General features: G+C 32.3%; 5 protein-coding genes and 1 long non-coding RNA gene across 7 annotated transcripts; 1 reads left to right on the top strand and 5 right to left on the bottom strand.

Moving 5' to 3' along the window:
• Positions 1-5,042: 5,042 nt before the first annotated feature.
• Positions 5,043-21,238, bottom strand: LOC127732021 (acid sphingomyelinase-like phosphodiesterase 3b). The gene is made up of 6 exons (XM_052241085.1): positions 21,092-21,238; positions 17,525-17,735; positions 16,498-16,745; positions 15,487-15,650; positions 13,500-13,680; positions 5,043-10,119 (listed from the first exon to the last, which is right to left on the bottom strand). Exons 1-6 carry the CDS (start codon positions 21,153-21,155, stop codon positions 9,476-9,478), a joined length of 1,512 nt encoding a protein of 503 aa, XP_052097045.1. The 5' UTR covers positions 21,156-21,238; the 3' UTR covers positions 5,043-9,475.
• Positions 21,239-32,915: 11,677 nt separating this feature from the next.
• LOC127731168 (uncharacterized) lies at positions 32,916-78,948 on the bottom strand. The gene is made up of 21 exons (XM_052240142.1): positions 78,745-78,948; positions 72,941-73,488; positions 72,151-72,313; positions 67,709-67,857; positions 66,863-67,002; positions 65,731-66,015; positions 64,583-64,645; positions 61,692-61,868; positions 60,537-60,653; positions 48,785-48,928; positions 47,043-47,249; positions 46,242-46,406; positions 45,364-45,511; positions 44,126-44,286; positions 42,768-42,881; positions 41,952-42,131; positions 40,636-40,861; positions 40,110-40,283; positions 38,329-38,510; positions 37,985-38,162; positions 32,916-36,631 (listed from the first exon to the last, which is right to left on the bottom strand). Exons 2-21 carry the CDS (start codon positions 73,404-73,406, stop codon positions 36,279-36,281), a joined length of 3,792 nt encoding a protein of 1,263 aa, XP_052096102.1. The 5' UTR covers positions 73,407-73,488; positions 78,745-78,948; the 3' UTR covers positions 32,916-36,278.
• A 22,030-nt stretch (positions 78,949-100,978) lies between these two features.
• On the bottom strand, positions 100,979-108,469 carry LOC127732860 (serine/threonine-protein kinase MRCK beta-like). The gene is made up of 3 exons (XM_052242068.1): positions 108,289-108,469; positions 103,951-104,022; positions 100,979-102,759 (listed from the first exon to the last, which is right to left on the bottom strand). Exons 2-3 carry the CDS (start codon positions 104,005-104,007, stop codon positions 101,629-101,631), a joined length of 1,188 nt encoding a protein of 395 aa, XP_052098028.1. The 5' UTR covers positions 104,008-104,022; positions 108,289-108,469; the 3' UTR covers positions 100,979-101,628.
• A 2,165-nt stretch (positions 108,470-110,634) lies between these two features.
• LOC127733333 (uncharacterized) lies at positions 110,635-113,263 on the top strand. Its single transcript, XM_052242738.1, has 3 exons — positions 110,635-111,191; positions 111,524-111,570; positions 112,058-113,263. Exons 2-3 carry the CDS (start codon positions 111,547-111,549, stop codon positions 113,024-113,026), a joined length of 993 nt encoding a protein of 330 aa, XP_052098698.1. The 5' UTR covers positions 110,635-111,191; positions 111,524-111,546; the 3' UTR covers positions 113,027-113,263.
• A 1,148-nt stretch (positions 113,264-114,411) lies between these two features.
• Positions 114,412-120,401, bottom strand: LOC127733550 (uncharacterized). 2 transcript variants are annotated; one of them, XM_052242922.1, is made up of 5 exons: positions 120,290-120,401; positions 118,356-118,526; positions 117,743-117,907; positions 116,075-116,231; positions 114,412-114,868 (listed from the first exon to the last, which is right to left on the bottom strand). In XM_052242922.1, the coding sequence occupies exons 1-5, from the start codon at positions 120,339-120,341 to the stop codon at positions 114,745-114,747; spliced, it is 669 nt and encodes a 222-aa protein (XP_052098882.1). In that variant the 5' UTR covers positions 120,342-120,401; the 3' UTR covers positions 114,412-114,744. The 2 variants fall into 2 exon arrangements, with proteins under 2 accessions (XP_052098882.1, XP_052098939.1); XM_052242979.1 differs by lacking the exon at positions 120,290-120,401 and adding an exon at positions 119,695-119,901.
• Positions 120,402-122,985: 2,584 nt separating this feature from the next.
• On the bottom strand, positions 122,986-125,241 carry LOC127734236 (uncharacterized). Its single transcript, XR_007997501.1, has 4 exons — positions 125,209-125,241; positions 124,165-124,368; positions 123,489-123,581; positions 122,986-123,107 (listed from the first exon to the last, which is right to left on the bottom strand). It is a non-coding gene; the product is annotated as an uncharacterized LOC127734236 (long non-coding RNA).
• Between the last annotated feature and the right edge of the window lie 18,938 nt (positions 125,242-144,179).

Genomic DNA, 144,179 nt, shown 5'->3' with positions numbered 1-144,179 from the left:
CGCATCAACTAAACTCTTCTCCAAAGTATTAAATGCTCGTTAGTGTTGTTATTGCCAAATACAAAGTTCTTTCAGTCTTGCAATCTGATGGAGAGGTAATGCTATGTCGGTATGTGATCCCGTGTGTAATTCGTGAAACATGGAAGGACTCTACGTGTTTCGTACTCTTTGGATTTCAGAATTTACTTTAACCCTTTCGGTACTAAACATCTTTTCACGGAATTTAACTTCTAGCTGAAAAAGACTACGCTCTTCTGGCTTCAGTTTCAAGTTGTACTTCCAAAATCTGTCTGATACATGCTTTAAGTTTTCCAAATCGTTGTTAAAACTCCCCCACCTAGTACTAAAACGTCATCAAGATAGGCCAGGCACTCCGTCCATGTTAGTAATTGCAAAACAAGATGTATCACACTACTTAATGTAGCAGGAATTTTACGCAGACCAAAAGCGAATTCTATTTTTTTCAGCCTGGTCGTACTTTTTAATGAAAGCTGTCTTGTGTCTCCCTTTCGTCATTTTATAGCTGCCATTATCATACGGTCATGTCCAATGATGACTAATATACATTTCCACCACGTGAATCTGAGCAAGATTCAATGTTTGGAATGGGAAAAGCGTCTTTTATAGTCAATTTGTTTAGTGAACGATAATCAACACAGTACCTCAAACTGAAATTCGGGTCATTTTTTTTATTCTGGTTTATATCTTTTGAAATAATATGTCCAACATTCACCAAACGTAGCCCGAGAATACCAATGGAAAAAATGAAGACCCTTACAGATTTATTTGTCATTAGATCAAAGTCAATACCTATTTTCCATCATTAAAGATAAATCGCCAGCAGACTCTAGTCTAAATCTCTAAAACAAAATTTACCTGACTAAAAAGTTTTCTTATACTAAAAATTCGTAAGGGTTCCGCGGAACCCAGTGTCTCGCCTACTTTTGCTGTTGTCTGTTTTCAGTGTGATAGGGGAATGCAAATAATAGATTTACAGTTAATGAAATAAAACGTTTGAAATGTATGAAAAAAGTTATGCTTGTAAAAAATGAATACATCTATAGATTGTCTGGAAGACAATATCGCAGGCTCAACAAAAATGGGGAAAAAAATATTAAAAATTTTCCTCTATAGATACTATCTTTTGATTGTAAGAAGCTTCTTTCCAAGTTTGGTAAAAATCCAGGATGGTTTATGAATCTAAAAAATGTTTTAAAAACTTTAACTGCAGAATGTATGTAATGTTAACTGGAAGAAAAACTAAGTCCATTTATAAGTAATACATGGAAAAACAGGAAATAAATTTTTACAAAATCTCCTTCTAGATACTAGCTTTTGATCATAAACAAGCTCCATATGATGAAGACATAATCTTTCAATCAGTTTAATTGAGGTCTGGAGCTGGCATGTCAGTAACTGCTAGTAGTCCTTTATTCATTTATGTATCATTGTCATTTTGCTTAGTTTCTTTTGTTACCTATTCTGACATCGGACTCAGACTTCTTTTAAACTGAGTTTTACTGTGCGTATTGCTATGTGTTTCTTTATTCTACATTGGCTAGAGGTATAAGGAGGGGGGGGTTGAGATCCCACAAAACATGTTTAACTCCGCCGCATTTTTGCGCCTGTCCCAAGTCAGGAGCCTCTGGTCTTTGTTAGTCTTGTATGTTTTTTATTTTAGTTCATTTATATGTTTTGGAGTTTAGTGTGACGTCCATTTTCACTGAACTAGTACACAATTTTATTTAGGGGCCAGCTGAGGACCACCTCCGGGTGCGGGATTTTCTCGCTGCGTTGAAGACCCATTCGTGATCTTCGACTGTTGTCTGCTCTTTGGTCGGGTTGTTGTCTCTTTGACAAATTCCCCATTTTCAATTTTATTCTGTCCAAGTTTGGTACAAATCCAGGATAGTTTAAGAAAGTTATTAATGTAAAAAAACTAAGTCCATTTATAAGTAAAATACGGATAAACAGGATTTTTTTTACAAACTTTACTTCTGGATATTATCTTATGATCATAAACAAGCTTCTGTCCAAGTTTGGTAGAAATCCAGGATAGTTGAAGAAAGTTATTAAAATTTAAAAAACTTTAACCACAGAGTGCATATTTGTGGACGCCGCTGACGATGATGACGACGACGCCGCCGACGGAATGTAGGATCGCTATGTCTCGCTTTTGCGACAAAAGTCGCAGGCTGGACAAAAATTAAGGTCACAACTCATTCAAATGGATGTTTTTAATTTTAAAACCAGGATGGCCACTACCAATTAACATAGTTTCAATTGAAAACTAAGGAATATACAGGATTATTTAAATACAACCCACACAAAGTTAAGCGTAAATGACAGAAGTTGCCTTGCTAGCTAGAAATGCATTCTGTGAACTCATAACTTAGTTATGCTTTCATTATAGCAACTCTTTACTTATTGAGTGTAAGAACCTCCTCCTACAGTTTCAACACACATCCTGGAAATGCCACAGAACGATTGCACATGTATTGAAGTTTTGCATCCTATATTATGAAATTGTTAGGAATTTATCAGCAAAACTACGTGTGTAATCAACTCGAACCTCCTACAGTTTTCATTCAAGATCCCTGTTATTTCACAGAAGATTATACACATATGGAAGTTGTGCAGTAGCACCAACTATTATGGATTTTTTTTAAAGATGTTTGACCTATCCTGAGAACTTGTAAAAGTGAGACGAAAGATACCAGAGGGACAGTCAAACTCATAGATCGAAAACAAACTGACAACGCCATGGCCAAAAATAAAAAGACAAACAGACAAATAATAGTACAGATGACACAACATAGAAAACTAAAGACTAGGCAATACGAACCCCACCAAAAACTGGGGGTGATCTCAGGTGCTGTAAGATTTTTCAGCAAAACATACACTCTTAATATTTCAAAATTTGTGTAATCAACTGTTTATAAATTTCAACCCGGATCTTGCAACGTGACAGTAAATTTATCACATATTGAAGTTGTGCACCCGCTTTTATGAATGGAATTGTTTAAAGGTTTGTTTCTCATTCTTCCAGACATGGGAACATTGACATTTTTTCATCCTTGAAACTTCACAAAAAAAATGGCATGTCCTTTGAAGTTGTTTATCTCCCTTTATGTGCTTGTTTGAAAGTTTTGTGTCCCATTTTATTATATTTTGTGTTTATATATATATTTGAATGGTTATCATAGACCATTCTCAATTGTGCTAGAAACATTTAGTGCAACCCTGGCCATTTTAGTCTTTGAAAGTTTTCCTGGGTGTTTTAACATAAATCCGTCAACGGCAGGATGCTTACACAGGCACGTTTTCATTATATTTGAAATTCAGGATGAATTCTTGCCTCACAAAATATGGTCTGTATTAATTTGAAGTCTTTCTTTCATTGTGTGTCCCCATTGATGGAGGGAGATATTTTGTTCAGAAACCCTTTTCATCTTTTTTCTTCTCATACAAAAGAGGAGCGAAAGATACCAGAGGGACAGTCAAACTCATAGATCGAAAATAAACTGACAACGCCATGGCCAAAAAACAAAAAGACAAACAGACAAGTACTAGTACACAAGGCACAACATAGAAAACTAAAGACTAAGCAACACGCACCCCACCAAAAACTGGGGGTGATCTCAGGTGCTCCGGAATGGTAAGCAGATCTTGCTCCACATGTGGCACCCGTCGTGTTGCTCATGTTATTACAAATCCGGTAAATAGTCTAATTCGGTAGGTCATATTCGTGGTGAAAAAGGAAGTGGATTGTTATTACGACATAAGGAACATATCCGATATCATCTGTGAAACGGTTACTCCATAACGGTCAACCAACCTTGCCCACGCCAAAACTTTAAAAATATGGATATTGACCTTAGATTTTGCATGAAAGTATTTTACCATTAGATGTTGTCGCATATTAGCAGGACATTTATGTGATTTCGACAATTATAAAAATGGACCAGACTCAAATGGGCATGCTGCATTGAAGAAATGATCTGAGCAATTGATTATAGGAAATGTGAAACATGTGATTAATCTTTTAACAACTCCATAATAGAATGACTGCAAAAGGCTTTAAATTTCGCTGTGGAGTCTCAAGGATATGGGTTGAAAACTGAAGGAAAAGTTTATTACACAAACACAAAATTTGCAGAGTCTTGAAAATTTGCTGAAAAAAATTACTACGTTTCCAAGTCTGGAAAAAGGTACAAATTTCCTCAAACACTTCTAAAAAAGCAGTCGCACAACTTCAATATGTGTGCAATCTTTCTGTGAAGTTTCATAGATCTGGGTTGAAAACTGTAAAAGAAGTTGTTTGTACAAAATGGATATCTACTTCTCCCTGCTGGCCTGTCCCACCCTCCCCCTGACATTACCATACTTTAAACGTGTATTTTGCAAGCCATCTAAAATAAGACATTTTAGATACGTGTATTGCCTTAGCTTGAATACACCTGTGTCTCCATTACACTAACATCACTATTCAACTTTAGACATCACACCAATCTAGTGTTGATTCCACAGTAAAACTATAAATATTAAGACCCCCAGATTAATTGGCGGAAGGCCTTAGTGATCACCTTGTCTCCGGTTGTGTATGTATGTCCATCTGTCCATGACAATGACCCTTGTGGAAGCAACTCCTCTCAATATGTTTTGTACAACACTGCACTATACACACAATTTAATTTAACATTTACAGATGATGGGGACATTTCACTATTGTGTAGCAATTTGGTATCAATTTATATGCTCTTCATTTCAGAGGGATTCCAAACCCTGAAGTCATATTGTTAACAGTTTTTAATAGCTTTTCTATACTGGTAGTTCCATTTGAATGTAGCTACCACAAGTGGAACATATCCATAGTTATCTGTGATACAGATATTCCAAAACGGTCAACTGTGATGATAGCATTCCTAAAACTAAGAGAAATTTACACTGGAAGTAACCATCTGATCTATAGTCTGTTAACATTTGATTTTTGGCAACACCTGAACTTTATGCTAACTGAATCAATTGTTGCTAAAAAGTGCTTTGATAAATCTAATGATTTAATTTTATTAAATAAATATGATAATCTCATCACAAATAATCATTACAATACATAATATAGACATTACAGTATTTAACAAAAAACGGTGGGCCATTTTTACATTTACAAGGTAAAATGCACCTCAAACAGTCTATTTCTTATATTATCACCAGAATACAAAAATTTTCAAAAAACTTTGGTAAATTAATAAAACTTAAAAAATTGATTAATATTTCATATTCAAGTTCCTCCTGGAGGATGATTCTGTAATGTATTAGTTTTAAGTATACTCTCCTTGTTTGTGAAGTAGTAGCTAACATTTCTAAACCAGTATCATATTAATGACAATTGTTATATAAAGTGTTAAAATTAGTCAACAGCTATGTTTGAGAAGAAAAAAATTTAACCAGATGTATATATATGCATTATTCAAATTATAATAAACAGCTGCACCATGAGCGCATGATATGCCCGTAGCATTTTCAAAGAATAAAGTTCAATCACTTCTCAACGTCATATCAGAAATTTATGAAAATCAAAAGGGAGCTTTTGTCAATAGATTTAAATAATTCACCAAAGTTTCATGAGAACTGCTGAAAGCATTTTTGAGGTATTGTCCGAAAACTGGAAAATCCCCCCTTTTTTTATGAATAAAACACCATAACTCGGAAACGTAAAATCTGAAATTTATAAAATTCGAAAGGGAGCTTACATCAATAGATATAAACAATTCACCAAAGTTTCATGAGAACTGCTAAATGCATTTTGGAGTTATTGTCCGAAAACTGTAAACTGGCCCTTTTTTTTAATGAATAAAACCCCATAACTCAGAAATGTAATTTCTAAAGTTTATGAAAATGGAAAAGGAGCTCATGTCAATAGATATAAACAATTCACCAAAATTTCTTGCAAATTGGTGAAAGCATTTTGGAGTTATTGTCCGAAAACTGGAAAATCCCCCTTTTTTAATGAATAAAACCTCACAACTCAGAAAAGTAAAATCTGAAATTTATAAAAAACGAAAGGGAGCTCACGTAAATAGATATAGACAATTCACCAAAGTTTTATGCAAATTGGTTAAAGCATTTTTGAGTTAATGTCCGACATGTTGACAATGGACGACGGACAACGGTATACCATAATACATCCCGTAAACGGAAGTATAAAAAGGATACAATTACAGGTAATCAATACATTTTTTCATCACAAGAACTTTTCAAATGAAATTAAATATTTTCTTTACTCTTCAAAACCTCTCAGTGATGATTTGGAAAGAAAATGTTTTTACACGATAAAAAATAATCCTTCTTGAGCTTCACACTACTGTCAAATAACAGATGATTAGAGAAATACTGCTGATCTATAAAAACATTTATGCATACATCTAACGAAGCCCCTTGCCACTATTGAAATAGTTTTTGCTTTTACATTAATACCCTTAACAGAGACACTTGTGAGCTGTGTGTTGTGAGCTTGATTAAATATGGATGGTTGTTATGTACATGACATCATAGTTTATTTCTTTAGATCTAAAATTTTAAAGATAATAATAACAGAACATTCAGTATAATAAATTAGATAACAAATAGCGGAGAGGGTGATAGAGCAGATTGTTACCCTTAAAAAAACATTTTCAACTATGGCTTCGACTTGGTTGACAATGTTTTCTCTGGGTAATAATCTGCTCTTTCACCCTCTCAACTATGTGACATTTATATACCATATGCTTTCAATTTGTAAAAAAAAAAAACCAGGTGGAGATCCAGGATTTTGAAAAGGGGGGCCTGGCAAGCAAATGTTTGAAGTGATCCTAAATTTCTTGTAAAAAGTCTATGCATTTATCATATATGAAGCTCCATAAAGAGGCCTGCCCCCCAAAAAAAATATCTGCCTCTGCAACCTATTTGTATAAAAACAACCGATGATGATATAATTAATAGCTCCACCCACCTAATAAATCACCACTATATTATACATTGTTCATATACTTTGTGTAAACAGTTATGTTATAAAAAATACATATTCTTTTAAGATGAAAAAGTAATTGACATTATATTTATTGTAAATATGAATAAATGATAGAAATATGTTACAATAAATTATCATCCTATGATATGCATGCATAATAATTATTGTTTGATAAATATTTTACAAGTTATCTATTTTGAAATCAAGCATTTTTATTTATAATGCAAATTTCAGCTAAATGAGGTATAATTGATTTCATTTGGAATGATACTGTTTTCATCTAACTAGACAATTCATGCCGAAGTTTTTTGTGTTTAAAGTTTTACTTTCAGATTCAAAATGTATTTTAATATCATATATATTTTTTCCAAGACCTGTAAAAATAAAAAATGAATGCTGTTTTTTTTTTTAATTTATACAAAATGAAAACAAGTGACAATAACATTTTAGCATTTAGTACCAAGACATAACACAGTTAAATTCTCTGAACTTGTGTTGAGTACACAGAATCCAGTCCTGAAGAAGATTTGTTCATTTATATAAAATATTAATACTTGTGTTTGTCCTCCTGGCTAGTGACTTCTTTTAACCTCTCTCCCTTGTTTTGTATATATTGTAAATAGTTTTGTTGTTATCTCTGTACTGATGTCATGCATTGGCTTTATCAGAATAAAGATATATATATAAGCAAGAAGTGCTTCATTTGCACAGTGCATAATATAATGTTATAGACTAGAGTATATAAATTTGTGATAAATATAAAAAAATGTTATACTGATTTAAAAAAATCAAATCTGGAATTTCAAGACATTTCTTTGCAGTTAAAATGTGATTTTCAATAATTATATCCAAAGCTTCTTAATTTAAAATAAAATTCTAAAATATGATTAACACTGCAATCTTGAATGGACACATATATTTTACAATAAATAAGTTTCCACATAAGTCATAACATGTAAATATAAATATTATTTTAAGACTGCCTGCCCATTTATGAATGTTGTGACTTTCAACATTCACAGTAAACCAGACACTAAGTTATGGTATTCAATCCAGATTTTGTTAACTTTTATATTTAAAGAATGCATTTTAATATTTTTTGTTATTGAAATCAATTTAAATGTATATAAGGACAATAAGGTCAAGTTACAATAAAGAGGTCTTGTGACAGATTTCTATATGATTTTGCATACACTATCGGCATGTTAAACTTGATTATCCTGCATCATTAAAACAAATATTTACCTGGCAACTACATACCACTTTTCTTTAGAAAAATCTATGTTCTAGGTTTTTAGTAAAGAGTTTTTGAAGTAAGTTTGATGTGGTTTCCAAATATTTTAAATGTATTCTATGCAAATGTATATCTTTTTAAAGGATTTTCACTTAAACATATTTTATCAGGTAAAACAGTAAACTGAACTATATTTTTTTCATTTTCAGTATAAGTTACACATGTCATGTCAAAATTGTATGCAAAATCTTACAAGCATTTGATATTCCCCATTTACTATTCATCGAGCTCAAAGCTACAATACCTCACCATTGAAATAATTGTCACATGTTAAGTGTATTGTTGGTTTTGACACCATTCAGTCATACTTATGTATGACATGTATATCAAGACAATTTCCATATCTTTAAGATTTATTTTTTTTACCATTATCAGTAGAGATTTTTTATACTTTTTTCCTATTGAATGAATTTCTTTAAAAGGCTCAAGTAGATTTTTAGGAATTTAAAATTTTGATGTCTTCCTTCAATTAACATGACATTTCTTTAGCAATTCATAAAATATAGAATAAATATTGTAAATATAATGTACACAAAATAAATGGTTAAAAACAAGCAAACCAAAAAGCTCTAAGACTTAGTATTATTACTGTAAATTCAGATATTATTGCGTGGTTTTCATTAATGCGAATAATGAAACTGGGTGAGTTTTGCAATAAAAAAAAACTTGTATTTTGATATCTGATACATTAATCTGTATGCAGATTTTCCTGAAATCGCAATAATTAATCCCACATTTTTGTCCATCCTTCAAAAATCCCAATAATAAATGCACGCAATAATTTCTGAATTTACAGTATTGCAAAAATTCGATGGGATAGACTTCGTAAAAATATAAACTTCCATTTTATTTTTCTATAGCATTTTCTGAAATCCCAATAATTAATCTCACATTTGTGTTGGTTGTTCAACAATCACAAATAAACACAGCAATCTAATGTACTTGAATGAGCTGTCATAATAAAAACTAAAAAAACTTAATTAAGTTTGTTTTACTAGTTCTTCACATTTTTAATCACATCATCTTTGACATTGCAAAATAAAAAAAATAATAGAGCACCATTTGATCTTTTGGCAGTATTTAAAATATGCCCAATACATATACATGAATTGGGTTAATCATAAATTCACAACTTTATAATCACTCTATAAAAGGTAAAAAGGTGGGTTTTTTCAATTTATTGGACCTTTGCCAACTGGTGATGAAAATCTTGAATATTGATGAGGAATAAAAACAGTATGTTTTTTAATACAGATAATGGCAACAATAACTGCCAATACAAAGACAGTCCCTGCAAGTGTGCAAATAACAATAACCATATAACGGGGCACATGTCTTTTAGGTTGTGGGGTAGTATGGGGATGGGAATGTGGTTGTGGATGAAAAGATGGTTCTGGTTTATTTAAACAATCATTGAAGTCACTTATCCTCAGTTCTGTTATAGAACAAACATGGACTCTCTTGCATGTGTCATTGCAGTCAGGATTCATATTCTGGCTGACTGAATTATACTGGAGGTACTTCTTGAAAAGTTGTGGATTATTCCTAAATGATTGAGCTGCCTGCATGTAATCCACTGGGTTTAAGCTTGTTAATCCATAATCTTTCTTGGCATCATATTCCTTTGTCCAGTTGTCTTTATTGGTTGTAATGACTGCAGACAAGTTAAGGAAATACTGGTGGTAGTCTAGTATTTCTCCAGTTTCTCTTGTATATTCATAAAGCCTTATTGATGGGTTGTTGGCACCCACACCTGGTAGAGTACTTTTCCATGGAGTTACTGCTGGACTAAGAAACAACATTCCTGAAGGAGTTCCTAGAAAATAAATAGGTATTTTTAAATTAGATCTCTGCTTTGGTTTTATTATATTGTCGGTTTGCTGTTTCATTGACATACATGACTTCTTCAGCTTACTATTTGGAAGAATTTTTCATAATTGACATCATTGTGGTGATTTTCAAGGTGTTGCACAGATTTGCTATACTTTTTTTTATAAAGTTATGTGAAACAATACATATATGAACAAGAGGCTCATGAGAGCCTGGTATCGCTCACCTGTAATTTCAGTTTCAGGCATTTGACTTATTTGTAGATCTTACTTTGCTGAACAATTTTGTCATTTACACTTTCTCTCTTTCTATAAAAATATTAAAGATGATACATAACCCAAAACTGTAAAATTTCCTAAAAATTAACTATTCCTGGACAGTAACCCAATAATAAGTTGTCCTATTGGTCTAAAGATTACTTGACAGGTAGATCTAAACCTGTTTCACACTTTCACCTATGTCAGTTTTGCTCTTACTGCTTTAGTTTTTGAGATGAAAGCCAAAAAGTTCATTTGACCCCATGTTCTATTTTTAGAAACTGCCGCCATGTTTTTAAATGGATCAAATCCCCGAATACAATCTATAAACTAGATAACCTAAGGACATTCAATTAAAGTTTTTAAGTATTTTGCCAAGTAGTTTCAGAAAAGAAGATTTTTGAAAAAGTAATTAGACTTTCACAAAAAATGTATCACAAAAAACGTTTTAAGGGCAATAACTCTTTAAAGGGTCAATTGACTATTTTGATCATGTTGACTTATTTGTAGATCTTACTTAGATGAACATTTACTGCCATTTATACTTTCTCTCTATCTATTATAATATTAAAGAAAATAAATTTAAACTTAAACAGTAAAATTTAATAAAAATAAACTATTTCCAACAGTAACCCAACAATGGGTTGTCGAATTTGTCTGAAAATTTCATAACAGATAGATCATGACCCATTTATCACTTTATCTCCATTTCACTTTTGCTCTAGCTGCTGTAGTTTTTGAGATATAAGCCAAAAACTGCTTTTGTCTCTTTGCTCTATTTTTAGCCATGATGGCCATGTTTGTTGATGGATCAAAACTACAGATACAATTTATAAACTGGCCAAGTAGTTTCAGAGAAGAAAATTTTTGAAAAAGTAATAGACTTGCACGAAAAAATGTAAAAAATAAACGTTTCAAGGGCAATAACTCCTTAAGGAGTCAATTGACTATTTTGATCATTTGACTTATTTGTAGATCCTACTTAGCTGAACATTTTTGCCATTTACACTTTCTCTTTATCTATTATAATATTAAAGATAATAACAAAAAAACAGTAAAATTTCATAAAAATAAACTATTTCGGACAGTATCCCTACAATGGGTGGTCCAATTGGTCTGAAAAGTTCATGGTAGATAGATCTTGACTTATTCATCACTTTAAGTCCATGTCACTTTTGCTCGAACTGCTATAGTTTTTGAGATAAAAGCCAAAAACTGCATTTGACGGATATGTTCTATTTTTAGCCATAGCAGCCATGTTTGTTAATGGATCAAAACATTGGATACAATTTATAAACCAGTAAACCCTAAGGAACATTCAGTTAAAGTTTAGAAGTATTGGGCCCAGTAGTTTCAGAGGAGAAGATTTTTAAATGTTAGCAAACATGATGAACAAATTGTGTAAAATTGTCTTTAAAGGGCAATAACTCCTTAAGGGGTCAATTGACAATTTTGGTCATATTAACTTTTTTGTAGATCTTACTTTGCTGAACATTTTTGCAGTTTACAGTTCAATAATATTCAAGATAATAACCAATAAATTGCTTCGCTGAGCGCAGCTGTATACGACCGCAGATGTCCAACCCTGAAAAGTTGGGGCCAAAATGGACACAACATTCATGCTTGAAACAGGTCTGAATTTGGATTGTAATTAAATTTTTGACACATAATAGGTTTCTGACACAGAATAACTGTAGTCAAAGAACTTCAAATTGGTTATATGATTAGAATTTATATTCAATTGTTTGCTTTTGTGCAATACACTATGCGAATTGACCCCCCCCCCCCCCCAAAAAATTTTTTACCCCGTTTATATGGGTTTGTGCAATACACTATGCTGTTGAATGTTAAACCCCAAAAAAAAAATATTTGAAGAAATTTTCTTTTAATTTCTGAAATCTGAAATGAGAAAGATTGTCCCCCTCCAATTTTTTTCACCTCCTCCCTTTCCCTTATTCCAAAAAATAATTCTTTCCCTCAAGTTATGGTCAGTATCTCAGACAATCATCATTTCTTAATACATAATTTACAAGCAGTCTAATCAAACATTGTTATTTAAATTGATTTTGATTTGGATTTGGATTACCTCCCTTACACTGCTTTTAAATTGTCTCAATTGTCCTTTAACCAGAAAAACCCTTGTTTTTCCCCTTTTTTTGCCCCTAATTCCTAAATGGTTTGAGCCATAACCCCCTAAAGTCAATCCTAACCATCCCTTTGTAGTATGGAAACTTGTGGAGAAAATTTCAGAGAGATTCATATACTTTAACACAAGTTATTGTCTGGAAACTACAAAAATGCTTATTTGGGCCCTAATTCCTAAACAGTTGGGACCATAACCCCCAAAATCAATCCCAACCTTCCTTTAGTGGTTATAAACCTTGTGTTAAAATTTTATTGATTTCTATTTACTTATACTAAAGTTATCATCCAGAAACCATCTGTCTTCGGACGATGCTGACGACGACAACGTGATACCAATATACGACAAAAAAATTTTAAATTTATGCGGTCATAAAAAAACTGCAAAATTTCCTTAAAATTACCAATTTAGTGGCAGCAACCCAACAACAACTGGGTTGTTCAGTACGTCTGAAAATTTCAGGGCTGATAGATCTTGACCTATAGAACATTTTTACCCCAGTCAGATTTGCTCTAAATACTTTAGTTTTTGAGATATAAGCCAAAAACTGCATTTAAAGTTTGAAAGTATTTGGCCCAGTAGTTTCAGAGGAGAAGATTCTTGAAATAGTTTACGACGACCATGACAGACGACGAACGACGACAGATGCCAAGTGATGGCATAAGCTCACATGGGGCCCTTCACACCCAGGTGAGCTAAAAAGGGGGAATTGTTTAGTACTAAAAAAAAAGAAGTTTAAACTATGTCAAATGTAAATTTACCTGTCCCAATAAGGTGCAGTGTCAGTGGTTGTTCTTTTTTTGTCTTTTATTTTCTATGAAACCGAGTGACATTTGATGGCTGATCTTTGGTATTCTCTGCTTAATTAGTCGACAACTTTTCTAAACATAGAGTGATTTAAAGCTAAAAGTGAAAAAATGACAAGACAAATCTAAATCTTAAGGCTTTAAGAAGATGTAACTTTACCACTACTGTCTTTAAGGATTCTAAAACTATCTGTATGTTCATGTCCATAAATCTGTGCTGATATAATCCCACTGTACTGGGATACTAAGTGGACATATTTCTCATTGAAATTATTACTGAACCACATTAATCCTGATGACAACTCAAACAAACCTGGTGGAATGTGAGATATTATAATCACCTGAAATAAACCAATAATGACTGAAACAAACTGGTCGAACTTAAATAAAATAGAAAAAATAAATAATTTGGGTATCAACATACTGTCCTATGAAGTTTGCACCCACAAATTGACAAACATTGGTAGGAAGAAAAGGAGATGTATGATGTAACATTTTAATTTTATGGGTTATCTCAAGGATTTATATATAAATCCTTGGTTATTTCTAATGATATTCTAAAGCTGATGAAAATAAAAGACGTATGGAAGTATTTGGACCTACAGTCAAGATAATTTAGAAGCAGATTAAATGGTTTGGTGTGAATGACTTGAAAAATGGATTATTAAACTTAATTTTTGAATTGTTAAAACAAAAAAGCACAATTTTATTTTAATTGTGGATTCATAATACATTTTCAGAATACTTATATTTCATTATCTTATGCAAATGACACAAAAGCACTTCAAAACAACAGTAAATGTAATTGCTATTTTTCAACATCATAAACTATTTTATTATTTTTAAGTCTATTTAATGAGGCAAAAAATTATAAATTCCTCTTTCAAAACCTTCTTTGTAAATATTCGTGACATAAACATATAATAAAATCATGAACCAGTTAAATCAAACAGATAAAATAGTAAAACAGATCTGTTTACTTAACAAATATCACCTAATACCATTAATAGGATGTTTTCATTTTATCATCTAAACAAGATAAGCTAATTTCACATATTTTCTTTTTTTATGACATTTAAAATGATTGCTTGATACTAAATATAATGATACTAAATCAAATAGCTGGGTTGTAATATTAATGAAAGGCTATATAAATTGTAATGACTCTAGTATTTAATATGCTTTACGAAGAATCTATTTGAATGATAATAGAGAAAGGTGATATTCCTACAAATTAGCAAAACTATGAAAACTTCATAGTCTTCTAGTTGATATATGCTACAAACAAGGCCTTTAAAAAAATTGGGTTCCTTCCATCAAGAAGGCTGCTGAAAACTTTTTTACTTCCTAAAAATTCTGAAAACAATTCTTGAAATGTGTACACAAAGTTAGGAGCTCTTCTTCATTGTATATACATGTACAATGTACAAACATTCAAGAGAGCTAATGAATCTCAGCAAAATTTTGAACTTTAACCTGCCTAATAATAATATAGAGGGACTACAAGCAAAGCTCACAAAATTATACCCCTGCCCGTTGCAAAGTCCATGCTTTTGGTAAAGGAAACCCCTAAAAATAATTGAGACCAAACACATAATAGGAGGTGCACAATAACATTATATGGGGAAGATTCTGTGGAAATTTCCTTAAATTCTGATTAGCATGATTAGTGGATTAGGGGAAGGGGGATAAAGTGTATACTGTAGTGTGCACATAATTTATAATTTGTTGTAAGAAACTGCGGAAATTATCGGAATATCCTGAACAAAAAAATGAGAAGTATACAAGAGCAATATATGGTTAGGATTGTGAGAAATTTAAATAAATTGTAATAAGGGATTTAGGGGGAGAAGCAGACACAAATGGGTACTAAAGAGTCCAGATATGACAAACTCCATGTCATTCCAAAGTAAACCTCAATAATCAGTCAGGTGAAGAAATGGAAATAAGAGGTGCAAAAGTACATTATTGAGTAAGATTCTGTGAATATTTCTTAAATTCTGCAAAGCAGTTCAGGAGCTGTTGTACATACAAAAAAGGAACAGAAGAGCACCCTCTTTAGACAGCAGGAGTATAATAATGCCTAAAATGTAAGTAGGTCATAACACGAATTCTACTTCAAGAACTTAACAGATGTGTAATTTTACCTTTTTTTGACTGGTCTGAGCTTGTTTTAACTGTTTCTCTAACCATTTTAACTGACCAGAAGGATCAGTACTATTTTGAGTCAGTGGATTAAAGCCATAGTACAAGTTGGTGTTAAGTCCAAGGACTAATAAATTTGAATTTATCAAACTGCTATAGTATCCACCTGTAAGTAAAGAAATGACAAAAGCAATTTAAATGATATATTTGAGTTTTAGAATCATAAGTATATATATATTTCATATATGATAAGGACAGCAATTCTAATGTATCACACAAATTTAAATAAATGTGGTGTTTTAACTTAACCAGAACACCCTCAAACAAAAAGGAGAATACATCTTTTTGGACAACTTGAATTTGAATGTACAAAGTATGTATCACAAACTACTTATATCATAAATCTATTGAGTAATATCCTCCAGTTATTCAGAGTAAGTCGAATATCAGTAATAATACCTCTGATGTTTGTATTGCATAGTTGCTTAAGGCCTACAGACTTCTTGCATGTCAGGTGAAAACTGCTGAAGTTAACTCATTTCAGAACTTCTCATTTATATTTACATATTATGATCATGATGAGCAAAAACCTTTCCTCAACAGATTATTTTTGCAAGTTTCCTGTACATGTATAACGATGTTGATGTGAGTGAAACACCTTTGTAGAGGTAATCAATTTAAACAAAAATAAAGTATAAAATAACCATTTTATCAACTATTCCAGTTATGACATCAAGATGTTTCTGTGCTGAAATGATAAGACTATATAGAGTTAAAGATCAGCAATAAAAGCATTGGTCCTTCGTTTTTCATTTTTCCATGTGCATGTAGTGATTTTGTGTCATGAATTGATAGTGTCACCAAACTCTTCCTTTTCCATTATATTCATATCATTTTTTCAAAGTATTGAAGAATTCTACCATATTTTTGCAATGTCTATCCTCCTACCACATACAACGTTTTACTATCCCCTTGAAATCCTCTTTTTTCTTATTTCACTGTCTACTATTTACCTGTTTTAAATAATGTTGACTCATTCTCTCCAAGTAGCTTTGACCACTGACTTACAGACAGAATATCTGAGTAGTAAGACGTAGCACCAGGTGGAAAGGCATCTTTTGGGTACTCATCATGGTTGCCTAAAACTGGGTATATAGATGTGTTTGGGAATACCTTCAGCAGCTGTTCAGTCACATTGCCAATGTTGTAGTATACTTTAACCTGATTAAGTTCACTGTCATTGACATGAGGAACACTGTCACTTTAATTAAATTATAATTTCAAAAATAAATTTTATAAAACATTTCACTTTTGGAAACAATTATATCTCAAAATTTAAGAAGATCAATATATTAAATGAAATATAAGTCTGTATTTCATACATATTTATTGGTATTAACTGTTATTTCTTTTTTTTTTCTTTTATCTACTAGTATACAGTTTTTTTCAGTAGTATTTGAACTATGAAATTAGGTTCAATGGAAAACAGACATATGCCAAACAACATATTCAGAACATAAGGCATCTGTATATATATGATAATTAAGTATCCAGGTCTTGCTTCTAAAGTATGAAGCTTTATACAATGAGCTAATGCCAATATGCCAAATTAGCATCATGGTCGCTTTCTCAAATTCTGCAAGATTCGTCCCAGGCAAGACAAAAAAAATCAACAATGTAATACCTACAAAGTCACAGAATCATGACAATGATAAGGAAAAAGTAAAATAACAAAAATACTGAACTCAAAGGAAAATTCCAAACAGAAAGTCCCTTATCAAATGGCAAAATCAAAAGCTCAAACACATCAAAAGAAGGGGAGGTAATCACCATATAAATTCTATAAAATAACTATTTCATTTTACTTTTTTATGTAAAAATTATTGGAAGTTAAATTTTGAGTGAAAATAAAAAGGAATCATTATAGTGCCATGTATAACTCTGAATTGTTAAAATAATTTTGGATGCGTTTTAGCTTAATTGTATGCAAAATATTGTAAATGTCTATGACATCTTTTATTTAAACTTAAATTAACCTACCCAGTCCAAAAAATAAAATCTGGATTTGGATGAATTTTCTGCATTGCATTTATAGCTGAAATGATGAGTTTCATTGGTGAATCACAGAGATAGTTTCCATAGATACTGTTGCTATGACTTTTTCCTCCGTCAGAATGGCACATTGTATTTGGATCTCCATTTGTACTGTAGTTGGCATCATAATGGAAATCTGTCACTTGCCAAAAGTACCCTGAAATAAAAGGTATGTATAATTCTGCAGAAAAGCCAAAACAAAAAGTGATTTTTTTTTGTCTAGTTGCAAATATTTCAAAACTCTGGACAAATAATGAATATGGAAAAGTAAGTTAAGTGGGTTTTTTTAGTGCATCATGGGAATATAATCTTGAAGGACATGGAGTTATAGATATGATGTCCTAGACTTTGGAAAAAATATTACAACATTAATGTTAATATTAACAGTAACAGATTAGGCAGAACTGCCTCCCAAGAATGGCCGTCTATTCATTTGAAATGCTTCAATAGTTTTTGAAGCAATTACATCAACTGGTAGAATATCCCAATCATGTATAGTGTGTTGTGAAAATTGTAACAAAATGATCTTACATTTATGCTTGAAAATTATGCCCAAGGGTATTTGTCCTGAAAACAGTAAAAAAAAAACATAATAAACATATTTCTTCAAATCCTCAGGGCTAGAAATAGTTTAAAATGTAGTTTAGACCACAGGGCTAGAGTAATAATATTTAGTCTAGCCCTGACGAAGAAAGCCTAGCCCTAAATCACCGATGAGGGTCTAGAAGCTACCTGAACCTGCAAGGGGGGTTTGGGAGCATGTCCCCCCCCCCCCCCCCGAAAATTTTTCATAATTACATGCAAAATCCTCCAATCGGAGTATATATTTTAAATGTTAAAATGATGTCTCATAAAAGCCTATTTTTGGGGTCAAGAAAATAAATAAAAAGAAAATTGTCAAAATAATTATATTTTATTGATTGTTTTTCTTTTTTGTTATTTTAAATCACCCATGCAATTTACACATTTATGCATGTTGAAATCCAGAAACTATTTGATTAATTATTTCAGGCATAAGTATGTAACAGATTTCCGGTGAAGGGACAGCACCAATTACCATACATGTACCTATTATTTCATTTATTTGTTTATATTTTACCATCAAATACAAACTCAATGTTTTCTAAATAGTTTCAACAGATGTATTAAAACATTGACTGGTAGAGCATTGACTTTGAAGTTTAATATGTCAAAATTATCATCATAATCATAGGCTCATTCAACAGCACATAACAGTCAGGATTCTACTTCGTCAAAATTATCTCCCCATTACGCCATCTAATTTTTATAATCGTAAAAATGGATGCCATTGTAGTGATGACACGCTGTCAATTTAGCTCTTGAAAACCGATAAATTTTTTCACATAGCATCACATTCCTTATATGCCAGTTGTATTTTAAAAGACAAATGTATCTACTAACTATTGAGCATCATTTAATGTACTTTTATGCATTTGGTCAACTTAAAACTATTGTCTGATCAGTTGTCAGGGGGAATTTTCGAAAGTTCAAAAATATTTTTAAAAATTCTAATTAAATATTTCGTGGAAGGGCAGACTAAAAATTTTCAGAGGTTGAAGACTAAATACCCTAGATAACACACACAAAAAATGAAGTTTTTTTGAAGTTATGCATTTTTAAGATCCACTTAAAAAGACTGTCGTTAAGTACTTTTGGTAAAAATTTGTTATTCGAACACACCTACTCTGTTGTTATGACTCATTAGAAAGGTATTTCACTTGACCCATATATTTCATTTTTTAGTACTGTAAATTTTTAATGTTATTATATCAACCTAAAGCCTAAATATATAAAAATAATAGAATCTGAAGTGAGATGATGTATCAAATATTTTTCTTTTATGCATTTTCAAGACAGAATAGTCAACTCAAACACCCCTGAACATAAAAAAGGTGTACATGACTTTCACTTTTCGATGAAATTATTGCCCATTTTGGGGATTTTTTCCCAAAAAATTGTCACCGGGGGCAGAAATGCAAATCAATGCTTTAAAAAGATCAATCTATTATCTTTCTTTGTAATTTTTTTCGGCGGAATTTATGCTTATGCACAAAAAAGATCCACATGTATTTGCACCTACCACAATCAACTGTTTTGTGAAAATTTGTCTATAATTTAAAAGTTTACAAATATCTCGAAGCTCCATGCCATAATTCAAGTACAAACACATACATAAGATGCATAAAATCCTAAATTAGGCACATTCATTAAACTTTTAGAGCCCATAGAAACAGATGTAAACAGTTCAAATTTACCAACTTGGCCTTTTTTCCCTTCTCTAACAAAGAGTTCCATTTCTTTTGTTTAATTTCAACTGGGTTTCCACCTGTTAATAGAGCATTATTAAACTAATAAGTAACCTTGAACTTGATCATAGTTAAATAAGCTCTTTAATATTTAAAAGAAAAGATAATATTATATAAAACATTGATAAGACCAGGAAATTTTATATAAAGATAGAACACCGTGTGGAACAGAATTTCCAGAAATTGATAATCGTAAATTGACTAGACACACGGTCTATGATGAAACAACTAAGCCTAAACCGAGTGCAATTCTTCTAGTCTCTGGCTATCGGTCCTGCATTAATTTTGAACCCTGAATCCTTAAATTTTGAAAGTTTGTATCATATCACCATGACGCCTTCTGTAAGTAAGAGAAAGAAGTTTGAGTACTTTTAATACTTTTCGTAACACAAATTTCTTACATCTAGAATGAACTAAGTTGCTCTCATCTGCACTTTTCCAACAGAATTTATATCATTTTTTAAATGCAGGTACCATATGGCATTTACATATTTCAAATGTGGTCATAAATGTGCAATATACATGTATATACAAGGGGTGAGCCAATGATTTCTCTTGTAAAGCTGATCTTTTTTGCTGTTTACAGTTTCTAGAATGAACATCGAGCGTACACAGTATTAAGTTCTGTTAAGAATTTTGGGGAGAAATGTCGTCAAAATTCATTTTCTGACATCATATCTGTCATTATTACTTCATTCCTTTCTTCGTTTCAATTTAAGGAATCTTACAATATATGGTATATTAGTATTCAAGTTTGTAACTATTCTTTAGGTTCAAAGGTCATGAAGGTTGTTTGGAAAACTCTCTTTGACATTATCATATTTTAATGAGGGATATATATGTCTTTAGCACAGTCTGTCAACAAGGGCCCTAGCTTCGCCAAAAGGTTAATTAAACCAATAATACTATTATTGGATTTATTAATTTCACTTGAAATACAAAAAATGTATGCTGTTAAATTAATGTCCTTTTGAAAAATAATTCCAACATGTCCAAGATCCTTTCGTTGTTCATTTTCAGTGACATCTGTTTTATTCATATTATCAACATTTTCAATATTATTTCTTCCACAATGGATGCGCTTACACTAATTGGCATTAAATTTCATATCCCATGACCAGTTGTAGAGTGCAACAAGATCATTTTGTAAGATGTGCATAATGTCCCCTTCTTGTTGCATATATACCTTTGTTAACAACATTGCTGCTGACATATGTAAAGCAAGCAAGATAAATGATAAGGAACTGCATGGTCACATCAGGAAATATTTCTTTGTTCAGGAAGTTATTAGATCGCTTTTTGACGACTTTAACTTTTAGTTTCACTTTCTCTTTCAAAGTCCAAAACAAAAGACTTTTAATGACTTTATTTGTAAAACTTTAAAAAGGGGAGGTAATAACAAATGGCGTAAACGTAAACTCGTACCTTTGCTAACACGTACCCAACAGCGTAAACTACAACAGTGTTCCGTTTCACAATAACAAGCTTGTGTAACCAAGAATTTAAATACAGTATAAATCCTTGAAGAAACATTAGCCAGGTTTTATCTTATTTCATTGAACACTTATACAGTCATTACACCAGATGACTTTTTAGCGTGATGATGATATAAGTATCTTAGAATCCATTGGCGTAGCTTACGTTGAGGCAAGCAGTTGCCTCGGTAAAAAAAAATCCTTTATAATCTTAAACGATTTCCACCTTATGCAGCAGACTAGCTACTAAACGCTAATATACCGACTTTTTTTGTCTTGTTGCCGCTATTGATTCATACCCTTTGTGAATTCAAGACTTATGGAAACATTTCCATCCTCTACTTGGAAATCCCCTTTACGGTAATTTTCTGTTATCTAATTTTGTCGGAGTAAAAAAAATCGACAACAGATTTGTTTAGTCCTACCCCATTGCAAGGATTTGTATACAAATCCTTGCCCATTGCAAGCAAAATCAGTAGAAGTTATATAGATACAATGGATAAGCGTGGATTCTTGAAAAAGAAACCATGAGCCCGGAGGGCGAATGGTTTGTTTTTCATGAATCTACGCTTATCCATTGTATCTATAACTTAAACTATTGTGTTAATTTCTTTTCAAAATTAAAGCCTTTTCTTAATTAGAAGGTATTGTAAGTGAGTTTAAATAACCATGTTACCGTGTCCAACGATGCATTGATAAATCTCAGATCACAATTAATTGGTTAACAAAATACAAATATATTAATAACACTTCTACCTTTAAAGATCTTTATATTATCAGGCATCTGAATTTTATCTGCTTTTACAAAATAAGACATATTCGAACTTATTTCTAATAAAATTGAGAATGGAAATGGGGAATGTGTCAAAGAGACAACAACCCGACCAAAGAGCATATATAAAGTATATATAATAAGTATGTTACCGAAATTTCTAGCACTCTAGCCACATCACGATTTTCTCCCATAGGAATTTGCGAACAAAAATTTGTAACATTATGTAGTAAAACAGATGAAATCATACTATATTTATACAACAAAAATTGACAAATAGAATGCAATCATTTTTGTTTCAAACATGTGAAATAGCCAATAATAATCCAAAAAATAAACGGTAAAACTCGCTGTTATTACAAAAATATCCACTATAACATGCAAAATTAGAAAAAAAAACAGAATTGGGACAACAGAGATAATACAGGGATTCGAACATAAACCGACACATCCCTATCTTTTAACTCGTTGATTTTAAGCATGCTAACCTCGCGGCTACCAACTTATACTATACGACTGCCCATTGTGTATATATAAAGGTACAACCCCTGTGTGTCCGATGTTCATTTATATATATAAAATAGACATCTAAGTTGTAACCCATTGGTAGCCGAGAGGTTTCGTCAATGTGTTGATGTCAGTCATTCATAACAGATTTCAAGGAAGGGTTCGAGTCCCAGTGAAGGCATATACAAATTAAAAAAATTAAAGGTAAGTTTTTAAATTAATTCCATTAGTGAACAGAAATCAGTAAATTAGTATGTCAAAAAGTTCAAATAATTTGAAGACCTTCCGATCAATACCAGGACGAAACACAACCAATACAAGTGCCGTGGTGCACTTTACATGTAGCATGTGTTTATCTCCTAGTTTATCAAGAATTTCTGCTGTTCAATCCATCCGTCGTTTTGGGATGATTATCTATAATTCGTTGATTCGTGACCCACGACCAAGCGAGTAAATGATCATCACAAAAATTATTTCAAATAAACCTTAATCGTTGCGTTTGTTTTTCTGTATTGAAAATTCTGTACAGGTTTCTTCTGTCCATCGAACACGGTCGTGATTTCTTTTGATATGACGTTAAATCATATGTCACAGTGAGATACAGCCACCTATATTAGAATGTACGACGGCTTGGTAATATATTGGGAGATTAGGCTTTTGCGCTGGCTTTCAGTTACTGCTAGCAAGTCGGGAAACTGACTTGTCAGTGGTTGGCTTATGTGATATCTTCACGTGTTTTGTTGTTTTTGTAACTTTGAGTTGACCGTAGATTAGATAGTATCGGTTTAAATCATACACAACTTTCTATAGACTCAGGACAATTTTGAACTTGACAGATCAATCTCCTGTATCCGTAAATAATTTTAAATCTGGGAAGTTCACTGAAAGGATTGATTTGAAAAAGTGGTAAATGCTTTTAATTTATGTATTCATCTGAACATTGAAAATGATACAGGTACCAGAAATCAACTAATAAATCGGTAGTATAACTTAGTGTAAGGCATATTAACATTATTATGATGAAATAAAATTAAACAACAATTATTATTTTTCTTCTTGTTCAAATTGTAAAAACCTCGATAGCTTAAGGGGGCTCCCCCCCCCCCCCCCCCGACCCCCTGCTCCGTAAAAACAGTAGGCAAGCTACGCCACTGGAATCTGACATATTAAAGCGGTAAACTAGCATTCGTCCATTGAACCATGGAAATGAGATCAAGGTCAGGTGAATCCTGTCAGCAAACGACAATTATACGATACAGCTACAGGGGGAGATAATGACGTTTCTAACGTAAAATGTTATTTTCGCGACTTTGAATTGTGACATAAAGGAAAAAGATGCATTTTTTACTGATTTTAACCATTAGCTTGAAAACGAGTACATGGACTCCTCTTTTTAAAAATGCCATTTGGCAGCAATTAATTTTTCAGTGCTGTATAAAGACTTTATTTTACTTTGCACTGCCTGTAATGTTAAAGCTTTCTTAAAATATTTGAAGTTGAAAATATATTGTTTTATTTGCAAATAAATCAAATTTGCAGCATTTCCCCTAAATGATTTTGTAATATCCCCAAACAGAAAATGTTTTATGGTAAATGGAACACTTATAACATTAGACAAAAACCAAGGTTCAATTTCATCAATGAATATTTGAACAATCTCACAATTCCAAAATAGATGTTCAATAGTTTCTGCTTCTTCTTGGCAAAAAGTACAATTTGGATTGTCAGTGAAAAAAATTATAAGTACCTAAAGTATGCTGATTTATTCTATATTGTAACCACTGCAGTTTGGTGGTATTTTTTGTGACTATAAAAGGTAATTTGAAAATTAATCTCCATTCATTTTCATCTGAATTTAAAATTTGATTCCATTTTTTCTGACCCGTTGAAACTATATTATTTCTAATTAATAGTGAATACATATCTTTAGTTCCCCTTGAGTTTTAAAAAATTAAACTGCTTCGTCGAGCGCAGCTGGATACGACCGCAGAGGTCCAACCCTGAACAGTTGGGGCAAAAATTGACATTATATTCAAGCTTGATTCAGGTCTGAATTTTGATTGTAATTAAATATTTGACACATTATAGGTTTCTGACACAGAATAAATGTAGTCAAAGACCCCCAATTTTTTTCTTTCTGAAATCTTGAGGAAAAAAAATTGACCCCCCCCAAAATTTTTTTTTACCACCCCCCCCCCCCCCCCCCCCTTTTCCAAAAAAATCAATTTTGAAGAAATTTTCATTTTGTAAAATGTGGTACAAATTAAGAGACATCCATACACTTAAACACAAGTTATTGTCTGAAAACTAGAAAAATGCTTGTTTAAGACCCTTTTTGGTCCCTAATTCCTGAACGGTTTGGGCAATTACCCCCAAAATGAATCCCGACCTTCTGCTTGTGGTATTAAACCTTGTGGTACAAATTCAGAGCAATCAAAATACTTATACACAAGTTATTGTCCTGAAACTAGAAAAATGCTTGTTTTGGTCCCCTTTTGGCCCCTAATTCCTAAACGGTTGGGACCATCACCCCCAAAAACAACCCAACCTTCTTTTTGTGGTATTAAACCTTTTGGTTAAATTTCATAGAGATCCATACACTTAAACTAAAGTAATTGTCCGGAATCCAAATGTATGATTTGAATTTATATTCAATTGGTTGTGCAATACACTGTGCTGTTGTGCAATACTTAGTAAATCTGTTTTCAGACTATATACAAAGAATTAGCAAAATAAATTGTGACCCCCAATTTTTTTCTTTGGAAAATTGACAATTTCTTAAATCTTGAGGGAAAAAAAAATTGACCCCCCCAAAAAAACCCAAAAAATTGTTTTTTGTTATTTAAGATAATTATATGTTTGATAATCTTATATTAATGGTAAGATTCTTTTCTGATATTACTGACATGATATATAATTTTTTAAGTAAATTGTATGTATACTAACAGCTGTATAAATATGTTATTTACTAATGTTAATGAGGCCGGGATAAGGTACTGGTACTTGATGTTTTCAAACTAACAAGTGTACAGATTTCAATAAAAACCAGTGACTCATAATATAGTAAGTCATTATTTTGTTTGAAATTCATGACATAGGCATCAACTAACTGGAGCTGGATGGTAATTATTACTTTTTTTTTCACTGCACTCACTTCATACTAACAACCTTTCAATGAAGCAATTTGTTAAAATATTATACCAGTTGATCAGTTTGTGGGAGAAAAATTCAAACTGCAATTTGGTAAACTGTTTTAGCCATTGCTATTACGATACACCAAAGCCCACTGAATAAGCACAGTAAATATAGAAGACTTTTCGAAAGAAAAATTGATTATCTCCCATGGAAACTTCCTAAAAACGTATTGAAATTTCACACATATTTTACTCAATATACGATGTTTTAATTCAAATGATGTCTGTTTCTTATGAATATAGAAGACCTTTCGAAAGAAAAATTGTATGAAAGCTTAGTTTGAACATTTTTATAGCAATTCAAATTTACTACCTATCACCTTTAGCATGACAATAACAATAAAATTCTATACAAACTGTTAGACTATTATTTCAATATAACATTTAAGTATGCTTTAGTTAAACAAAATGTATTTTAGTCAGGATTTTGAATAATATGCAATAGGTGGAGAGCAATACTTACAGTCAAGTCACAGTAAAAAAAAATGTCTTTTGGCTTGATTATATGTGAAGATTATTTGTACCAATTTTATGAAAAAAATCACCGATGATTTTTTTTAAATAAGATAAATATACAGTAAAAAATACTGTTTTTTTTTTAAAATCATGATAATTTAATAAAATAGAATTATTTCTAAAGAATTGTTACACAAATATAGAGCATACTTATGTAAAGAAGATATTCCAAATGCTTTTACAAAAATCCGCTTGTGTTTATCTTTTGAAACAAAAAAGTTAGGTATGACTCTCCAAAGGATAGAAATTTCCAAGAAATCGAAATTTTGAGTAAATATCTAATATTTCGACCCCATTTATCCCTAATAGTAGCACATGAAGGCATATTTTTTTATTACATATTTCAATTGACTAGGTAAAAAATTCACCGTGGGATCAAAACTGTATTGTATGCCCTTAAAGTATCTGAAAACTGAGCTAATCACAAAAACTAACATTGACCTATGGACTATGAAAATGTCAGATAGACGTGTACACACCACTTTTTGCAACAAACAAAATATTGTTGATTTATAACAGTATTAAATAAACTGACAAATAAATCAAAATCTTAACATTGGCCACTGAAACATTAAAATCGGGTCAAGGTCATATGAACAAGCTTTGCACGAGGAAAATATCCTATTCCTCAATTTATAAGGGTGTACATGTCAATCTGATATTGTTCATCTGACATTGACCTGATTTTCATGTTGGGGTGGCCAGTGTTCTAGCCTTGACCTGATTTTCATGTTTTGGTGGCCAATGTTCTAACCTTGACCTGATTTTCATGTTTCAGTGGCCAATGTTAAGTTTTTGATTTATTCCTTGCCTTTTGCTATACTTTTGTCCTTTTTAGGTTTTATCAGCTAGCTCTTGAATTTTTAAATAAGTTTTAAATTTTCAAATATTTAGGCCTCGAGTATTAGGGGAGATTTATTGTCAAAATGTGCGTCATATGCAGTTAAATCGCCTCGGTACCTTTAATGATATTACAATTGCACTAAATAAAATACCTATAGTATCCTTGATTAATTGAAACAAAACTATGATATTCTGGTTCGACTTGATAAGGGGAATAAAGAGCTGCGCCATGAGCGCATGATACGCCCGTTGCTTTTTCAAAGAACAAAGTTCCATAACTTCTCAATGTCATATCAGAAATTTATAAAAAAAAACTAAAGGGAGGTTATTTTAATAGATATAAACCAGTCACCAAAGTTTCATGAAAACTACTCAAAGCAATTTTGAATTATTGTCCGAAAATTGGAAAATCACCCCTTTTTTATGAATAAAATCCCATAACTCGGTAACTTAAAATCTAAAACTTATAAAAATCGACAGGGAGCTTACGTCAATAGAAATAAACAATTCACCAACGTTTCAAGAAAACTGCTCAAAGCGTTTTTGAGTTATTGTCTGAAAACTGGAAAATTCCCCTTTTTTAATGAATAAAACCCAATAACTCGGAAACGTAAAATCTAAAATTCATAAAAATTGAAAGGGAGTTCACATCAATAGATATAAACAATTCACCAAAGCTTCTTGCAAATTGGTGAAAGTGTTTTTGAGTTTTGTCCGAAAATTAGAAAATCCCCCATTTTTAATGAATAAAACCCGGAAAGTGAACGTAAAATCTAAAATTATAAAAATCGAAAGGGAGCTAACATCAATAGATATAAACAATTCACCAAAGTTTCATGCAAATTGGTTAAAGCGTTTTCGAGTTATTGTCCGACATGTTGACGACGGACGGACGGACGGACAACGGTATACCATAATACATCCCGTAAACGGGCGTATAAAAACGAATTTGGTTTGATTGTAGTTGAAAAAAAATATGTCCATCTGTCCATATGTTGAAAAAAAATGACAACCAATATGTAAAAAAAACAATTAGAGCTTTAAAGTTAAATGGTGGTTTCCTCAGTGACAGAATGAATAACAATACATATTGACCACTGTGTCAAGAAAATGAGAAGGACAGATGAACCCTGTGGGACAGACACGTCTACCTTGTGGCGATTCTACATACCTAAATTATTTGACGTATTTCTCAAATAACTTGAAACCTATTCATTTTTATGTGGTCATTGAAATACGAAAGAACAGACAAATGGCATAAACATAAAACAACAAGGCATCTGCAGGGCAGATCTAGGATTCGAGGAAAGGGCGGGCATAGTTGTCTGTAATGGTAAAAATTGTACTGAGTGTACCAGTTTGAAATGTTTTTGGCGATTACAGGCCAAAAAATATAAATTTTCCAATCAAAGATGGATGGGGGCCGCGGCGGACGTACATCCTCTCGGCCCATATCCGAATCCGCTACTGATCTGTATATCACATATAGATTATTCAGCTCGTTTCACGTAAGATATATGACCATCATTGCCTGATCAATATATCCTTAGGTCTCATTTTATTGCATTCATCCAGCATGGCATAAAACAATTCTTGTTCAATCTGCAGTTTCTGTGTAGTGTTTTGTGGACTGTTGTCTTTCAGTCTTTTTTCTTTTCGACTTTGTGTTGCCTTTGAGATCACGATATAGCTAAACAAAATCACTATAACTTATTGTTGGACATTGGACCATCTAAATGAGCCTAAACTTAAAATGAACCCTGTTAAATGGCTGCATAATGAAATAGAATTTCCTTCGTAATATCTTGGACTATTATATTAACAATATATTATGTCCCAGGTAATATAAGTTCCAAATAAAAGAAATATTCTGTAATCATTATTATTTCTGGAACTGACGGGATTAAGATTATAGAATATTGTTCCAACGTACAGGAACATATATTATGGCATTGTTTATAACAAAGTTTCCAGTGAAACTTCTGTTAGGCAGAACAAATATACGTTAACAAATAGAATATACACCTAACAATAATGCAATAGGCCAAATATACGACTTAGTGCTCATAACTGAAATGATATCTAATCACGATGTCATAATGTTTATCAATGAAGCATTTAAATGAGGTTAAGGTCAGATGTCTCTTGTCACTGTAAAATAATTCTCTTGCAAAAACGATTTACAGATTCTAAAAACTCACCTTATCATTACTTTTGGGTTTTTAATGTCCCTTAGTAACTTCCTTCCCTTTTGCCATCGCTTTGTGCTTGTCGTCGTAAAAAAATTTCTCCTCTGAAACTACTGTGCCAAATGTTACCAAACTTTACCTGCAGGTTCCTTATATTTACTAGTTTACAAATTGTATCCGCGTATTTGATCCACCAACAAACACAGCCGCTATTGCTAGAAATCATGAAAACAGGGGTGAAATCACAGGCACTTGTTTCTGTCAATGGGGGGTTAACTATCGACACTCGGTACAAAAAATCTCTAACCAAACCAAAATAGCCAAAAAACCAAATCAATCCACGCAAAACCAAAATGGCCGCCTTATTCCAACTTTACAACAACAACATTCTAATGCTCACCAAACACCTCAGTTCAGGCACCAAGCCGACCGTGCGAGTCAAAGTCGTTAAGCACCCCCTAGTAGTAGTAGTAGTTTGTGCAAATTTCAAAGTGTTTGGTCATTAGACATTTAAAACTGACCAGAACTATACTAACTACAAATTAGTCAACATTGACGAAATCATCAATTGTACTTTGTAAGAGTAATTGCCCCCTTTTTTTTACCTATTGTTTTGCATTTTTTGTAGATACTAAAATAGAGAGAAATTGTAAAAAACAAAAAAGTACAGCAAAATAACATCTACAAATAAGCCTACTAATAGAATCGTCAATTGAACCCTTATTGGAGTAATTGCCTATGAAGATGATTTTACCTGTTTTTGCAGAAAACCATGATAGATAGATAGAAACTGTAAACAATAAAATGTCCAGCAAAATAAGATCTACAACCCCCCCCCCCCCCACATTATAGGAGTTATTGCCCTTAAAAGATGATTTTTGCAAAAACAACAATAGAGAGAAATCTACAAACTAGTCAACATGTCCAAAATCATAAATTGACCCCTTTTAGGAGTTATTGTCTTGAAAGATGGGTTTTTCAGAAACCAAACCATACTAGATTGCCAATTAGACAATAATCCAACAGACTCCAAATTATGTGGATTAAGCAACTATAGGTCACTGTACAGCCTTCAACAAATGAGAAGAAATCCATACAGTATAGTCAGCTACGAAAGGCTCTGACAAGACAAAGTGTGCATCAATAAAAAAAACAAAAACAAAAGCCTGATTTATGACAAAACAATACACAATGAAAGAAATATAACAGACAGCAACCAACAACAACAACTGTTTTACAGGTTCCTGACTTACAGAATGTTGAAAGGTTACACATATTTGTGAGCACTCAACCCTCCCTGTAACCTGGATCAGTGTTGTAATAGCACATCATGAGACATACTGTAACAAGAGTGCACATGCTGTCTTGCCTGCTTTACTTATGAATGAATTTAAGTTGATAGTCTGTAATATGAAGATTTTACTACAAGTATCACATAAAATTTAACATTATCAATATTCTATAAAATTGAGGTCATGGTCAGATGAACCATGCCAGACAGACATGTACACCTTACAATCATTCCATACACCAAATGTAGGTGACCTATTGCTTATAGTATCTGATAGACTGACAAAAGCACAAAAACTTATCATTGACTAATGAACAATGAAAATGAGGTCAAGGTCATATAAACCTGCAAGACAGACATGTACACTTAACAATCATGCCATACACCAAATATAGTTGTCCTATTGCTTATAGTATCTGAGAAATAGACCAAAACACAAAAAACTAAACCTTGTCCAATGAACCATTAAAATGAGGTCAAGATCAGATGAAACCTGCCAGTCGCACATGTATACCTTGCAATCATTCCATACACCAAATATAGTGGCTCTAGTGGTTATAGTATCTGAGAAATAGACCAAACCACAAAAACTAAACATTGTTCAATGAACCATAAAATTGAGGTCAAGGTCATGAAATCTTCAAGTAATCATTCCATACACCAAATATAGTTGACCTATTGGTTAAAGTATCTGAGATACGGACTTGACCATGTAACTTAAACCTTGATCACTGATCCATGAAATCATTGAAATGAGGTCAAGGTCAAGTGAACCCCTACTTGATGGACATGTAGACCTTGCAAGGAACCAATATACAAAGTTTACAAACTATAGTTATCCTATTACTCATAATAAGTGATTATTTCACTTGACAAACAAATGTAATATTTTTTCAAGCAGTCACTGAACCATGAAAATGAGGTCAAGGACAATGGACATATGACAGACAGAAACTTTGTAACATAAGATATCTGCATAGGTATGAAGCATCCAGGTTTTCCATCTTCTGAAATATAAAGCTTTATACAAATAGTTTACAATGTCACCTGTGCCACTAGATTGTAATCCCTGTCTTGCTATTATAACTTTCCTCGCAGGTGAGACAAAAATCATATACCGGTACCTTTGTATATCTACTTTCTGGTCATGTTGTCTTTTGGTTGCCTGTTGTCTTATCACAACTTACTTTGATGAAGGGGGCATAACTATAACATATGCATCTGCATATCAAACCTCAAGAGCATTAGACTAAGAAAACATCTTGTTTAAATGTTTTGGAATTCATTATTCCTGACAAAATATTTCATATAAAAATTATGTGATTCTCTAGTCTGGAGCGACAAAGGAGTAGGTTCGATAAGGCCCTAAAATGGCCCCTGTTAAAAGCTACAATTTCAAATCAGGATTTATTGGCCAATATCACAATGAATCATAGCCAATACAATGACTTAATAGTTATGTCTTTTTGATGAAAATTGATGTACTTGCGTTCTATTCATGATGTCACAAATAGCATTCATTTTGATTTTCCACGAAAATTCAATGAAAAAGGGTAAATTTCCATTTTTTGGGGATATGAAACATGGAGCGCATGCCTTAACCACAAAAATCTTTTCAAATAATGTTTGTTATAACATTTTACATATCTCACTTGAATATTTAGTTTGTTGATGCCTGCACTCTATGTTTCCTATGCCTTAATCTGGTTGAAATCTGGACAATTTTGTCAAAATTCTCCAAAATCTTCATTTTTGGCCTATTTTGGATGTAAAAACGAACGCTTAAAATAAAACTTGGACAAAAAAAAATTCTATTTAACCATCTCACATGTCTTTTCATCAGCTTAGAACATTTTTTATCTTGAAACATTGAACTTAATAATATGGCACTTATCAAACATACTCCTTTCCTCATATTAAAAAGGTCACCCAGCTCAGAGACATATTTACTATACATGTCTCTGCCAAGCTTTAAAAATACATATGGAGAAAATGTTATGGTATTTTTAAGGAGAAAGTAAATCACAAGAAGAATCTCCTGATATTAGGTCTGTCACGTGTATTATAATTCATGGCTGGTGAACATAGTTTCTTCTCAGTATTGTCATTCAATGTCAACTTTTGAATTTTGTAATTACTTATCAAACCTTCAGTTGTAAGTAAAAATGCATTTTTGTTCCATACTATCAACATGAAACATGAACAAAAAGAAAAAGACTGAAAAAAGTAACAAATTTTATTGTAATTGTGTTTGATGTAAAGAGTCGTAAAATAACTGAGAATAAAATAAATAAAACAAGAAAATAAAGTGCATGGTATAGGCAAATAACAATATTTAAAGATGAAAGCATTTGGGATAAAAATATAACAATATATTTAAACAATATCAGAGTGCACATGCTGAAATGTCTCGCCTCCTTTACTGACCATTGATTTTATGTTGATAGTCCTAAATATAAAGTTTTACTACAAGTATCACATAAACTTAACATGATCCAAGAAAATGAGATCAAGGTCAGATAAACCAAGTCAGAAATACATGTTCACCTTACAATCATTCCATACACCTGATATAGTTGACCTATTGCTTATAGTATACAAGAAACAGACCAAACCATGAAAACTTTATATTGACCAATGAACCATGAAAATGAGGTCACGGTCAGAAGAACCTGCCAGACAGACATGTACACCTTAAAATCATTCCATGCATCAAATATAGTTGACCTATTGCTTATAGTATCTAAGAAATAAACTTAACTAGGAAAACTTAACATTGACCAATGAACCATGAAAATGAGGTCAAGGTCAGATGATACCTGCCAGACAGATATATACACCTTACAATCATTCAATATACCAAATATAGTTGACCCATGTCACTTATTGCTCATAGATAAAGATAAACAGACCAAAACACAAAAACTTAACATTGAGCAATGAACCATGAAAATGAGGTCAAGGTCCAATAAAACCTGACAGACTGATATGTACATCGTAAAATATTTCCGTACAACAAACACAGTTGACCTATTGCATACAGTATTAGAAAAACAGACCATAACACAAAAACTTAACTTTAACCACTGAACCATGGAAATGAGGTCAAGGTCAGATGACACCTGCCAGTTGGACATGTACACCTTACAATCATTCCATATACCAAATATAGTAGACCTATTGCTTATAGTATCTGAGATATGGACTTGACCATGAAATCTTAACCTTGTTTACTGATCCATGAAATGAGGTCGAGGTCAAGTGAAAACTGTCTGACCAGCATGAGGACCTTGCAAGGTATGCACATTCCAAATATAGTTTTCCTATTTTCCATAATAAGAGAGAAATTAACATTACAAAAAATCTTACATTTTTTTCAAGTAGTCACTGAACCATGAAAATGAGATCAAGGACAATAGACATATGACAGACGGAAACTTCATAACATAAGGCATCTATATACAGAGTATGAAGCATCCAGGTTTTCTACCTTCTGAAATATTAAGCTTTTAAATAGTTAGTTAACCAAGCGTCCGCCAGATCACTATCCCTATGTCTCGCTTTCTGCGACAGAAGTTACAGGCTCGACAAAAATTGTAAAAAAAAATTGTAACAATGTTCTGTGGATTCATTTATTTTCGTGTGTACCAATCTTGGTGGATCTAAGAAAAAATATATATTCGTTGATATTTGAAATCATGGTTTTGCCATAGTTTGCATACAATCTTATGAGAAGTTTATAGTTTGTTGAACATTTGAAAATTAATGAATCGTCCATACCCACGAAATCCATGACAATTGGTACCAAACTAATAATAATGAATCCACAGTATGTATCACTGATCTACCTATCTAAATAGGAATATCTGGGTCAGCCAGGTAAGGCACCCACTTGATATAAGACAGGTGAATATCTGCAAAATTGCTCTCTAAATAAAATAAAGAGACAGAAGCAGTATTAAATGGCTGCTCAGCATCAAAAAGGAAAAGTTGAAAGAGAATATAAAAAAAAAAGTATAAACGGTTCTGATTTTGAAAAAAATAATACATGAAGAACATAATGTTTTATATGTTATTTCATAGGATGAAACAACCAAAACAAAATTTACTTCTTTTAAATTTTGTTTTTACTGGTGTTATTTTTACTTCATCATGTTACATATATATACACGACGACGTCGTCGACGACGCCAACGTCATACCAATATACGACCACAAAATTTTTTTGCGGTCGTATAAAAAATAGAAGGTTCTGTTTTATTGAAACTCAGCCATATTTCCTCCCTTCATTTACAGTACCGTAGTCACTCCGGTTAAGGAAATGGCTAAATCTATGATGCTGTAGAAAGGTCTCCCCATGGCAAAGAAGAATATATGGTTTGTGGGCAGACCCAAAAATCAGTTATTCAACCAAGATGTCAAAGCTCAAAGTCAGAGGTCATCTGCAATGATTTGTACATATTGTCTTTAGGTGTTGCACCCACCAAACCATCTTCCAAATATCAACAGCATATGTCAAAGGATAAAACAGTGATGCATTGGACAAGAAAATCAGTCATTTGACTCTGAGGTCAAATATCAAAGTGACATTAAGGTCACAATGCATTGCTACTGACATAAATGGTATAGTTGTACACCTCCAAATAATTTTTGCAGATTAGCTTTGTACAAAGAAATACTGCATTTAAAATTTCACAAAACTTGTCAACTAGAAAGACAAATTATCACACGGCAATGAAACATTTTGTCTACAGAAAAGGTCACCATTATCATACCATTAAATGACAAGAGATATCTGAGGTCATACTAATACTGGTTTTGTTGCTGACTCAAAATGAGTTGGAACATTTTGAATTATTCATTGAGGTCATCTATCTGTGTCAATATAAAGAAAACGACCAAGATATGAATCGGACCTTCTAGTTCAGTAGTATCCTTAATTATAAGTTCACTGGATATAAGAAATGAAAGCACTCAAGGGAAAATAAAATTGTACACAGGAATCTAAAAAATGATCAACATGAGCTCCACTAAAACTGGTGGTGAACTTAGTTGATTCAGAAAGGTAAATAGTTCCTGATCCACTATTAACACCTGTTATAATGCTCATTAAAGTAAAAATATGTTGATTAATAATTGAAAATTGTTATATCTAAACAACTTAAGATTAAATTTCAAAGATTCAACACTATATCAAAAATGTCAATAAAAATGGTATTGTCAGTAATATCATAAATTTGTAATATAAAGAAAAAATAATAAGATTAACATGTGTTTAGGTATAAATATTGTAGAAACAAATCAAAATATGAACTGTAGTTAAAAATACAAACTTATACTGAATAAATCAAATCTGTAAATCAAATATAAAACAAAAATGTAGAACTTTTCACTAAAAATAAAATTAAAATATAAAATTACTTTCACAAAATAACTGACCAGTCTAAACTTTATTTTTAAACTAATTTTTATTTCCACTTACTTATGTATAAACCCTAAAGAAATAAAATAACACTATAAAAATACCCGTTTGACAAAAACACTTTGTGGGAAAAAAAGTAAAGATCAACAAATATGAGGCCTAACCTACAAAAGAATACAAACTGAACACTTGCTAACATGAACTTGTTGTTGAACACGCTGATCATTATCTCTGTCATTGTCCACTGGTTGTGGAATAGTTGGAGGAAGATATGCCCTAGTCAAGTTCAAATTTCTAGCACTAAATCTTTCTGCGATATCTTGTAACAAACGTTCGTGCGAGTCTCGTGAATAACGACTCTGTGTATCTTCTTCCTCATCAGGACTGCATAACACAGGTTCATTTTCAAAGTATTTATTCAAATCTGGTTGAGCAAACATCATTACTTTGTGTATAATTTCCCTGTACTTGTCATTCAAATCAGCATGAATCCCTGATCCTCCATGGCCACCCACTCCTAAAAAGGTAACATCAATTTTTTTATTTTTTATATCTTTATTATTGGAAATTAATTATTACTTGTGGTATAAAAAAAAACTCATCAAAGATACCAAGCTTATATTTTTGTACACCTGATGTGGGTTTCATCTACATAAGACTCATTAGACAAATCAAATAAATGGGGAATATGTCCATGGGACACAGATGATGCCCCCGCTTGCATATCATATAAAGTTATAAAGGGACATAACTCAAGAACAGTAAAACTGACACTACCCAAATTTGTACTTGATCTGAGTTTTGTGGTAATAAGTATTTTGTATAAGTTTCATAAAATTTGATTGAGGCAAACTTAAGTTAGAGAACGGAAACAAAAAACTCAGCAATTTTTCCATTTGTAAAGGGGCATAACTCTAGAACAGTAAAAGTGACACCACCAAAATTTAGACTTGATCTGTATTTTGTGGTAATAAGCATTGTGTATAAGTTTCATAACATTTGGTTGAGGCAAACTAAAGTTAGAGAACAGAAACGAAAAATTCAGCAATTTTTCCATTTGTGAAGGGGCATAACTCTAGAACGGTTAACATGACGCCATCAAAATTCAATCTTGATCTGCGTTTTGTGGTAGTTAGCATTGTGTATAAGTTATATAACATTTGGTTTAAGCTAACTTAAGTTAGAGAACAGAAACGAAAAATTCAGCCATTTTTCCATTTGTAAAGGGGCATAACTCTAGAACGGTTTAAGTGATACCACCAAAATTCAAACTTGATCTGTATTTTGTGGTCATAAGCATTGTGTATAAGTTTCATAACATTTGGTTGAGGCAAACTAAAGTTAGAGAACGGAAACCAACTTTGGGACGTACGTACGTACAGACGGACAAGGGTAAAACTTAATGCCCCTCCGCTACGGCGAGGGCATAAAAAATTAAAAGGCCAAATAAAGTACAAAGTTGAAGAGAATTGAGGGCCAAAAATTCTGAAAGGTTTTGCCAAATACAGCTAAAGTAATCTATTCAAGGGGAAAAAAATAGTAAGTATTTCGAACAATTAAAAATTTTGGAAACAGTTAATTCATACCAATATTGTGATTTCTGTAACTCTTTGATGGTCTTGAATTAATTTTTCATGAAGAACTAATCATTTAATTCCCATCTTTCATCAGTATAACTGACTAGATATGTCAGTATTATGCCCCCATCTGCATGCAAATTTGAAAATTTTTAAAGGGAAAAATTATTTTAAATGTTTACATTGAATCCCATGGGTCAGTGTCTAATCTTGTTACATTTTAAAAGTTTTTTTAACACAATCATTCACAAAGGATTTTTAACTCAATCAACAAACTTCAAAATATTTAATACCTTTCATCTGTATGTAGACAAGCTGTGAGAAGATAAGAGACATGCCACCAGGTGGCGGCCAAGATACTGACTCAAACATGATTGGTATGACAGGTTTCTTCAGTAGATCTGCTAGACTAAGTTCTCTGTTACAGTGATGTGATATGATGTACTTAGGAGTAAGACATGACAAAAATACCTGCAAATAAAAGTCAAATATCTTTATGAATTGAAAAAAAAATCTTATTCAACCAGATTTAAACTACAATGAATAATTTGGTTTTGAAAAGTATTAACATATGAATGAGAGTGAATGGACCATGAATATAGCTATAGGCAAATAATCTTAAAATATCTATAAATACCTTGCACTGTCTAACACCTGAATCAATTTTAACACTGAGTTGATCACCTCCTCCCATCTGACCGATATCCATCCAACACGAGAATCCAGATTTCTCCAGTTTATCACGTAACAGACTCACTTCATCTTGTATATCCCATTGGTAGCTGATGAACACTTGTGGAGGTTCCTGGGTGGAATCAGCTATAAAATGAAATAACAGTACCAGATCTTTAAAGTGCTCTTTTGTACAATAAAAAGCAACATTATTATGTGACAGATATTTCTATGATAAGTTATAATGTTGGATTTATACAAAATTAAAATTTACACATTAAATTCTGCTATTTTTATAAAAGGTATCAAAATCTTTGATTGATTGATTGATTGATTGTTTATGTTTTAATGCCATATTCAGCTATTGGCTATATTGTGGCCAGTTTTTAATGGTCAAAATTAAAAACATTTGAATTTTAAGAAACATTCCATACTGTGAGAAAATTTTTACATTAGGGAGACAATTATATAACAAATGTTTCTTATTTTGTAAAAAAAACAACTTAACTCTTAAGGCAAAGAATACATAATTGGGTAGTCTTTTTGATTCTTGGGAAATTTTGTGTCTATTCATAACTTGCTGAAATGTATCTGATTATCTAAAAAAAATGATATGTGTACCATTTATACTTCAAGAGATACAATCAATTAAATTTAGTTTAAATTGATCTATAAATGTACATAAAAGTCTTCAAAAATAATGAAAATTTGTAAGGGTTCCGCGGAACCCAGTGTCTCGCCTACTTTTGCTGTTAATCGCAGGCTCAACAAAAATGAGGAAAAAAATTAATAAAAATATTCCTCTCTATACTATCTTTTGATTGTAAGTAGCTTCTGTCCAAGTTTGGTAAAAATCCAGGATAGTTTATGAATCTAATAAATGTTTTAAAAACTTAAACTGCAGACTGTATGTAATGTTAACTGGAAGAAAAACTAAGTCCATTTATAAGTATACGTAAAATACAGAAAAAATGGAACAAAATTTTAACAAGATTTCCTTCTGGATACTATCTTATGATCATAAACAAGCTTCTTTCCAAGTTCGGTACAAATCCAAGATAGTTTAAGAAAGTTGTTACAATTTTAAAAACTTTAACCACAGAGTGAATGTAATGTTAACTGGCAGAAAAACTAAGTCCATTTATAAATAAAATACGGAAAAAATGGATTTTTTTTTTACAAAATTTACTTCTGGATACTATCTTATGATCATAAACAAGCTTCTTTCCAAGTTTGGTAGAAATCCAGGATAGTTTAAGAAAGTTATTAAAATTTCAAAAACTTTAACCACAGAGTGAATGTAATGTTTCATGGCAGAAAAAACAAAGTCCATTTATAAGTAAAATACGGAAAAAACGGAATTTTTTTTTACAAAATTTACTTTTGAATATTATCTTATGATCATAAACAAGCTTCTGTCCAAGTTTGGTAGAAATCCAGAATGATTTAAGAAAGTTATTTAAATTTCAAAAACTTTAACCACAGAGTGAATATTTGTGGACGCCGACGACGGAATGTAGGACCGCTATCTCTCGTTTTTCGACAAAAGTCGAAGGCTCGACAAAAAAGGAATCCAGTGAACTCCTTATTTTTCTTATTGTTAAAACAACAATGTTCACAGCAATAACATATTTTTTTGCAGGAATTAAAACTTCAACTTTGATTCTGTTATTTACACTATTAAAACTCATCTATCTAAACTGTGGTAGATAAGAAACTGATTTGAAAGCGAATAATTGTTTTTACCTCTTCCAGTGTGAATAACATCAATAACATCATCTCTATTTAACTTCTCCAGGTACCCTATCAGCATATCTACTGCTAATCCTGTATTGCCACCAGCATGGATCCAGTCAGCCAGGAGTGCTAAAGCTGGATTGATGTTATCCATTAAATTATCTCTTTGTTCCTCTTTATAACCTGAAAATGGACATAGCATTTATATCTCTTAATACAGCCATAAAATTTTCCAAAAATCTTAAAAATGTTTTGGCTGCTGTTTGATGGACACGTACCAGACATCTGAATTTATAGCAAATCAATAAGTCCCAGTTTGACTAGCGTCTCTATATACAAAAAACAAGACAAGTCTTTCAATTGAAATGCAAACATCACATCTTATATCCAAAAAATTCCTTCAATAACACCACCTTCTGATTAAGCAAATCTTATTTCAAATGTCTGAGGATGAACAAAACAAGTGATGAAAGAAAAGCCAGCATGACCTATTTGAGAAAAAAAATTACATTGATCAAAGTTTCAATATATTTACCCATAAGTTTTGACAAAGCCATCCAGTCTTGGTTTTCATCTCCTGAACTGAGAAGTTTTGCAGCACCCTTAATCCACACTGGTAACTGATCGTTGTATTTTTCCATATTTCCCTTTTCAATGTCTATTTGAGGTAGAATGTTTCCCTGTAGTCCAAGGAGCGATGGTTGTGGGAAAAAAATCTGTATGTTGTTTGTTTTTACTCTTCTATAATCACAACATACAACCTGTATAAAGAAGTCAGTAAATAGTAATATATAATCACTCTTCTATAATCACAACATACAACCTGTATAAAGAAGTCAGTAAATAGTAATATATAATCACAACATACAACCTGTATAAAAAGTCAGTAAATAGTAATATATAATCACAACATACAACCTGTATAAAAAGTCAGTAAATAGTAATATATAATCACTCTTCTATAATCACAACATACAACCTGTATAAAAAGTCAGTAAATAGTAATATATAATCACTCTTCTATAATCACAACATACAACCTGTATAAAGAAGTCAGTAAATAGTAATATATAATCACTCTTCTATAATCACAACATACAACCTGTATAAAGAAGTCAGTAAATAGTAATATATAATCACTCTTCTATAATCACAACATACAACCTGTATAAAAAGTCAGTAAATAGTAATATATAATCACTCTTCTATAATCACAACATACAACCTGTATAAAGAAGTCAGTAAATAGTAATATATAATCACTCTTCTATAATCACAACATACAACCTGTATAAAGAAGTCAGTAAATAATATATATAACCAGTAAATAAGGAGCATTAAATTTAATTGTAAAACACAACAAATATCTATGAGTGACTGAAATTATTTTAATTTATCCCCATTTTTCTTGGTGAAAAAAGCAGTAAGATGAAACATTTAAAGATCATGAAGATGTAAATACATCAGAATTAACAATACTGAAAGTCTGCATCTGAAAATTAGATTTGTTTATATTATTTGTAGAACGTTTTTTAAACAATTTTTAAAACACATTAAAAGCTCACTTCATCAATGGTGGCTATTTTATTGATAACATATACTCTGGATTCATTATTATTCGTTGGATACCAATTTTTGTGGATTATGTGGCTACAGGGGTACAACAAATAACAAATATTGTTAAGGAATAAATACTAACTTTGGCAAAACCACGAAATCAAATATCCATGAAAACGCAAGTTTTCCTCAATCCACGAAAATTGGTTCCATGAAAATAAATGAATTTACAGTATACTAAGATGAGTAACATTACATGCAGGAGTTACTACAAAGCTCAAATGAAATGCTTACCTTTGATGTAAGGCACTCATCAAGATTCAAGAAATGTAAACAATTTACATTCTGGCACTTTTGGTTACCATGGAGACTGCATAATTTATCACATGGACACTGTATGCAAGTGGAATATACCATTCTCTTCATCCAAATTTCTTTCAATTCAAATAAAGTGCTTTCTAAATAGTTTCTTAACTGAAACAAATGCAAATATTTATGACAAATATGATTTTTAGCAACATTTTATGGAATTTGCAAAACAATAGTCTTTCTTTACTTTTGTGGCTTAAAGCAATTATCAATCAACAAATATATGGAATTATGTTTTAGTTTTCTCTTATTTAAGGAATGTTATCTTATAACACAGCATACTATAAACAAAAGCACACACATTTTGTATAGAATTTCACTAAAAGATCTGTCATTGTAGTCTTATTTATTAACTGTAAAAAAGTTATATAGATTTCAGAAATGGAAATGGAAAAGTTCTATAAATATGGAACCTAATGCAAAATAGAAAATCTTTAAATTTTAAGATTTCCTTTTGTTAGTTTTTAGAAGTTATTAATTTTCATATTTTTTTTTGCATCTCTTTTGGGTTTTTTTTAAATCAAAACTAGATTTGTCTGTATCACATTAATTCCCTGTCTGCATCCAAATATAAAAAAAGTCAGTCAACTTTAACAAAACCCAGACTGATCTGTAAGTCATCATCATTATACACTATTTAACCAAAAATTAGCTACAGATTTGCAGGCATTGCAATAAGTTAAGATAAGTGCAATTTTCATGAAATTTTCAATATTCAAGTAGACAGTAAAACAAACCTACCTTGGCACATACAGATATGTTGGGTATATATACTTTTTCTTCAATTTCTTCATCTTTTTCTTCTGTTTCAGTATCTGGCTGTTCATTTATGTCTGTGACTCTTATTAGTACCACCTTAGAAATTATGAAAAAGTTATTTTATTACTATTAACATGTAATTTATGCAAATATTCGAAGTCAATGAACCATGACTGAAGGTACATGGCTAAACAATTTCCATGGAAATGAGATGTGCCAATGGTAATACAACTGCATACCAAATACCATTGACTTATCATAAGTTGTTCCCTTTAAACAAACCTAAACACAAACATTAACTTGTAAACTATGTAAAAGTTTCTAAGTGAATAAACCATGATGAGGGGTTGGGGCTATATAATCTCCATGTAAACGAGACTTGCAAATGTCAATAAATTTGCTACCAAATATCATTGACTTAACATTAGTGGTTCATCTTAAACTGATCTTGTCACAAACTAATACATTTAAACTAAGCAAAAGTTTCAAAGTCAATAGACCATGACTGAGAGGACAAGGCCACATATTCTCCATGGAAATGAGATATGCCAATGCTTTAAAACCGCATACCAAATATCATTATCCTACCACTAGTGGTTTACCATGAACTAGACCTTATCACAAACTAATACATTGGTGCTGCCGCCGCCGCCAGAAACAGCATACCTATGTCTCGCTTTTTGACTCCGTCAAGGCGAGACAAAAATTACCCTTTGTAATTTTTGAGTTTGCATGGTGCTCCAAAATTAGTTTTGCCTTGAACTATTTTTGTTCACATAGATGCTTTTAAATTGCATACAACGGCCTGATCGTTTGAAATGCACATTTGATAAATCAACATGTAAAAGAAAAGTCCAGTGTTACATTCGAAGACCTGTTCAGCAAGTAGAAAACTGATAAAATCCTAGAATATTTTGTTTGATGATCTCAACATATTCATAGTTTTCCACAAATATGACCACCATCATCACAGATCCTTGTTTCAGCAGCAAGGGATAAACCTATTTGTTTTTTGATGATTCAAATTGTAAATTTCCCTGATTGCAACTTACAAATCAATGTAGCATTTGATTTTGATGAAAACTCATCTCCTCATGTTTGTCGATAACATGCAAGCAGAACTCTTGTTTTGTTGGCTGAATCAAGGACTATAAAAATTATTGGGTGCAATGAAAACAGTGAGTACCAAAGTGATGGTCTTGTGATTTGCATACATATATCTGCAGCTTTTGACAAAATCGCAATAATTAAACTCACATTTTTGTCCATTTTTCAAAAATTGCAATAATAAATCCACACAATAATTTTTGAATATACAGTAGCAAGAATCCATGTCTTACCTTAATACTATACAGTTTCCTTGGGAGCAACTCCAAAACAAAGTCATGTTCTGGATCAAGATAAAATCTGACTGCATTTCTTGTCATACTGTGAGGCTCTTTACCAGTACTTTCTTGGCACCAGCGAATGGTTCTTGTAATGATCCTGTGATACAAACCTTCTGCAAAAGTGTATAGAGAAATCAAATATTTTATAAATCAAAGAACCTTAGTGAGCACACTCATATACCCCACGCCCCCACATTGTCACTGGGTAAACAAAATCTCACCAGATTCCTAAGTTCAAAGACTCATAACTCCAACAAAAGTCAACTGATAAAAATTTCTTGTGGATATGCACATCTACATAGTATGTCCTTATTATCTACAAATTTTCATGAAATTCTGTTGTGTGGTTTCAGAGAAGTTGCGATGACAAACTGTTGCAGTAGTATATTGAGGCCAATAAGTGCAAAGGGGCATACCTCCTAGGAAAAAAATTGAATCATAATTTCCTGTCGATATGCACGTCTACATAGTATGTCCTAATTATCTACAAAGTTTCATGAAATTCTGTTGTGTGGTTTCAGAGGAGTTGCGATGACAAGAACAGGACTGACGGACTGTAGTATATTGAGGCCAATAAGTTCAAAGGGGCATAACTCCTAGAAAAAAATTAAATCATAACTTCCTGTCAAAATGCACATCTACATAGTATGTCCTTATTATCTACAAAGGTTCATGAAATTCTGTTGTGTAGTTTCAGGGGAGTTGCGATGACAAACTGTTGCAGTAGTATATTGAGGCCAAAAGGTTCAAAGGGGCATAACTCCTAGAAAAAAAATTGAATCATAATTTCCTGTCGATATGAACATCTACATAGTATGTCCTTATTATCTATAAAGTTTCATGAAATTCTGTTGTGTGGTTTCAGAGGAGTTGCCATGACAAGAACAGGACTGACGGACGGATGGACGGATGGACAGACAGACGGACGGGTCAAAAACATTATACCCGACGCAAAAATTGTGTGGGGTATAATTACCATTTTTGGACAATATATGTAGGTCACTAGCAAACATTTTTTTAAAAGGGCTAGTTTACAGTGCAACTTGGTTTTTGCATTCAATCATAATTTAGACTATTCACTTATGAAATTATAAGCATTCAAAGATTATATGAAAATAAATTCTACTCTCAAAACCAATATAGTTTTTAATATAACAAGGGCCTCAATTTTTAAATACTGAAAATATTACCTGGTAGATACTTATTGAAATTGAAGTAAAATACAGCATGTTTTGGATGTGGTTTGTACAAGGTTTGATCAGTATTACTATGTAGACTGTTCACTAATCTTGATGGAATGTAGAATAATCTTGACTTTGTTTTCCCAGTACATCCAACCTAAAAAATGAAATGAAACTTAATAGTGCATACTGTAAATTCAGAAATTATTGTGAGGTTTTTATTGCGAATAATGCGACTGAATGAGTATCGCAATAATAAGAACTCGCATTCTTATATCTGATACATATAACTGTATGCAGATTTTTCCTGAAAATGCAATAATTAATCTTGCATTTCAGTCCATTCTACAAAATTCGCAATTATAAATGCACGCAATAATTTCTGAATTTACAGTACTGTGAATTCATTGGTTTTCTTGAGTACCAACTTTTGTGAATTCATGGATACTTAATTTTGTGATTTTAATAGTCTGCTAAAAAGCATATAGAACATTTGTACTTTGTTAAGCCCTCAGCCTTTAATCCATGGTTCATCAATCTTTACTCAGGAATATTCACGAAATTGGTACCCCCAAATAAAATTAATCCATTGTAAATGCTCTCTATAGTCTGAAATTAATTTTTATGTGACCCATTCTTATTCTTACAGTTTATCATATTTTATTTGGGTTGTATTGTTTTGGAAAATGTTTCTGTAAATATAATTCACATATTAAATCAGATCAAACTAGATGTTCCCAGTGTTGTCTTTCTAAGCACAACTCGTAATCCAATGTATCAGCAAACAGGAAGAACTTCTTGGAAAGGGTGAAGATAATATTTTTTGGAAGAATGAACAAACAAAGACAATGACAAGGTGAATGCATTATACTAATAATATTATTTACCTCTGACTCAATGGATAGACATTCACAAATTAGGTCAAACTTCTCCATCAGCCCTAACAATAGTGGTTTGTCATCAATTACATCCTTCCACAGACTGTCAATCAATGATTCATCTAATTTTCCTTTTTCATTTAACATCTTCCATTTGTCTTTTGATAAATTCCACTAAATATAAATAAAGAATATTGCAGTAAAACCAGGAATCACAAAAGACAAAAAAAATGCAAGGGTGGAGCTTACAACTAAATTATTTTAACCATATTAAAATATTTAGAAACTTTACACCTCTTGCAATACCTTTAATACATTTATATGTATGTACTAAAATGTATATATCTTAATTATCTGACAAAAAACAAATATCAAAAACATATATCTAGTTATCTCATATAATCTCAAAATTGAAGGTTTATTTTAAGAAAATCAAGAGGGGTGCTGAAAATCCAAGGGTGATGCTTTAAATTCAAGGGTGGAGGAGCACTATCTTCATACAGCATGAGGTGATTCCTTAACTTTTTTAAGTACCAGTTCATAAAACAATCATGCAATTTTGAAGAAAATTGATTCCCATGATTAATGCCTACAAATGTTTAGTTTTGTTTTGTTTAATAACTATTGGTTAAATATCATGACATGGGTGATGGTTCTTCACACAATGTCTGTTATTTGAAGAAATTTGTATGAATAGCTCTGTGTTTCATACAAAATGTTCTTAGGACAACACTTAAATTCAAATAAAAATACAATAGAAGCATCAAATTATTAATTTTAAAAAAATATAATTTTGTCAGATTTAACTACCTTATCATTAGGAGGCTTTGCAGTTACAATTCTTTTGAACATATCTACCAGCCACTGTGGTTTTAGAATGATTGTATTACACAGCAAACTGTCTAATGACCCAGATCCACCATAATACAAAATCACGCCCAAATCATGATAGAATTCCAACATGGTTTCAAATTCTTTCTTGGTGTTTATTCCTATGGTATTGGCTACTTCCATGACCTAAAAAACAAAAATATTTGCATTTGGTGAAAAGTGCTACTACTTGGTTTAATTTAAATAGTCCACTCTCGTTGAGTCAAAGTCATCCAGACCAGAGAAACATTTCGAGATACCCGTAGTTCCACTCAAACGAATACCAGAAGATTGACAAACCAAGGGACACAACTCTTGCTTAGCTTGGTAAGGCTAAAATAAATCAGGATGAATATTGGTAGGGGATCGATATTCTGGACTGCAACTGATGTGTCTGTTATTATGATAATAAAGTTAAACATTTTTTCGTCTCCCAGTTATTTCTTTGTACAGTAACAATTTTGCATGTGGTTTTTAGCTGAATTTTCAATTGATTTTATGATTTTTTAAGTTGTCAAAGTTGTTCATTCTCGTATACAAGAGATTTTAGAAAATTAAAATTTCTTTTCATTTTCTTTTATTTCGATCTTTTTCTGCAACGTGTGAAAGAGAAAATGTGACAGCAATTGAGCAGTTTTGAGTTGATCACTTAATCCTCACTTTATGCACAACCAATGTTTGATTACGGTTAATTGTTTATAAAACATTCTAAATATTTTTCATAATCAGCTATAACAATGTATTGCTAATTATTTATTACCGTGATCAAAGATAATCTTAGGTAAACACTAGTGGAGAAAGAATGTCATAAATCTATACAATGGTCAATGACCAGAAATTTGATTACAGGTGTATTGTCAGATGAACTCTTCAATCCATTTAAATCCGTGAGGTCATGTTTTGACATGTGTATTAGTTCGAGATAAATAATGCAATTTGAATACTTTTGTTAGCCTTGGGACCGTAAATTGGTTCGAGTCAACCGAAATTTCAACTCATCTAATTTCAACTCCTCAGGAGTTGAAATACATGTATTTATATGGAACAAAGTTTTGGACCATGGGAAAATTTCGACTCATAAGAAATTTCGATCAATCGAGTTCGAGACAACAAGCGTTAATTGTATTATACTTCTGCTATGGTATTTTTTTTATTTAATCAATTATCAAAATATTATGTTATTTATGGCTACATATAAATTATATAAAATACAGATTTCTAGGTATAATATATATCTAGTCACCAAGCAGATGTAGTAAAATTATAAGATCAGGCTGTTATTGATCGGTTACTGGAACATAATGCTAAATAACCATAAAACTGCTAAAAGCTTAAAATTAATGATGAAATTAATGAATTATGAAATCTAGGTTCTTTCAACTATTTTGCTGAATACACTACTTACTCAAGTACTTCTACATGTACTTAGTTTAAATGATCCTTGGTGTTATATTATATGAGCTTTAAACTTTGACTTTTGTTGAACTAAAACACTGTTTGCTTGCATTTTAACTATTTCATTCATTTTTTTTCATGCACATCTACCCATATCATTAAATTTTTCACTCAATCATATTTTATCATGATTCATCTAGGTTGCTTGTATGTCTCAATTTGATTATGAAGGTTTCGACATCCCTTTAGTGTTTGCTTTGTGTTTCCTTTCACATATACAAATGTACCTGGTCAAAAGATGCATAACTGGTTCCTTGTTCTACCAGTTTCAACACTTCCTGTTCAAACTTCAGCCATTTTAGTGGTACTGTTTCTCCCATATAAGATTCCTCACCAGCTACTTCTTGAATTTTTTGTTTCAGGAAACCAATCTACAAATAAAATTATCTTTTTTCTGCAGATATTTTTAAAATTCTAACATTACAATTTTATTTAGCTCTTCAGTCTGATTCATGCTTGCATTTAAAATGTTATGACTTTCTTATTTTTAAAGATGCTTTAAGAAATTATGCATGAATCAAGAATTCACTGAATCAAAAAGCATTTTAGTTCTTTTTAAAAATATCAGAAAAATTAACCTTACAAGGATTTTCCTTCATAATTGATTTATGAGATTTGAAAATCTGTAGATTATTGTCGCCTTAATTTACTCCATTTCATTTGATTAATTGGTCATTGTTTGCCTAATGTCTAGTGGCAAATGTTTCATGCATATTCAGGACAAGAACAAATTAACAAATGATGCAAAAGGAAGGTTCTGCAAGGTAGGTTGACAAGGACTGTAACACCCACATTTGGAAGAAAGTGAAAATGATCAATACTTTTTTTTAATTAGATTATTGCTTTCAGTGATATTTTATAGCTTATGATACAAAACAATATCTTAGAATGTAAGTATAAGTTCTAATTGGAAAATAAAAAAAAAATGTTTTTTAAACTGAATAAAATGCTCCGCTGGGGCGCAGCTTGATACGACCGCAGAGGTCGAACCCTGAACAGTTGAGGCAAGTATGGACACAACATTCAAGCTTAATACAGCACTGAATTTGGATTGTAATTAAATATTTGACACAGCATAGGTTTCTGACACAGAATGAATGTGGTCTAAGAACTGAAATTTTTTTAATTTACCTATTCAAACCATATCATTATTATTCGCTTTTATATATAAATCAGAAATAACCAATTTAAAATGGAAAATTTTAAAGAAAAAAAAGGAAAAAAAAATCCCCCCCCCCAAAATTTTTTGAACCCCCTTATGATTCATCACCACCAAACTCAATCCCAGCCTTCCCTTTGTGGTATGGTACCTTGCAGTACAATTTCAGAGAGATCCATACACTTGAACACAAGTTATTGTCTGGAAACTAGAAAAAAATGCTTATTTTTGGCCCCTATTTGGCCCCTTATTCCTAAACGTTTTGGGCAATTACCCCCAAACTCAATTCTAGCTTTCCCTTTGTGATATGGAACCTTGTAGTACAATTTCATAAAGATCCATACACTTACTCGTGTTGCTTAGTCTTTGGTTTTCTATGTTGTGTCATCTGTACTATTATTTGTCTGTTTGTCTTTTTATTTTTGGCCATGGCGTTATCAGTTTGTTTTCGATCTATGAGTTTGACTGTCCCTATGGTATCTTTCGTCCCTCTTTTACACACAAGTTATTGTCATGAAACTAGAAAACTGCTTGTTTTTTGCCCCTTTTTGGCCCCTAATTCCTATAATTTGGAGGCAATTACCCCCAAAATCAATCCCAGCATTCCCTTTGTGATATGGAACCTTGTGGTACAATGTCAGAGAGATCCATACACTCACACACAAGTTATGTCTGGAAGTTACAAAAATGCTTATTTTTGGCCCCTAATTCCTTAACTGTTGGTACCATAACCCCCAAATCCCAGCCTTCCCTTTGTGGTATGGTACCTTGCAGTACAATTTCAGAGAGATCCATACACTTGAACACAAGTTATTGTCTGGAAACTAAAAAAAATGCTTATTTTTGGCCCCTTATTCCTAAACGTTTTGGGCAATTACCCCCAAACTCAATTCTAGCTTTCCCTTTGTGATATGAAACCTTGTAGTACAATTTCATAAAGATCCATACACTTACACACAAGTTATTGTCATGAAACTAGAAAACTGCTTGTTTTTTGCCCCTTTTTGGCCCCTAATTCCTAAAATTTGGAGGCAATTACCCCCAAAATCAATCCCAGCATTCCCTTTGTAATATGGAACCTTGTGGTACATTGTCAGAGAGATCCATACACTTACACACAAGTTATTGTCATGAAACTAGAAAAATGCTTGTTTTTTGCCCCTTTTTTGCCCCTAATTCCTAAAATTTGGAGGCAATTACCCCCAAAATCAATCCCAGCATTCCCTTTGTGATATGGAACCTTGTGGTGCAATGTCAGAGAGATCCATACACTAACACACAAGTTATGTCTGGAAGTTACAAAAATGCTTATTTTTGGCCCCCTTTTTGCCCCTAATTCCTTAACTGTTGGTACCATAACCCCCAAAATCAATCCCCACCATCCTTTTGTGGTATTGAACCTTATGGTAAAATTTAATAGAGATCCATTAACTTAAACTAAAGTTAGAGTGCGAAAACCAATGTGTCTTCGGACGACGACAACGACGACGATGCAAACGTCATAACAATATACAACCACAAAATTTTTTTGCGGTCGTATAAAAGGCATTTGCAAAAAAAATTTTCAGTGATTATTTTGCAATAACTTCTGAATTTACAGTATTCTGTTATGATATCCTATTGCAAAATAATGACTGAAAGTTTTTTTTGCAAATGCCTTTTTAAGTTTAAAAAAACAGTTTTCTTTTATTTTCCAATTGGAACTTATTGATAGCGTCCTTGCTAAAATGGGAAAAACATTAAGAAGATCTAGTTTTCAGTGTTTACAGGGAAGGTAATACTTTGTCACTAGATTTCCCACTGTGGGTAAATATCGCAATAATAAGAACTCACATAATGATATCAGACACATATATCTGCATGAAGCTTTTCATGAAATAGCAATAATTAATCTCGCATTTTAGTTCAGTCTTAAAAAATCACTGAAAACAAGAGGCTGTCAGAGTGACAGCAAACCGGATTTCCCTGCAGCGGTTGAACCCTGAAGGTTGAGCAAGTATGGACACAACATTTAAGCTTAAAACAGCTCTGAATTTGGATTGTGATTGAATATTTAAAATAGATTATTATCTAATTAATAATGAAAATGATATTTGCAAATCTGAACCCCCAAACAGGATCAATTAAAAAAATTAAACATTAACACACACAACAAAAATAAAATACCACATAACAACTGTGACATCTACCTTCATAACACACATGACTTAAAAAAAATAGTTATAAAGAAATTTTTGACAACTAATGACTAAAATCCATATACTATTTCTGTTCAAAGGGAAATAACTCAAACTTATTTCCATGAACCAGTTATGTAAACAACAAAAATAGTTCTCTAAAATTAGATATGATTTAACCACTAAAACATTGCTAGAGTCAGCATATCAAAGAACCCAAAGAATTCAATTTTTGATGAAATTAAACAAAAGTTTAATTTAGGACCCTTTGGACCTCATTGTGGTATTATCTAATTAATAATGAAAATAAATACAGGTTTAGATTCAGCATTGCAAAGAACCCTATAAATATTCAATTTATGTTGAAATCAAACACAGTTAAATTTTGAACCCCGATTTGGACCAACTTGAAACTGTCCCAAAATCAAAAATCTAAATATATGACAATAATAGACAATATAAGCTTAGTTTTTAAAAGGAGTTCACTTCATCAAAAAAAAAATATATATAGCATTCAGAAGTTAGTTTATACAGAATAACAAACAAACCTACCACAAAATTCTTCAAACAATTTACCAAAGAAAAGAAAAAAAATTCTATATTTATACTGTCCTACAGAGCTTATAATCATCAACACTTAGGAAACAGAAAATTTTCAATTAAATCTGTCACTCCAATTATAATTCTGTGATTGATATTTACCACATGCCTTGTTATCTGATAACAGGTGAAAATTATTTAAAAACTCTTAGTGTAATCAAACTTTATATGTATAATTAACCATTTCTGTTCAAAGGGAAATAACTCAATCACATAATAAGTACCACTTTTGGCTACTGAAAAGGCTAAAACTCAACAACAAGAAATGCTAAAATCATGAAAATTGAACTTGACCTTCATTTAGTCACAGGAAACAACATATCTAAATTTGAGAAAATTTAGTCAAAGTGTTTTCATGTTAATGAACAAACACTGTTTGGCAGCCGCATGCCCGCCCACCCGCTGTACATCCCCAAATCAATAACCAATTTTTTCCTTCGAAAATCCAATTAACTAGATCTTCTCAATGTTTGTCCCATTTTAGCAAGGATGCTATCAATTATGAATTCACGGGAAAACGTTCTGGTAAATAGTAAAGATAGAAATAAGTTGAAATAAAAACAAAACTTCCATTTAATGTTATCATATCCCTCCATAAGTAGCAAACGACGAGTACAGCAGGCTATAAAAGCTTGATGTAAAATTGGTTTAAAATGTTGCTATGCGAATAAAATTCTTGGAGTACCAACTTCAATTTATTTTTCTACTGGCTGTATACCTCTCTGGAACATGCTAACTATCCGTATATATATACAGCTAGATCAGAGAAAGTCAGGGAAAAAATTCCAAAGGAATCGATTGATATGCAGCAAAGATTGGCACTTTTGAAATTAAGTTACTAAGCAAATTCAAACGGAACATATCTTCATGTAAACATTGAATGTGACTAGATTGAGAAGACCGCAAATACATGTACAAAAATCGAGACGACCGTTTCTTAAAATTGTATAATAAAATGCTTCGCTGAGCGCAGCTGGATACAACCGCAGAGGTCCAACCCTGAACAGTTGGGGCAAAAATGGACACAATATTCGCGCTTGATACAGGTCTGAATTTGGATTGTAATTAAATATTTGACACATAATAGCTTAGAATTTTTTATATGATTTGAATTTATATTCAATTTTTTGCTTTTGTGCAATACACTATGCTGTTGCGAATTGACCCCCCCCCCCCCCCCCCCCCCCCCCAAAAAAAAAAATTACCCCCCCTTATTTTTGATTTTGTGCAATACATTATGCTGTTGCGAATTGACCCCCCCCCCAAAAAAAAAACCAAAAAAATTACCCCCCCCTTATTTTTGCTTTTGTGCAATACACTATGCTGTTGCGTATTGAACCCCCTAAAAAAAAATTTTTTTTTACCCCTCTCCCTTTTTTTTTACTAAAGTTATTGTCCGGAAACCAAATGTCTTCTGACAACGACGATGGCGTCGAGATACCAATATACGACTGCAAAATTTTTTGTGGTCATATAAAAAATAGTAGAAAGATATCTACTTTATAAGAATAGTTATCTTTAATTTCTTAACCTGCACAGACAGACTTTTAAATTTTTATATTCATGAATAATTTCTGAATTTACAGGTGTAATACCGCCATTGGTTTTCCCCTATTAGTCTTTGTTAAATTTGCACTTTTCAAAAAATTGTGCAGAATTTATCTTTGTTTCAAATAAGGAAATACTTGGCATGAGTAAAGTTTTATCCTGTCCAGTACTATAGAAAAAATTTCACATAACATTTCATTGCATATAAGAAAATAACCATCACTGGAAGTTAACCAATCAAATTTTCCCCCTTTTTTAACCTGTGTACAAGCTTTAGTAACCATGTAACCTCAAGTTTCCAAAATATTCTATAGAAACCCCAAATAAAGAAATAATGGTGCTTTGAAATACCCAAGATATATGTTTATGACTCAGAAATGTTTTACTGCAATGAAATGTAGGATAAATTACCTACAACTGTCAAATTCAAGGGAATATTTTTTTTCGACCTATTTTCGTATGCAACCGGATGTGACGTACTATGATTTGGTGGTATTACACCTAAAGAAGACTTTTTTGTTGAATAAACTGAATGTGACTTTTTTCCTTTGTAATACTGGTTATTTCAAGCATTCCTGTCAAGTTTTGTCATAATCAGTTCAATAGTTTGAGAATAAAATGCTCCGCAGGGCGCAGCTTGATACGACCGCAGAGGTCGAACCCTGAACAGTTGGGGCAAGTATGGACACAACATTCAAGCTTGATACAGCTTTGCATTTGGATTGTGATTAAATATTTGACACAGCATAGGTTTCTGACACAGAATGAATGTGGTCTAAGAACTTAAAAATTTCAAATTGGACATTCACCTATTATGGTCCAATATCCGAAATCTAAATACATGGTTAGATTCAGCATATCAAAGAACCCCAAGAATTCAATTTTTGATGAAATCAAACAAAGTTTAATTTTGGACCCTTTTGACCTCAATGTGGACATAGTTGATAACGCAGCCCAAAAATCAAAAATCTAAATACATGGTTAGATTCAGCATATCAAAGAACCCCATATATTCAATTTTTGTTGAAATCAAACAAAGTTTAATTTTGGACCCTGATTTGGACCAACTTGAAAACTGGGCCCATAATCAAAAATCTAAATACATGTTTAGATTCAGCATATCAAAGAACCCTAAGAATTCAATTTTTGTTAAAATCAAACTAAGTTTAATTTTGGACCCTTTGGACCTTAATGTAGACCAATTTGAAAACGTAACCAAAAATTAAGAATCTAAATACATGGTTAGATTCGGCATATCAAAGAACCCCAATAATTCAATTTTTGATGAAATCAAACAAAGTTTAATTTTGGACCCTTTGGACCTCAATGTGGACCAATTTAAAAAGGGGCCCAAAATCCAAAAAATAAATACACAGTTAGATTCAGCATATTTAAGAAACCCAAGAATTCAAGAATAAAACCCCATTGAAATTGGTCAAGAAATAAGCAATTTATACGAAGTTTCTTCTTTTGCACAATACTGTGCAATTAAATATTTCTTGCTATTGCGCAATACTGTACAATTGACAATTTCTTGCTATTGCGCAATATTGTGCTATAGGATATTTCTTGCTATTGCGCAATACTGTGCAATTGAAGATTTCTTGCTATTGCGCAATACTGTGCAATTGAAGATTTCTTGCTATTGTGCAATACTGCGCAATTGATTATTTCTTGCTATTGCACAATACTTATTATATAATAATTAACACATCCTGTTTGGTGTGTATCTCCTTCCATATCATTATTATTTGCTTTTAAATATAAATCAGAAATAACCAACTTAAAATGGAAAATTTTAAAAGAAAAAAAAAAGGAAAAAAAAAAAAAATCCCCCCCCCAAATTTTTTGAACCCCCTTATGATTCATCACCCCCAAACTCAATCCCAGCCTTCCCTTTGTGGAATGGTACCTTGCAGTACAATTTCAGAGAGATCCATACACTTGAACACAAGTTATTGTCTGGAAACTAGAAAAATGTGTTTTTTGGCCCCTTTTTGGCCCCAAATTCCTAAACGTTTAGGGTAATTACCCCCAAACTCAAACCCAGCTTTCCCTTTGTGATATGGAACCTTGTAGTACAATTTCAGAAAGATCCATACACTAACACACAAGTTATTGTCCTGAAACTAGAAAAATGCTTGTTTTTTGCCCCTTTTTGGCCCCTAATTCCTAAAATATTGAGGCAATTACCCCCATCATCAATCCCAGCCTTCCCTTTGTGGTATGGTACCTTGCAGTACAATTTCAGAGAGATCCATACACTTGAACACAAGTTATTGTCTGGAAACTAGAAAAATGCTTATTTTTGGCCCCTTTTTGTCCCCTTTTTGGCCCCCAATTCCTAAACGTTTCGACAATTACCCCCAAACTCAATTCCAGCTTTCCCTTTGTGATATGGCACCTTGTAGTACAATTTCAGAAAGATCCATACACTTACACACAAGTTATTGTTATGAAACTAGAAAAATGCTTGTTTTTTGCCCCTTTTTTGGCCCCTAATTCCTAAAATTTTGAGGCAATTACCCCCAAAATCAATCCCAGCATTTCTTTTGTGATATGGAACCTTGTGGTACAATGTCAGAGAGATCCATACACTAACACACAAGTTATGCCTGGAAGTTACAAAAATGCTTATTTTTGGCCCCTTTTTGGCCCCTAATTCCTTTACTGTTGGTACCATAACCCCCAAAATCAATCCCAACCTTCCTTTTGTGGTATTGAACCTTGTGGTAAAATTTCATAGAGATCCATTTACTTAAACTAAAGTTAGAGTGCGAAAACCAATGTGTCTTCGGACGACGCCGGACGACGACGACGCCAACGTCATACCAATATACGACCACAAAAATTTTTTTGCGGTCGTATAAAAATCTAGTATAATGTAAGACAACATCTACAGCGATTCGAGCAAAATTTCTTCGAAAAATTCAAACCAAGCCGCATCATGATAGAATATAGTGTGGACCAATAAATGATCAAATATTTATCTCATCTGCCTACAAACAGTTGAATATGATACAAAAGATGACTTTAGGATGATAAATACTACTAATGGACCTCTTATTCTTCCTTATAAAGTCTCTTTTGGTCCATTTATACCTCTCATTTCCTCAAAATTTCTACTTTTTTAGGCCAATAAATAAAAATTTTGGGGTAACTTTCACTCATTTATGATAGAAATGTTATTATAAATGATTAATTGAAGTATTCAAGCTGCTTGAACTATCCGTATAAAAGTTTACTGTCTCCAAGGAGGTTTCAATAAGTCCTTGCGTAAAACTTAAATTTACGCCGCGTTCCAGAGAGGGACATAAAAAACTTCTCTTTTGGTGAATAATTTGTTGTTACTGCTTTAAAAATAATTTCATTTACTTAAAACTATATATTTATTAAAGTATTTCTTAGGAAAATTTTTCTAGTATAGCAGAATATAAGAAATAAGGAGAAAAAGCTCCCCAAGACTCTAAGTATGGCTTGTTCTGTCAACTAATATTCATGGTAAAGTCCTATTTCAAGGAAATTTTCTCATAAAATGTATTTTGGAGACTCAATCCACTCAGAATATTTCATTATTTGTAATATTTCACTTAAATAGCAAGAAATTTTAACACATGAGAGTACTCACAAGGTCAAAGGTGCATGTACAGCTTCCCATATTAGGTGTAATACCACCATTGATTTTCCCCTATTAGTCTTTGTTAAATTTGCACTTTTCAAAAAATTGTGCAGATTTTATCTTTGTTTCAAATAAAGAAATACTTGGCATGAGTAAAGTTTTATCCTGTCCAGTACTATAGAAAAAATTTCACATAACATTTCATTGCATATAAGAAAATAACCATCACTGGAAGTTAACCAATCAAATTTTCCCCCTTTTTTAACCTGTGTACAAGCTTTAGTAACCATGTAACCTCAAGTTTCCAAAATATTCTATAGAAACCCCAAATAAAGAAATAATGGTGCTTTGAAATACCCAAGATATATGTTTATGACTCAGAAATGTTTTACTGCAATGAAATGTAGGATAAATTACCTACAACTGTCAAATTCAAGGGAATATTTTTTTTCGACCTATTTTCGTATGCAACCGGATGTGACGTACTATGATTTGGTGGTATTACACCTACAGTAACTAAAATTTTCTCTGAATAGGGTAACTGTAGAATAAATTAATTCATCATAAAAAATTTCTGAATTTACAATATTCAAATTCTAACTTGGTAAGTTATCATTGAGCAGCAAACCAGACATGAATTATGGTTTCTGATTTTTTTATACCCCCCCCCCTCCCCCCTTCCCGATGCAATCACAGTAAATGTAAGTAATTATCACTGAAATTTTCATACATCCTACTTAAGAACTACTATAGAAAGATATGTTAAGGATGTAGTCAGGTTTAGGAATTTTTGTCAGATGTTTGGACTCCTTGTGTTTTGTCCTACGTTACAGGGTAAAATATTTTGCCCAATATCACCCACTTTACTTTTCATAGAAGACTTCAATCGCTCATAGAAGGTCACTACCAAAATTTAAGCAGATTCTAGATTTCTTTTCTTAAAATTTGAGACCCAAATAATACTACTGCTAAATATAAGGTAAAAGTCCAAGTCAGCCTTTTCCCGTCATTTTTTTTAAATCAAATATCTCAAAAAGGAGTTCCATAACCTATCAATAATTTTAGCTTTTTTTGTTCCTTTACTAATGCTCTTCTGATTTATAGTATAAATTTTTTTAATTCCAGATCTTTTTTTAATTTCACCTGACTACATCCTTAAGCTAAAAAAATATATGCAAGACAGGGGAATCATGTTATTTCTCTTAGAAAAACTACAGGACATTTTTTGATTTCATCAGTATATTGTCACGTATCTCCACTCAATGGAATAAATAATTAATTTTTTTATTCTTATATGATTATTTACACAACAAACATTTCTAAGTTTTATTGATAACTTGGGATATATTTCACCACTTCATTATTAATTAATAATCCTCACAATTAAACTTCAAACAAATCATCATCAATTTCATGTTTATAAGTGGGTTTTTTTCTGATAAAGATCAAGCAGTTAAAATCAATTGTAAAATGACTAGTTCCTAAGACCACAGCCAAGTTAATGCAAAACTAATAAACTTCAGGGACAATATATGTAAACAGATGAGTTTCTTTGATAATTTTAATACATAAGTTTTCACAGCTGTTGAAGTCTATCATGTTTGTTTTTCATATGCTGTTTTAAAATAAATCATGCCATTGTTTTTTTCCTTTGAATTGCTACACATTTTTGTGATGTCTTTATCTTTTTATGGTTTGCTATACAGTATGGGTTTGCTCATTATTGAAGGCCTTACAGTGTCAAATAACTGCTTACATCCATGTGATTTGAAATTTTGGTTATAGTTGTCTCAGTGGCAATCATACCACATCTCCTTATCTTTATATAGTTCATTATACTTTTACTCCCTTAGGCAAAGTAAACCTTTAGGTCATATTTGTTTTTATGTTCCCCAACCCAAATGTTTTATATATTTGGCTCTACAAAATTAATCTCTAGGATACCTGATGAAGGTTTCTCCATAAACATGTGTTGTATGCATTGAAATCAAACATATGTTTCGATCAAAGCACTTTGGTTTTGAAATTTATGCTGAAAGTAATGCTTTTGTACATTATTCATATCGAATTCCCAAAAAATACTAAGTGAAAACACATACTTTGATTCATTTGATGAAATTTCAAGTGCAGACTTTGAAAGTGGAAATTCCCAATTTGTTTTTATCATTACTTAACAAGTATAAAAAGGATTTCAATAAACTTTGACCGTTTCTGCAGCTATGAAGCATTATTTTGAAGTGTACTGTAACAACAGTACAATGACAAAGTCTTAAATTTTCTGTTATTTTCACAAAGAAAATTGGTAAATTAATGAAAAAAAATCATGAATGGGCAAATCTTTACAATAAACCTTTTATTGTATATCTATCTATCACATATAAGTTGCCAAGATAAATCTTAAATAAAGAGTATACAAGTATGATTGTTTACAAAATACTAGTAAACAATCTTTGGAATTCAGGGATAAAAAAATGATTGAGAATAAACACCTTATTCCAATTTGTTATGAATCTGTTTACTCAGACATTGAAAGATTAAGTACTGTCTTATCCAATTATCTGCTTACTCAGACACTGAAAGATTAAGTACTGTCTTGTCCAATTGAGTTGGCATTCTGTGTACATGTGATCGGAATATTGTTATTCCCTGTTCAACACCTTTCAGGACAAAATATTGGGTTGTTATTTTCTGTCTTTTAGCTTTTATTGATGTGTGTTTTTAAAGTTTTGGTGTCTTTATTTTGTACTTTAGACATGTTATTTTGTTTTTAATTTAATTGTTTTAACAACTTCACAACATTACTTTGTCATCTAAATAACAGTTTGATTGTTGGTAAAAGCATGTAATTACTAAAACCTAATGACTGATAAACTAACCTGATCATCAACTCCAGTATCTAAATTATTCTCTACTGCAATGAATGGTGTAATTATATGTTCAGTATAAGGTTTGTCTACCAAAAACTCTTGTATTACTGTAAACTTCTCCTCAACCTAAAGTAACAATCAAAACTTTACAAAATATAACATTTTAAAAATCATGGATATGGGAAGAGTTGAAGTAGCATATTTTAGATATTTAATTTTATTTAGTGTCAACTGTTCTTCTTGACAAATGTAAGATTGCAAATTAATCCATTTTCATCAAAAAATTTGTTTTTCATTATAATATCAAAAATCCTGGACAGATGACATGTAGTTTCTTACTCTAAAACAAACTTATTGTTTTTCTGGAGATTTTACCATGGGTAGGCTATATTCTCATAACAATTTTTACTGACTGGAGCACTGAGGAGAGATGAGTAAAATTATGAAATTGGCCTCCCTGTTACAAAACCAAAAAAAAAACCATTATATGCCTTTTATCATTGTAACAGGTAATTTACTGATATTGGGTTACCAAAACACAACACAGTAGGTGAATTTATGACTTTTTGTAAACAAATGTTCTGGGACAGCTTCATTTTGGCGTAGCTCGGTATTTATACATCCCGCCACTGTGTTATGGTCATTTTTTGTATTCTTGTCTTTCATTTTTGCTTATGTACTTTGTCTATAGAGTGTCTATGTGCCATTTTGTTTTTCTTTGTTGAGATAGTTGTTTATTTTTATAGTGATCAAGATTATATCACAATGTTGACTGCTGCCAAATGTTTGACATTTTTAGCTATTGTGTCTGTTTGTTTTGCTCACACATTGTTGTCAATATAATGGAATGGACTGTGATACAAGTGAGAGGTTTAGCTAGCTATAAAACCAGGTTTAATCCACCATTTTCTACATAAGGAAATCCCTGTACCAAGTCAGGAATATTACAGTTGTTTTCCATTCATTTGATGTGTATGAGCTTTTGATTTTGCCATTTGATCAAGGACTTTCCTTTTTGGATTTTCCTTTCGAATTCAGAATTTTTGTTATTCTACTTTTCAATGATGGTTAATTGTCCATTTAAATTATACACAAGATTACATTTACGTTAACATAATTACCATAATTCAATTCTAAAAAAAACGGTATTAAAAGTGTTTATACCATCATTTCTTGTATCTCCTGATCTGAAGCCAGACTATTTCTGTGTGTTCCAACTATAAATACAGGGGGAGATAATCTGGTATTATCCACCTGAGATCTAGTATTATCAGAGATCTGAGCATGGATAGTCTTCAACCAATAGTCCATATAGTCTAAAGTACTCATCTCATTATCACCCTGTAATAATATATACTGATATAAAGTACTCGTCTCATTATCACCCTGTAATAACATATACTGATATAAAGTACTCGTCTCATTATCACCCTGTAATAACATATACTGATATAAAGTACTCATCTCATTATCACCCTGTAATAACATATACTGATATAAACATTATGTTATAATAGATATAAGATGTGGTATGAGTGCCAATGAGACAACTCTCCATCCAAGTCACAATATGTAAAAGTAAACCATTAAAGGTTAATGTACGGCCTTCAACACAGAGCCTTGGCTCACTCCGAACAGCAAGCTATAAAGGGCCAAAATAATGACAAGTGTAAAACCATTCAAACAGGAAAACCAATGGTCTAATCTATATAAAAAGTAGGAAACACTTATGAACCACAACAACAAACGACAACCACTAAACATCAGGTTCCTGACTTAGGACAGGTGTAAACAAATGCAGTCTAAAAATATGTTTAATTTGAAGGAATCAAAGAAATTACAATACTCAACATGTTCTAGAAAGACTATTCAGCTTTTAATGTGTACGCATCCATAAGTACTACATATTAGTCATGCTTTTAGACTGCTTATAACTTACTTTCATTAAATCTATTGAAGGTGCATTGATTGATATTTAAGTCTGGAAAAATAAGTTGTAATATTGGATATTTCAGTGGTTGTCATTGGTAGCTAGCTGTCTACCAAATTTGTTTTCTTCTTTTATCATTTAAGCATACATCAGGCAGCTGTTTTTCTCATTGGATCATTTTACATTTTGTCACGCTGGGGCCTTAAATAGCTTACTATACAGTATGGGTTTAGCTCATTATTGAAGGCCATACAATGACCCTGTTTTTCTCATTTGAATCATTTTACATTTTTTCACGCTGGGGCCTTTAATAGCTAACTATACAGTATGGGTTTAGCTCATTATTGAAGGCCATACAATGACCTATAGCTGCTTACATCTTTTGATCTTTAGTGGATAATTGTCGCATTAGCAATCCTACCACATCTAGGTTTCAATGTACTGTAAGTACTCTTAGATCAATGCCTGTTGTCTGTTGTTATTTTGTTCAGTTGTTTTTATGCTATGTATGGATCTGATGCGCCAAGCCCTTTTCATATGATGTTTTTTCCATCATGCATGATCCCAGGTTGAGCACTCATGATCATGTTAGAACTATCTCCATTCTATATGTCTTAAGCCAGGAGCCTGTATTCCAGAGAATATTGCTGTCTGCCATAAATTGTTTTGCATCTCATATTAATGTTATTAGATTTAAAATTGAATGGGAGGTAGGTTTAACGGGAATGACAAATCTGAAAACTGTCAAAATCAAAACCAGTATGTAAAACTTAGTAATGATTTGATTCTTTAAAGCAAAATTGGATGAACAGACACACAGACATATGAATGGACAGACAGTAAATCATAATGTTTTTGTCTTTTATTAGATTTCTATGGCATTCTGAAGAAATATTTTATCAAAATTCACTAAATGCATTTATTGATGTAGTAGAAGGCCTGATTACAAGATGACTACCCCTTTTCCTAGAAACAGTTAAATCAAAGTTCTGATGAGCAATGCCATTAGCTACTACAGGTTCTGAGAAAAATCAGTCACTTCTTTGGGATAAGTATATGTACAAAATGTGGATTGAAAAATGAATAAACTCAAAATTACTAAAGCTGACTTGCCTCAGTTTGCAGGGGTATGAAAAATGAAATAAAAAACCCTACAATGACTTGAGATCTCTTTCTACAGTATGCAGGGGTGTAACAAATAATACCTTACTTGTGATGACCTACAATGACTTGAGATCTCTTTCTACAGTATGCAGGGTTATAACAAATAATACCTTACTTGTGATGACCTACAATGACTTGAGATCTCTTTCTACAGTATGCAGGGGTGTAACAAATAATACCTTACTTGTGATGACCTACAATGACTTGAGATCTCTTTCTACAGTATGCAGGGGTGTAACAAATAATACTTTACTTGTGATGACCTACAATGACTTGAGATCTCTTTCTACAGTATGCAGGGGTGTAACAAATAATACCTTACTTGTGATGACCTACAATGACTTGAGATCTCTTTCTACAGTATGCAGGGGTGTAACAAATAATACTTTACTTGTGATGACCTACAATGACTTGAGATCTCTTTCTACAGTATGCAGGGGTGTAACAAATAATACCTTACTTGTGATGACCTACAATGACTTGAGATCTCTTTCTACAGTATGCAGGGTTATAACAAATAATACCTTACTTGTGATGACCTACAATGACTTGAGATCTCTTTCTACAGTATGCAGGGGTGTATCAAATAATACCTTACCTGTGATGACCTACAATGACTTGAGATCTCTTTCTAAAGTATGCAGGGGTGTAACAAATAATACTTTACTTGTGATGACCTACAATGACTTGAGATCTCTTTCTACAGTATGCATGGGTGTAACAAATAATACCTTACTTGTGATGACCTACAATGACTTGAGATCTCTTTCTACAGTATGCAGGGGTGTAACAAATAATACTTTACTTGTGATGACCTACAATGACTTGAGATCTCTTTCTACAGTATGCAGGGTTATAACAAATAATAACTTACTTATGATGACCTACAATGACTTGAGATCTCTTTCTACAGTATACAGGGGTGTAACAAATAATACTTTACTTGTGATGAACTACTTACATCATTTAAATCAAGGCACAGATTGAACACAATTATGTAAACAGCTCTGAAGGTTAAGAAAACCTGTAAAATAAAAATAAACAAATATTATAAAGTACCTGTTTATAATAAAACTCAATAAATCGTCATTCTTTTAAAATAAAGTGAAATCTCAATATAAAGGCACTCATCACAATGTGAGTGCTGTCTGATGCCTTTAAATGTAGATGTCATTTTAAATACTAAAAAAATACATTTATTATCTGTAAAAGGCAGTGGTATACTTATACATCCTGTCATTGTGTTATTGTGCTATTGTAAATTTTTGTATTCTTGTCTTTCGTTTTTGCTAATATGCTTTGTCTATATGCCTTTTTGATTTTTCTTTGTTGACACATTTGTTTGTTTTTATAGTGATTAAGATTTTAACACAATGTTGACTGCTGTACCCCTATTTTTGACATTTTTACCTATTATGTCCGTTTGTTTTGTTCACAAATCGTTGTCAATATAATAGAATTTTATGCGACTGTCATACAAGTGAGAGGTTTAGCTAGCTATAAAACCAGGTTTAATCCACCATTTTCTACATAAGAAAATGCCTGTACCAAGTCAGGAATATGACAGTTGTTATCCATTCGTTTGATGTGTTTGAGCTTTTGATTTTGACATTTGATTAGGGACTTTCCGTTTTGATTTTTCCTCGGAGTTCAGTATTTTTGTTATTTCACTTTATACTGTATTAAATGAAGAACCAATTAAGACAGGTTTCCATGTAAGTTCTATTGTAACTTCTAGAAATCTTATGCCTATCTTTATCTACTTTGCTTTATACATGTACCAGTATTTTTGTTAAAAATTCATCATATATCAGTAAAAATAAAAGAATTACAAAAATAAAGTGTTGAACATTTTTTGACTTCCAATTAGCCAGCCTCTTTTAAATCAATCACCGTTACCACTGATGGATTGTTGCTTCCTTAATACTAAATTCTTTTCATGCTAAGATGGACATCAGGCCTTATGCTTGCTTAATGTCCAGTGGAAAATGCTTCATGCATATTAGGAGTCGATATCATGAATTAATATCGGTGTTTGTATATGGACATTGACAACATACCAACCTCACAAAGACCACAAAATAACAGTTCGTTTTTATAGAAATATACCTGATGTGCTGTGTAATAGGCACTTTGACCTGCAAAGTCCCAAATATTCAATGTCACTTTTTGTACTGCTTCCTTTTTAGTTACAGGTTCCTCAGGTGTCCCAACTTTAGAATCTTTGCTATTTTTAGGAATTTTTCCTGAAGGTAAACATGCTTCTTGTTGTTCTAACATATCTTGAAGAAGTTCTATCACTCTTTCAGGAACATCCTTTATTGTCTCGTTTAAGATAGGATGATCAGTATTTGATGAGGGTATGTTTTTAATATTTTGTTTTTCTTTATCATTCTGAAATGGAATTTAGATATGCAGTAATGAAATAATCAATTAATTACATGTTTGTAATTTAAACTACTCAATAAGGGCATGATCGGAATAATTTCCTTATTTCCAACACTAAAGTTACAAAACTTAAGAAAAATTATCTTCTAAATAAATATTCAGGAGGCACACCCCTAAATAAGTCACCCATTTAGTTTAATATTAAATATGGGAATTTAGAAAAACTCTCAAAAATAAAAACGATTTTTCACAGTATTGCCTTGATAATCATTGTATGAACATTAAGTAATTTACAATAAAAAGTTTTCTATTGATTCATTACTAAAATAAGAAAAATAATTCAGCTTCAAATATTAATATTGCCGCCAAAACATGACCACACTATAACTATAGTGCAACTTCAAAATTTCCTGCATACTAATTTGATGAGTCCCCAATTTTTCACAAGATATCTAGGTTCTTAAGCAGTCTCTACTTCATTTTTTATCCTTCTTTGCAAATTTAGAGATGTATGGACAATAAGATGGTTAATGAATTGGTCTCATGTAAATTTCAAGCGTCTATGGATTATTTTAGCTTTACTTTCAACCACTGTAAAAATTTGTCTAGCTAAATAGTGGACTGCCCCCCTGAAGAATTAAAGGCAGATAGCTTTCAATAGATGTAAGATTGATTGTATCATTAGATTAGTTTATTTCATACTTAAAGGCAGATAGCTTTCAATAGATGTAAGATTGATTGTATCATTAGATTAGTTTATTTCATACTTGACACTGTGGGAAAAACAATATCTATAGATTAACAAATAAAGAAAGTCTTATAATTTTTAATAGTAAGTAGTAACTTTTCTTACTTTTCTACCAAGAGACAAAATTCTTAAACTGTCTCTACTAGATACTTTAGCTCTGACGTGTGTTTTCTGTTTGGTCATTTCCTTAATGATATTTTCAGCTAATCCATAATTATATTCTTCTTCTATAGAATCATATTCTCCTGTAAAAAACAAAATATATACAGCATTCAATGTTAATCTATATAAATCAGACATCCTCTTGTGGAATTATTGATTGTAAATTACTCAATGTATAAATTATACAGAACAAAATCTTCATGGATGACTTCCCATTTGAAGCAATGATACAATATATTGTCATGATAAGTACTGATTATTTCTTTGCCTTTCAATGCAAAATTTTTCAGGATAATCTTGGCATTTTTTCTATTACCTGTGAACAATTTCCTAAAAAAAATTGTTTATTTTAATGATTTTTCCCCATTCTGCCATCCATTTAACAAGAATTATAAAAATTACTTCTTTAGTTATTTTATTTTAAAAAATTTTCAGATATCATTTTTTTGCACTGTAAAAACCAATCAACTTTTCTAGAGCATTTTTTAAAATGAGGAGGTTAATCTGAGTATCCTTTGATTCAACAGAAAAGATTTTTTCTTATCTGAATAAGCTTAAAGATATATATAACATTTTCATGTCCCATCAAATTTTGCTAAAAATCACATCTCAAAAATGTTCTTTTCCCCTTTCAAAAATGTCATACAGTCATCAGTTTAGGTTTAGAGAGTAACCACCTCATTCTGCTGTTAATTGTAAATAGTTGTCTTTAGAAAATCACATCTTCTTCTTTACATATAAGCAGTTTTATTATAGACAAACATTCTCTAAAAACATTAAAGAGATTACCTATACTTTCTGACTGGTCCCTGTTACACTGTTCTTGGTGGTTCTTGTTACCAGAGATTGCAGATTGCCATTCCGACTTTTGGGACAGATTAAATGAGCAAGAAAATGACAGATCTATACCATCTGTAGCCTCTTCATTGACATTGTGTCTAAAATAATAAGCAAAATATCATTTCTCAATCAGATCTGTATCTTATTATTCCTGACAAGTTTGGTGTAAATTGGAGAAATGATTTCAGAGGAGATAATGATAATGTAACTTGCCTAACTACAGATGTACAACAGCCAGCTGAGGCAGTGTTGACAATAAAAAAAACATGGGCAATTTTTGTGCTTAAGGCTAATGGCTGCCAAAGACATTTTGGTTGGTAAAAAAGTTCATCTATGATATCAAAGTTGAGTAAACCATTTTCAAGTTACCTCATAGAAAAGTAATAAAAAAAGCTAAATTTAATAAAAAATAAGTTTGGTACACATTTTGGTTGCTATTTTTTTCATTTCTCCAAGGTCTTTCATCCCCCATGTAAGATGATAACTAAAATGACTGTATAAGAACCAAGTTGAGGTTTATCTTAAGCATTGTCACAAGATGGTGGTGGTATAAATAATATAGAGACTTTATTATACTCCTTTCGACATGTCAAAACTACGTCATGTATCATATTTTTGTGAAAAAAATAACTTTAATATAAATATTGTAATTACATGGAATCTATAATTTGACATAATAAAACTAATGTAAACTTTTTTCCAATTGCGCAAATATGGCATAATGAATAATTTACATGAATTAAAAGAAATCTGATAATTGCATATAATTTTCACTGTTTCTTAACTGTTTCATAACTAATTGAATTTCCAAAAGTACGATAACAATACATACACAATTTCATTAACTTTTAGATGTTATTCTCTGTGCAGATTTGAAATAATAGATTTTCAATTTGTATTTTCCATATTGCTCATGATATGAGCAAGACACTACCATTTAAGCCTAAGGGCTTTATCCTTATGTATAGCATGGGTCTGGGGATGGTTCCAGGGCAGATATGGAAAATGATATATATAGATCAATGTATCACATATTTAATGAGTTCGAAAGGAAAAATAGAATAATACAATTGAATATTATTCAATCTGTGTTTGTGTTAATTTTTTTAAAATTTTTTCATTGTTTAATGTTCAGATTATTCCTATGACCATGTTGGGTGTTCTCCTACTTTTAACAAAGTAATATTTGATATACTATTTTTAATAACTTATCAAAACATAGTTTGAATTTGCATTCGAGAGCTGATATTGCCTTCCATTGAAATTTCTAGCATGTAGGAAGTAATATTATTCACAAACTATAATCAAGACACCCTAAGGATCAATCATGTGAAGTTTGGTTTGAATGGGTTCAGCAGTTTCAGAGAGGAAGATTTAAAAATGACTGCTGTAAATTCAGAAATTTTTGTGTGCATTTATTATTGTGATTTTTTACAAATAAACAAAATGCGATTTTAATTATTGCAATTTCAGGAAAAGCTACATACAGATATATGTATTTGATAATAGAATGTGAGTTCATATTATTGCGATACTCAAGTAGTCGCATTAATTAAAACCTCGCAATAATTTCTGAATTTACAGTATATGACAGTCCACAACTGACAGATATCAAGTGATGGCAAAATCTTTTCAAGGTCCTTTGGGCCAGGTGGGTCAAACAACTTTGCAGTTTCTAAGGAAAAGAAATTTGAAAAGCAACCAACAATTTTTTTCTTCTAGTGGCTAAATTTTCTATACACAGTTATACAAATGTACTATTTCTGGCAAGTTAGGTCTAGTTGTAAATGTAGTTTCATAGAAGATGATGAAAATTAGATTAACCATGGTGTAAATGGACATACAGCATCAAATTATGCACATAACTAAATTGGTGGTAAACAAATTAGTTCATGCATATATATATATATATATATAAACAAGTCTAAATTGAAAACAATGTTCAAACCTATGATTGCGTTGGATAAAAACCAAAATTTTTATACGTGTGCATGCAAAACAAATTTCTTGGTAGAGGGGTCTAAATACAGCACAAACAACATTTTTCAAAAGACCAAAAAAGTGAAAAAGTATATTTTAACAAAACGCATTTGACTAGCAGGTCGAACAAAGGATGTTCTTAAACCCTGCTGACTGCCATTGGCGATTGCCAAATAAACGGATCACCAGATGTAACAAAATGGATCTAACTATTAATTTAATACCAAACAGAAAACAATAAACTTGCGGAAAAGATGATATACCACAAACAAAAGGTGCAAAAATTAGTACACCATATCCGGATTTCGACGATTAATGTCTCTTCAGTGATGTTAGGAATCGAAACGGTATTTGGAAGGCCATATAATTTACCTCAATTAGGATAGACTCTTGAATTTTGAAGAGTAGAATAGGATGAACGGATCATATAAACCCGAAGGCAAATATAATACAAGCCCAAACGAAAAAATATAAACAAGTCTAAATTGAAAACAACGTTCAAACCTATGATTGCATTGGATAAAAACCGCAATTTTTAAACGTGTGCATGCAAAACAAATTTCTTGGTAGAGGGGTCTAAATACAGCATGTGTAGGCCAACATATTAGTACAAACGAGGATGTTTAAAAGGTCTTTTAATTATCAGTCCACATAAATTGTTAAAAGCTATGTAACGTCCACAAAAAGTCAACTTTTAAAAATAAGCAATTAAAATATGTTCCAGGCATCCATTTCTTAAATAAACTGTTAACATAGAGAAATTTCTCACCTTTTTGTTATTCTATAATGCAAATGTTGAAATTAAAATAGCAATACTTTAACATGTAAGTTGTGCAAATATTCAAAGTCAATGAACCATGACTGAAGGTACATGGGTAAACAATCTCCATGGAAATGAGATGTGCCAATGCTAATACAACTGCATACCAAATACCATTGACTTATCATAAGTTGTTCCCTTCAATACAACCTAAACACAAACATTAACTTGTAAACAATGTAAAAGTTTCAAAGTTAATGAACTATGATGCAGGGTTGGGGCTATATGATCTCCATTGATACAAGACTTGCAAATGCCAATAAATTTGCAAACCAAATATCATTGACTTAACATAAGCAGTTCATTTAAACTGATCTAATCACAAACTAATACATTTAAACTAAGCAAAAGTGTCAAAGTCAATGGACCATGACTGAGGGAGGCGGGGCCAAATATTCTCCATGGAAATGAGATGTGCTAATGCTTATACAACTGCATACCAATTAACATTGGCCTACCACTAATGGTTACCCTTGAACTGAACTAATCTCAAACTAATACATGTAAACTAAGCAAAAGTTCAAAGTCAATAGACCATGACTGAGGAGGCAGAGCCAAATAATCTCCATGGAAATGAGATATTCCAATGCTTATACAACTGCATACCAAATATCATTGACCTACCACTAGTGGTTCCCCATAAACTGACCTAATCACAAACTAATACATGTAAACTAAGCAAAAGTTTCAAAGTCAATAGACCATGAATGAGGGGGCAGGGCCATATAATCTCCATGGAAATGAGATGTGCCAATGCTAATACAACTGTATACCAAATATTATTGACCTACCACTAGTGGTTCACCATAAACTAGACCTAATCACAAACTAATACATTTTTGACGCTGCAGCCGCCTTAAACAGCATACCTATGTCTCGCTTTTTGATTCTGTCAAGGCGAGAAAAAAATGAATAGTAAGCATTGACTATTGTCAAATTGTTCTAATTATTTAGAGAAATAAAACAAAACATGAGTTATAAGATTTTGACGGATGTGAATTTAAGCATGGATACAATTTGGGTAGGCCTCATGTTGGAATCATGGGTCGTTTGGAGGTCAGTTCAAACCCATTTTTCTATGATTCAATATGGATTCAAAATTAAATTGGTGGAATTATATAGTAAATAATGATAAATCTACAAAATAAACACAGAATGGCAACTTTCGTCTGGATCATAAATAAACGTAGGTGAAAAAAACTGTCAAAATAGGTGCATTTTGGGTACCCTCACCTTAAATTGACTCTTCAGAATCAAGAATTCCAGTGGTGACCAAATTTTTTTTCCAATCAGAATAAGGGATGAATTTGGATGAAGGTTTTTCTAAAACGTTATCCTGCAAATCATGTTTAAAGTACTTCATGACATTGTAGTATATTAGTAAGTATCAGTAAATGAGAAAACATAACAGACAACATACACAGGACACCAAGTGTAGCTATACTGCTCACACTGGTCCTTTTGGCCATAATACATTTGTATTAAAAGTAACTGCTGAAGGATAATTGTGATTGTGATGCTTTCTATCTATATCTATTGATTTTTTAAATGATTCAACCTCTCTTCACACTCATTTTTATAAAAGACTTACTCTAGTCCAATTAAGGATTTTTTAAGGCTTGTTTTGCCAACTCTGTCTTGGCCAACCAACATTAGCCTACTGCGGTAGATAACTTTGGTCCCTGAGGTACAAGCCTCTTCATAGGCCATAACAGCATCTGGTCCTCTGGCAAGAATTTCTTTTGGTGCTTCATCTACAAAAAAAATCATATTTTTACTATTCAATTCTTATAAATGTTTGGTAACAAGTAGTTTTAATTGAAAAAGTAAAGTTCTATTTTAAATTCAATGGAAGGAAATTACTAAGCATTAAAAAGAAAAACATATATTGTTAAAGTACTTCTAGTATCACTAAAAAGCTGGTTCTCTTTGAAGATTTTTATTTTCCAAAACAAGAACCTTAATCTGAGAACATAAAATTGGTATCCTAAATGTTATGTAGTAAATATAATGCACATGATGCAGTATAAAATTTAACACATAAAAAAACTATTATCTTAATACCAAATATATTTTATAAAAAAAATTCGGTCATGTCAGATGATTCAAAAATTTTATCATATTTAACTCATTTAGAAAGATGTATTACAATGTATACATTCAGAAATTATTTCCTGCGTTTATTATTGCGATTTCAACATAACAGACCATAATGTGAAAATAATTATTGCAATTACAGGCTAGCTGCACACAAATATACAATGTATGTGTCAGATTCCAGAATGCAAGTTCTTATTATTGAGATACACAATCAGTCGCATTATTTGTAATAATTTCTAACTTTACAGTATTATATATGACCACCTGAATATTAGACAGACCTGGTTTGACTAGCTTGGCTCCGGTTGTATTCCCATAGATATCCACAACAACCCACAGCTGTTTATCTGTAGGTATGTTGGTAACCCATGCTCCTTTGTAATCCCCATCTATAAATAACTGAAGGGCTCCTGAAGAACTTAGATATACAATCAACTTGGACTTTTCCTTGATCCATTTTTCTGCAACTGCTCTTATCCAGTAACCATCTTTCTCAACTAAATTACGAAAAGCAAACCTAGGCAATTCTGATTGGTTTATTTTTGATGGATTATTTGTGGTTAGTCCAATACCTAGAGCACCACTCCATGATGTTGAGGTTGATAATTCTACACATACTTTCTGGTTGACTTTGACCTGCTGATCACCAAAGGTCATCCCATTGCAAAATATTCCCTCAGCTCGATTTGCTAGTGTTTTGTTCCCCGACAGTGTCACAGATGTGCCATGAGTAGAATGGAACTTCATGACATTGTTCTTCTACAACGCTTCATTTATCTTTTTTATATACCGGTAAGTACAAATGTACGCATTGCTCCAAGTTCTGTACCTGAAATTATAACACAATCTTGTAGTATTAATAGCATTGTGTCCCCTACACTAGGTGATAATCATATGCATTAAAATACAAAGCTTGTATTGATTTTTGGTCCCATTGCCAGTATATCTGAAAGAATTTTTTTTATCTTTAGAATTGATTGTAATACCAAGCATCATTAAAAGAAAAGGAAACAAAAGTATTACCTTTATAATTATCATTGGTAAAATTGATTTTACTTTCAGATACAACGTGATGAAAATGTATGTATATTGATCCTTCTTTAAAGTTAAAGTCTGATTATTTACTAGTATTTCTTGAATGTATTATGTCAATGTTTACTTTGGTGAATTTTATGTTTTGATATACAATAAATAATAACTTGGAAGACTGAGTATATCTAAGTGATTGTATCATTGTATATTTGTTTGAATTACACACCGAAAAAAAACAACGGTAAAAGTCTTTTTGCATTTTTCCAAGGCATGCATTTTTTTGTAAATGCAGTGCACACATTAATAGTAATATTTTGAGAAAAAAAACTGCAGATTCAATCTTTTAGTGTTAAATATCATTAAAAGACACCAATAATGAATATATTCCTGACTCTCAAAAAGTATGCTTGAAAATTTGATACAAGTAGTATAAGTTATTAAAATCAATCGCTTTATATCATTTATTATTTATACAAAACAAACACCTGTTATACAAATCACCAAACATACACCTGTTATACAAATCACCAAACAAACACCTGTTATACAAATCACCAAACAAACACCTGTTATACAAATCACCAAACAAACACCTGTTATACAAATCACCAAACAAACACCTGTTATACAAATCACCAAACAAACACCTTTTATACAAATCACCAAACAATAAATTAAATGAAGATGAGCACAAATTGTCAAATCAATACCAAATTAAATCAGTGAATGGTTAGCAATATGCAATTCTATCTGTAATTACTTACAGGTGATTTCACACACTTTCTACAGGTGCAATTCTACCCGTAATTACTTACAGGTGATTTCACACGCTTTCTACAGCTTTATTTGATTTAATCTTGTACTATATACTTATACCTTATGAACTTAGTGGAAATCAGATACTGTAGAAAAGAGTGATGCTTGTTACCATAAGGCTGGCCTCCTATTTCATATTCAGGGAATTATTGATGTAAATATATCATTTATTTCAAAGCATCTGTCATGTCTCTGCTGTCCTCAAGAGTATAGTTGCAATCTTGAGATATTGTGGTGGATTGATAGTTAAAATCTAACATTTTCAAATTTACTCCCATTTAAAAATGTCATTGAAAGTTCAATATCAGAATTAAGATCACTATTGCTCAAAGAAAATTAGTCACTCTTTTTCAGGTTGAATTTGAATATGTATCTTTTGTCCCTTAAAATTCATGCCAAGAGTGAAAATTGATGAAAACTTCCAACAATGAGCACAAATTGGTAATCAGATAATAGAGTATATATGGTATTTGCAAATGGAGAGTAAAAATTTTAAAAACAATTTAGACTGGTTGTTGTTTGTTGCTGTATATCATATTTGTTTTCCTCCATTATTTTGTACATAAATCAGGCTGTTAGTTTTCTTGTTTGAATTGTTTTACATATGTCATTTTGGGGCCTTTTATAGCTGACTATGCAGTATGGGTTTTGCTCATTTTTGAAGGCCGTACCATGACCTCTAGTTGTTAATTCCTATGTCATTTGGTCTCTTGTGGAGAGTTTTGCTCATGTTCACTTATGTGTAGATCTTCTTTTCTTGATATTTTGCAGTTTACAGTAGATCTCAATCTATAAAGATACATGTATTAAGGTCTTCATCAGCATCATAAAGAACATTTATGCCATGTTTGGTTTCATTCCATTCAGTGCTCCTCTAGAAGAAGCATTTGTATGTATTTACCATAGGGTCTTATGTTAAACTAAGTCCCCTGCTGGTGGCCATCTTGGATGATGGTTCGGCTACAAAGTAACAACACTTGGTCAGCACCTCAAAAGAAACATTCATTCCATGTTTGGTTTCATTCCATTCAGTGGTTCTCTAAAAGAAAACATTTGTATGTATTTCCCATAGGGTCCTATGTTAAACTAAGTCCCTCTCTGGTGGCCATCTTGGATGATGGATTAGCTACAAAGTAACAACACTTATTCAGCACCTCATAAGGAACATTCATGTCATTTTTGGTTTCATTCCAATCAGTGGTTCTCTAAAAGAAGACATTTGTATGTATTGTCCATAGGGTCCTTTGTTAAACTAAGTCCCCCTCTGGCGGCCATCTTGGATGATGGATTGGGTTCAAAGTAACAACACTTGGTCTGCAACTACATAAGGAACACTCATACTATGTTTGGTTTCATTCCATTCAATGGTTCTCTAAAAGAAGACATTTGTATGTATTTCCATAGGGTCCTTTGTTAAACGAAGTCCCCCGCTGGTGGCCATCTTGAATGATGGATCGGCTTCAAAGAAACAACACTTGGTAAGCACCTCATAAGGAATAGTCATGCCATGTTTGGTGTCATTCCATTCAGTGGTTCTCTAAAAGAAGACATTTGTATGTATTGTCCATAGGGTCCTATGTTAAACGAAGTCCCCTGCTGGCGTCCATCTTGAATGATGGATCGGCTACAAAGTAACAACACTTGGTCATCACCTCATAAGGAACATTCATTTTGGTATCATTTGTGTGCATTGGCCGTTCATTGGGGTTACTGGCTCTACTCCTCCCAGTGATATGGATGGAATTTACTTGGTTTTCTGTTGTTTTACTGTTATCTGATCCAAAAATAGCTTACAAAAAATTTGGAGCATGACAAAAATGGTTCTTAAAGGGAAACATCAGAAATTAATTTTTTGTTATGAAATAGTCAAATCCATGGTGTATGGGAGGTAACTCTTAATATTCATCTCATATATATATATATATATTTGTGTACAAAAATCTTTGCACCTTTGTTTGCGGTATACCATCTTTGCCGCAAGTTTATTGTTTTCTGTTTGGTATTAAATTTTTAATTAAGATCCATTTATTACACCTTGTGATCCGTTTATTTGGCAATCGCCAATGGCAGTCAGCAGGGTTTAAGAACATTTGTTGTTCGACCTGTTAGTCAAATGCGTTTTGTTAAAATATACTTTTTCACTTTTTTGGTCTTTTGGAAAATGTTGTTTGTGCTGTATTTAGACCCCTCTAACAAGAAATTTGTTTTTGCATGCACATGTATAAAAATTGCGGTTTTTATCCAACGCAATCATAGGTTTGAACGTTGTTTTCAATTTAGACTTGTTTATATATATATATATATATATATATATATATAAAAACACATTACAAATGTAGTTTCAAAGAATAAAACTGTAGCATGGGAAAGCACATAAGAACAAATTTATGGAAATTCTTATGTTATCACAACCTTCTTGAACATAGAAGCTATGTTTAAAAAAGTAACAGTGTGTATTTCTTTCAAAGTAAATGAATGCCAACTTGAAAGATAAATTTTAATTGCCAAGCTTAACTTGCTGATATGTACTTATACATTATCATTTACATTAAACATTACTTTTTCCATTTTTTTAACTAATCCTTGTCACAACTGTATTAGGTCAGTAATCAATGACAGTGATAAATCAACTAGTGCTGAGAAAGCATGACAATCCAGAATTTGTATGTCACCAGAGACAAATAATTCTAAAACATAATTATTCTTCTTTTGCCACCAAAGGATAACTGTAAAGGTTACAGTGTATAATTGAATTTTTACTTGTAATCTATATCTCTGAAACTACATTGCAAAACGTTTTAACATGTTTAAAACTTATGGTAAGAGGTTTGAAAATTGACAGACTCTCTTTGATACTCAATAAATGTTGGTTCCCATTGAAACCTTACCATGTTTATGTTAAATGACAATGTCATCCTTTTCTTGACATTACTAGTCAAATTACCCAAAGGTTGTAGGAATGATGTATAGGTCCTATTATATGAAGGAATGAAAAGCATAGTCACAAAGAGAATTTTTGATTCTGACTTGGCAAATATCTTGTCTAAAACTACATGGCCAAATGTTTTGAAACTTAAGGAGATTGCTGAAAACAAAGTTATCTATAGCTTTAAAATTTGTCAAAAGTTTCTGAAATTTACTCTTGAGCAAATAAGGCTCCTATGAGCCTCTTATTTATATTTAATCCTTAGGTAAAGATTTGTAGTGGGTTACAAAAATCTGTAGTTATGTATATGTGACGGGATTGCTTCCCTTAGTAAATGTGGTAGATACTAGTCAGCCGTAAGCGGTTGAGCTAAGGAAGTACTGTTTTAGCTCAGTTGGTATACGAGCTGCCTTGTAACACAGAGGTCCAGGGTTCCAGTCCCGGTGGAGACAAGCAATTTTGTAATGAAGTTCATGCTCTCCGGTTACATTTGGCACCCAACTAAAAAACCCATGGTGGTTAGAGAGGAATTCTAGCTAGGGTATGTGTGTGAGAGTCATAATGGTATGATGACTCTTGAGGTGGGGGAAGTGTAACGGGATTTCTTCCCTTAGTAAATGTGGTAGATACTAGTCAGCCGTAAGCAGTTGAGCTAAGGAAGTACTTCTTTAGCTCAGTCAGTATACACGCCTCCTTACAACACAGAGGTCCCGGGTTCGAGTCCCGGTGGAGACAAGCAATTTTGTAATGAAATTCATGCTCTCCAGTTACATATAAATGATAATTTACAACCACAAACTTTAGCATGTAACACCTGAATATAAAGCAATATATTGTACACCAATATAGGTTTCTGTGATGTAATTCAACTGATTTTTGGTGCATATTTTATGATAACCTGTGGCACTGACAATAGCAAATGGAGGCAGCCTAGTAAGTAAGTAAATCTTATTTATATGCCATACATCATGTTCATGAATGTTCAAATTACAAATACATGATCTTAAGAAAACTTGTGCATAAAGTCTTGAAAGGCTACATGTATGAAAGGCTATTATACTTTTTTGCTGTGACGCCTTCCTACGTGAATAATAAGCCTTTCAGGATTTCATAATTATCTATACTGGCACCTCAGTCATGTCAGTATGGCCTTTTTACGAATACATGAATAATTCAATAAACTAATCATCGGCCCATAAAGGGCATGTTACATATAGACATATAAGTAAAGAAACAGTAATGATAATCTTTATGATATGGCATGTGGATGAAAATTACTCTATTCGTTGTTATGACATGTCATATACATACCTCTGTAAGCTAAGTCAGATTATCAACTGTTTCGATTGTTTAGCGATCTCAGTACAATTTTCATACTTGTGTCCTGTGACTAATACATTATATTGGTCCTGAGACTGTGTTATAGTAGTCTCAGATTGGTCCAAGTTGTGTCGGTCGATTAGGAAAACAAACCAGATCGGTTACATTTCAGCGCTTGAATTTGCACTGCTAAAAACACTCCAATAACTTTGACAACAATAACGCGGACCTCCTAGAGAACACTCTGTAAGTAGGACAACTCGCCTCACTGATACTCGCCCCATATTGCTACCAAATCACAATATGGTTGTTTCAATACACATTTTCATTTTATTTTATTCAAAATATTGTTCCCGGGGATGGTAATGAAAATCAATTCTTTTAACAGCTTTATGAGGAATATTTTTCAAAGGAGTCCATCGATATTTATCTTCAGTATCCAAACTGAGTACTATTTGCATTTACAAAAAAAAATGTTTGTGGCTATTTGTTTTTAATTAAAGATATTCATTATATCTTTTAAGCTCCACAATTATTATAATCTGTAAAAAAAGAAGTCGTAACACACAAACAATTTTGTTTTGTTTAACCGAGTTCATTAAACTCTTAATTACCGTATCACCATGGTGATACGGTCTGATTAGTCAGAGGCTGGACGTCTGGAATGTGGTAAATCTGTTAACGGTATCTCATTGGTTATAAATAACATAAAATGGCTGCATCTCAGCTGCTTCCGGGCTGCTTCTGGGGGAAGTGAAGGATATCTTAACGTCTGATTGGCTATTATTGAGTTGTATGCATTATATGTCAACGCGTCCGTAACTGGGGTCGGATAAAAATCATGATAGTAGGTCATCGGTAGGAACTATAATGAAGTGTTCAATTGCTATCATAATTTAAGCCAAATTTAGTTCACGAAGCCCTGTCAATTTGAGCAAATAATATCATTCTGTGATGATGAAATTTATGTTATCTTGAAATTGTGTTGCAATTTTGGTACAAAGGTGTGTATTTATGGATAATAATGTTCTTTCAAAAACGAAACAATAATACATCTAATCTTCACTTTATAGTGCGTATTGAAACATATTTTGCTATATTTCTTCATAAACTATAATTTTAAAAAGTAAATACACAAAACGTGTGCTCTATGATTAAAAATGTTATCCTACTATTTTTCTTTGCCTTAACATATTGATTAGAAAATATTCAAATCACGGAATTTACCGTATTGATACGAAGATGTCCTTTCGTTTCCCCGCGCATTCACCGCTTCATTGATTTCTGATGTAAACAAAACAGACAATTGCCGATAAACAGCTGATTAGAAGAATAGAAAACAAACAAGGTGAGTAACATGGTTGCGTGTGTGCAAGGAAGCAAACACCAAGCATCACGGTTTAGTTATGGGCAAGGGTTTCAGTGCACTATAGTTTGTTTGACCCCTCTAGCTGGACGTCTACGACTATAGATAGATGAAATTAAAAAAGGCAGCAATGAGCAATTTGAATTAATATGCCTGAAAACCCAAGATACTTGCAACACAGCGAGGTCCCAAATGATGTTCGAATGTGGGGTAGACAGTTTAATGTACTCGTACATGATGATTTATTCTTTGGAGTCGTTGTACACCCCAGGCGGATCCAAAAGGGGGGCTGGGGGCCGCCCCTCCCCTTGGTTGATTATATAGGCCCCCCTTTATGAAATCTGTACACAGTGGCGCTCAGCAGTCATTGTTAATTGATATATCAACACTGAACAGCACTGATAACTGCATTTGATATAGATACATCCAATTCTAATTTGTTCACATTACAATGTGTCAGGTCTTACAATAAGTTAATAAGTATATTTCGTCGTGATGATAATTGGGTCCTGGTAAAGTGAGAAACGTAACAGAAACGAAACAGAACGAAACGAAACAGAGCAAAACGAAACGAAACAGAGCAAAATGAAACGAAACATGGCGAAACGAAGCGAAACGAAACGAAACATGTAATTTCAGAAACGAAACACAACGAAACGGAACAAATTCTGTATTTTAAGGAACGGAATTTTTTTTTTTCATTTTCGTCTATGAATTTGAGTAATATTTATATATTTTGTAAATTAAATAATTGCATGTAATGTTTTTGATGTTCCAAAAGGTTACTTCTCTCCAAAATTAATTACAACCCATCAAAGAATATTGAAGCGTGAGATCCGATGTTTTTTGGCTTTATCTCCGCCGACAATAATAGATCAAAGACATTCACTCGACTCATTTGGTAAGCCTCATTTAGTTACTACTACTAGTAAGGGTCGAGTCGTTTGTAATTACTGTCCTGTATACAACAACGTGAAAATCTGTTCATATGCCGTGGCTGGAGCCGACTTTTTGGGCGTTTTAGCTAAGTATATTGCATGGCGAAGCAAGGACATAGTGGCCAATGCATTATCTGATATAATTTTTGGAGAGACTAGAGGTGGAAAGAAGAAGATTTCTAAGCCAAGACGCGGCGGAAGAGCCCCAGTACCAGCAACATCAGTCAGAGAGGAACCATCTGTTCAACGAACTCCTTTGGTTGTAGATACCAAATCATTAGCAGCAGTTGTTGATGATTTGGAAAAATTTGAGGAAGTTGAAAAAACAAAGTTTGAAATACTGGCTGTTCACGAAAGTTTGAACGAGACGAAGATAACAACAGAATGATCATAAGGGTGTATTGTCAGCGCGAATACAAAGTATCAGGTGAAATGAAGAAAAAATGGCAGTTCGCATATTTTCACCTCAAGAAACCATGCGTAACAAACAAGTTTCCAGACTTCACGCTTACAGATATTGTCATCGCTAATGAATGCAAAGATATCATACCGGACACTTTATTAGTTAAACTGACATCACATGGGGTAAAGCTTTAAACTGTTTCCCATTTTTATGTGACTATTAATATGAACAAAAGAGTTGTTTGTGTGATTTTTTTTTATTTTGTTGCAATATTTTGTTTGGTTCCATGATAATTAATTTGATGTAAATTCATTATAAACTTCATGTAGTAAAAAGATGTGTAAATGTACATTGTTTTCCTTGTTTGACGAATCAAACATGTAAACATTATCACTGAAGACGATTGTGAGTGTAAGAGGAAAAGCCTTGGCACACAACAGTTTGGCCTGACGAAGGGAGTCCAAGTCATTTGAAAGTACACAAGATTGTTACAATATATAGTTATTTCATCAATTTAGTAGTATCATTTTATACCCATTCAACTTCCTTTATTGAACATTACTATCATCTCAAAAATATAACGGAATAAGAGTAATGTATGAACTGCCGATAGATGTTAATATATTCTTCTGATTGGACAAAAACACTGCAACAGTAAACGGTCAAGTTTGAATATTGCCTTCTCTAAAATTAAAATAAACAGACCAAAATATACACACTCAATCTTTATATTTTTTAATGTTAGGTGAAAGTCAATGAGACAGCAACACATCAACACAAACCCTCGAAAGGCATCTAGAGTTTATAGTCAACAATAGACAAGCGTTTATTCATTATGTCAAGCTCTCAGACAAACCCATCCTGAGTCGAATAGCAACATGACATTCTATATAAAAAAAGCAAATTGCGGACAAAAAGCACCATATCAACCGTTTCTTTAATGACGAAACAGCAGCATATAACATTAAGAAGAAAAATGATACATATTGATATTCAGCATTAAGAATATTAACATTTATGTCATTCGTCGTTTTCTTATTGTTAATGGCTGTTTAAATCAAACATGGAATACTATTCATCCATCAGTTATTATAACTCCATCTGTTTTCTGGTCAGATTCAGTGCGTCCTTTGGTATTTTTTTAGGCTACTACAATTGCAAAGCCGGATCTTGGTCTTCTTCGTTACCAACACCGAATATTCCATTCAACTTAGAAAAAATAACCCACCATTTACATGGGTATCATCGTGCATTAGTTGCAATTAATACACTTTTTTGTTTAATGCGAGACTTAGGTGCGTCAGCTCTGCTAGAGTCTGTTCTAAAATTAAGGCTTCTTGTCACGTGCAACAATCAGGAAACATTGTAATTAGAATGGCCGTTACTGTGGATCGTCTGAATAAACGCCTGAAACAAAATTGGCCATTTGTTCCTTAGAGATTAGGATTATGATGCCACTACGGTAGTGGGGCATAATATTTTCTGATATGTGCTGCCGTCAGTCCGTCCGTCCAATACTAGGTTTATGTTGTTTGTTATCGTAGATTCAATTACAATGGAGTTGTGTTCACGTCAACTTGAAACTATACACATGTTCATTATAAAATGGTCTTTTTGAAATATTTGCCAAATTAGGAATTCAATGAGCATGAAAATTTGATATTTTAAGCGAGTCATACTGTCCTACGGATACATATACTTGTTTTTTTTTTGGTTTATACTTTTTTTAAGTTGAAGAGATTTTTTTATTATGGCAGTTTATGCCATGACATTCTCCTTCTTTTATTTTGTTGCAAAGCAGATAAGACATGCATAAGATATTAACAGATGTGATCGATTGAAAAGTTATACGTACTAATAGTTCATAATATTATTAACGATAACAATGTGTGGGACTATAAAAAAAGACAAATATAAAGCGTAAGTAATGCGTTCTTTTCGTAGTTCAGCAATTAGTGAAATTAAGCCCATTATGTAATGTGTCTTCGAGATTAAATCAGATCTTCTGTAAAAAACAAATCAAGAGACAGATCCAGGCTTTAAGAAAAGGAGCTTCATTGTCCATATTGACGATCTTTAAGCAAACAGTGAGATGTTTTCGATCAAAAGGGCCTTCTAAACCCGCATTGATCTTAGGAAGATTTTCTATGGGTCGTTCCTTAAAATACAGAATTTGTTCCGTTTCATTGTGTTTCGTTTCTCAAATTACATGTTTCGTTTTGTTTCGCCATGTTTCGTTTCGTTTCGTTTCGCTCTGTTTCGTTTTATGTTCCGTTTCTCACTTTACCGGGACCCATGATAATTACTATTTGCTTTGATTCATATGCTCGAGATAATAAAGGTTACCCATTTTCAGATGGTGCTGCTATTTTGCTAACATTTTCAAATCTGAATGAGCTGATACTATATGTATAATCATCAATATACAATGGTGCTGAGTTTAATCTATTGGCTGTATTTGTATAAGTATTTGTAATATGTGATATTGGCAGATCGAACTGACTATGTAAAGGCTCTAGTTTATGACTTGGATGCGTTAACAATGATGGTGGTTGATAAGGAAAACCAGATCCAGGATGTTAATCCAAAACAGAACAGGTATTTTACGTATATATATATTAGAATTAATCCTCCTGAACATAGTACCCATATATAATAACCATACACCTAATCGCTTTATGGAATTCTGTCCCAGCTGATCTGAGAATCTGTCCCGCTTCAACCATTGACATCATACAACAATCACTCTTCCATTGTGGAGTCAGATATTTTGTATTATGACGTCAAAATTTTACGTGAACCTTTGTGATGGCCAGTAATTGCAGACAAATAGCAATAAGTTGGATTCAAAGCAATCTTTAATAAATCAACTCTAATGAAATATTCTTATATGTATAGATGATCACATGACATCATGAACATAGACGTCGCTTTACTAGTGCCGAGAATAAATTTTTCAAATGCATCTATTGAAAATAAATTATTGCGTGCCTTTCATAAGCTCTGCTTTGGACATAACTGAATAACAATGCCGAATATAATGGAAGCATACATTAAGGTAAATTTCTTTATTTTTCACATAGCATCTGACAGCATTGAATGATACGATATGAATCAGCAGATTTATCGTTGTTTTAGAAGTTCAATGAGAAGTTATATATTTTACTTAGTTGGGCGGATAACATAACATTTATCTTGTCATAATAATATAAAAAAAGAAGATGTGGTATGATTGCCAATGAGACAACTCTCCAAAAAAAACCAAAATGACACAGAAATAAACAACTATAGGTCACCTTATGGTCTTCAACAATGAGCAAAGCCCATACTGCATAGTCAGCTATAAAAGGCCCCGAAATAACAATGTAAAACAATTCAAACGAGAAAACGGCATAATCTATGTTTGCTCAGCATTCATCATGAAAAGGATCACATTACAAATCATTTTAGGAAAGCACTGTGTAAGCAGACATTTCAGGAAGCAACAAGTCTGTAGGCTGACTGTATATTATCTGAACAAGTTCATTTCTTGTCAACTTCATAATTATTTCAAACATTTTAATAGATGTCATCCAAATTTGGTCTATTTCTTGTAGCTTAATATTCTTGCTCTTTCAAAGTCATGTTCATTTATTTTCAACCGCGCCAAAAAATATGCGGTTACCTAGCTTTAATTTCAGAAAAGGATTTAGGGAAAGGCGATCTGGGTCCCCCTTTTAAAACCTACATTTAATGTTAATGCAGACATATTACTTGTTCCAAACCAAACCTTGTCAAGTTTGGGGCCCCAGGGTACCCCTTCTTTCTATATTCATCCTACATCTACTTTTGAATTTGTTGCTTATTTGTTATTTGGTCTATGAATATCTGTCTATATATTGACAATGAAACCACATCTTTATGGTCCCACAAAAATGTTGAAAATGTGTACATTTCATTTTTTTTCTAGCTCCTCTCATATGATAGCAGTACCTTTTTGGTCACTATTCTGTGTTGCGTCTAAATATTAATTGTAACACTTTAAAGTGACTGAACAGGTAAAACAAATACTTCTCAAGAAACAGAAAAAGAAGACTACTTGGAACAGCACCAGACTATGTATGAATAAAAACTCAGATCGGAATAGCATGGATGATATATTTATACATTTTGTACATCATTGTGAATAAGCAAGGAAAGCTATAATAGTGCATTTTTTAAAAGTTTATTGGGTTTTTTATTCATATTTTGTTCGAATTTTCACACAATCTGTCAAAAAGGCAAAACTAACTTTACTGAAACTTTCAAACAATATGAGAAGTGTTTCATTCACCAAAACACTCTTGCGATTCTGCAAAAAAAAAATCATGCATGATTTTGTCAATGAAAGGGGAAAGAAGATCCTGACACAGTGCACCTGAGCATGTCAATTGCGAACTGACCCAATAATTTATATATCACGACCAGTCAACTGATACTGACATTATCAGAGAGTACACATCAAAGGAAAATGCACAAATTACCGATAAATTGTTAAATATGATATCATAGTTTTATTACAAAACAAGAGTGCACACGCTGAAATGTCTCGCCTTCTTTACTAACCATTGATTTTATGTTGATAGTCCTAAATACAAAGCTTTACTACAAGTAACACATAAACTTAACATGATCCAAGAAAATGAGGTCAAGGTCAGATAAACCAAACCAGAAATACATGTACACCTTACAATCATTCAATAAACCAAACATAGTTGACCTATTGCTTATTGTTTCTTAGAAACAGTCTTAAACAAGAAAACTTAACATTGACCAATGAACCATGAAAATGAGGTCAAGGTCAGATGAACCATGCCAGACAGACATGTACACCTTACAATCAATTTAGGCATTAAATATAGTTGACCTACTTTGTATTGCTTATAGTATCTAAGAAACAAACTTAACCATGAAAACTTCACATTGACCAATGAACCATGAAAATGAGGTCAAGGTCAGATGATACCTGCCAGACAGACATATACACCTTACAATCCTTCCATACATCAAATATAGTTGATCTATTGCTTATAGTTGAAGAAAAACAGACCAAAACACAAAAACTTAACACTGAGAAATGAACCGTGAAAATGAGGTCAAGGTCAAATAAAACCTGTGAGACTGACATGTACATCATAAAATATTTCCATACACCATTTATAGTTGACCTATTGCATATAGTATTAGAAAAAAAGACCAAAACTCAAAAACTTAACTTTGACCACTGAACCATGAAAATGAGGTCAAGATCAGATGACACCTACCAGTTGGACATGTACACCTTACAATCATTCCATATACCAAATATAGTAGACCTACTGCTTATAGTATCTGATATATGGACTTGACCACGAAAACTCAACCTTGTTCACTGATCCATGAAATGAGGTCGAGGTCAAATGAAAATTGTCTGACGGGCATGAGGACCTTGCAAGGTACGCACATATCAAATATAGTTATCCTATTACTCATAATAAGAAAGAAATTAACATTACAAAAAATGTTGACTTTTTTCAAGTAGTCACTGAACCATGAAATGAGGTCAAGGACAATAGACATATGACAGATGGAAACTTCGTAACATAAGGCATCTATATACAAAGTATGAAGCATCCAGGTCTTCTAGCTTCTAAAATATAAAGCTTTTAAGAAGTTAGCTAACACCGCTGCCGCCGCCGGATCACTATCCCTATGTCGAGCTTTCTGCGACAAAAGTCGCAGGCTCGACAAAAATGTGTTCTCAATCTTGTCGATAGATATAACAGAATGTCATATCAGTACCAAAGACATCTCTCCATCCAAGTCATAATTTGTAAAAGTAAACCATTATAGGTTGAAGTACAGTCTTCAACATGAAGCCTTGGTTCACACCAAACAGCAAGTTATATAGTCCATATCAATCATGACAATAAACATAAACAAACTAAACAACTATCGCTTACTAATAATCCTGACTATATGTATTACATGAACTTGTTGCAATCAGAAATGAAAATATAAATATTCCAACTAACAAAAGCATATGCTTACACATGCAACCAAATATAAAGCACTAAATGATAATACCAATATGAAGCTCTCATCTATAGAACTTACAAAAAAAATGTCAAGATTACAAACCACAACAAAATAATAAAAAATATAAGAAGCCAGCTGACAATATGTTCTAGAAAATTATTTGCAATTGATATTTCATTCCAAATCCATTACCACAAAACATCTTCTTACAGCTATACTACATCTGGAAATTAGTAATAACAACACTTAACCTGTACCTTCAAAACTAATTGCTTCTTCTAAGACAAAAGCCAGATGAGATATTCATCACTTGAAGTGCTCCAGCTAGAAATAGAAAGGTGCATGGTGCCAGTGAAGGGCAGGGCACTTTTTTATGATAGGAAAAGGCACTTCTCATTTCTTTTGTCTACATTTCTGTGTGTATCACGACTTCACTTTTTTTTTTTTTACTGTATATGTTGTTAATAAAGATGCATAAGTTGTTGTTTTGATTATTTATTCTATAAAATTTGCATTAGAAAAGTCATTCATACTACAAGTTCATAAAACATGGCAATACACATTCATACATCAGATCACTATTAACCAAAAGAAGCGAAATAAACTTACTATCCCCCCCCCCTTGGAAAAAGGCGTCAGGGAGGGGCGCAATTGAAGGCACCCAGGGCGTGGCTAAGGGCACCCAGGGTGCAGCGCCCTTCTAATTTGGGCTAAAGAGACCACTGTCTTCTATACATATAAGATGCAATATTCTCATATTCGAATGGCCAACTATAGTAGTCAGAGGCGGATTTAGAGAGTTTTTCAGGGACCCCCCCCTTTCTTGGGAAAACTTTGGTTGATCATATACATGTAGTGAATCACTGAAGCATGACTGGAGCGGGCCCCCTCTTATGAAAATTTCTAGATCTGCCACTGGTAGTCCATTTTGTCTAGCAGTAATCCTCAAAAGTAAATAATACGTTTTTCTTATTAACTTGATTATAACCTTGCTAACTATTACATAACTGTCAAGACACAGTATGCATGTTAAAACTACTTGCATTTTCATAAAGAGTAAACAATCATACTCCACAAAACAAACAAAAAAGTGTTTGTATCGTTCCTCTAGCAATTACAAACCATATATATATATTATCATATGTGACTATCAAGCCTCCTTCAATGATAACCCTGATTCACTAACACTACAACTAAAATAAAAAAACCAGGAGAAAAAAGACACTATATATTCTAATGCTTGGAGTGCAAGATTCCAATAAAAAAACCTATACCCACAAACCACCGATCTCAATACATGTATAAGCAGCTAAAATACGGCAAGCTTTTTAGAAAAGCTATTACTTGTTACTATATAGAAACAAGTGTGTGCAGGTAACAAGACATTTCGGCACCCGGACAAATCGGCACCCAAGTCCGAAGACATTTCGGTATCCATTCTGGACATTTCGGGATCCGAACATTTCGGGACCAAGACAATTCGGCACCTCGTTTTTAAAAATATATATTAGGAAAAAATAAAGAATTGTTGCAGTAATATTATAATTCGTAGGTAAAATTTGCATTACAAAAAAAATAATCATCATTTAATTAAACCCTAAATGATTATGTATGTATGAATAAACATCATTTAATTAAATCATAATTGATTGTTAGATATGTTGTTGTTTGAATAAACATCATTTAATTAAATCATAATTAATTGTAGTTATGCATTAATCAGTATTTTATGTATAAATCTGATAATTCCTCAATAGAGATCAAAAGTGTATAGCTTGTGTTTGCAGCTTGTGTTCTCGTTTGATCCTTACATCTGTTTAGACAACACAATACCTGAAAACTATATTTTATTGTTTTAATATTAACGATATGAAATAAAGTACTATTTACAATACATAACATGTATGTTTGATTGACGATGATTTAAAAAATTTGTATTTTTGGACCACCACCAAAGTGACATTAATTGTTAGAACTGATAGTGCTTGCTGTCTGTATATATGTTATATGTTATGTTATAATTACAGTATTTAAACTTTTTGTTCATATTTATATGCTTTTAGCTTTAATACCTAGCTTATCATGCTTATTACAACCATGCTTCTAGTGCTTCATTTTGTGCTGTGTAATTTACTGCATGTGTATTATGTGTTGTATTGTTATAAATGTCTTGTATGTCGGTTAAAAGTATACTTTGCCGACTCTAAATAAAGCTTATTTATCATTATTTATTATTTATTATATTTATTACATGTATGCATAAACTGTTGAATATAATTATGATAAATATAATAAATAAATATTATTAATATTCTAGATGTGTTTTATTGATTTTGGATACTATGGTAATAGAACTATGCATTACATTAAAACTAGTACATGAACATTAAAACTACATGTAGTACATGAATGGTGAAATCTATAAAATCCGAATGTTCATTGTATCAGGAAAAATAATACACACAAATAAGACACCTATCAAAATGACTAAGCTGTAGTACAGTCTTCACAAATAAATAACAAAAGGAATAAACCACTTAATAAGATACTTCTTCGAAGATACCATATACAATATTGATAATAATGTTGTAAATAGTGCAGGAAACAAATTAGTAATTTGTAAAAACAGTGAAACATAATTGCTATATATTAACACTAAACTTGCAAATTGAGTTCAGGCCCTCATAAATATATCAGTGCCAGGAAATTTTAATTTTTGGTTCACTATATTTCGAAAAAGAGCAGGCTAATGCCGCTACAAGGCAGCACTCGCACCCGCAAAGTGGAAAGGGAATAATATAAGTTTCAATAACTTGTTTCTCTATCCATTATAAATAAATATGTTTAAACTAACCAGCCACTAAAGGTTGTAAGAAGAGTTATACAAGGATATGTGGAGTATACATCAATGAAACAATAACCAAAAGACAAAAACAACCAAAAGACATGAAGATGTCGACATGCAGTTTTCAACATTAGAAAAGTGTAATAAATCGGTTGTGAATAAATTTAACAGAAACATTAATTGTGAATAAATTTAACAGAAACATTAAAAATTTAGCCATCAACACCCAATTTTCAAAAAACAGGAAATGACACACAACAACTACTGACGAGATTCCAGCCATGACAAACCCTCACCAAATACTTTTCCTCAGTTTGCAATCATGCGCTATAAGCAAGAATATACAACACGTTGATTGTGGATAGTAAGAAGAAGAATAAAAATATTGTTGTTATGTTCCGAACCTCTTCATTTTACTTTTAAAGAGGTTAAAAAAAGGGAATTGGTGTGATGTTTTATTTCATGACAAAAATGCCTACACGCACGTGGCGAATAAATGACAAAGTAACATAGTCTTCCGTATGTCTTTATTGCTGTTAACTCTTCATTCAAAATCACAGTGAGACATAAAAAAAACTTCAACAAAGATACCAGGGCGCGGCTTATAATTTAATACACCGGACGCGTGTTTCATCTACATAAGATTCATCAGTGGATCTCGAACATTTGGAAGGCCAAAGCAATTACGAAGCCGAGTACCATTGAAAATATAAAATCAAATAAAATCAACACGAAACAAAAGCTCACGACAAGCGCTTCAGACGCATACATTTGAAAAGTATTGTTTTTATTTTTTACAGCAATATTTTAGTATTCCTTATTTTCTAAGAACATACATTAGTAGAAGATGAGTTTACTCAAGATCTATCCAACGAGACTATCGAACATTTAACATTTCTGGTGTGATGATATATAAAATATCTTAAACGAATTAAGGAGTGATGTTAAATTAGTGCTTTATTACATTGAACAGATAATCGCTTTGGGTTTGCCGAACAGATTTCAAAGATCAACACAAGAGTTTACAACATTAAGCTCATAGAGATTGTAATGCCAACTATATTTAACGGGTCTCCATCCATTACAGAATACTTTGCCGAACAGATTTCAAAGATAAACACAAGAGTTTACAACATTAAGCTCATAGAGATCGTAATGCCAACTATATTTAACGGGTCTCCATCCATTACAGAATACAATTATTCCCGTATTATCTTTGTTCACCTTAATATAGAAATAAGAAGGTGTGGTATAATTGCCATTGAGACAACTCTCCGCCAGAGACCAAATGACATAGAAATTAACAACTGGAGGTCACCGTACCGCCTTCAGCAATGAGCAAAATCCATACCGCATAGTCAGCTATAAAAGGCCCCGAAATGACAAATGTAAAACAATTCAAACGAGAAAACCAACGGCCTGATTTATGTAAAAAACAAGGAACAAAAAAAAAACATTTACGTGAGGTATATGTATATAATAAAGTGAATATGATATGGCTTTTTCAATATCACATCCGTATCAACCCGAGACACCAATATAATCCCAAGAGCTCTGCTCGAGGGATTATATTGGTTGAGGGTTGATACGGTGTGTGATATTGAAAAAGCCATATCATATTCACTTTATTATATACATATACCTCACGTAAATGTTTTTTATGTGACATGACGTCATACAGATAAGGAGGTTTGGAATGACGTCATACAGATTATAGGTTTAACATGACGTCTTACATATTAGGGATTTGAGCCTTTGCAACAGTGACTGCAATCAATGACGTCATACAGATTAAAGGTGTGATAAAGCCTTTGCAACCGTGCTGATATCGATATCATCACGGGTGGCTGATACAGCATGCTTGCCAATGATTGTATTACAATTTATCTGTATTTACTACTAAGTATATAATAAATCATTTTTCTCATATTTATCGCTTTGCAGGTTATTTACAGAATTGTAAAGCTTGTACCACAATATTATTCTAGCTACATTATCACATACTTTACAAAAGTCAACATATGTACAGAAAACTTATGTTTTTGTTTTCCTTGTAAAGTATGGGAAATAAAAAGGCAACAATAGTGGATTTATGCGGTCGAAATCCAAATTGATTTGCTAATAACTTTATCTGGTATTTAGCACATGTGTCCCATGATATACGCATTTGTTCAAAATAGAAACGAACATTTTGCAAAATATACTAACAAGTATGGTTGGCCTATAACTGTTAGGGTTTTACAAGTCACCCTTTTTCTGCACGGATATAACGATACCATCACTCCAATTTTCAGGATGAAATCCATTATCGAACAAAAAGTTAAAAAGTTTTAGAAGGATAGGTACAAAAAAGCTTCGAATCGGACATGTAAATTTCTTGTAGTACTTTTTAAAATCCAGCACTTTTACTCATTCGAAGGCTGTCAATTGCATGTTTGATTCCAACTTCGGTGCCGGAAATCAGTCAGGTTCATCGATCGACAAATTACTTAAATTCGAACCATTCCGTAAATCTAAAATTTCTAACGATATTTTCTTTTGATCTCCACATATGTACATACCTTCCGCATTCACTTTACACGAAGATTTTGTTTTCGATTTATTTTTTACCCAAATTTGAATTTAATACGCCGGACGCGTATAAAAATCAGTTCCTTTTTTAATAATCTACACAGTTCAATACCTTTGGACTCCTTGCATTGAAATTCTACAGTGCGTTTAGTCATATATTTATTTCTTGCCTGAATATACAACACTGTCTGTTTGCATCACTTGAATTACGTTTGAAAGAATAACAAACTGTATGAACAATTTTAATTTTGGAATATGCTAAAATCATATTCTGAATTTAAAACCGAGTCAATGCTGTTTAGATTTTGTGTCACGGTGTGGTTCAATAAAGCTCTGCCAAGTATATTTCATAATGCTTAGTAGATGGCTGATTTTAACTGCAAAACACTGAAAATGGACTACACAGAACCCAATTTACTTAAAGTAAATCTTTTGATGTTCCGCCTAGTCCTGTAAATAATATGCCAATATCTAACTCTTCCCTTGCCTAAAAAAATCAAATAAGTTACAGAAGCAGTCAACGATCTACTATCAACAACAAATTCCTAAAAATAATTAAGATACAACAAAAGAAAACCTGACTTTTGAGAGCCACATGAACATGTCTGTTGTTGTTGTTGTTTGTTTTTTTTTTTCATTCTGAATCTCTCTTTAAGTCTCAAAAAACAAAACGGGACCCTTACAGAACATATAATACAAATAATTACAGGAGAAAACACTCAATCAAATTGACATAATAGATGACATAAACATAACATATGCACAGTAATAAACCATGCCGTTTCAAAGCATGCTCGAAGTTACTCAAAGCCATGTAAAACACTCACCCTGTTGTGACACTCTACAAACATTGTGCATCATATTTATCCATCCAATTCCAAACAGCTAATCATACATATATACAAAAGACAGGTATATTATCTTGAATTTCTGTAAACATAAACACTAGCACAAACAATGAAGTTTAAAACATTTTATGGCTTTGAATCGAAACAAGCAAACCGACTACAACCGAAGAGGCCTATGGCCTGAACGACTCAAGGCCGAAGTTTCCTATGGCCTGAACGACTCAAGGCCGAAGTTTCCTATGGACTGAACGACTCAAAGCCGAAGTTTCTTATGGACGAAATTGTCTTCGAGATATAAGGTAAAATCCTCAAAACTTACAAGTTTTACCGTCCTTAAATGTATAGAGTGCTTCGCGGTATCCGAACTTTACGTCAGCTTTCGTTTTTTTGGTTTTTCCTGAAAAAAATTTTGTTATTTTTTTCAGAAGTTTTTTTTTTTTTTTAATTTCCGGATTTTTTGTTTGAGTTTCAGTTTCAACGAAAATCTTTGTCAGTTGCGAAGCACTCAGAGTACTGGGCTGATGAGACCGGCGGGGATAAACAGTCCACCACCAGTGGTATCCACACAGTGGATGAAAGGAATATGCCATAACTGTAAAATATTGTTTGTGGATTAAATGACATGAGCTCAAATCGTTTAAATGCAAAAGTTTATAAAGTGTTCTGACAATATGACTATAAAGCACTAGTGTGTTAAAAAAGTTCATAAAGTGTTCTGACAATATAAGTATACAGCACAAGTGTGTTAAAAACTAGAAATATTTAGTAAAGAAAACCTTCTGTGAAAGCGCAGTGTTGAAATACTAATATTGTTCGGTACAGTTGAGACATACGTGAGGCAAATCTAGTTAAGACATACCTGAAGCAAATCAAGGTAATGGATATACTTTTCCGGACGAGTCAATATATTATTGAAACAAACGGGTAGTCCAGGCTTTCCTGGTTTGATACGATATCGAGAAAAAACACATGTTCACACTATTCTCTTACGGCAACGTTCACTGTGTTTTATAATAAAAATAAGAAGCAAGTTTTTGTTGTTAGTATAAACCAATGTGATTAAAATTCAGATCTATCGGACCTGGGACTATTATTCTAGCCAGATCGGACCTCGTACTCGTCGTTGTCTTTTGAGAAGAGTTAAAATAATAAAATGACAAAAAAATATCGAATTTTGAGCAAAACTAAATCAGAGATCTATATTTTAATTAGGCTTATTATTCTATCTTTGTTCTCAATTAATACGATGTGAATCGCATTATCAATCAAAGTACTGAAGTACTGAACATCGGATGACCGCAAGTTCTGGTGGATAGTCATAGGCACTTGTCTCAGAAAAAAACAGAAATGTGTCCATAGTACATGGATGCGTTGCCCCACTCGCACTATCATTTTCTATATTCAGTGGACCGTGGAATTGGGGTCAAAACTCTAATTTGGCATTAAAATTAGAAAGATCATATCATAGGGAACATGTGTACTAAGTTTCAAATTGATTGAACTTCAACTTCATCAAAAACTACCTTGACCAAAAACTTTAACCATAAACTTTAACCTGAAGCGGGACAGACGGACGGACGGACGAACGAACGAACGAACGAACGAACGAACGAACGAACGAACGGACGCACAGACTGAAAAACATAATGCCCCTAGATGGGACAAAAAATCATATCTCTATACCTGAAAGTTTGGTTGAGGTACATAGATATATTTTTTTTTCTGAGACAAGTTCCTGTGTGGATGATGAATAAATGACAGGGAATTCAACCTCACCGTAATAATTATTATACTGTAGTGATATAATCATGGGACAATCATTTGTTATCAGTATAATCAGGTTTGTTGTTATATATTATATTAATATTTGTATAACAGTTATATATATAGCAGATCATCTTAGTAACTCTACCGGCAAATTTTCATCAATTTATACCATCATTCTATTCTACTATATTCTAATGATTAGTGCAGTGCAAGTGCATGGTGGACACTCTTTTGTAATAATTCGTTTATCTAATAGGTTTGATTTGAGTAGGCATTCATATTTCTCCCGCTGTCGTTGCAAAACGTCCTCGAGATATTCTTCAGCTGGCGTAACACAAATTTTCGGTATTCATGATTTGTTTCTGATAAATATATTTCTCACGACAAAACATTTTCATATCATTTATCTATGTTCTTAAAAAAATATTTTCATGAATATTTATTGATGAAATTAATATATAACAAGCGATAAGAGATATTCATCCGCAAACACAATTTTTCGGTACGTGTGCATAGACAGTAACGATTCTTTTACTTATATTTATATATACAAGTCTTAATTGAAAACAACGTTCAAACCTATGATTGCGTTGGATAAAAACCGCTATTTTTATACGTGTGCATGCAAAACAAATTTCCTGGTAGAGGGGTCTAAATACAGCACAAACAACATTTTCCAAAAGACCAAATGAGTGAAAAAGTATATTTTAACAAAACGCATTTGACTAGCAGGTCGAACAACTGATGTTCTTAAACCCTGCTGACTGCCATTGGCGATTGCCAAATAAACGGATCACAAGATGTAACAAAATAGATCTTATTATTAAATTATTACCAAACAGAAAACAATAAACTTGCGGAAAAGATGGTATACCGCAAACATGAGGTGCAAAAATTTGTACACTATATCCGGATTTCGACAATTAATGTCTCTTCAGTGATGTTAGGAATCGAAACGGTATTTGGAAGACCATATAATTTACCTCAATTTAGGATAGGCTCTTGAATTTTGAAAGAGTCAAAATAGGATGAACGGATCATATAAACCCGCGAAGGCAAATATAATACAAGCCCAAACGAAAAAAATATAAACAAGTCTAAATTGAAAACAACGACCAAACCTATGATTGCGTTGGATAAAAACCGCAATTTTTATACGTGTGCATGCAAAACAAATTTCCTGGTAGAGGGGTCTAAATACAGCACAAACAACATTTTCCAAAAGACCAAATGAGTGAAAAAGTATATTTTAACAAAACGCATTTGACTAGCAGGTCGAACAACTGATGTTCTTAAACCCTGCTGACTGCCATTGGCGATTGCCAAATAAACGGATCACAAGATGTAACAAAATAGATCTTATTATTAAATTATTACCAAACAGAAAACAATCAACATATATATTTCTCTCGACAAAACATTAAAAACATAAAAAATATTTTCATGAGTATTCATTGAAGAAATGAATTTATAACAAGCGATAAGGAATCATGTTTATTTTGCACTCGATAATATCCGCGTATTTATACGAAATACGTTCGGTTATCAGTCAAAAGCGCAAGGGACGCGTGCAGAAATTTCTGCGGCAACATAACACCGGTATGACCTCTCAAAGTCACTTCCGATGTAAAAATTGGATATGTTTTGCAATATATTAACATTGAAACATGTTAGTGGTTTGTGAATCATTACATTATCGATCAAATCAAAATTCATATGTTCTTTATTGTCATATCGCTAATGCATCGTTTTATATTCATTGAAATTAAAATCTAAGAGTCGTTAATAAGTATAATTCTGTCTACAGTAGTAAACAAAAATTCGTTTTAATGTCAAAAGTTTTTCTGAAGGATACATTGGAGACCAAAACGTCGGAAGGTTAAAATGGTTTATAGGTTTGAGATCATCACCCCATCCCAATCCACCCCCCAACAATACCCATTGACAAACCCCTTTTGGATCGCAATGTTCTGTATTTCATCTTATCATACACATAAACTTTTTGACTATTGATTAGTTGAACACTTTTTACAGATTAGCAATAAAAATGATTCTACTCTTCCTCTCAACGAAAAGATTTTAGAAACACACTATGATAAAACGTAGACTTGAACATACTAGTACAAATGTATGCTACACATACAGTTATGATCACTTGTGGTCCTACATCCTTTCGATACTTATATTTTGGCATTGCACAAGGTTGTGCTTTTCTCAGACTGTATATGACGTCTTTACATTAAATCCATTTAGTGTGTAGTACTGATTGATATTTTAGTTTCAGAAAACAGGGTTTTATTTATTAGTTGAAATATACTTTGAACTAGCTTTTAGAATTTCCGAATACTCTTAGATCGGTACCTTTCGTTTCTTATTTCTTTTTGTAGAGGTTTTTTTGTGCGCTTAGTGCTGATTGAAGTTTTTCCAACTGATTTTTTATGGGTTGTTTTAAAGTCGTGTCGTTATATCACTGTCCCAGGTTAAGGGGAGGGTCGAGCGAGTCGCTGAATTTTGTTGGTTGCTGTCTGTCATGTATTATTTTAGCGTAAATCTGGCCGTTGGTAAGGATTTGTACAAAATGCAATATAGATCTGAGTTGTGACACCCCAGAAAATGTTTTAATTGATTATCCCCAAAGGAGAACACTGATTTGCAAATTTCAAAGCTCTCATGGTTAGTTCTATGGTTCTATGGTTCTAAGTTTAAAGACCCAAATGTTGCAAAACACTTGTCCTACCTCCCTGAAAAATATGTTGTTGTCCCCGCAGATAAAGTCCCAGACAACATCGTTTTTGTGTGTAAATCACATTACATAAACTGCTTGATAAATGAATAAGGTATTGACAATTCACTTGGAAACCTAACATATACCCCCACGACACTTACCAAGGATGAAATCCCGGATAATCATAGGTCTGTTCTATGTTCCTTTTGAATTTTAACCAAAGATGAAGAGCTGGATCTTCCATCACTGTATAGGATACCTAAACTACACAAGTGTCCTTACAAATAACGTTATATTACTGGGTCTTGCAAGTGCTCCACGAAACCTCTTTCTAAATTATTAACATCAATTTTATCAGCAATCAAATCCGGGCTTCAAAGTTATTGTGAAACTACCTATTCTAAGGGAGGCGTGAATCAGATGTGGATACTAAAAAATTCCAAAGATCTTTTAGAGTACATACAATCTATGACTCTTTCATCTTGCAATAGTATTCAAACATTTGACTTTTCTACACTTTACACAAGTATTCCCCAATCTTAACTAAAAGATAAATTAAGAGTTAGTCCTGCTTAGTTTGATAAAAAAGAATGACCAACATAGATACAAGTTTCTTGTCTTGGGGAGATAGATCGTACTTTGTAAAATTTCCTCTGGTTCAAACAAAAAATTCACTGAAACTGACATTATCAAGATGCTTGATTTCTTCATTGACAACATATTTGTTACTTTTGGAGGACGTGTTTTTCAACAAACAATCGGCATTCCCATTGGAACCAACTGTGCTTCTCTTCTTGCCGACTTGTTCCTTCATTCATACGAGGCTGACTTCATACAGGATCTTCTTAGGAAGAAAGAAAAGAAGTTAGCAGTATCCTTTAACTTTACTTTCCGCTATATAGATGATGTTCTCTCACTAAATTATTCTAAATTTTGAACCCAAATATGACCTTTCTTAACATTTGAATATTGAATATTTATATATTTATTTCAAATATAGACACATTTGTACTACCACACTTGACTGTTTCTTATGACATTGAAATACAAGATAGATGGTGATGTAAAACAGGCGACATATAGAGTTACCTTGACGACGAACCTGGTCTCATTACCGTTGAAGTTCATGTGATTTCGGCTTTTCATTGCATTTCTCATATTTTTCTTTGTTAATATAGACATAAGATATTTTAAATGACATGGGTATACGGCCTTCTTACAACAAAATCTTATGTAACAGGCGGAAGTTATTCAAATGTAACAAGTGCACGTTAGTATAAAATGACAGTACCATATCAATTAAAACTATTCTGATGAGAACTCCGTGTAATCATTATTTAAAAGACAGATTCCTTCTACCCTTGAAATTCTTTGTACTCTGTCCATACATATAGTCTACGTTAATGTGTTTCCAGTGTAATTGTATTGATTTGATTGCATTTAATTATTTTAATGCTCAAATATCGGTATATGAACCTATGTATATATGCTCACATTTATATACTTATTACTGCTACAATTAATTATGTTTTATTTCTATTGTATTCGTTGCAATGTTCTTACTATTAATGGAGTCCTTTTTGTGTTTCAGTTATTCAATTTTGTATTTCTCCCAATCAGTGACCGTTTCAAGTTTGGAGTGTTTATTTTAATTAGATATTTCACCCATCGAACTGTATTTGTACAAATTTACTTTTCTCGTGATAGGAGCTTTTGAAAAATTTATAAATTGTAAATTTCATTGATAAGTATATCTTAAATTATCAATGCAACTAGACGAGTGTTGTACGCCATTATGCATATCTAACAACATTTGTATTTACAAATTAATCAGATATGAGTTCGGTATATATGGATTTACAACTAGTATATTGCAACAAAGAAAACAAACTGATCACGAGGCTGACATTTTAAAAATTGACACTTAGTCTGAACAATTTGTCTTTTGTATGGTCTGGTTGCAACTATCCCAATCCTACAATGTTACATTTTCTGCTTGGTCTTTTCCATGCGACATTATAACAAGCAACCGGCTTTACAAGATAATGTGCTATACATCTTTAAGTACATAATAACATCACTAACATATATGATGACAGACCCCTCCCCCACCTGCTGATACCAATGCGACATCAAAGGCCATAAGCCGAAGAAAGTCGGACAACAACATGACAAAAAAATAATAAAACGAAAACAAAAGAAATCCTGCCTAATACACGACAAATAAAACTAAAGATTCAGCAACACAAACCCATTAAAACGGGAATTAATTCAGTTGCTCCGGGAGGTATATCAGTTTCTGTCCCACTAGTAGCGCACGTCATGTGGATTCTGAATTGCAAGGTGACGATTTGCTTCAACTTTGAAGATTTGTTGTTAACATATGATTGTTAAAACCATGGTTCGATACTTCTATTGCTTTGTTTCAAAATACTTGGTAAGTATTCTGTTTATTTCCTTGTTCTTTCATACTTATCATTTTTAGATGCCAGTTGTTTTGAGAGAGGGAAAAATATCCAGTTTAACATTTTGTATAATATTCTCAAGAATTGGAAGAGTACATTCAATTGATGAAAATGTAAATGACTAAAATACTTCAAATACAAAAGCTAAATAGTACAAAAAAATATACATAGTTCTATCCGCCTGACCTATATAATAACAACATCGTCAATTTAAATAAAACAACACCGGAGATTCTCATTATAAATAAAACAAAATTTAGGTAAAATGTTTATAAATTTATATTAAGATTCTGAAATGAAGCAATAGCATTATCACAGCATTATCAATATCACACTCTTTCTATCACAGACATTGAATTATTAACTCTACAAGTGGATAAACATTTATAAAACTTTTGTCGACTGAAACATTCATCTTAATTCAGTCTAATCTAAAAGAATATATCATTTCTGTTTTCTCCTTTACCAAGTACTTGTCAAACCAATTTGTATGGTCAAATGCTTTTATTTTATTTTCACGAAACCTTTCGAAATTACACTTAACGAGAAGCTAGGAAAATCTTCCCACAATCTTCTAACAACGTAATTTTTAATGTAAATTTAAATGAAATACGACTATGTAAATTAAAATATTTTTTCGTAATCGTGGCAAATTCAGTCCACTCGTATCCGATACGCGAAAAGCAGTCTATTTTTGCCTTGAGAACTGAAAACGAGTTTTAAGTAAAGGCAGCGCAGAACTACTGATAAAAAGTTTTGTAAAAAATGAAGTTTGTAATGGCAATTGCACCTTTGATAAACAATGCAAACGGAACAAATACAACAATGTATAACTATGTTAGGAACATAAATTAAGATAGGTTCCTCATGTATGAACACAAGAATTGGCACAATAAAATAACTAAGAAACATCACTTGTCTGGTCGTTTGAGCTTAGCAGACATATTCATAGAACGTCTCGCACCTGCTGGAATCCATTTTGAACCAGCAGTTTGTTCTTTTTCTAACGGAGGCAAATTACTTAAGTTTTTACTAGCACCTTTGTTTATTTTCATATTAGGCATAGAAGAACGAACTGCGGGCTTCGGACTTCTTGGTGCCATGGGCAACCGGTTAATGTCTAACGACTCTCGTTTTGTTGTACTATCCCTGGAGTTAAGCAAGATGTCTTTTATGTCCCGTACATCGCTAGATATTTCGTAATTCTGAGCTCTCAAGTTTTTCATCTCTTCGTATTGTTGTTTCATAACCTCTCTCATTCGTTCTACTTCTTGACGCATAGCACGTGAAGCCTTTTCTAAGTCGTCTCGAAACCGTGAGTTCATTTCTCCCTTTTCATATTCAAGATTTTTAATTTTCATGTTTTGTTGTTCTATGATATGTCTAGCACGAGTCAATTCATTTTGCATGGAAGCTAGTTTGTCTTTTACAGAATGAAGTTCATGTTTTAGCTTCTTTATTTCTTCACTCTGAGATTTGTACAACGTGTCTGATTCAAGATGTCTTTTTTCTTCCCTAAGTTTTGAGACTTTTCTATTTAAATCTTTCGCGTAGTCTTCGGTTTGTTCTACGAGCGATTTCAATTCAGTGATTTCGTCAATTTTCTCTAATAACTGTTGACTCTGCTCTTCTTTTTCTTTATTCAAATGTTTAATCCTATAATCTCGAACAGAAATTGATTCCGTTAATTCATTTATTTCATGATCTTTCACTTTAAGAGCTCGATCTTTTTCGTGAACAACTTTCTTTTTTTCTGTCTCTTGGTTTTTTTGTTCAACGTCTATTCTTAATCTCAAAGCAACTACTTGCTCCTCGAGGTCTTTGTTGACTTGCATCACATTTTGTAGCAGTTCCATAGCTTCTGTTGGTAACTGAAAACTACCTATTGGCTCGCCAAGTTCTCCAATGTCTTCGGAATTACTTGTGGTCCCTGATAACGGCCTTGACGAAGACTTAGGTGATGACAAATTACTAGCACCCTGATCTGTCTGTCTGTCTGTACTATATCCCTTTCCTGTTATCTTAAACGAGTTTGTATCGTCCTGAAATTGAAAGATATCAATTCAATCATTTTTTACTATTGGTCTGCTATTTGATAAAGAACACCCTTGTTGTTCCTTATAAATCTATTTTATTTGACAGGAGTATTAAAGTTTGCTGGTATCTAATTTGTTCTGTGTTAAGTGTGTTGCTTTAAAATGTTCTATCCTGTATAAACTACCCACTGCAGTCTCTTATTAAGCTTTACAGCAAATAACAACAACCTTTGGTTCTAATATAAGATGAAATTAAGGTTTCGTAAACGTAGATGCTGCCATATTTTATATGAAAACTTTTTTCATAAAATTATTTTATCCAAGAAGTTAACTATGCAATACTCTTTATGTGCATGTCCCTTGTAATGCGCCTATAATTCATTGGTATTCATTGGTTGCTGTCTGTCATGTTTGTCTTTCGTTTTTTGTTGTTTTATCATAAATCAGACCGTGGATTTTCTCGTTTGAATTATTTTACATTGTGTTATTTCGGGGATATATAGCTTACAATGAAGTATGGGTTTTGCCGGTTTGTTGACTTGTTGAAGGCCTTACGGTGAGTTACACAGGCAAATTTTGCTCACGTGAATCTCACATGAATCTCACGTATTAGCTCGTTTGAGGTGAAATTTGCCTGTGTATGATCAGATCATATGTTTTCGTACGTCATATGAATTCGTACTATGCATGCTTTTTCAATGGAAATTGTGACGTCACAATGCATTCTTAATAGCACGAAAACCCATGAGACGAGGATATAGTTGCTTTCTTCCACTTTATTTTGTCTCTGGTGGATAGTTGTCTCATTGGAAATCCGGCATACCACATCTCCTTACTTTAAGATATAGACAATAGACAATACTTTATTATTAAACCTCAGACACATAGGTGTACAAGAGGACATCGTATATACACGTATACACATTTTTATACTCAATACATTTACACTACACATAATAATGCATGCATGCATGGTAAAATACAGCAAAATGTCAATTTACAAATTACCATAATATTCAACTCAAAAAAGACAAATATAAATCATAAGTATCGTGTAAGTATTTTTAAAAATATTGCTAAGTGTTTGTAAAGTTCTACATGACAAAATGTTAGAAGCTGTTTTAATTTGTACTCCGTTGGATTTGCAGTATAAAATTCTGGTATATATTTATTTCTAAGCAGTTATATAGAACAAACCATTTTTGTGTCTTTCTTTGGTCTTTGTGGTGCAATCGTCCCACCTCCGGTCGCCATCACAGATTGATTAACCTAAAAAATAATTTCATTGGTTTTTAAATGTCTCAACTATATAGAACAGTTTCAAAATATAACTTCTCGTGACATTTTACTTCAAATTGGTAGAGTATGCCCTTTTCCACTGGCCTTCGTGCATAGTATAAAGTTATAATAACATAATACAGTACATGTACCTGTTACAAGTTTAAAGACGTTATCTGTTCATATGTCACTTCTTTAAAATACTACATAACTCCTCATAAATTTACGTTAGGAAAGTTTTTTAAAAGTTGCTTAGCAACCCCTTTACGTCTTTATACTATTTAAGAAGATCCATTTCATTACTCCTTTAGGAATTATTCCACAATTAAGAAGATCCATTTTATTACACCTTTAGGAATTATTTCACAATTCGTTTTATACTCTCCTTACTTTTCTTGGAATACTTCAGACAAATTTCTCAGACATTGTTTTTTTTCGCTAACATTTGCTTTTTTAAAACGCTTGTATTTCAAAAAACAAGCACGCAAACATATCTTGTTTCCATTGAATTCATTTATTATTATAATATATTATTGCATGTAACGTGAGGGTACCCAAATTGCACCTATTTTGACAGTTTTGTTCACGTACGTTTATTTATGATCGAGAAAAATGTTTCCATTTTGTGTTTATTTTGTAGATGTATCAATATTTACTATATAGTTCCACCAATTTAATTTTGAATCCATACTGAATCATAGAAAAATGGGTTTGAACCGACATCCAAACGACCCATGATTCTGTAATGTGGAGAATCCAAATTGCATCCATGCTTAAATTCACATACGTAAAAATCAAATAACTAATGTTTTGTTTTATTTCTCTAAATTTTTAAAACAATTTGACAATATTTCATGCCTATTACTCCTCGTTTAAGAAATGGATGCCTGTGACATATTTTAATTATTGATTTTTAAAAGTTGACTTTTTGTGGACGTCGCATGGCAACGTTCTCGGAAATTTTACTTTTCACCGAATACTTCATCTGTTGATACATACTGTGCCCGTTTTGTGTATATTTAAATATATTGAGCTATGTTGAAAGACGTGCATAATGTAAAATCATAAAAAGACATTTTCCTTAGTCTCTAAGAAAACTTGTAAGATTTCTGCTGCTGTATTTGCTAAATGGGTGCAATTTGGATACTGTTACGTTATAATTTGTAAAGTTTAATGTGTTACTATATGAATATTCGTAGCTATCCAATTCACTTCATGTCAAAGTTGAAGTGCCATAACTTAAAATAGTAAAAACACTCTTAAACTAGAGGGGTACAGCTGAGAGATCGTGAAAAAGGGGTTCACCGTTCTCCATTTATTATCCATCTTCGCTAGCCAAGGGTTACGATCCACTTCCCTCCTCTCCGCCCTTGTCAGATTAAGCCAACATTTGTAATAATAATGTTGCGCCATCTATCGGTAGATTAAAGTCACGCCCATTCCGAATACATTATTCTTGACCAATGGTAGCACTTGAACTCTTCAATTTGGAGGTAAAAACACGGTAGCGTCTAGATTCTACACACTTGGTAAAGCAGGAAACGAAAATATACGTTGACATTCATGCATTTGTGCAAGAAACATACACAGGAACTTATATTAGTTGATTAAAAACATTCAAATTGTCACTAAATATAGTCGCATGTTTAGGGATGTAAAGACTTGTTGCACAATAAGCACGTGGCAATTGTTTACATACACTTTCTACAATTACACGTGACCATGTTATAGGCGCTTTTTGATTGGATGCAGCGAGTTTCCACTGCAACCAATAAAAATAATTACTTTGTGTCTCCGAAATTCTATCTCAATCTGCCAAGGGTGGAGAGGAGGGAAGTGGATCGTAACCCTTGGCTAGCGAAAATGTTTATTATCAGGAAATCACAATTTTTTCAGTCAAATAATCAAGTACCATAACTCTGGAATGGTACAAGTGAAAAAGACGAAAATGGAACTTAACCTGTCTTTAGTGGGCCAAAACATTTTATTAAAATTTCAATTAATTTCAAAACGATTTTCTGAATTTATATTTCGGAAACCAAATTATTATAATTTTTCCCAACAATCAAGCACCATAACTCTCGATCGGTACAAGTCTAAACAACGAAAATCGAGCTTAACATGTCATAAATTGGTCAGAAACATTTCACTAAAATGTCAAAATGTCAATTAATTAAAAAGAATGTCCTTTTTTATCATCTTGAAACCAAAGTGTTACGGACGGACGGACGAATGGACTAAGAGACATGATGATTCCTATATACCCCCGACTCTGTTGAGCGGGGTTATTAAAAGGACATGACGGATCGGTGGAAATAAATAGTATAAATCGAGTCATATGAATTCTTGTTGAACTTATCACCTAATATAATATGGAAGTAGTTAACTTTTCATCGTGTCAATTTCATTGTTGTTGGAATTACATTTAATAAACATACCAATCAATGTTGAAATTGAAAATTATAGTTTGATAAAGAAACGTTTAGAAAAAGCAGTGTAATCTTTAAAAATTTATATTAAATATGTACAATGAATAAGGATCATTCGTATTTTTAAAGTACTTGGTATTTAATTAGTATTGATAAGATCTCAGATTGGATAGTAGATAAATGCATACATTTGTCCATGTAAAGTCGGCCGTGTACCTCTTTTCATGAGAACGAAATCAATGATATCTGGTGAGAAAATAGGGTAGACGACGCATTTCGCGACGTAATGTGTATTTTGTGCGCAATGTTCTGTACAAATTATGGACTTTTTCATGTACTGAATTGCCAAACATAACAAAAGGTTATTTTTTGAAAGAACATTTAGTTTGAGTAAATATTGACTTCTTATCTTCATATCTTATTTGCATGAACATATATATATATATATATATACTCTCGAAACCGTCCTCAACTTGTTCTGTTAAGCATGCGTGCTTTCTATATCAGTATATTAGATACTTTATGTCTGCTTTCAGTAATACCATGTATTTTAAGACGGTATTATTTATTTAATATTGTTTGGCTTGTATTTTGGTTTTATGCCCGACTATTATGATTTATTTTTTCAAGTCTGCCCGTCCGTCCGTCAATGACGTGGTGGTCGTTATGTTCATTGTGATGTGAACTTTTAAAACTTTACACCGGTTTAGCGGGGAATTGTATAATATGGACACTTATTCTTGTTGTTGTCTATTATAACAGTATTTTAGATTTAAGTGCTTTCTCTGTACTGATTTTTGTTAAAACGATGATGCTTACGTGTAAAAAAACTAGTTTACCAGCTACCAATTATATGCCCGCCACGAGCACATATGCCTGTCTAACTGATTAACTGATTGTCGGTGTCTACCACCACTTTTAGTACTATTGGCTGTATCGTGGAAGTCAGTGTTATCGGTGGAGGAAGCCGGAGTGCCCGGAGAGAACTACCGAAGACAAGAGAGCGGTATATTGTTGATTACCATCTGTTACTCTACGATGTATTTTGTGTATGTGTGCTTTTTGTTATCGTTGGTTTGTTGTCTCCTTGACATATTTCTCTATCTCCTTTATACATTTTAGCTCAAAATAACAACAACAAATACAGTGTTTAAATGCCTATGGCGAATCAAGCTCTTATTTTTATCTGATTTATTATTTGTTCATTTAAACGTCCTTTGGTTTCATTGTACTGCAAATACGTAATAATTCTCCTAAAACTCATAAAATTAAAGAATATAATACAACACTTGATAAAATGTTCGAGAATTAACATGATCGTTTCATCTTTTTAATATTGACCCTCTTTCTAAAATCCTTTTGATATTTTCTCTTTATCTGATATCATTTTAATATTTCTTGCTATTTAAATATAAGTTTAAAATGGCACTTACATTTATTGGGTGTCTTTAACCTTGATTTGATAAGGGTACAATATGACATAGCATGTTACCTCACGTCTGACACTCTTTATCCGTTAAATTGTATGTAATTGTATATTTAAAAGGATTTGGAAATATCAACATAAAAATCAAACTTTCGAATAACTGTAAAACTTTGAATTGTCGCCATATAGATGTGAAAAATCTATTAAGAATAAAAAAGAATGATATTGTGATGCCTGAAAACTACTTTTTTTTTAATTTAACAATATACGTTTATACATAAAAGTTTTTTAAGGCGTATAAGTAGTTTGCACTTTAATTATTTTAGTAGCAAGGGTTAATAGTTAAGTACATGTACAGACTGACATAATAATGGTGTAACGAACAGTTTTAAAAGTTCCTACCTCTTGTTTCAAAATTTACATTTTTATCCAAATATGTACTCTTTTCGGACGTTTACAATCAATGTCCGCCATTATGAACCAGTCTCGATTTCAGTTCGGGATATTCCGATCAGTAATCGATTCGGAATCATTCCTTTAACGTCGATGTAGTCTTGGACACCATCTTTGTTAAGTGACTAAGATTATTAATCTATACCCGAGTTATCGAGCAATTCTTTATGAAATTTAAATGTATGTAAATAAATATTGTGTAAACATTTTGAGAACAAAGAAGCAGAAATTTATCAATATGATTGAATAGGCAAGGGTAAATGACAAAAACTTTAAAAAGAATAAAAGATTAATCAGGTATGAATTTAAAAGCTATTGAATTCATAAAATAATAAATCGGGATTTTTTTACAACTTTGCATCCAATGTTTAGAATGCGCAAATCGCTTTGTTAAATGTATTCGTTAACAAATAAATTGAAAAATTATTGATTTTTAGTACATGAGCAGACAGGTGTACTGATACCATTTTTGTGCTAACATCACAGGAGGATCAGTGTTGGTGTGGCTGGCATAAAGTGCTCTATCGTTCTTTGGTAATTTACGATGTTCAGATTAAGAAATTTTCGTTTCATGTCATATATGATAGAATAAAATAAGAAGTATGCATGTTTCAGGACGAAAAGGGGGAATGTGTGCAACATGCAGTCCAACATATAACGTATACAGTTGCTAAAGACGATACTATAATAAACTATTGGACGAGTTTACATCAATATTCTTTTAAATGAGTAATTACAAACCCTGCAGGAATTTAATTATTATATTTATATACACCTAAGACCTAATTTAACGTCCCAGCAAATACTAAAAATTACTGAAGACTTAATATTAAGATGCTATAAATGACTTCATATAATAAATACAAAAGAAGGCTGTTGTGCAAAGGAGTTGGTATGGAAATTTGGTTTGTTTTGTTGAATTTGGTGGAATACATTTATAATTTTGACGTCCGTATAAGAACGCTAATACGTAACTTTCTAATAAAAAATGTCCTGTGTAACTACGACACATTATAATAACGACCATTCAAGTTTATTTGAAATTTCTTGAGATTTTTTCCCTTATTAAGAAGTCCTGAACAAAATCAAGTTCTGTAGAAAACTAGGTTTTGATTCACGGATTAAGAAATTATTGAGACACTAAGGTTCCAACTCCTTCAGGCAAAGTTGACCTTAAACGAATAATTCAATTTGGCTATTCTTGTTAGGTCCCTTTTGGTCATATAGCAAACGGTCTGTGTATTTATACATTTCTGGCTTCCAATTGAAAGATCATAGCGTTCCTAGTGAAGGTAAATCCAGAAAAGCACTTTAGACACGAATTTTATAAAGAGTTTACATGATTTTCTACAGTAGACGTCTTTGCTCTTACCTTGTCAGTATACACATTTCTGTAATCGTTTCTGTTGATAGACATCTTAGACAATTCTTTCATTGTTGAACTTAAAACTATATATAGCCGTCTTTTCCTTGAGATAAAGTTTAGAATGCTTGTAAATTTTGAAGGAAACTGAAACACAACTTACTCTATAATATTTATACCACTTTAATATATAAATATCCTAATCAAAATTACTTAACCATACAGTCTGCCGGATCATTCCTTAGTTTAAGAGTCAAAGTCAACATATTTTGTTGACACTTTGTTATATCAATTTTCTCATAAACAAAGAAAATCTGTTTCCAATAAAATAAAATTGGGTCAGGATTTCATTAAATATTCATAGTTTGTCACCAATATATTTAAGATCTAGTCAATTAATATTACATTATGACATAAAATATATCTATCTATATAGTTAACATAGTGTGAAACTAAAGAAGAAAGAAGTAACTAAATGGTCATTCCTCTCGACCTAAGTCTTATTTAGAATATATGTTTAAAGTGATTGTTACTGGCAGGTATCATTTCTATCGCTATGTCAGTCATTCAGTTGGATCTTCTAGTGCAAAAAAGGCTCTAAGCAGTTCTCGTAGACATAAAACACCAACAGTTCTTTTTTATATCTAGCTATTTTGCGCTGACGCTACGTCAAATAATCAATCAATCAATCAATCTTTATCTGATATTTGTGCATATAATATAAATTCTATCCATTTTTTTTATTATTTCGACACACAGGACTGATTTTCTTTCAAATTATATAATGCGTGAAAGGACATCGAACTGAAATAGTCAAAAACCAAGTTGTGTATCTATAGATTTTAATTGATGTTTATGTAAATCTGTCCAACATATAATCAGTAGTTTTTTTTTTAAATTGCTATTTCTTTGAGTCCTACATTCCAGCAAATTCTTTCTGAAATGGTGTAAGAGTTTTTAACAAATAAGGACACTTGCTTCTAGTAAGTTCCATATAACAGCTGATAAATACATTTTCGAGTGCGGACGGTACATGTGTGACTTTTTAAAACAATGAATTACTAGTATGTCTTTAAAAGTATCCACAAGACAATATATGTTTATTAAGTTTAGGAAGATACATGGTGAAGACAAAACATACATTGTTCTGTTTTCGTTTTTTTACATTCATTCTTGTAATATGCGTTTACTGTATTGAATCGAAACAAAATTCACTTTAAATAAAGATAAAAACCTCCACCTTATTTTCTTTTCAATGGTTCATTTTTTTTTAAAGATTACATGTATTGGAACATATCCAAATTTAACTAAACGATACAAATATTAATGTAAAATAAACGTTACATCTACATAGACCTAGATGTATACTTATCATTTACAAAATATTTGTTTGTGAGAAATCGATACCTCATTGCATTTTTTGTTAATTGACTCCGTTAACAAAGAATGACAAACTTATCTTGACAAAAGACACATTACAACTAAAAAGGTGAGTTGTTGTATATTTATAAATATGAATTTTGTGTATACTTATATTTTGCCAATGCATGACGATCATTCAGTTTGAGTTTGAGAGGGTTTTTTTATGTTGAATTATGGAATAACCAAATCAATTTTTATAACAAACGGACAACATCGTCGCTTCACTGAGATAAATGTAAAAGATGGGGTAATTTTTAAATACACTTGTTAATTTTGTACTTTGTAAATAGCTTAGTTTTGAGTGTGAAAATGATCATTTATATGATATACAAAAAAGGCTGGACAAAAACAACGCCTCGACTATTTTTGCAAATTGTTGTACGTTATCAATATTTCCAGGTAACTGAATAGGCGAGCGAAGTATGGCGTCAACAACCAGGGGAGAGGTAAGATCATAGGCAACTGCACATTCTATCTTATACCGTTTTATGTTATGATTTTTACCAAAAAAAAATTTCGGAAGTGCCTTTCCAAACCTTAGTCAGAAAAAGCAGCAGCTTTAGTCGCTTTCCGTATTTCTTTTGTTGTTGTTGTTGTTGATACAATATCTTTGTTTGTCTGTTATGAAATTATTAAAACGTGTTTTGATTTGAAAGAATAGAACCTGGACACTATTAATTAACGACCGATTGATGCTCCTAAAATGTCTATATTTTTGGTAAGTGTATAATGGTAAATATCTTGGAAATTTAGAAATTTTTAATTGTAATATCACTGGATTTATCTTATGTTTAGTAAGATATCTATATGACGTCTGCTTAAAAGCAACATTAGTTATTAAACAAATTCCATTTCATATTTTTTCTTTCAAATAGATACACAAAAAGATTAGTAATCTTTAGTGAATATCGCATGTAAAACTTTAATTTACAGGAGCCAAAAAAGTTATCAATCCAAGGGCATTCTGTACCACAACCCGAAGAAAATACATTTGAGGACAGGTTTGGATCTTTTGTTGGATCTGAGGATGAATCAGATACAATTCAGCATTCTTTGATCGAGCAAATAGTCAACATGAACTTGGGACTTGAAAAACAAATAGAAACATTGCGCTTGAGACTTGACTTTGGAAGAAAGCATCACCATGCTGCAAATGAATCTGAAAAACTTTCTATGGAATCCGAAATTAAAGCAAAGACAATCAAAATTGATGCTCTGAAAACAGAGCTGAATAATAAGGAAAGTTCTTTGTCACAGTTAGAAGAAGACAATGACGATAAACGGAACAAATTGGCTGAAATTCAGACTCAGATCAGCGAAATGAAGCAGAATGTTGACTCTGCAACCACGTGGATTACGGAAATTCAGAAAGAAATAGTTAACCTGGAATCAGAAAACAGGCAGTTGGTGTCTGGTGAGGCGTTTGAGAAAGCAAAAAGAGACATTGCCACTTTAAAAAACGAAATTTACACTTTTCAACAAAACATAAAAGTAATGTCGAAAGAACTAAATCGAGCGCGAGAAGTTGTTGTTTCCCAGGGAAACAGTATGAAAATTCTTGAAACAGACAAACTTAATATACAGGTTAAGTTCAAGGAAGATTTACAACGAATAACAATGTCTGTGCGATTTGAGATAGAGCGCATGCGTGATATTATGCAAAACCAGTGGAGCGAGATGAAATATCTCCGAGAGCAGAACCAAACTGTGCGACAAGATGTAAAGGAAATCAGAAATTTGTTGTTACTTGCGCAAGCTCAACCAGATTCTAGCCGTCTTACAAAGAGACAAACTGAATCAACTTTGTCATCGTTTCCACCAAGCCGAAATCCAACCCGAAAGCCATCCCACCCTCCTCTGCCGTCATTGTCGCCAAAACGAACTTTCGTTCAGAGAAAATGACTCTTATATCTTATATTGTCTGCAGTTAAAGTCCTTTTTTAAGTTCATCACTTGGCATCTAGTAGTATCAAATGACTGGAACAGCTTAGGTAAATGAGTCCTCAGAAGAACATTTTCTTATTTGTTTTAGAATTTGATAACAAACACGAGATCGCTGAATTTCATTTGATGATACTGAACATTACAGAAAAAAGTCTTTCATATAGTTTGAATAAAGATATTTTAGTGTAGATTACAGATACGTGTAAGTCAATTTGGTATACATGACGGAACGGCTTTAATTAGAGTCTTTTAAAAACATCTAGCCACTATATATTGACTTAGTCCAAAATTGCTCAGACATTGGTATTCTTAGAAAACACCACGTGTTCTGTCAATTTGTTATTCCATATATCAGTCATAGATTTGTTTTGCGTAAACATACAAATAGTACTCATGGCAAATTGTCGCTTTTCTTTGGAAAATATAGTTTTGTTTGTAAATGAAATCATATAAACTGCTAGTTAAGGTAAATAGAATACACAATTAACTTGAAAACTCAACATATACTCCAATGACACTTATTTAAGGGGAAATCTTATAAATTCATAGGTCTATTTTTGTAATCATTTGAATCTCAACCAAAGATTAATGAATATACCGGGGGTATTCTTACAAACAACATTATATTGTTGGTTCTGTCAAATTCTCCACGATGCTTATTTTTAATTTATTAACAGCCATTGTGTCAATAATCAAAACCAGGCTTGTGTTACAGAGCAATGTAAGTCCTCTCCTCGTCAAATACAAACTCTGAAAAAAAAATACATGTCTCCTCTCTTCACGACTATTTCTTATTTTAAACTTAGAGACGAATTAAATGAATCAGTACAACTTCATTTCATGATGATTTTGGCCAAGTTTTGTTAAATTTGGCCCTGTAGTTTCAGAGAAGATTTTTTTAAAAGTTAACGACAACGGATGACGGACGACGGACGCCAAGTGATGAGAAAAGCTCACTTAGCCCTTTTGGCGAGGAGAGCTAAAAAAAATGAGCAAAACCAATGCCGTATAACAAGCCGTACAAAAGACAAATGATTACAAAACCAAAGGCCTTATATAAGCTAATACTATTAAAACATAATTATGTTTAACACAATCTAATTGAAATTCAGATCTATCGTAACTTGCGTCATATGAGGATAACGAAATCAGAGATCTATATTTTAATTAGATTGTGGTTAACAGCAACCACAGACAACCACTGGACTAAAGGCTTCTAGCTGGGGACAGACACATAAAGAACTTCTGTTGCAGTACCAAACTGCGTGTGCGAGTGCTCACCCCACCCCTAAGTGCAACAGTAGAACATTGCAGCACACTGTAAAAAACAATATAAGAGGAGAGTCACTGAAGTGCATTGCATTTCTCAAGAAATTATTTGTTATTTTGTTATTTTTCAAGACAATACTTTACTTCAAATGAAACATATTTACAAATAAAATATCATGAACAGAATAAAACATAACAACAATTCAACATCATCAAAATATAAGAAATCAATAATAAAAATCACGCCTGCGTGCGGAATCTAGGAATCCATGTACATTGTAAATCTAAGAAATTGACTAAAAATATTCTACAAAATGAGATTTACTTCTTTTTGACAACTGTCTTGATAACCACGTGATTATAGTGGTTTGTTGTGATAGTAACTTGCTGTAAACATCCGATATGATTTAATATTTCTTAGGAGGGAGATTATCATTGGTAGTAACGACAACTGGACCATCTCTGTGTTGTGGAGTTTCTTTGTACATTTCTTTTCTAAGCAAAGCTGCCAGGCGCTTTCTTCTCCAAAGGCTGTAAAATATTATTTGAATTATTTAAAAAAAAAAATTACATATGAATTGTAAAAAGTATTCACGGAAATGAAACAGGGAATGTCATGCCGTTTAATTGATTTAGAAAAATGAAAACGGTGTTAGGACGTGAACAAAACGTATCTCTGCTGTACCTTCTAAGGAAATATATTCATATATTAATCAAAGATTTATTTAGTCATCAATAGGATTTCTCCTCCTACCGGACTATCTATCATTTTGGAGAAAATCATGAAAAAGTTAAGCAAATATTATTGAAATCAGAATATAGCAACCGTTTTTATCACAAAACTATCATCAACGGCTAACAACATATAAATGCAGTTCGTTACCAAAATTGATGAGGTATGAACAAGGTTGACTATCTAATTGCATGTAACAATCAGCTGTTTTTCATCGATCAAAATAACTATTCACGCGTATTATTAAAAAAAGTAAACGGACAGTAAGTCACAAAACTGTCAGGACAAAAAAAAAATCACAGGTAAAAAAATCACAATTATTTAGTCTGCAATCGTTTGAATTAAAAAAAACAACAACTTTCTTTTGATAAGATAAACTCATTTTGCAGTTTACAAAAGTGTAAATGGAGATTAATCGAATTTTGTGATATGTGACGGATTTGCTTCCCTTCACTAGTAAATAGCCAGCCGTAAGCAGTGCTTCTTTACCTCAGTCGGGCAGAGCGCTGACGTGTGACACAGAGGTCCCGGAGGAGACAATTTGATAATCTAATACTAATCATGCTGTCCGGTTACATATATCATATAACATCATGATGTAAGTCCACAAACACGTCACTTAGACGGCTTATTTTCTTAGCATAATTAAATCATAAAAACTGTATATCCCCCTAAACAATTATGAAGACCTAAAAAGAATAACCATACCAACCAATTTAAAATTTGGAAGGAAAAAATGCCAAATTCATATACATAAAAGTTGGCGATATCTTTGTTTTTAAATTTGCATCTCCCGTTAAATTTGTGGAATAACCAACAAAAACTTTGAAATAGGATACTTTGACAAAGTTCCATATGTCAAGGATAATCACCAAAAACTTTGATAAGGATTAAATGGAGAATTTGAATCGTGCGAATGGGCCTTTTGAGATCATCTGTTATCATTTGTATACGTTATCAATACAGCAAACGCTGGATATCGTACGAGACGATAAAATACCTACTATATAGCAACCATGGCGATTATTACACCAACAATTATAATAGATCCGATGACCAAAACAACATGTCGATTGTTTCGATGACATCGATGAAACTTCTTCCCGTAATCTTTAGTTTGTTCTTCACAATCATCATCGTCATCGTAGTCCTTTTCGCGAGCTATAAAATATAAATATAAAAACTTTAAATGATCATAACAGAACATAATTTTTATTCGTATTTCCATTTCCTATCCTCCTGCTATAAAGATATGTTCCACGATCTTAAGTGTATAAGCTTTCGGTTATCACATTCATCCTGTTTTAAGAATTATATTGGATTCTTATATTTCAAATGTGGAGCTGCAGAATAGCAAGCAACTGGTTTTGTTCGAGTTCCAGACAATTGAATAATTCTACACTCAATCAAAATTGCCAGATCAATTTTTATAAGGCCAAAGCTGTGCTTTCCCACTTATTGGTATATTTTTGTTATTGTTTGATGTAAAAGAATCAAAGAATAAACATATTTTAGAAAATCAAGAGATCTAGGTTTTTAAGAGGACATTGTAATTTGGTTACATTTCCATGCAAGATTGTTTTAAGTCAGTATTAGCTTCAAAAGAAAAACTTTCTATACTAATTTGTAATTTTGCTAAATAAAATTATTGGACAATAATGAATTTGATATTAAAAACTGTACGACATATATATTTAGTTTATAGATGTGTTTTTAATTGTGAGTGTTGCTTTTCTTCCTTGTTAGCTGAACTCTGTATATGCTTTCAAAATTTGGCGGATGCAAAACAAAAAAAAAAACCAGACGGATTACCCAATAAACATTTAAAACTTAGTTATATGGACCCTCTTTTTAGACCTACATCGAGATGAAATCAATTTGTCGAGAAATTAAATCTACCATAGAACATCATACCATGTCAAAATAAAGAAATGTTGATCATGATGGATGGCTGTTTATCGTCCAGTGACAAATATCGTCCAGTAACAAACTAAAAGCATTTTCAGAACGAGAACATGTTATTGCGATATGACTACACACCCTACTTTGTACTAGACCGACACTGCGAAAGCCGGATTTTTAACGTGCTAGTTCACAAGGAAACGGTCCGCAGGAAGACATATCATCCTAGCCGGACACACTATTCTGAGCCGATCGGTCTTTGCTCTTATTCCTTGATATCGCGCGCTTTGCGGAGAAGTAGTAAATAACAGTTTAAAGTTTTTGGTTTGGTCTGACCTGGGATCGAACCTAAGACCTCCCATACTCGAGGTGAACACAATATCACCGAAGCGGTCAAACTAAAAAAAAAATCTATCACTGTGTATTAATAAATGGGTTAATTTTGTCTGTAATATACAAAAATTGACTTTGGAAAAATAGAGAAGAATAATAGTCTAGCATAGCAAACTTTCTAATATTCATTTTTATAAGATAAACAAAACAAATGGAAATGAAAGAAGTATAAATATATAAAAATGAAAGAAAGAAAAAATAAATTAACCAAAGACATCAGTTATATACAAACGTATTAACATTGTGTTTAAACCTGATAACACTGCGAATAAAAGCTGATTCACTTTGTTAAGGAAAACTTCAGGTTATCATCTAGTGTAGCAAACTGGCAAAAATATATTTGTACGCGTACTGAATAAAATTATATCACAACTTACTGAAACAATAAGCTTCGTCCTGTGTAGCAGTTGCATTGAGATAGTAGACATTATGTTCTCCGCAGTTGTGAACTCTAATGCTATACTTTGAGATGCAATTATTTCCTTTAGTATAGACACATCCTTCTAGGGTTGCTTCATCACCTTCATTAACTGGGAAGGACCCTTTAAGGCAAAGTATTCAAAGGATTTATTAAACAAATTGCAGTCCATTATCAATATGGTTTTGGAATAATATGTTCCATGTTATTTTAGTATAGAAAAAAAACGAAAGTTATTTTATTTTCTATTCTTAAATTTCATTATACTATGTCTCAGAAGTTTCTTTTATTGACTGTATTGAAACATATGCATACCAATAAAAACCTGCAGAAGTTTTATGGTATTAAAGATGGCTTGTTTAGAAATTGAACTTGTATAATTGTTTCATATAAAAATATGATACGATTTTAGAAGGCACGGCACTTGTTTCTTGAATGAATTTCGTCAGATACGATCGAGACCAAAAGTGTGGGTAGTCAAATATATAAAACAACCACAACAACAAATCAAACACAAATACCAATAATAAATATTGTACAGTATTGTTGATTTTTCTAGAAAAAAATCGTACCTTTCGCCCATATCGGAGACTTTATCCATGCACATGATGCGGGAATATCAGCTTCATTGAGTAACTTATGGTCTTCCATCTTATACCATCCTAATATTAATGTGTTATGAGTGTTTCCACTCTTCTGTCTGTCGAGTTCTTTAGCTGTATCACATTCTACTGAGCTATCAGCTGAAATATAAATAATCATTTTACCATGTATTCTATTGGTAATAATTCAAAGTTTTGAAGACATAAGTCTATACTAGCGTCAAATCTTTTCCCCCTTTCATGGAAGGGAGTTTCAACTAGAAATTGGACAAAATTTTAATGAAAAAAAATATAAAAAAAACCCAACAAACAATAGAAACAAAAACAAAAATAATGATAGAAACGAAACTATATAAACTAACCAAAATGAACAGGCTCAAATTATCGTATAAAACAAATGAAAGAAAATTAAAAAAAATATTATAAAATGCAAAACTAAATTAATGAAAGACAACAACACAGACATTACGACAAAGTTATCTCCATAAGAAAAAACCAATAACTGGGTCACAAGAAACACAAAACACGAGTTACATGAGCCACAAAGCATAATGGCTCCTGCTTTTTCAGATTTTTTTTACTGAAAATATACGGTGGTACACACATAAAAAAAATATGATTTCCATGTTTGTTCTGTATGCATCGAAAGACTGTTATGTACTAGGTAAAATGAACATGTATCACGAATGTTGTAAAACAAATCAAATTATAATGTTCTTGGAAAAATCCTATAATTACGGGAAAAGAGTTTCTATTGCTTATATTGTATAAAGTTATTGTAGAGTTTTTAATTTAATAATATTTTATTGCATTAATCAAGCAATAGGATTGGACACACTTGTAGTAATATGTAGAGTCAATGGTAATGCTAAACGTTATTATTACCAACATTTGTATTAAAAATGCAGGATACACCAGAAATCATGTAATACATATTTTATTATCGGACATGAAGTTGTTCTCTAATTTTAAATGTATTTCATGATATAACTGTTTAAACAATTTGAAAATTGTACTTCTTATTTAACAATTCAGCAGTTCAATATATTCTGTATAGCTGGTCCTACTTTTTTTTTTTGAAGTCGGACGGTAACGTATGATTACGGTAAGGATGTCATGGTTGTGTACTTTCGAACCAAATTATAACTGAATCAACGAGTATCTTTTGATCAGGCAGAAACGAATTTTATAATGTAAAAGTAGCAAAACGTTATCTGTATTTAAAATTTTACGTGTGAAAGTTTTTTTTTTGTTGTCGTTTATTTACAAATTGAAGATAAATAAACAAATTTATTCATAGTCACCTTACCATAAACAGTTATGCTGAAAACTAGTAAAACCAACAGAAATATCCTCATTGCTTACAAGTCTTGCTAAAACTTACTCCAAAAAGATATATGTATAACCTGATTTAACCTTATATTCTTTAACCGTCTCTTTAATTATTAATTCTATATCCCGACCTCAGGGTCGTTTTACACAGAAATTGTCAATAGGACATTTACAGCAAGTCATGCATGGTATAGATTTCAGTATTGCACGGACCTAATTCCATTTAAATCTATACAGTATAATTATTATACAGTCATGTATTTGAATTACAAAAGTCGTTTGAATGTTGTTCTATTTTTGTAATTCGTGATCGAATTGAATTGATTTTGAAATGTATAATCTGCATGGTTTGGCATGGATGTCAATGCTAAAGTTTTTTTTATTCATAGTTGTGGTTATTTTTGTGTTGACTTTTTCAAATTAAATTTGCACTGCTAACATTTACACTTGTTGTCCACATGCGTAAAGTCTTCAATGTGCTGTTCTGTCATCTCTGTTACTGTGCCGATACATTTTAAGACTATGAACATGAATTTGTAGAATTGTACAAAAACAGGTACGCTTGAGCTTACCTGGAACTAAGCATACTAGAGGAATCAACAGAATATTGTATAATGGTTGCATCGCTAATTTTCTGTAGGTTGGTCACATGCACTCTTCCGTCACTAAGACTTTTACAGGTAATCAATGAGAAAGCTAACCTATAAATACTCATTAATTATATATACAGGTATACATTGATCAATATTTATAGGAGCGTTTAGTTTTCTACAGCAAGTATTTATATCAGTGTTTAACAATCCTTTTTTTACGAAAGTTATTGAGAAAACATGGGGGTCAATATATAATTTAGATTCACTAAGAGGCAGAATAGGGTACCAGTCAATCTCCCTTCTTTTCATGCAATTTATAATAACGAACAGGTAGGTTTTAATCCCAATTTTGCCGGACTGCTTTATTTCAGTAGCCACATTTGAAATTCCATTTTTTTTGTTTCTGAGATCATTCTTGAGAGGTCACCAATCCAATCTTGACAAAATGAGGCTCTTTTATTCACTTTTTGAAGAACAAAAAACTTAAAATGTCGTTTATTAAAACAGTTTACATCTTTTGTGTTGAATTTGATATAATGTCCCATCGAAATGAACGTATCGCAAATGCGATTACAATACTAGTGTCTTAATCCGTCACAAAATAGAATACCATGGGACAATCAAATTGGGGCAATCGGCCACCATAAGTAGGTGAAGACTGACCATACCATTGGTCAATCAACCACCATAAGTAGGAGAAAGGCCGACAATACAAGAAGACGAAGAGACCGAAGAGACGTCCGTCCAAAAATTATAATTCAGAAAAACTAAATGTTGGTTGGAATTATTGCTCAAATCATAGAAATTCAATGTGGGTGACAAAGAAAAGTAACACCTCTCAGATATGGGATATTTTAATATTTTTGCTATCAGAAATAGATTTAACTCTTTTTACGAAACGTTATACTGTGGTACGTGAATTATTCAAGCTATGTTAGAAAATACTTTAATGCCATAATCATCATTTATTTACTGTTCATACTAGTATAAAATGGACAGATATTGAGTGGAACGTCAAAAAGCAGAAAGCTATTCACGGGTATTCAAATCTATAAATGGCTAGGCACCTCCTTATTTGGAAGGATATTTTTGCATGTAAATGTTCTATATTATCAATTACGTTCCATTAAGAATAAAACTTTACACCTGGCATAGTCAAAGACCATTTTTGTAAAGAAAACTTTAATGGACTCTGATGCAAAATAATGGAATAATTTTCCATCAAAAGAAAAAAAAAATGCAAATATTTCAAACAGCTTAAGGCATTTACAACTGAGTTTTTCTTATGTTGTGTTTTTACACCACTGTTCCAGGTAAGGGGGGGGGGGGGTCTATAGGTGCCCGTCCCAAGCCAGGAGCCTGTTAATCAATGTTTGTCGTTTGTTCATGTCTGTCATAGTTGTTTTTCGGATATTGTATTGTTATGTATTAGGCCGTTAGTTTTCTCGTTTGAATTATTTCACGTTTGTCATGTCGGAGCCTTTTGAACTGACTATACGGTATGGGTTTTTCTTACTGTTGAAGGCCACACGGGGACTTATATTTGCTTATTTCTTCGTCTTTTGAACTTTGGTGGAGAGTTGTCTCACTGGCATCCATACCACATCTCCTTACTTTTATAAAGACAAATGATATAATATCTTAAAATGAATAATCTCTGACTACTTTGTTGAAGCACTATCTGTTGTAAATAATAACATGAATAAGTATTTATTTTTTGTAAATAGTTTACTATTGTCTTATGATGAATATCGGATGTATATTTGGAATGTTTTAAGTAGCCGCAGGAAAATTACCTTTGGCTCAGGAGGTTATTCTCTTGATATAAAGATTATATATTGTTCTACATTTATGATGACATTACTACTCCTGATAGATCTCTCTTATGAAATCATCAGTTTACACTACTTAAAGCCAGCAGAAATATGTGTGGTAACTAATGTTACTGCGAGACTTTCAGTCTTCTAGAATAAAAGGATGCTGACTACGAAGAAATATGAACTGTGCCTCAAAGGGTGTGTCCCGATTGATGCAACGTTTGATAAAATCTATACTTTTATAGCAAATAATTAGATTTTTATGATTTGTTTTTATATAAACGTGTATAGTAAAAAAAAATCGGAGGAAATGTTACTGTATATAGCAACTATAGCAATATGGGGTTTGTGGATTTTTTATTTAAGACTAACTTAAGTTTTTGGTCGGGAAATGTAAAGAAAGTTTATAATTTGAACATATCAGGCTCTTTCGTGTCGTAAGGTTACTGTCTCACGGAAATATACTCCACGTCTCCTTAATAATATTCGTATCAGCACGGTTTTCAAATTTTGGTTGGAAAAATAAACATGTCCACCTTCCGGGTCTAAGTGAAAAAAAAAACACTCTTGTCCTTGTTTGACATTTACCCACAAGCAGTATGATATAATATTTGTAAATGTACTTCTTCATTGTTGATCGATGATTATTTGATATTTTTATTTGTTATGGGTCTGTTTTTCTTAAATAACAATTTTGGTCATTTTTATAATCCCAACGATAAATTACCATACACACACACTCTGGTTATTGAGCATTTTACTCAATGCGTGATGAATACAGTATGTTGAGTTTGTGGAACATATCATTCATTAAAAATAAGCAATTCTGAGATAAATATCTAAAAGACAAGAAATATATACTCAAAACACTGTTTTATTGAAAAACAAATGAAAATTTGGTACAACTTTAAGAATAATTAGTTGTTCATCTCGTTGAGGTGTAGCAGCACCATTCAATATCAGAAATCTTCGGATTTGATCTAAAAAAAATCAAAATGACAGATTTAAGATATCAGCCTTTCACAATGTAAAAGAGCATACAGTAGAAGAGTCGCTGCAACGATTCATCAAACCTGTATTGGTAAATAAAGGGAATATAATTGTAACACAAAGTGAGATACATTGCTTGTTTTTGGACTAACTAGTACGTAAACCTTTAATAGCAGAAATAGTTCTGAACATTTTAAAATGTGATAATTCAAGGAGCAACACACAATAAAAAATAAAAACTTTGTAAATGTATCAATTTTACGCTCAGTTTTTTTCTTGCCATTACACAAACGTTAAGAATATGGAAAAAAAATAAGGAGGTCACAAACAGACAATAGTCGTTATTCAGTTATTAAAGTAAATAGACTCACCAAAATTAACTCTTTGCACAGCAAATGTATTTTAACCAGCAATAGTGTTTCCGGTAAAGTTGAATAAGTTCAAAAAGTACAATCCTCCCAACACTGCAATATAATTATAGAAATACTATTAATAACACTCATTTTGTGTTCATTTTTGTATGCTTTTCTGCACGATAAGACGACATTTACCTTGGTGAAATGAGATATGATATAGCGAACAAGAATTACCTGCACAGTTAAAAAGTTAGTTCGCAACTTTGAACTATTACGTGCGGGATATGTATATCCCTTTTTAAGCTTCTTACTTCTAAATATAAAACTAGATGCTGGGTATGCACCAAGGAGACAGTAACAATATATAGTTAGCTTTTTCCAAATCTTCTCTTTGCGGCCCTTGTTCGTCACAATGCATCGATAGTTATAACTAAGAACATGTAATTGTGCTTATAAAGTTGTAGACGTTTTACAGATCTTCTTGTAATATTAAGAAGAATTATTCGTGAGGAAGCAATATTCTTATTATTTATTAATTTCATAAAATATTATTTTCCCAACAATTATGTTTTTCTTTCTAAGCGCCGATATCAATAATAAGGAAATAATGAATTTGAAAGAATCTTTAATGATGACATTCAAAAGTATTCTTCTTTGGTAATACATGTCAGAAATACAATGCTAAACTTACAGTAGTTGAAAAGTCTGGCCTGTCTAAGGGCATTGTTGCTGTTGGCAGCGTAACTGGCGTATGGTGCAACGTTTCTTTGGCCATATCCGTACTGGGCCCCGTAGTTGGGGACGTAATAGGCTGAGACTACCATAGCCAGGATACAGGGAAGGATGATACAGAGGACAATTTTGTTCATTTTGAATTTTTAATGACTTTCACAATCTGGAGAAGATAAATTAATTAATTTATATTATGTGTATTGGATAATAAATCATAATTGAAACAATATTAACAGTTACCTGGATTAAGAACACCTCATTATCAAATCTTAAGGTGTATACATGTAGTCTCAAATTTTAAATATACAAAAGTATTAATTGTCATACCCTTTAAAAGCGGCGCTTTGCTTTTGCGCCAATTGGCATTTCATTTTTTTAAGAAACTTGATCATTTACAACAAGTGTCGTATTCAATGATTGCGATAATCAGGAAAATGTATATTTCTTCTTTATAGTTATATAAAGTTCTGAAGGGTTTCACTATAAAGCTTTACAAATAAACATATATTTTTCAAATTCTACATCGTGTTGACAAAAGTAATTGTTTTTTTAAATGTTTGCCCGTAGAAATTCTATATAATATCTATTATTTTTCAAAAACAAATACTTTGAACAATTATCTTTTTAGTTTTGAGCGACAAAAATGTCCTAAATATGGTTATTGTTATATTTGACATTTTATTTTCCATTATTTATTATTTGACTACAAGCTTAAGTTTAACGTCCCTATGTTACTTTATACCAATAATCTTTATGACAATAAAAAAATGTGTTATTTTTGAGAATTCTTGAAAACTATGACTTAAAATGAAAACAGAAAAATTATCTCAATGAATTACAAATTTAGGAAACATTGTTAATTTGATTCAAAACTATATACAAATTAAAGTAAAAAGTAGAATGGCTTTAATCCATATGTAGTATATACACGAATAAAAAAACCAAAACAAGTGAAATTTAAAATTTCCCCCATTTTAATTGCAATACAAGAAGTAAATCTTACCTTAGAGATTTGAATTGGAAGTGTATGTGGAATAGCTCTGTTTGGTATTTATACATGATTTTTTCGTGTTACGAAATTTTACATAGACCGATATATCCGTTATATCTCTGGAACAGACAAATGTAGTAATATTATTTCACCAAAAACAAGTTCCTTGAATTTAACTATAGACAAGGAAGTACAGCATGCAGTGAAGTAATATTATAACACCTTTTTCCTGAAATAAAAAATCAAATGTGTTAAAATTGCATGCAATACACCGCATGGTGCATAGAAATAGATAGTTAGCTTTATTTTGATTAGCTTTTCAATCAAAACAGTTTATTGATAATGATTCAAAACAATTTGATCACAGACAGCGTGCATATTAATTCTCTTATGTAGCAAGATCGAACTAGATAAAATCTTTCTATATGGCAAACCATTTGGGGAATTTATTCCCTTTTTAAGTATTAGAATTTCATCTGATTAACATAGAAGTAATACATAAATATTTTATCTTTTCTCTTGTTCTAAAAAGAGCAATTAGTTTTAGTCAAACAGAAAAAAATGTTTTATAGTTATGGGTTTGGAATGAAATCTTAATTGCGTCTGTTTTTCTGTCATCAAATTGATACCTTATCACTGCTTTTGTATGCATGGCAACTATCTTGTCTTTTTCTGGTTTAATTGCCAACATCTTAACCATTTGCAGATAAATGATTACACTTCTATGAAAATATAAAAAAAAACATTCATTAATGTTAAAAATCATTTTTTTAATATTTGAAAATAAACTTTTAAATGATAAAATTTATTTTTTAATATAAGAAAATAGAATTTTTAATATAAAAAAATAGCTATTTTTAAAAACTAATAAATATTTTTAGATATTATCTATTCATTATTTGATACCTCATTACATTATGGGTAGCATGACTTATCATTAATTTCAAACAAAAATTACAGAGAGAGAGAGAGAGAGTATGCGGATGGGATTATTGTGTGTGTGGGTGTGTGTGCTAACCTTATTTCACACCTTGTATTAGCTCACCGAGGTAAATAAATCATACCTGCAGTTACAACTTAATTCATTTGTTTAAAATTTCGTGATTTGTATATAAAAAAATGATAACAAGCATCAACTATGTATTTAGATTCTTAAAATATTAAACTTTGTCTTTAAAAGAATTGAAGTGAAAGCAAAATGCATTGAAAAATAAGAAAGTAATTGAATCAATCAAAATAATAGACCTGCTCCTAGATCTTCGGGTCTATTTAACAGCATTCATGTCTTTTTATCTTCCAATCAAGTCCTAGTTTTGGTTTAAGATATTTGTATTGATAAAATATTCATGAAACCTTCTCTTTGACTGAATTCAAAATTTGAAGGCGATCGATTGGAAATGAAATAACGTTTGAATATATATATATACATATAAATTTGATGAAAATTCAGGTCTTTTTATCTCCTGTTTACTTTGGCATTAACTATATTCATTTCATCTTTTGGTCTATTTTAATTAAAACAAATCTTTTCTTCATCAAAAGATAAAGGACCAGATTCACTTTTGCCAATATTTGGCTGTGAATTTCATAGCAGGGTTAAAATGTGTTCGTTACCACTGGAAACTAACTAAGGTAGCTACAGATGTTGGCTGGATACTGTCGCCCAAGAAAAAAACGAGAAACAATACTCCTAACAGGTTTCGTGAAGTCTCAAAATAAAATTTAATCATTGGAATCCACAGTTATAATGAGTAGCCAGTAGGTATTTAGATTCGTCAGATTATCAGAAGGAAGAAGCAACCATCTAGACTGAATTATTGAGAACATATAAAAATAAGGAGATGTATGTTTACTTGTTTTTGTTAATATGTCTTTTGATTGAGTTAAGCTATTTCTATTGATATTTTATAGTGTGTCTTTCTATGTTGGGATGTTACACTATTGTTTCAGGTGGGGTGAAGGTTGGCGTTTATTGGGGCGTTTGCTCCATTTGTTTGCGCCTGTCCTGGGTCCGGTGCCTGGTGTTCAGTGGTTGTCGTTTGTTGATGTAGTTCATGGGTGTTTCTCGTTTCTCGTTTTTTTTATATAGATTAGACCGTTTGTTGTCCTGTTTGAATGGTTTTGCACTAGTCATTATGGGGGGCCCTTTATAGCTTGCTGTTCGGTGTGAGCCAAGGCTCCGTGTTGAAGGCCGTACTTTGACCTATAATGGTTTACTTTTACAAATTGTGACTTGGATGGAGAGTTGTCTCATTGGCACTCATACCACATCTTCTTATATCTATATGTGGTAAGATTGCCAATGAGACAACTATACACCAAAGTTCAAATGAAGTGGATGTAAGCAATTGTAGGCAACCGTACGGTCTTCAACAGTGAGAAAACCCCATACCGTATAGTCGGCTATAAAAGGCCCCGACATGAAAAATATGAAAAATTCAATTGAGAAAACTAACGGCCTAATTGATAACAAACAATTTACGAAAAACAAATATGAAAAACATGAATTAACGACAACCACAGACTTGGGATAGGCTCATATAGAATGTGGTGGGTTTAAGCTAGTTTACTGGTGCAACCCCCATTCCCAACCTGGGACAGTGGTGTAACAGTACATTATAAGAAAAAACTATAAAAATCAGTTGAAAAGGGTTAAACTCATCAGATCGACACAAAGCAGAAAACATTAAACGAAAACACAGACATGACGTGGCAGCGTATCTATACATCCCACAACAACAAAAAAAACTAAGTAAAGATCTGATAGTTCTCGCAGTTACTGACAACAAGTTCAAAGACAATTACAACTAATAAACATATCGTGTATCTAAGACTCAAATATCAATCAGTACACATCCAACATCCAATGGATTAGTGTAAAGACGTCATTAAGAGTCAAAGAAAACATGGCCTTGTGCAATGCCAAAATATAGGTATGTACAGATAGTATAGTACCGTGAATGTGCATATGTGTATAACAATGATATTTGATATGGTTTTAATTTACTGATAACAAAATTAATATGTATATCAATAAAAACAATATTCAAAGATCTAATTACAGTATAACTGTTGAATTGGTAATCTTTAAGAATACGTTTATTTAAAGGATTATTAAGTTTACCCGGATCGTATCTAAATTTCCGGGCTTGGTAAACAATATTCCCGTAAAGGATGCACTATTCCGTTTGAAATGAGTTTTCTACAAGTACAGCTAAACTTGCAAACCAAATCTTTTTGTATATTACGCCTGTAGACCTTGTTGTTGAAAGATACAAGAACTGTCCTTAATTCAAAAATATATTATTTGTAAGTGTTTAAGATCTTTAAACGACATTACAATTAAAGTTAGGATGAGAAAATACCACCCAATCAATTTTTTTACGAAAACATTATATTCATGGACAAGATGCCGACAATGACTGTACTAATTGAAAGCATTTAAGACTGTGGTATATGTAACCATGCAAAATAACTTGTGTGTTAATGCAAGGCTACTCATTAAAGTAAATCTTCTTTCGAATATATTATGTAGCAAGCCGTACAAGTTGTAAAATGGGAAGTTTGTGATGACAAAGTTGAAATCGTCTCTTTTGTCGTATATGTTATTAAATAATCTATATAAAAAAATCGTATAACACGAACACAGGAATATGTAATTTCTAAAAAATGGAGACTAAATTAATTCATTTAAAACTTTCATTATAAGTTTTATTATGCTGAAGTTCTTTTTAAAAACTGCATTAAGCATGTTAAATAACTTGGGATTATCAACAGTGAGTATATCATAAAAGTATCTGCGATTATTGTTAAAAATTCCATTGATTTCTCAGAGTGTTTAATTTTCCCTTCATATAGTTTAAATCCACTGGGTTTGTGACAAAATGACTCAATTAACATTTCTTGACAAATGCATATCTTGAAGAAAAGTAAATTAAAATTAGAATAACTATCATAAAAACAAGAAGTTGCAATAGTAGTCGTCTTAAGCATACCCCCAACTCGCTATTCAAAGTATCGCCAAATTCGAAACAGATGTCTGGCAGATCCGACAAGTATGGAAGCTTAAATGGGTCAAAAGTTTATAATTCATATTGACATATCTAAGTCAAAATCTATACAACATTTCTACAAGTTAACTTAAATATGGGTTCTTGTTGAGTTGGTATCTCTCTAAATATCAACAAATCAACCTAATTTTGTATACGTTTCGAGAGAACAAAGTATACATTAAATATCATTGGTAAAACATGACTTTAGCTGTGTGGAGTATATGATTTGTTTTCATCTTGTTTACTTTTAAATGTCATTTTGACGACACAACTTCTCAACAAGTGGACAAGTAACAAGTCATCTTATCGTGTTATTTAAAATATACATACTTATTCTAAGTCAGATTGTCTTAAAAATAACAGCATATTAGCATATATGGTGTAAATTTGACTATAAATGCCAAAGACGAGACATACAGTCTAAAGTTACTGAGCTTCTACAGATCTTTGATAGGCTAGTGGAAAGCAAACAATGTTTCGGACAATGTCTTTCAAGGTATGTTGACCCATTTCTCAGTACTAAATATCGAATTAGGATTGCGTGAAAGTTAAAATACATATTGCCATATTTGACTATGAAACTGAAAAGGTGTAACCGGTAAAATATGCAGTCAATGGTATTGCAATGTTTTTATAGTACGAACAACTAATATCCAAATCCTGCAAAAGCTCCTTAGGATATACCATGGGTTGTAAAAAGTAAAAAAAAAAAGGGTTATAAAAAGTAAAAAAAAAAAATAATACCGAACTCCAAGAAAAAATCTGAATGGAAAGTCCTTAATTGAATTGCAAAATAATAAAAAAGCTCAAACACATCATGCGAATGGAAAGCAACTGTCATATTCCTGACTGGATACAGGCATTTTTTTGCGTGTAGAAAATGGCGGATTAAACCTGTTTTTGAAGCTAGCTAAACCTCTCATATGGATAACAGTCGCATACCATTCCTTTATATATGTAACAGGGTTAAATTGTGATTGTAATTTATGCACTTTAATATCTGAAGTTGGTCAGTTTTCTGTAGTGTAGAACTTATATAAACAAAACAGATGTGGTATGATTGCCATAAGTTGTATATTGTAGGAAAACTAATTGTACTCGCTACGAAAAAGGAGAAAGCTCAGAGAACATCGCCTTTCTCTCTCATATAAATTAAAGCTTAAACAAATAAATGTTACATATTCCGACAATGAACGAATTTTGTATTTGTAATTTACAATGACGACTGTAAGGGCAGGTGTTCACATTAGTGATAGACTGTGTTAACGGCAAGCTACACAAATTATCCAAATATTTGATACGCCCGAATTGTTAAAAATTCATTTACAGGAAATATAGTATTTTTTGACACCTTAATTACCTTTTAAGCAATAATCACGTGGTCGGTCTTCTAAATTTAGAAACAATCACTTGAGGCTACCGGTAAATTATAAAGCCTATCACCTCACAAATATAGATTTATTTCGTCTTCAAGTTATTGTTCCACTACTAAATTGTCTATTCTACTTACTAGTACACTTGGTACAATCAAAAACCTGATAATAAATTGTTCAAATAAGGCCTTTGAAAATAGTGGAATTAACTACTTTTGGAGTGTCAAAAACTCGTTGGAAGTACTTGATAAATTGCATGCATATATTGGTGATTTTGAATCTGTTCAAAGTTTTGATTTTTCTACCCTATATACCACTTTGCCTCATATTCTTATTAAGAAAAAATTCACACACCTAATTAAATGGGCATTTAAAAAGTCGGAATGCGAATACATGTTCAAACTCTTTTAGGTCATTTTTTAGTAGCAACAAACAAAAGAGCTATGTCAATTGGACATGCTTTGATACTATATCTGCCCTTGAATTTTTACTTGATAACATTTTTGTTCGCTTTGGAGATTCCGTATATCGTCAAGTTATCGGAATTCCAATGCGGACTTACTGTGCACCACTTTTTGCGGACCTGTTTTTGTATTGTTATGAGTTACAATTTATGACTAAAATCAGCAAAGATCCATCGAAACAACATCTGATACAAAAATTTAACAATACTTTTAGATATTTGGATGATAAATTGGCTCTCAATAATAACGACTTCAGTATGTATACTAAAGAAATTTATCCTGTTGAACTTACTTTAAATAAAGCTAATACTAACAATGACCACTGTCCTTTCCTCGATCTTGATATCTATATCATTAACGGGAAGCTTAATACAAAAATTTATGATAAAAGAGATGATTTTTCATTTCCTATCGTTAATTAGCCATTTTTAGATGGTGACGTTCCCTTGTCACCATCTTATGGTGTTTATATATCTCAACTTGTACGATTCGCTCGTGTATGTAACAACGTATTAGATTTTAGCGAAAGAAATTTATGTATTACTGAAAAATTATTACACCAGGGTTTTTGATATCATAAACTAGTCAAAACATTTACTAAATTTTATCATCGGTATAAGGACATCATTCGTAAATATAACTCAACATGCAGACATCTTATACGTTCGGGTATTTCATATCCAATCTTTTATGGTAATATTCTTTACAAAACACAAAAATGTCAGTATTCACCTCAAAAGCTAACAAAACCTTTAAACAGACTTATTAAGAAGGGATATAGTTACGATACTGTTGTCAGGTCATTAAAGATTGCATATTTTGGCTTTAATATTGATTCACTTATAGGGTCTTTGCATCGGAATTAAACATATTTATTCTAAAACCAGTTGTTGGCATGACACGGGTTATGTTCTTCTCATATATTTTATGATGGTATAATACTAAACCCCTAACAGGAGGGATTGTGCCTGATATTCAAATGATGAAGACATAATCTTTCAATCAGTTCAATTGAGGTCTGGAGCTGGCATGTCAGTAACTGCTAGTAGTTTGTTGTTATTTATGTATTATTGTCATTTTGTTTATTTTCTTTTGTTTCCTATTCTGACATCGGACTCGGACTTCTCTTAAACTGAGTTTTACTGTGCGTACTGCTGTACGTTTGTTTTTTCTACATTGGCTAGAGGTATAGGGGGAGGGTTGAGATCTCAAAAAACATGTTTAACCTCGCCGCATTTTTGCGCCTGTCCCAAGTCAGGAGCCTCTGGCCTTTGTTAGTCTTGTATCATTTTTAATTTTAGTTTCCTGTGTATAATTTGGAGTTTAGTATGACGTCCATTATCACTGAACTAGTATACATATTTGTTTAGGGGCCAGCTGAAGGACGCCTCCGGGTGCGGGAGTTTCTCGCTGCATTGAAGACCCATTGGTGGCCTTCGGCTGTTGTCTGCTCTATGGTCGGGTTGTTGTCTCTTTGACACATTCCCCATTTCCATTCTCAATTTTATCACATATGTTATACCTTAGCATACTGGCTTTTGCAAAAAGACTATTTTTAACATCCATGTACTTAAAAGTTTTAAGCCCTATAACCTTACCCTTTTGGACCATCGCACTTTAGCGTGATAGACCATCGTACTTTAGCAAACAAACAACCATCGAACTTAAGCAAACAAACAACCATCGCACTTTAGCGTGAGACACCATCGTACTTTAGCGTAGACCATCGCACTTTAGCGTGACCATGTCACTTTAGAGTACCATCGTACTTTAGAGTCCTACATATTTAAAGCGGAAAAGAAGATTTATATTTATTATTTGATTTTCTCTATCATTAGGTAAGCTTAAAATCTGGATCTTTAACAAGTAATTTTTGTAACTTTCATACTATTAATTGCTTAAGCTATATTTTTCGTCACTCTCTAACCATCAACAAGCATAAACTTATACCAAAGAAAGATATTGGTATATTAAACAACTGAATACTGTTTAGTTTGTGTATTGAAAATCATAGTGGAAATCACTTTTTCCGTAATTTGGCTCTGTCCAGAATATGTGCTGGTGAGTCCTGGTATATTCCTGGTGGGTCCTGGTATTTTGCTGCTAAAGCTCTAATATGAAAGTTACAAAAATTACTTGTTAAAGATCCAAATTTTAAGCTTACCTAATAATAGAGAAAATCAAATAATAAATATAAACTTCTTTATTATTTGAAATTGTTCAGCCGAGTTTTTAAAATTTGGTTTACAAAGAGCGCGACTGAGCAAAAAACAAAAATCAATATTGTACACAAATTAACGCAGCACTATAACGAAAATATTTTTTCTTTTCAAGCCGAATTTAAAAATCCAGGGAATGCATTGTTGCTTATTAGATGGTTTATTTCTTACTTTATTTTGATACAGTTTGTTTCAGTTTCTTGCTTATAAAATTGTATATTTGATGATATAACGAACTTGAGGCTGCATCTTCGATTTCCGAGATACACAGATGAAATGTTGAAATTGATGATCAAATAGGTTCATCCGGCTGATTTCTATAGTTTGATACCGCCACTTCACTATAAGGTCATTCTTCTGTGAAGCTATGAATACAGAAAGGTCTACGCACAAGGAACAATATTTTATATGCATCGCATGGAGTTTCCCGGAAAATGTTATGTAAATAATGCGTAAAAAACTGATAGGCAATGGTGACACCAACGAAAGGACAAATGTATTGGGCCTCATCATATGTTACTATGTATCATTAATTCCTGTTTAGTGAAATGGGGACTAAATGTAGTTTTAAGATAACAATATTTTTTTCTTTAACATATTCGAATGCGTTTTTTCTATTGTGATCCCCAATTCATACATTTCGGAACCATATAAATAGATAGTATGTAGCTGTTAACGTTTATAAGATGTTTGGTACATCCCGTAACTGTGGACAAACGTATCTAGTTCCAGGCCGGTTCAGACCTTACCGTGTTTAGCAGCTTTACCACTTGTTTCATTTAGAAAAAATCAAATGTACGCAAAATTTGTTCTTTCGGTACAAAAACAACAAGACGCCAGCAGGCTACATTCAACTTGGCCAAATAAATATTTTTTTTTTAAATTCAATTGTCAATGACCTTCAATAATGTACATGTAGAAATAGAAAACTTTCAAAATTGGGTAAAAAATATCCCTGATAGCTGCAATCCTACTTCCTCAAAAGTTGTTTGGCAGGTTATATCTCATCCTTCTTGATTTTTATATCTAGCACAATTTTGAAGATATTTGCCAATACCGGTATTCTGGTCCCTATATTGTTTATTTAGTAATGGTTGCCATCTTGTTTGATTTACTGCAGCCTCGAATACAATTTTAAACAAGGTACCATATTGATGATTTAGACACATTTTGATTCCGATTAGCAAAGTGATTTGAGAGGATAATTTTGAGAAAAAAAAGTTTGCGGGTGACGAAGACGGACACTAAGTGATGGCAACAGCTCACATTGCATTTAGGTAAATATTCAGGGACTCGTTAAACAGAAAGAACTAGCATGGTGAACCTGAAAGTTGCTTACACAGTAGAACCTATTTGAAAAAAATTACAAAAGCATAAAAAATGCAAGTAAATTTTAAACTGGAGGTTATGTGATGATGTGTGCAAAAGGTTAATCAAAAATTAAAATCCTAACATCCAATGGTTCAGTTGAGCATTTTATTTTAGTATGAAGGCTTCTTGAGATCCCACCAAAAAATTGGAACAGGGTCTCCCTTATGATATAAGTTATTGAGATTGCTAGAAGCAAAACGTAAAAGTCAATTAAAAGTATATTATTCTCACAATTGTGCCTTTTTGTTTGGTTTCCAAGACAACTAAAGTCATTCATATACTCCCTTTATAGTTTTTCGTGCGATTTTCCATGGCATTTGGAGCCAATCATAGACATTCACAACTGCTGAATCCCTTTTGAGACCACCTTTCAAAAAAATTTTTTTTGGGAAAGTATCAGACCGATACTTCTCAAATTCGAACTTAAGCGAGATATTGTTGTAGTAAACCGTCATTATTTTTTTTCAAGTCTCGCACTAACAAAGCGATATATATTGCCGCTCGCCCATCCGCCCACTTTTTACCACACGATAAGTTATACGCTACAAAGACATATTACTGACGGATACCACCATCACAACATAGCCCTGGCTTTGCCTACTTCGGTATAAATGTGCCATATTAGATAGACACCATTTCACATGACTCCCATTTGCTTTACATAAGCATGGTTAATTGTTTTGACATCTATGTATATATGTAATATCAACATTACAAAATCTATACAGTTCTTTGTTTGGTGTAAAGATCAGCTGTCGGGATTACAGACAAACAAGCTGTGCTTTCTTGCTTCATTGTCTTGTGCAAATAGAATCATCTTTTGGTGATGGGCCTTACCTGAAGCGTATAATTAACTTTATTTACTTTATTCGCAAACGCACAATTATGTCCCAAAAGGACTGAAGGCACATTTATCATGAAAAATGCAGCAAAATACATCTATTTAGTAACAACATGAAGAAATACAGTACATAAGTACATTATAATGTGAAACTTATGCAGTCAAGGAGTCCACCTTCCTCAGTATCAATTAATTTTTTTAATAAATGGAGCCAGATATACTGCATAGATTCAAACGAAGACATTATTTTTTCAAGTTTAATATTTCTAGTTATACTACTTGATTTTCGTTTTCTTTGTTGGTTGGGTTTTGTACACGTTTTCCATTTTTGCTGTTTGACTTTTTCGACATTTATAATTATAAACGTTGCAGTATTTTGATGCATAATTTTAAATTTATTAGAGGGTAAATTGTAAAATAAGTAGAGGCTCAGATGGCTGAGCCTGTATCGCTCACTTGCACAAAATGCCTCTGAAGCAAACTTCCATAGGAAGATAAACCTACACAAATGATTACGGTATTACTCAAGGCTTGTCTGCCTTCAGATATATAATCAGAAAACAATAATCACTCCGCCATGTTTGTTGTCCGAATTAGCATGTTTTGCCCATAGGGTCCAGTGTACAGGATCTTCCATACATTATTCCTGTAAAGTTTGGTTCAATTTGCTTCAGTAGTTTAAGGGCAGTTGATCAAAATATGTTTGCCATATGGCCCAATGTTACAACACATCCTAGCTGCACTGGTGGCCATCTATGATGAAGGTCGGACATGTCAGACACAATTTGTATAGGGGACTAACGAAGAACTTTTTATCTAGTTTGGTTCGAATTGGCAAAACAGTTTCTGAAATAAATTATCATTAACATGTTTCCTATAGGGTCCACTGTTAAACTAAGTCCTGCGATGGCAGGGGACCATCCAAGGACTATTTGGCCAAATAATTTTAGAAAAGATTACCATTTACATTTTTTCCCCATAGGGTCAAATGTTGAACTGTGTTCTGTGCTGGCGGTTATGTTCTTTGCTTGACGGAACAAAATGAACAATCTTTGAAAAAGACCTTCTATATAATATAAAGTTTGGTTCAATTTGCTTCAGTCATTTCAGAGTAGTTGATCAAAATGTGAAAAATTAACGGACGGATGGCTTATCTTTTGGGTCAGATGAACTTAAAATATCATTAATATTTTTAAAATGGGGTCCAATGTTTATAAACTATGTCCAATGCTGTTGGCCATATTAATTAGAGGTAGGACATGTCATTCATATTTTATAAAAGAAGACCAGCTTAGGACTATTTCAACAAAGTTTGGTTCAGAAAAGATGGTCATTTACAGGTTTTTTAGGGTCCAATATTAATATATGTTCTGCGCTGGCGGTAATGTTTTCTGTCGGATTGGAACAAAATGAGCAATCTTTGAAAAGGACATTTCATACATCCTTCAAGTAAAGTTTAGTTTTATTTGATAAAAAAAAATCGCCAAAATTTAGATGCATATCATGTACTTCTGACCATCGTGGATGAAGGTCGGACATGACAAACACATTTCAAATGGGGACCCCAAAAAACTATTTTTACAAAGTTTGGTTCAAGTTTGAAAATTAGTGTCAGAAAGATGACCATCAACATGTTTCCCATGTGGTTTAATGTTAAACTATGTCCTACTCCGGTCATCTTGGATAGAATGGGACATGTCAGACACATTTAATAAAGGGGACAAACCAAGGATTTTTTTACCGAGTTTAGTTCCAGCTGGCTAAATAGTTTTACAAAAGATGACCATTAAAAGGTTTTTCATATAGGGTCCAATGTTGAACTATGTACTGAAATTGCGGCCATCTTGGATGAAGGTCGGACATGTCAGACATATTATATAAAGGGGACCACCAAAGGTATATTCTAACTAAGTTTGGTTTCAGTTGGCGAAATAGTTTCAAAAAAGTGAATCAGTGAGTCAGGTGAGCGAATGAAAGAGTGAAAATATGAATAGTCATAGAGTTCATGATTTAGTATGGAACTCAAATGGGCAATCGTAATTAAGGACTTAATTCCACTCAAAGACCAAATTTACACTTAGATTGCAATATTCCTGAAAAGTGGGTTTATCGACTTTATATTACATCTCAAATTCTTTTTCAAAAATCAACTGATTTGAAAACAAATGATACATAGTACACAACTGATATATACTGAGAAATGGAAATCTATATTTTAACAAACAATGTTTACGTGTCAAAAAAGTCACACACAGTAATTAAAACACTAAAGAAGTCCAATGCTTCCCGAACAGTGTGTGGAACAGGGGTATAATTTGGTGGCAAGCCTGTCAAGAGGTTAACAACTTCAATGAAATTTGCAGAACATCCCCTGAAAGGGAACCTTTCTGTGAACATATTTTCCGGTTCAATTATTGCATGATCTGTACATGGTAATGAGAAAGACTGGTCTACTTTATCAAATAATTCAGGTTGGTAATATAGTACATCTGGTTTGCCAGTAGGAGTTAATAATTGGTTTCGGCGTTGAGCACGAACAGTGTGTGAATTCCATCATGTCATACAATCTTGTAGCTGAGACTGAATCATTGGATGAAAACAATATCGTATGCATTCAATATGGATAGGATTGTGATTATTCAGGACTGCAGTGTCACGCATTTTAGCAAACACATTCCTCCAAAACTGTGTAAAATGCATATTCAGCGTGCCCCAAAGTCTTTCGATTCCGTAATTGGCAGGTGAAGGCCCAACTAAAAAGCTTTTTTCTCCCACACCCTATCACCGTGGTCCAGTCGTAGGGCAATCTGTAAATCTCGCATGATTACATTTTCTGTTCCTGCATCTGATCTGATAATAGCCGGAATGCGACGATTTTCCTTGATGAAGTTGATGTAAAAGTTTGCAATGTATCTGGGATCATTGTTTGATGGCCCAGCTTTTAGCCACAGGACTTTTCTGGAAAATCCGTCGATCACCCAATGAATTGCGATTCCATATGGTTTAAGTTTATCGTATCCGGCCACGTGTATTAAATAATTGGGACTCAGACTAAAATACTGCCTTCTTATAAGTCTTCTTTGGGTCTTTAGGGCGACATTCTCTCTATCTATTTCTCTCATGCATATTCGAACGACTTCTTGGAACAGGTGTATACCTCGAAAAATATTAAGCTGTCGCCACATTGCTCGATATCCCAGATTTACTAAACCTTGACATCGAAGTTCCAAAATACAATTTATCACTGTTTGCAAAGGTATTTGACGTCTTCTCAGGTTCAGGCGTCTTTTCATCCGCTTAATTGTTGATATACTAAAATACATATTATGAACTAACATCAAAAACCCACATATTTCTTTCGTAGTGTACCGAAGATCATGATAATAGCGAACAGGTTCTTGGGTGTTTGCAATGTATCCAGGCATTTCCCAAGCAAGACAGAAATGCATCACAAGGAATGTTACCTGAAAAAAAATACATAGTTAGTCATATACATTATATGTAAACATCTGTAATCTGACAACAGCACCTTGAATCCCTATATGCTAATACAAACCTTGTAATATGTACATATTACATTTTTTAATAGAAAAATTTAACAAAACTTACCAGTATCTTGATGACATTTTTTCGTTAAATAATCAAGAATTTTCTAAATATACTGCCAAAATTTCCCAAACGAGCTTACTTTCAATAAATCTAATGTCAGCAGTAGTAGTTGTCCATTCCTAGATTTAGATATTTCTATTTATCAAGATAAACTTTACACTAAAATTTACGACAAAAGAGACGATTTTTCATTCTCTATTGTTAATTTTCCTTTTCTTGATGGCGAAGTTTCAGTTGCTCCATCTTACGGTGTTTATATATCCCAACTCGTTCGCTATGCCCGTGTCTGTAGTGAGGTAATTTATTTCAACGAACGTAATCAGTGTATCACTAGTAAATTATTGCGTCAAGGGTTTCGTTACCACAAATTTCTTAAATCATTCACAAATCTCTTTAATAGATATAAAGATTTGGTTAGAACATTTGGCTGTAACTGTAGAAAACTTATAAAAAACGGGATTTCGCATTCTAATTTTTACGGTAATATTGTTTATAGAGCTCGAAAATTTATAAACGACCTTATACACTTATTGACCCTTTGAATAAATTAACTCTTAAAGGTTACCATATTAATATCGTAATAAAAACTTTGAACATTGTTTTTATCGGTACTGATATCGATTTTGTTATCAATAAATTAAAACACTACTAGATATATATTTTTGTTAATGAACTTTTTTGGGATGTATAAAAACACAGACAGGCCTATTTAAAAATGTGTTTTATATACTTGTAACATAGCTATAGATATATATATTTATAGTACTATGAACCCATACGGTCCCACAACCTGTCTTCACTTTTATTTTTGTATTGTACAATGTCATGTCTTCTCGGGATGTTATGACGTCTATACACCAACTACTTTGGATGTATATTGATTGGTATTTAGTCTAGGACACATGATTTCTTTATCATTTGTTTTGGGTTTTGAACTAGCTTTCAGTAACTGCGAGTACTCACAGATGTTTACTTTGTTTTAGTTGTCCGATGTTACTATTAATTTCTTATTATTTTCTTCGTGGTGTCCTTTATGATTAATTGTGTTATCTAACCTGTTTATTCATTGGTTGGTTACTTTATGTTACGTGGTAAAAGTCTGATAAGTTAAACCCATTTCAAAAGAGTTTTAAATGTTTGTTATTCTGTTGTGCTGTAACACCACTGTCCCATGTTAGAGGAAGGGTTTAGATCCAGCAAATACGTTTAACCTCGCTGCACATATACTATATGTACCTGTCCCAAGTCAGGTGCCTGTAATTTTAGTGGTTGTCGCTTGTTACTGAGTGTACTATTTGTTTTTCGTTTATTGTGTTTATATATAAATCTGGCCGTTAGTTTGTCCGCCTGAATTGTTTCACATTAATAGTTTTGGGACCATTTATAGCTTACATGGCGGTGTGGGTCAAGGATCTACATTGAAGGCCGCACTGTGACCTACAATTGGTTATGTTTACTGCTTTGGGTCTTGAATAGAGTGTTGTCTCATACCACATCTGTTGTGTTTATATAAGTTCTGCACTACAGAAAACTGACCAATTACTACAGATATTAAAGTGCACAAATTACAATCAAAATTTAACCCTGTTACATATATAAAGGAATGTTATGCGACTGTTATCAAAATGAGAGGTTAAGCTAGCTTCAAAAACAGGTTTATTCTGCCATTTTCTACACACACAAAAATGCCTGCACCCAGTCAGGAATATGACAGTTGCTTTCCATTCGCATGATATGTTTGAGCTTTTTATTATTTTACAATTTAATTAAGGACTTTCCATTTAGATTTTTTACCTGGAGTTCGGTATTATTGTTTACTTTTTACTTTTTACAACCCATGGTATATCCTAAGGAGCTTCTGCAGGATTTGGATATTAGTTGTTCGTACTATCAAAACATTGCAATACCATTGACTGCATATTTTACCGGTAACACCTTTTCAGTTTCATAGTCAAATATGGCAATATGTATTTTAACTTTCACGCGATCCTAATTCGATATTTAGTACTGAGAAATGGATCAACATACCTTGAAAGACATTGTCCGAAGCATTGTATCCTTTCCACTAGCCTAGCAAAGATCTGTAGAAGCACAGTAACTTTAGACTGTATGGCTCGTCTTTGGCATTTATAGTCAAATTTACATCATATATGCTAATATGCTGTTATTTTTAAGACAATCTGACTTAGAATAAGTATATATATTTTAAACAACACGATAAGATGACTTGTTACTTGTCCACTTGTTGAGAAGTTGTGTCGTCAAAATGACATTTAAAAGTAAACAAGATGAAAACAAATTATATACTCCACACAGATAATATCATGTTTTACCAATGATATGTTATGTATACTTTGTTCACTCGACATGTTTACAAAATTAGGTTGATTTGTTGATATTTAGAGAGATACCAACTCAACAAGAACCCATATTTAAGTTAACTTGTAGAAATGTTTTATAGATTTTGACTTAAATATGTCAATATGAATTATAAACTTTTGACCCATTTAAGCTTCCATAGACAAGCGCTCACACATTGAAACTTCTTTTTGTCAAACTGTTGACCAGATATGTAGTCATTATGTTTAGGAGAACATGAGCAAAGTATAACGAAATTAGTTGTTGGACGAACTATAGAAATAAAACTTGACCTGAATTTTAGGTCCACTAAATTATATTTGAATTTTAAAATATTTGGTCAAACGGTACTTTATTATCATACGGAAACCGAAGAAATTCTAATTTACAAGGTAACAAAGCGGCATAAGCTCGACATTTTTTTGTTTATTTATTTATTTTTCAAATATTTTGGCCTAGAGAATTACTAAAGTGACATTTATTGTCGAAATGCGCATCTGGTAATATTGGTACCATTAATGGTATTACTACCACTGGCTCGATACCTTAGGTGGTTGACTGTTCGTCCTTGAGGGAACCACCTGCCTAGTATACTCAATACTTCGGCACTGGCATGAAAATGGAAATTATTTTAAATTAAGGAATATATCTCCCTCAGTCAAAGCTCTGAATCCTTACCCGGCTTTGTCTTCTCTTTTTGTATTTTTTGTCTATAGGCTCTTCATTTTTTTTGTCTGTTTTTTTTTCTCCTGTTCTATTAGCTTTTTTATTTAAAGTTTTTTCTTCTTTTGCCATACCAATGTGTTACCCTTCCTTTATTTTCTATAACCGAAGCTATATTATTTATGTGTTTGCTGTCATCATATATGTGTATTGTATATGTAAGGAGAGGACTTAATATAAGTTGTAATAACTTGTGTCCAATCCTATTGCTTGATTAATGCAATAAAATATTATTAAATCAAAGTTTTGGATTTTAAAATATTTTGGCCTCGAGCATCACTGAATAGACACTTATTGTCGGAATGCGCATCTGGTGCAGTTTAAATTTGGTGCCATTTATTTAATAAATACCTATGCTAGTGGACTGGTTGCTACTGAGGGTATCACCAACCCAGTCGCAAGTACTTCAGTCCTGGCATGAAAATACGGATATTGTGTTTTTACAAAGGTTTGGAAGTTATTTTAAATTAAGGAATATATCTTCCGCATGCTAAGCTGTGATTCCTTTCTAAATGCAAAAACCACCGAAATCGTAAACTTTGTGTTTTGGTCCATGACATTGTGATGAAATTTCAAAGTTTTTGACTAAGTAGTACCTAAATTATCAATCTGAAACAAAAAATTACTGACGCACGGACGAACAGACGAACATGTTAATCCCTATATACCCCACCTATTTGAAAATCTGTTCTGGTTATAAGGTTTTAAGATTGCTGTCTGATTAACATTTTCCTATATTTTCACTCATTTATAATATAAATTTATAAAATTGTCTTATGAAATGTTAAGGAATTTTTTTTTCATTTTTAAGGTATCAAAAATTTGACCTTATAGTTTGAAAAGTATTTTTAATGTCAAGTTCATTGGGATATTAGAGAAAAAAATCCTCTAAGATACTATGCTTATAATTTTGTACGCCATACACGCATTTAGACTCATTAGTGACTTTCGAATCAAAAAGTTAAAAAGCCAAATCAAGTATGAAGTTGAAGGGCATTTAGGACCCAACATTCCGAAAAAGTTTTGCCAAATACAGCTAAGGTAAACCATTCCTTGTGTAAAACAAATCCTTAGCTTTTCAACTGTTTCGGTACATAATTTATCATCTGCTTTCAAATATTCGGCTTTAAGCTCCTTATGAAGATAAATTCTAGAAAAGGGCTTCAGACGCATGAGATTATAAAGTGTGTTTTTCCATTTTTTTATAGCACTGGGTCGATACCGATGCTGGTGGACTCAGTTCCCGAGGGTATTATCATCAGCTCAGTAGTGAGTTCTTCGGTACTGACATAATCTATAACAAACCTTTTTTTTTTAAATGTCCGTTAATTTGGAAATTATCAAGAAACTAAATGTCTATTATTTTTAGGTATTTTTTTGGTTATATAGCTCTTTTTCGGTTCTTACACATCATTGGCTTTCAAATATTCGACCGCGTTTGAGCGTTCCTGGTGAAGGTAAATCCAGAGAAGCGCTTCGGACGCATGATATTATAAAGTGTTATTTACATTTCTTTTTTTATTTTAAACAATTCAAAATGCTAAATTAACTTTATTTGGCCTTTTTAACATTTTTGATTCATTGATGAGTCCTTTGTAGACAAAACGCGCGTCTGACGTACAAATCCTGGTATTAATGACGAGTTTATTTGAAAGGTGTGTTACTTTCTGACGGAATATACATAAACATTGATTTGAAAAAAAAGGCAAAATGTTTTTTTTTTTCTCTTTGAGGAGATTATATATGATGTCTGATTCACATGTATACTAAAATAGGGTTTGTCAGTAGGGCTGCACATTTAGAAATCATTTGAGACTGTTTGTTGAAATATCAATCCACCAAACTAGACAAATATGTTGTCGATTTAAAAGTGTAGTAATCTAATGATATCATCTTTTATGTGTATTTGTCGTTGGAATCATTATGGTTCTTCACCAAGTAAGATATTTAGTTATTTAAATCAACCTTTGAAG

This window comes from Mytilus californianus, unplaced genomic scaffold (assembly GCF_021869535.1).
Source record: "Mytilus californianus isolate M0D057914Y unplaced genomic scaffold, xbMytCali1.0.p SCAF_1, whole genome shotgun sequence".
In the NCBI taxonomy this organism is placed as follows: domain Eukaryota; kingdom Metazoa; phylum Mollusca; class Bivalvia; order Mytilida; family Mytilidae; genus Mytilus; species Mytilus californianus.
The sequence above is the reverse complement of the archived record's forward strand: the minus strand, read 5'-3'. Positions and strand labels throughout refer to the sequence as shown.

What these genes read in the sequence shown, in the direction of transcription:
- LOC127733550 (XM_052242922.1), bottom strand. Translation starts at nt 120,341, where the DNA reads ATGCAACCATTATACAATATTCTGTTGATTCCTCTAGTATGCTTAGTT. An exon ending in GGACGAAGCTTATTGTTTCA is followed by an intron (nt 116,232 to 117,742) that starts GTAAGTTGTGAT and finishes TATATTTTATAG; the next exon opens with CTCGCGAAAAGGACTACGAT. An exon ending in ATCGCCATGGTTGCTATATA is followed by an intron (nt 114,869 to 116,074) that starts GTAGGTATTTTA and finishes AATATTTTACAG; the next exon opens with CCTTTGGAGAAGAAAGCGCC.
- LOC127731168 (XM_052240142.1), bottom strand. Translation starts at nt 73,406, where the DNA reads ATGAAGTTCCATTCTACTCATGGCACATCTGTGACACTGTCGGGGAAC. An exon ending in CCTATTACACAGCACATCAG is followed by an intron (nt 64,646 to 65,730) that starts GTATATTTCTAT and finishes TTTATTTTACAG; the next exon opens with GTTTTCTTAACCTTCAGAGC. An exon ending in GGAAACTGTATAGTATTAAG is followed by an intron (nt 42,882 to 44,125) that starts GTAAGACATGGA and finishes ATAATTTCTAAG; the next exon opens with GTGGTACTAATAAGAGTCAC.
- LOC127732860 (XM_052242068.1), bottom strand. Translation starts at nt 104,007, where the DNA reads ATGGCGACCGGAGGTGGGACGATTGCACCACAAAGACCAAAGAAAGAC. An exon ending in CAAAGAAAGACACAAAAATG is followed by an intron (nt 102,760 to 103,950) that starts GTTTGTTCTATA and finishes TTTCAATTTCAG; the next exon opens with GACGATACAAACTCGTTTAA.
- LOC127733333 (XM_052242738.1), top strand. Translation starts at nt 111,547, where the DNA reads ATGGCGTCAACAACCAGGGGAGAG. An exon ending in CGTCAACAACCAGGGGAGAG is followed by an intron (nt 111,571 to 112,057) that starts GTAAGATCATAG and finishes TTTAATTTACAG; the next exon opens with GAGCCAAAAAAGTTATCAAT.
- LOC127732021 (XM_052241085.1), bottom strand. Translation starts at nt 21,155, where the DNA reads ATGCAGTTCCTTATCATTTATCTTGCTTGCTTTACATATGTCAGCAGC. An exon ending in CAGCAATGTTGTTAACAAAG is followed by an intron (nt 17,736 to 21,091) that starts GTATATATGCAA and finishes CTTTTATTTCAG; the next exon opens with GGTACTTTTGGCAAGTGACA. An exon ending in CTCAGACCAGTCAAAAAAAG is followed by an intron (nt 13,681 to 15,486) that starts GTAAAATTACAC and finishes GGTTTATTTCAG; the next exon opens with GTGATTATAATATCTCACAT.